At 41.1% G+C, this 124,826-nt stretch overlaps 1 protein-coding gene and 1 long non-coding RNA gene across 5 annotated transcripts in view; one reads left to right on the forward strand and one right to left on the reverse strand.

Annotated features, from left to right (window-relative positions):
- The window catches only part of NRP1 (neuropilin 1), a 144,818-nt gene extending 128,386 nt beyond the window's left edge, over window positions 1-16,432 (forward strand). For 2 of the 4 annotated variants that reach the window (XM_019652611.1, XM_019652613.1), the window contains exons 13-17: window positions 4,279-4,416; window positions 8,367-8,641; window positions 9,132-9,228; window positions 11,407-11,457; window positions 13,576-16,432. In XM_019652611.1, the coding sequence (XP_019508156.1) occupies window positions 4,279-4,416; window positions 8,367-8,641; window positions 9,132-9,228; window positions 11,407-11,457; window positions 13,576-13,865 (851 nt within the window). In that variant the 3' untranslated portion in view covers window positions 13,866-16,432. The remainder of the gene's footprint in view (window positions 1-4,278; window positions 4,417-8,366; window positions 8,642-9,131; window positions 9,229-11,406; window positions 11,458-13,575) is intronic. The other 2 variants (XM_019652612.1, XM_019652614.1) reach the window with 1 other exon arrangement.
- Window positions 16,433-59,085: 42,653 nt separating this feature from the next.
- On the reverse strand, window positions 59,086-121,685 carry LOC109388151 (uncharacterized). The gene is made up of 3 exons (XR_002125152.1): window positions 121,374-121,685; window positions 66,337-66,415; window positions 59,086-61,026 (listed from the first exon to the last, which is right to left on the reverse strand). It is a non-coding gene; the product is annotated as an uncharacterized LOC109388151 (long non-coding RNA).
- Between the last annotated feature and the right edge of the window lie 3,141 nt (window positions 121,686-124,826).

Here is a 124,826-nt window from a genome sequence, read left to right on the forward strand (position 1 = left end):
CAAAACAAACTTCTCTTCAGTGGGACTTAACCCCAAGTTTCCCCATAGTTTGCTCAGGTTGACAAAATCCCTGCTACCGCAACAGCTCAAACACCCCAAATACCGAATGATGAAAGGGAAGAATAATCTGTTCACTTAAATTTGAAAGGCACTGTCGTCCTACCCACATCTTTTCAGGGATTGTGCAACCCCCTATGATGGCTAAAGCTAACCAATGAGTGAAGCCCTGCCTCTCACTTGCTGCCTAATTTTCCTGAGAGTTCTCAGCTCCCTCAGGGTGGTTTTCTGGGGGATACCCACCAGCTGGCTCTCCTTGACTCTGTAATTGGGAAGAGGGGTCAGGTGAAAAAGTGAAGTTCTAATAATGTAACAAACATTTTAGCTGTGGTTTTAGTTTTTTCTCTTACCAGAGAATTACTTAAAACCACTATAAAGTTGCCATCTAACTTGTTTCATCTCATCTCTCCTCTTGCCTGTCAAAAGAGCTAGGAATCATTAAAAAAAAATAAAAGGGAACAACAGCTGTGGATAAAATGCAAGGGTGTAGCAAATCCCCAAATGAGATCATCCTCCCTGAATGTGAAAGGTCTATATTATCAGAGCAAGGATGACTTTATGAGCACGCTTGATTCGTGCATGAGTTCAAGGCCATTGGTGTAATGGCTTCACAGAGGAGCTTCAGGGCCAGACGGTCATCTCATCACGTCCACTGTAGTCAGAGGGCTGATGTACAAATCATGAACCAGTAAGACCCAGTGCTACCACCATCTGAACAAGTTCATGTCAAACCTCAGGGCTTACTGATAGGTCCTGTTTTGAATTCCAGGGTCAGCCCAGAGCCTCTTACAAAAATCATCCTGGTTTCCTGTTTTTCTATTGCCTGAGTCACAAGCCTGGGTCCCAGTCTTTGTTTGTGGCTAATGGGCTCTCTGACCTTCTTTGAGGAGTTCTGTTGATTGTTGCCTTCTGACTAAGCCAATATTCAGAACGTTTCACGAGGACCTGAGAGTGTGAAGAAGAGGCCAGGTCTGACTCTGAGATGTCCCCCCAGTGGCCAGGTTCACCTGACACTTTGGTCCACACTGTTTCTGTAGGTTTCAGATTCTTCAGGCATCTTTACAAGCAGCAGAAAATCAGACCCCTAAACCATCATCATAATCTGATTTTGCTGAGGCCGTTAAAGACTCAAGCAGAATCTCAAGATTTTATTCTGAGGATTCTTATCAATATAATAAACTCAGTGGGCATATAATATTCGTATACTGTCTGGGTTGTAATCAGATGCGTAAAAGCCTATTAATTCTCCGCTAGGAACTTATGAGAACCCCGCATTTTAAATCCAGTTCCCCCTGGTGCAGCCTCTTACCCTCTGAGGATCTTCAAACATTCCTAGAGCAGCTCAGCGTATATTCATAAGCTATGATTACATGAGCCGCAACACCTCTACTTGTTTGAACTGAAAGTCCAGTCTATGAGTAAGCGAGTTAACACACTCAGTGGAAGTTTTGAAATCCAGATTTCAAAAAATTAAATTAAAAATTAAATCCTTGTGCATATATGGTACTAATGATTCAACTGCAGGCAAGAAAGGTTCTACAAGCACAGCTGGCGCTTGCTCACAGCGACTATAAATTTGTTTTAAGTTCAGAATATTGTTTCCTGATATTTTTAAGAGTCAAGAAGGAATTTAGCCAGATTATTCCCAATGAATTTAATAAGAATTGTGAAGCTACAGGGCTTGGGTAATATTTTGAAGATTTAAAGGTCAATAGCCCTATATACTTATTTGATTTGTCCATTTGCTTTTTTCTCTTTCTCAACTTTTGTTTCCTCTTTTTCCGTCCTTCTCTTTTTCTCTGTTTTTCTTTTTTTTTTCTTTTTCCTTCCTATAAATGTTTATGTGTATTTGTGTGTTTAATAGCCTTTCTAGCCAGGCTTGAATTGTCAACATTGAGCTACTCTTACCCCACACCCCTACCCAATCAAATGCATAGATTTTTCTAAAATTTGTTTTAAATAAACAAGATTGCCAAAAATAAGTTTTATAATTCAGACAAGAAGCAAAAGAGTAGTAAAATGCAAAAAGTGAGAGCAGTTCACCTTGTTAGATTCGTCCAACTGGAAAGAGCATCGGAAGATAAAAGCAAACTGCCATTCATTGCAACAGGAAGAATGCCTAAATCATCCTTTCAGGCAAAGCTGCCCCATGTCTTGGTGATTACAGAAATATCCAAGTTCATCTATTTTATGACATCACCAGAATATTAGCCAAAATAATGGATAATGTGGTTGTCTGTATTATACAGTAAATTTAATGTATTAACAAGGTAAATGTAACCAGAAATGTGTGTGCTGTAATAGCTTACTGCCCTCCTGTATGTGCATATCTTATAAACTGCATTTAAGGAGAAAACCCAAAAGGACACACACATTAGTATTTTCCAATATTAACATTGTCTAACACGAGACTATGCAACAATACATTCCTGGGCCTTGGGCATCGACATCCAAGCTGATGAACCATTCAGCCACTGTTCAGTTGATTTTACTTCATCTGCATAATTCGATCTTGCTGCACAAGTGTGGTAAATTTTGGAATTTCACGGCTATGAGAGACTAGACATGAAATATAACTCTCCAGTGACACTGTGGCTGTGAAGTATAGCCCTTCTGCACTAACTGAAGGCGTTCACATTATACACATCACAGGGCTTACGAGTTTACTTTCCCACACTGGACCTGTGCACTGGTTGGGAGGCCACATTGTCATTGGAAAGGAGAATCCATCCTTCTCAGTTCTGACAATTCTTATGGTACATTTCTTCCAAAATTTTACATTAGCATTTGAAAAGAGTTCCTTGGAAACTAAAAAGGCAAAGTAAATCATCTTTATCTATTCAATAAAACTTTCCATTAAAATTCCTCTTGCCACCCGTAAAGTGGCAGAAGGGCAATGGAGTCCAGGCTCAGAGGAGAAAGCAAGATATTTTTTGTTAAACGCTTGGACAGAGTTAAAGAAAAGATCATAACAAAGTATGTGCTCAGCCAGTTGTTATATGTTGTACCCTAATGCAGCATAGAATACCACACTTTCCTTATTGTACACAGGGATGGTTTTGAGACATTTTTAAGTTCAATAAGCAGGTCGTCCTAGGCACCTGTCTCTCTGTTTCAATGCTGCCATCTTGTGGACTGCCTAAACTCAATGAGAAGCTGTGACCCCCCCACCCCCTCATTATAGAAAACAGAAGCTTTTGTGTTTCATTTTACATAGGAGGGGTAGTGAGACTAATAGAAGCATGAGTATCTCATCTTTAGGAATATTTTTATTGTTAGCTTAAATTCACCCAAAAAATGTCAAGCATCAGTGACTTCATTTTTTCCATGCTTAAAACTCAAGCTACTTTCAAAAAGAGGGTGGAGTAAAAAAATAGAGATTAAAAAACACTACAGTCAAGCAGCACTTTGGAGAACACACAAGAGAGCTCATTCCTGAGAATCCATTCATACTTTCCTTTCAGATCCCAAAGGAAGCGTTTTTTTGAACATTAAAAAAATAAAAACGGGTAGCTATTTAAATATGCTTTGGTTTTACATGACCTTGCATTAAGGCTTAAGTGGGGTGAACAATTTATATGCAAATTTTAAAATTCACTGAAAAAGCAGAAACTACACTTAAAATTAATCAACCTGATATAAAGCACAGAAGAAAAAAAAATAATCTTAAGAAATGCTTCAGGGATCTGACATTAAAGACCCGAAGCATAAACTGCTATGGTGAGAATACAGATAACCTCCAGGATGAGGCATTCAGCTGTCACATTTCTAGACTTTGGAGGTTGCCAGGTCGATTTCTAACTAAGATTTTTTTAATTGGTGGATATTCAATTTATATAATTCATCTGCAAGAACAGAGTATCTTTCATATTAAATATTATGGAAATAGGGAGAATGCTACAGATAAAATAGACATGCTTTGGAAAGTAACCTTCCTGGAAATTTTATATAAAACAAACTTGGCAGGCACTCCATGATCTTTTTATAAAGCTGGGTAAAAAAAAAAAATTACTAAACGTGATTTTACACACATTTTGACATCTCCATACATCTTTCAAGTTTCCTGGTAATCCTGGATTTTGTGGCTTTCCCAGAATTTTCGAACAGACATTAAGTTATATAAATTGTGCATTCCATGAACGAATTAAGGGCCTTTCTGACCTAAATGATTAAATTTGTCTTTTTCTGCTTGTCTCTATTTTTCCTTTCCACCCACTGAAGAGTTTCCAACATATGGTTTTAACTGTGAATTTGGCTGGGGTTCTCACAAGACATTCTGTCACTGGGAGCATGACAACCAAGTGCAACTCAAGTGGAGTGTGTTGACCAGCAAAACGGGACCCATCCAGGATCACACAGGTAATGCAGAGTTCACTGTGGCCTGATTTCTTTGAATTAGAGGTATCACTGTGGAGAGTTTCTGAGATGTGAGAATTTAAAGGAGTTGGAAAATGCTGCAGAGCATTTACTCATGCTTTTGTTTTCTAGAATTAACCAAAATCTCTTTCTTAGTAGAGATATACTTAGGCCAATAGGCAGAAAATGCTCATTAAGTTTGGCAACTGATTGGCCTCCCTGAAAAATAGCAAACTGGGCAAAGATGTGTGAATTAACACCTGTTTTGTACTTTTCCTGAGCTTTTTTAATGAAAAAATTCAACATATTCAAAAGTAGAAAAGAAATAGTAAAACAAACCCTAAATGTATATACCCAACTCCAACAATTATCGAATCATAGGACTCCAATTTTATCTCTGTCATCCCTGACACTGGACTATTTTGAAGCAAGTTCAGACATATATTATGTTATCTCATTTATTTGCAGCTAAAAAAACAATAAGTAAGGTTAATGGTTGCTCTCTCTGTGGACCCTTGAAGTGGAAGTGGATGAAGGTGGGGCAGAGTTCTTATTCTCTTGGGAAAGATTTTTAAATCTGAGCAGATAGAAACCTCACTACTTTCCAGCTCACAGCCCACCCCACCTCCTGTCTTACTTTCCCTCTAAGGTTAATTAAGGAGGGATGAATTGGGGGAGAGAGGGAACTGATAACCACTCCAGTGAACTCTTCTATCCACTGCCATCTTGTTTTCTTTCTAATCATTTCATCACCCAACTTGAGGTACGGTATAAATAACCAGCAGTGTCCCGAGAAAACACACATACTCTCCCTCTCTCTCTCTCTCTCTCTCTCTCTCTCTCTCTCTCTCTCACACACACACACACACACACACACACACANCACACACACACACACACACACACACACACATGGAACACCCAATCCACAAACATCTACCCTACTCAGTGATGCTCACAGAGCTGCTTACTCACGTAGTAGTTTTCCAAAGATACCCCAGAGGGGCCCTTGCTATTTCTGAGAAATCTCATTGAACAAAGTTCCCCTTAATGCTTTGGGCAACTGGGTCAGTGGGCCAGTGAATGGGCAGAGGGTACTTCATGCCTTTCCTATTTTGTTGCTCACATTTTCCCCAGTGAATATAACCATTAAGTAGGTTGAATAGGCCTCCTTCCACCGCAGCCTAGCTCCTTCTCTAATGAGAATGACAGGGAAATTGGATAAAATTGGACTCCTTCAATTCTGAGACACTTTCAATTGAATCTTAAGACAAGCAGGTTTGGAAAACTTAAAATACTTTGACTGTAAATGGCACTGTACATATAAATGGCATCAAATTAACCAAATGCAATTAGCTGGAATGAAGGCAGTAATGGTGGAAAAATTGATGCAAAGTGGAGCAAAATGGCTCAGTAGGATCTGACATTCAAAGGAGGTTAAAAGCTATGTTACCAAGAGACAAAAGCTAAAAGGCTTGCAGAAGTAAAGTGCTAATTGAGAAAATGAAGACAGAGTTCTTGACCCAGAACCGTGATAAAACCCCTGAAAGGAAAAATATTAGTGCTTCATGTGTTGAGTATAAGAAAAGGAGGGTTTTTCTTAGATGAAGAGCTGGTAAGTATTGTTCCTTCGGAAGGATTTGTGCTTTTTGTTTTTCCAGACACCCAGATTTCCTTGGCCATCGTGCCAGGCCTGCCCTAACTAGAAAGAGCCTCCCGCAGCACTGGAAACACAATCATTTGCCAAGAGATGCGTGAGCCTGACATCTGAAAGGCAGGAGCTTGTTAACATGAAAACAATCAGATGAAAAGAGCCCTACACAGCACACAGACCACATTAGATAGTGTGCGGCACTTTGCAAATCATACATGGAGTTGTTGTTTTTTTAAATTAACGCTACCTAGGTACAATATCCTGTTGCCCAGTTTTGAATGTGTTTAAAAGAATTCCACTTGCTTTAATGCGACTCCTGAGAATGCAGCTCGGTACCAGAGGAGTCCTGAAGCCCGGCAGGGTCCCTGTTCACTGAGCATGTGTTATCTGAGTAGCCTGTTACATGGCGGATGCTGTGTGGGCACTGGAGAGTCACCGTCAGGTTGTGGGTGGGAAACAACAGCAGTGCAGTGGAGTGAGGGTGCCCAGTGCCGATCATCAGTGGTGAAAGGTAACAGAGGAGGGGGTCAGAGAGACAGTCCTTCCTCAGAGACAGTGTAGGCTTGGGTTGAATGAGGAATGACATGCAGACATGGAGAAGAGAGCGCTGTGTTTCAGTAGATTGTCAGTGGTGTGGTTTGGACAGATTCCTGTGTGAAGCAGTTGGATATGTGGCAGGGGAGTGGGGACTTGGGTGCTGTGTGAAAAGGTGTGGATGGGCTGAAGACAGTGAGAAGCCAGAGAAGCGTGTGAAGCAGACAAGTGACATGAGCCAATGTTTCCAAGTCCACAGTGGCAGCAGGGCCACAGCCAGGACAAATGTCTCAGCCTTCCTCCTTCTACCCATGTCCAGTCTTCTCTTTCTTTCTATAGTACCATTTATCCTCTGACTTGCCCAAATAAATTTCATGGGCTCAATAAATGCATTTCCTCTCTGCAGATCTCCAACTTCAGTCTTTTTCCATAAGATTGGTCGCGGTTGCTGGGGGCGGGCAGAGGCAAGACGGGTGCATGGTTTACCTCTGTTTTGGTGAAGTGATCCACTACTCATCTCAGTGAAATGGTGTGGTCACTCACGCAGGCCACCTCCACTTGGTAAATTAGTGGAATAAGGCAAACCCAGAGTGACTGAGTCAGCTTAGTCGCAGAGGACCCTCCACAAACACAGAGAGCATCAAACATATTGCTGGAGCTGGGATTTCTATTTCCACCCTCCTTTTATTATTCCGCCCGTCCGTTTCATGAAGCGTGCTTTGACACGATCGCACATAAGCAGCCAGGTGAGGGAAGAAAGCTGCCCGCTGACACATCCACTTCCACCAGGACACAGTTGACACAGGCGGGCAGATATAAGGACGTGCCAACAGACGCACGGTGAAAAATTATGTCACAAAGGCACAAGCCTCCAGGACAGGCAGCAAAACAGCCCACTGTCCACTGAGGCCCAAGCGTCAGATTCACACTTACATCAGGTGAGGCATAGAGTAGGTGATTTCTATGTGCAGAGCAAACAGTGAAACATGAATTGTGTGTTTAGACCAGGTGGTAGCAGGAGGAAATGTTCCCACTGGGGGTAATTAAAAGCAAAGCCAAGAGTACGTCCTCACAGCTCTGCAAGTGTCAGTGTTGCCAAAACGCCAAGTTCTAATAAACCTCGAAAATGCAGTCTTGCCTCTCTTTGAACCAGAAGCCTCCATCACATAGGAACAGGAATGCAATTGAGATTCAAGCTCTCAGGTTTATTTCAGGAATTTCTAAGCCGTTAAAATAAACTACTGAAAAATAATCTGAATTTGGAAAAAGAAATCACTAGATTATTTGGGAAAACTGCAGCTTTATTATTAAGCAGTTAAGTGACTGAAGCATCATCAACCAGACGTCCTGCTGCTCGAGTGATAAATAAGAATACATCTAAATTATTCGATTTAATGTCTGTGTTCACACAGGTGCTGCTGAAGCAACCTTAAAGTTGCACGAAAATAGGTCTGCCCTCCGCTTTCCGTCTGCTTGCAATGGTGCAAAGCCTGACTTTAGTCACAGCCCATGTCCCTATGACCATGCATTCCCAATGAGTGGTGTCCGATGTAGTGCTGCTTTGGAGCCTTCCCCCAATCACATGTCCATTCACAGAAGGCTCCAAAGAGGCTACCCAACAACTGCACACCATTCGCTTTCCGCTGTGGGTTTGAGTTCTTGGTGCTCAGTCTAGGAGAGAAGGTTTGAGGGGTGGAACTGGAAAGAAAAGAGACAAAGAAGTCCTAGATGTGGCCACTCCCCCTGACCATTGTTCTTGTCACAGCAGGCGATGGCAACTTCATCTACTCCCAGGCTGATGAGAACCAGAAGGGCAAAGTGGCTCGCCTGGTGAGCCCTGTGGTTTATTCCCAGAACTCTGCCCACTGCATGACCTTCTGGTATCACATGTCTGGTTCCCACGTGGGCACGCTGAGGGTCAAACTGCGCTACCAGAAGCCGGAGGAGTATGACCAACAGGTCTGGATGGCCATTGGACACCAAGGAGACCACTGGAAGGAGGGGCGTGTCCTGCTCCACAAGTCTCTGAAACTTTACCAGGTAAACCCCTTCCCTAGGGTGGGAAGGGCAGCTGCTTCGGGGACACTGAGGTAGTATTTCGAAGGTTATCAAATGAGATGCTGGAATCACTCCAGAAATTATTTCAGGGGTTTCCTGAACATGAGCTATTGCTGCAATGATGATAATCTCAGTAGTGAATTTCAGTCTCCTAGATTACAGAAATAGAACCAATTTGCTGAGAAAAAAAGGGAAATGCTACTTTTAATCTATTTCTGGGCTGTCACAATGATCATTCCTTTCCTTTGCTGCTTTTTCCAGTTTTAAATTTAGTATCATAAAAAGAGAGTGTGAGGAGAAGTTTTATGCCATTTTCAAGGCAGTTAATATGGATTGATGAGCAAAGCATGTGCTTATGCAAAATCTCATGAATTTAATTTATGTGCCATAGCTTGAGCTGAACAAGCATTTATAAACACTGCTATTTGGGACTGAATATTTAAGTACTGTGAAAATGATCTCATTTTGTTAGGTGATTTTTGAGGGCGAAATCGGAAAAGGAAACCTTGGCGGGATTGCAGTGGATGACATTAGTATTAATAACCACATTTCACAAGAGGACTGTGCACGTAAGTACAAGTGCTATAGACACCAATGGAGCACTTGCCCAGGGCATGACTCTTTCCATGGGATGGGCTTTGTTTTGCTCATTTAGATCTAGAATTTCAATGTGGGCTGTGAGCACATCATATGAAATGCATATTCTGGTGCAACGGGGCAAAAAACAGGTCAGTTTATCTTTAGCTACCCCATTACCTAACCTAGTTCATTTAGAATGTCTGGTTGGTACCTACAAAACAACATAATGATATGGAATGCAAAGATCTTACATAGAAAAAAGAAATTCTCCATTTACAGGCTTTTTACGCCATGCCAAAACAGTGTGATGAAAAGTGGAAAACTCAGACATCTGGATAATTCCAAAAATCTGGGTGCATAAACAAAACAGCAGGCCTTTGAAAATTTTGATCACAGTGAATTTAATTAAGATTACGTTGTAATGAACCACAGAAGCCATAATTCTTTGCTCTATTACAAATAAGTAAATATTTCTGGCTCTTAAAATAGTTGAAATGATTCAAAAGAATACATGAAATTTAGAAACTTTGCCTAGTATTTCAGAGTTTATGGTTTTTCTCAGTCTGGTATGTATGGATAGAAGTCTGAGATGGAAAACCAATTTGTATTGTCTAGTTCTTGATATATAATGATAAATAGCATCATTAATGGCAATGTAATAGCACAGTAATTAGTCTTATGTTCCATTTGCTACACTTAAACTTTGTTATATATTATTATATAATAGGATGTTAATTGTAAGCAAATGGAATAAGCCTACTGGGTGAATTTAAGACAAAGGTGGCCTACTGGCTATAATGGGTTTTTGGTCATTTCCGCAATTTATAAAGCATTTATTATGCAATATATTGAACATACATAATCCCTAAAGTGGCAATAATTTAATAGGGTTGATTAAAGAAATTGGGGGAATAGAAGAGCTGCGAATAAAAATCTGCTTATGCATACTATGTAAGGAAATCTATTTAATGCCATACTAGTTAGCAAATCTTCACAGAAAATAATGAGGCTTAATATTTCAGTTGCAACTACTTTACAAATGACCCACATCCAAATCTATATTACTGTCAAAAGATATATTTCATGTAGCTATATAATGCATTGTATTACCATCGCTTTCCTGTTCCAAGATGAGAGTGATGATGGTTATGGTTTTGGAATATAGGGCAAACTCCACAAACTAAAACAAACAAATAAATTCAATTTAGTCCAGCAAGTTATAACTGATAACCCACCATATGCAAAGCAGCATCCAGTGCTCCAGTGAACATACAGAGGGCTAAGACAATTCTATGAGCCTTTTTCTTTTCATGTATTTGGTCTACTTAGCTGTAGTTGTCACTAGGCACTGGACTCAAAAAGTCACCACTAAAGTACCATTAAGACACTTTAGTACCTTTAAAAAGATGTCTAAAATAATTGTATAATTATTCATCAAATATGTATTCTCAAATATTTAGCCATGGGTGCTGTTAGATTATCAACTAGTTATTAATTATTCATACATTAATTCAGCAACTATTTATTGAGGCACCTATTCTAAATGGACACTGTTCTAAATGCTGGGGATGTAGCAGTGAATAAAGTACTCAAAAGCCCTTTCCTTCTACTCAGAACCGTAAAGGATGCCAGACACCACTTTTTCCAGAGATTTTTTTTTTCTTTTTTTTTGGTAAGACACAGGACACAGTTGCTGGCATGCTATTTAGGAAACCAAACTAACACTCATCAGACTTAGGAAGCTGTTATCTACAAAAGCACAGTCTGGTAGCCATATGAACAACCCCACTTCTGTTTCCTATTTTCACCAGATTTCCCCCACACTCCAGATGCCAAAACCATTTCCACCCTTCTTTTCTAAAATAACACATTCTGCTAATAGCAGAGCTACCTGGATTTAGATGTGACACCGACTTAATAGTCATTGAACACCACCACCTTACTATCACCCTACAGTTACATGGTAGGGGCGATTGCACTAAAATTCCAAAGGAAACCCAGCTAAGTGTGTGTGTGTGTGTGTGTGTGTGTGTGTGTGTGTACGTGCCTGCGTGCGTGCGTGCGTGTGTGTGTGTGTGTGTGTGTGTGTGTTAGGGTTTATGTAGTTTGTATGTATTACATTTTGCTGGCAGTTCAAATATCTCTTTCAATTTTGTTTGACTTATCAGGACCAGCAGACCTGGATAAAAAGAACACAGAAAATAAAATTGATGAAACAGGTAAATTTGTCTTCCTGACCAACATGAAAAAAAAAAAATTCTGTGGTTTTCATTATATTTCTAAAGAAACTTTCTGGAACTCTAGTACACTAGTATATCAAAGCAGGGCAAATAAAAAAAAATACATTCTTGCCCATGGTACTGTGGACTAGATTATTGTTACACAGGGCCCTCTCCTAAGCTGCCCTGAAGACTTGCGGAGCCTCTGTGACAGATCTGACTTGTGTACGCTGTTGAGCAGTGGGGAAGGGTGCCAACCCTAACTCTTCCATCCCTGAGCTGGAAGAGAACTTAGAGGATAATCAAGTAACCAGTCACATTTTATAACTATGGAAATGGAAAACTAGTGAAGGCTATGACTTACCAAAGCCTTAACAATGATTTTCACACAGTGATTTGAAACCAACTCAAAAGCTTATGTCTGGTTGATATCCAGATATGATCTTTAAAGGGCTGGAGCCCAGTGTCTGTGATAATGTGCTGAATTTGGTCCATCTGTTCCCATTCTCCTCTATGGGAACCCTAGTTTTGTGATGATAATGATGATGACAAGGACTTACTGAGGCGCTGGTATGTTCTAAGCACCTTATATACATTATCTTTTTTAATCCTCACAGCTGCTCTCTGAGGTATAGTTATTCCCATTTTCAGATGATTAGACTGAAATTCAAAGCAGTGACTTGCCTTAAGTAGCATAGCTAACTCGGTGGTAGCCTCGGACTTGAGACTGGTTAACTTGAAAATGTGTTTTCTTTGAACACTGCTTTGTGATCAAGTTGAAGACATTTGATCAGTGTCAGGCCTTGTCTGATGTTATTTTATTCCCGGAAGTTTCCACACCTCCAGGCTAGCAGCTGTGGGGCGTTGGACACTTGCCCCAGTATCACTCTCAGCTGCTCCCCCAGCTCTGCACCCTGCTCAGAAGCATTAGCATCTATTGCTATTAACAATGTGGTCCTACTATAGCCAGACTAGGGCTTGATAGAGACAAATAAGTATGGCGCTATATACTATGCTGTTAGTAATATTTACACGTGGCTCTTTACCTTAGTTACATAGCCCGCATAGAGGTTGTTTCAAAACAACGTTTCATCAAGGGAGAGAATATTAATATGCCCCTATGGCTTATTTGCCCCAGTGTAGGGACTTGCCTCTCATATTTTTAGTTTTCTTTGATTGGGAATCTTTGTTGATCCAAACACCACTAAGTAAACACCGTGCACATTGCACATTAATATTTTAGTCTCGTTTCTAGTACCAGGTAATTAGGCTCAAAGCTCCTATGTTCATAATGCCTCATGTTCCACTCTAAAGAAAACATTTCCCCAGTGACTGAACTGCAGGGCAGTGTGACTGTCTCCAGTGAAACCACCAGGGCTGCAAAGATGCTGTTATTAAATGTGTTCTGTTCAGCACAGCACAGACACGGTCTCCAGATTGGAGCTTTTACTCCTTCTAAATGACAGCAGCAAGCATTCCTGTGGTCTGAAAGAACTCTCTTTGTTGAGTGAAACCACTGTAGACCTGGGGGAAACGTGCTTGACTTGGAGATTTTACATGTGTGGAAGAACAAACACGTGTTTAAACCATGCTGGACCCTGGACACGGAACCCCATGGAAGGGCGGCTTGGAAGGATTCCTCGTGCCTGCTTGGGGATCAGGCAAACGCACAGGGAATAGTTAAATCCCCTGCCACACAAATGTGTGACTGAGCATTTTGCAAAGCTTAGTGACTGCTTATCTGGCCAAGGACTAAAAACATAGATTACAATCTAGCACAGATGGCAGGCTGCATGAAATCTGAATTAGATTAGAACATAAACCTCACTGTTTACCCAGAATCAGTTGCTTCCATGTGCTAAGCTAGCTGTCACAGCTCCCCCGTATCCTCACCTCCCACACCGCGACTCCCAGCAATGAGTGAAACACAAACCTGGGTGTTTCCCGTCCATGGAGGAGCCAAACCCCACTTCAGAAACCGCTCCGCAGGCTGCTGGGGAGAGGACAGACAAAACGAGCATGTGATTTTTCTCCTTCTTTCTTTTTTCTCTATTTTTCTGTCTACTTCCATCTGGTATATTGGCAGTGCTCACGAAGCCAATTTGTTTGTCTCCCCAGGGAGCACCCCAGGATACGAGGACATGGGAGAAGGTGATGAGAACATCTCCAGGAAGCCAGGCAACGTGCTGAAGACCTTGGACCCCATCCTCATCACCATCATAGCCATGAGCGCCCTGGGTGTCCTCCTGGGTGCTGTCTGTGGGGTTGTCCTGTACTGTGCCTGTTGGCACAATGGGATGTCAGAAAGAAACTTATCTGCCCTGGAGAACTATAACTTTGAACTCGTGGATGGTGTGAAGTTGAAAAAAGACAAACTGAACACACAGAGTACTTATTCCGAGGCATGAAGGCAGACCGATGAGAAGTCGAGTCAGAGAATTGAGGTGGAAGGACATAACTTGAGTGCGTTGATCTTCTTTCACTGTACAGGCTGGAAAATGCGTTGATGACGCTGAGCCAGGCTTTTCTCAGGAGCTTCAATGAGTATGGCCGACAGACAGGAACAAGTTAGCTGTGTTAACAATCGGAATCGTGTGCAGTCAGCTTTTTTCTGTTGGTTTAATTTGAGTAATCAAATGCTGGTGTTGAGACCAAGTATGATTGACTTCATAATTCATTTTGACTCCCCTTCCCCTTCTCTCTCCTCTTCCTTTTATGGATTCTTTTCGGAAACTGTGCAAAATCCAAGATGCTGGCGCCAAGTGTATTTAGTGGGGCCCTTTTGACGGACATGCTACCTGTAGCCCAGTGCCCAGAATATATGAGAATAACTGCATTTCAGTGGACTCCTGAAGCCGTACCTGTGTATACTTGCCCACGTTGTGCATAGGCAACGAAGGATTAGGATGTTTTCTTTTTAAGTACTGTAGCCTCAGTACCAGTATAGTGTGTCAGCTCTGTTTACGAAGCAATACCGTCAAATTTTCTTGATGTTTTCCAGTGTTGTACTTAAACCTCGTGCTTGTGAACTCCATACAAAAAAACTGTGCCATCACCAAACACTGCTGGCAACTGGCTGTCCTGTCGACAACCGCATCGAAAAATCCTTGGCACTGGCTAGTCCATGTCCTCTCAAGTGCCTTTTTGTTTGTACTGGTTTGCATTACGTTACATTAATGACCTGCTCTGTTTCTCACTGGTGAAAGCCCTCCTCTTTAATCAAACCCTGGTGGCCCACTGACTAAGAAGAAAGTATATTTTAGTGTGAGACGTCAGCCCCCGGGAAGGCAAGGGCTCTGAAGATTTGGCAACGTGGCTTAATTGTTCTGCTTTTTCTGTAGTTCGATTTCATGTCTCTTGATCCTTTTGTATAAAGCTGCAATATTCTCTCCTCTTGTTCTTTCATATGGAATGTATTTTCAAATGTAAACTCTTTCTCTCCTATCTCTCTGTCTTTTTCTCTCTTAGAATTTAAGCATTTGCCATTGTCCAGAAAAGAAACTTGCAGCTTTAACCTGCTGGTAATGGCAAATAATTTTACTAGACTTTATGTTTAAAAATAAATAAGGGAAATTCCTAACTCTGCCCTCCAAAGTCTAACTTTGGTTTTCTTGTTAACTGGTTAAAGTGACAGTATCTTTTTTCCTTAAGCCATTTGTCTCTCTATTCCAATCAAAATGATCTTTGACAAAAATGTTTGCGTTAAATAGAAATAGTGATAAGTTGAGAGAAGAAATAATATTAATTGGCTTTTAAGTGAGACCCAGAGGAAGGACTGAATACAATTCTCCAAATATCCAAAAACATGAGATTTTTACATCCAAATATGCAGAAATGACCCATGAAACCTTCTTGTTTTGGTACTGGGTTAGACAAAGGAAGTGGAAGAAAGAACAGTTAATTTAAGAAAGCGACTATAAATCCTGGTGCCTGGTGGTAAAGTGTTTTCAGATAAGACGGTGGGGGGGAAATGAGTAAAGTCAAAACAAATGTTTTTTAAAATCCATTCAGCAGCAACCTGAAAAACAAAGACGTGGATGAATGCTTCTAGAAAATTCCAATTGCTCACAAAGAAAAAGCCTGCCTTGGGGCTGGGAAGACCTAAGCCTCTAACAGCTCAGAGTAGTAAATATCTTCTCAGGCAGCATGTGAATTAATCCAAAAAACTGGTTGTTTTTAGTGTATTTGTGTCTTGCCATGTTATACATAAGAACTTTGAAATCTTCCTCCCTTCCTGCATTGCTATAGGTCTCACTCAAATACATTTGTGGGAGTCACATTTGCATCATGGACAAGACAGTCCATTCATCTTGGTTTAATTAGGTTGAGAATGCCTTTTGTTTCCAGGAAAGTATTGATCACTATGAAAGAAGAATAGATTTTTGTCCACAGAGACATTCATTCAGTTGTTATAATCATACCAGGAAAAAAGCACTAAGACTTGATTTTATTTTAAGGCAATGGACTTAAAGTTGTCCACAGCCAAGGAAAAATGATACTGAAACTTTAAATTTTAAAGTATCTTGCACTGATAAATATATTTAAAAATTATATGTTTATAAAGTTATTAATTTGTAAAGGCAGTGTTACAAAATGTTCAGTTTATATTGTTTTAGATTGTTTCGTAATTTTTAAAGGTGTAAAATAACATATTTTTTCTTTATTGAAATCTATAAAACTTTCTGTAGTAAAATGCTTTCATTTTACTGGTATATTATTGCTTCATGTTTTGTACCATCATAAAATTTTGTGCAAATTTTTTTTACAGAAATTTTTATTTTCTATGACAATATGACACTTGTAAATTGTTGTTTCAAATTGAACAGCGAAGCCTTAACTTTAAATGACATTTGTATTCTCAGACACTGAGTAGCATAAAAACCGCATAGAACTGAACTGTAACTTAAATTCCAAACTATGACTACTACATTCCAAAGAAACAGTTGAATTAAACATTTTCATAAAATATCCCAAACCTGATGGCTTTTATTATATTAGCTTTGTTATTGTTAAAGAAATTGGTATTATTCCAGCATCATATAACTTTCAAGGTTTTTTTAAGTTCTCTTTTAAAAATAATATCCTAATAAGGAGAGAAGATTAAGAAGACATTTCCTGCAGGTAAAAAAAAAAAAAAATCAACCCAAATTGGACACTTGCCAAGATAAGGAACAGAAAATTTGACCTTATAAATGGAAATTTTTCAACCCTAAATCTGTGTCAAATGTTCTATATTCCATTAGGTAAAGCTTTGTTTTTTAATGAAATTCACAAATACCTATTAGCAAGTGTCGGTCTTACAGAAAATAGGTAGTAAATCTGACGATGTTTATGCTGTGCCTATGCAAAATTTAGGTGTAGGACAAAGTTAAGCATGGTATTACAAGTAGCCATTTGCAATTCTTAGGAAAAATTCTATTTCACCTGGGACCAAAATAATAGTAATAATAATAATTAGTAATAATAATGCCAACAATACAGACAATAGAAGTATTGAGGCAAAGACCTTGTAGAAAGCTTGTTCTGACAATAGTGGCCTACCCTAATCCTCATATCCACAGACCAATAATTTTTTCTTTATCTTCCTCTGACTGTAGGAAAATTTAATTCAGAAAGCATAGGAAGTCCATGAGAGGTAGGATGCTCTGCACAGCTCTGGACTCTTACACCTTTTGCACCTTCCAAGATTTAACAAGAATAGGGCATGTTCCCTACTGAGTGGGTTTTTAGGTCTCTCTGTTTAGAGAAAAAAGCCAGAGATAGACAGAGCCAGGTGACCACTTTACTGAACTTATATTTATGCTCATAGATGTTTCCAAAAAACATGACTTGCAAGGAGTCTATGAGAATTAATCCAGATGTATTTTCTGAAAAATACTAAGGGCTGTGGATTAATATTACTTCCGTTTCATTGTTTGAGAAAACCTTAAATGTAGATGATTTTCACTCCTTTCTTATCCCAAATAAGCTGCTAAGCTAGGCTTTTCTTACCGGGTTTAATGAGCTAACTTACTGCACAGTACTTCCCAAAGTCAGGAATTAAATATGTCATGACAATTGAAACATTTAACTTAAAACATGAAAATGATTTATTGTTCCATCTCCTGTCCTCCCTGCTAACTTATTAATCACCACTTGGGCTGAATGACACTATATCTTTTTGCAAATCAAATGAATTTTGTAACATTCCACAATATTTCTGCTTCCCAATGGTAATTATAGCTGTTGTGTTGTACTAAAAAGCAGTTCTACCAAGAATTACCTCTATTTTCCTAAAATGCATCCACTACGGGATCTTAAGCAGCTTTTCAACTTGGGGGTTGAGAAACCCAAGTGAAGATAGCCTCAAATTGAGTAGAAATGAACACCAGGAAGCATGTGGGACCAGGATGATCACTACTTTTTTTTTTAGTATTACAAAGAAACACTGTAAGATGATACAAATGAGCAAATGAGAATGTCATATTATCCCATGCATGCAACTCCATAGTCAGCAATAAAGGTCCTATGAACTGATCCCATCATTTCAAAAGAGAAGGAGTAAACCCCATTTCATGAGAATATTCTAGAGTGATGGCAGTGTACTTCTTTCATTTGAGAGCATTAGGTATTTTCACAGCAGCTGTGTTTGGTAAGTTTTATTATTATTCCACTTATTAACGAGGAACCCAAATTTTAGGGAGCTTGAGTGATGAGTTCAGGATGTATCTGGTCTCATCTCCCCCTCCAATACTCCTATCAGTCCATAGTCCTGCATTATCTTGTGAGGTGATCACCTAGGGCCTTGCTACTCAACAACCAGCAGCAGCAACACCTGGACACTTGTCAGAAATGCAGAGTCTCAGGCTGTACACCAGACCTGCTGAGTCATTTTAACAAGATCCCCAGATGACCTGTCTTCCCATCCATTCCGGTTTGAGAAGCACCTCCATAGCCTGCAGTTACCCTGAGCCAGGAAACGAGAATTTGCCTTGCTTCCAGTGGTGGTTTCTGGATGAAGACAGGAAAACATCCCTGCAGGTTTCACAAGGCAACGTTCAGAAGAGTCTGAGCACAGAGCAGCCTGGAAAACAGAAAGTAAAATTAGGAAATTGGAAATCTCACTCAGAAGCATTTTGTGGGCATTCTGCTAGAGAGTTTGGGAGGGACCTAAACGTGGGCTTTTCTGAGAGGGAAGAGACAGAGTCAATGAAATATTTTGCTGGATGAAAATTTTAAAGTGCTACAGAAGCATAGCAAATACTCTGTTAATCAACACAGTGCAGTCGGGGGAGGAAAGGGAGGACTAGTTCCTGAAGAGCCAACTTCTCTATTCAAAAGTTGCCTCCTTCGTCACACAGTTGACTCTTCCAAATATTTTTAAATCCTGAGGGTAAAACTACACAAACCCTATTTAATCTTTCTTTGATGATTTCTAACCTCGTCCCTTAGGGTCCTTGTTATAAATAAGTGAGAAACTATCAAATAATAGAGTTTTGTTGTCTAATAGTGACTCCTGAGAGGGATTCTCTGTATAGAAAGATTGTCTTGTCTCCACATCTAAATAGAATGATGCCCATTAAGATGTAGGAGTTCAGTAAGTGTTTAACGCTCATAGCCAACGCCTAATTTTATCACTGTCCTGTTAATGGAGTCAGAAGTCACTGGCTCTGGCAGAACGTTGGGTTGGAAATGGACATGCTGTCCTGTGATGGTGCACCTGAGTCTCGCCCTTGTGTAGCTTGAACAGGATGACTTCCCAGGATGGAGAGCAGGTCCTGGTCTTCGTGATGCTCCTTTCCATGATTTGGACATCTCCCCCAACCCCTTCATTTTTGACATGAGCAATTCCACGCCCTTCTTCAAAGCCCCACCATCATCTTGCTGGCAGTGCTTGTGATGCTAATGACCTTGATGTAATCATGTCAGGAAGCTGTTCTAGTGTTTATGAGAGCTATCATTTCTCTAATTTTGTCCAACTTCTGAAAATGTTCAGAAATGATTAAATTGCTTCTCAACTTTGAATATATGCTATATTGAAAGCAGATTCAATCAGTTTTGTCAGATCTCTTGCCACTCTTCTGCTGTAACTCAAACTCTCCATCTAAAAGGACATTATTTTTAGCATCTTAAAAATGATGTGTTTTTAAGATGTTCATGGGTTAACACCTAATTTATACATATTTAAGTCACTTAAGTTCCTATTAGTTATAAGAAAGAATACCCTTCCTGTCCTCCAAATAACAAATCATCCCTTTGATTTAGTTTCATCTATTTACTATTAAGTTTGGGCGATTGCAGAGGTCCAGGGAGTGGCACCAGTTAGGCTTTCTCCCTGTTCCCTAAGAACAAAGGCGTATGACATCAGATCCGTCTGCTTCAACTAATCAGAAGGCACATTATTGAATCTACTCTACATAAACTCCTTAACTCCTTATCAGATTTTCTGAATGCTTACTGTGTACCAAACTTTTACTGGATGCTTCAATCAACCCTTAAAACACCCTTATGATTGGAGGTTACAAAAACTGAGGTTTGGAGACTGAGAAATGAAATGAATGTCACACGATGAGTTAAATAAGTGGCATTTCCAAGCTTCAAAGCCAGATCTGTCAAAGATATCCTAAATACTACTCTACACTGCTTCCTTGGTGTGAAGGAAAGCTTTCCTGTTACCGAATGTCAATTGTTCTAATAATACTTTGGAATGTGTAATACTATAATCTCACTTTGCTCTTAGGCCAGGAATTAGCCAGTTTAGGGCAGGTTGCGCTGTAGTAAGAAAGAAACTCCCAAGTATTAGCAGCATAATACATACAGGTGTGTGTTTGACATGCACCAAGTTGACTGTGGGTCCAGTAGCTCTACAGGACAGCTCTAATCTACCCAGTGAGTCAAGGATCCAGGCTGTTTCCTTCTTGTTACAGTACCAGCCAGAACAGGTAGCTTCTAGTCTCTGTGCAAGAGACTAGTCTCTTACATGTTGCAGCCTGGGATTGAAGTGTGGCCCTACTAAATTTTCAGGGTTCTGAGAATAGTGGGGGAGCACATGAATATTCAATAAGCGGTGGGTGTCTCTGACACAACTTAACAAGGGCAAAACCACACTCGTGCTGTAGAAAGTAGATGAGATCATTCACTATGCCTGCCACATAGGGAAATGAGGTGTCTCTCAGACTGGAAACCAATTATAAATTAAGGAGAGGGATAACTTAGGGAGGAAGCAGTCAAATGAAACAAATGAGATGAGATGGCTCATGTAAAAAATGAGACTCCTGCATGCTGGCTTGCGGGGAGAAATCCTCCATGTGGAGGTGAGTCAGGAGGGATGTGAAGAACCTGGACTAAGGGCTTATGGAATTATTTTAGCCTTTTGTGTCCAGACCATAAGGATTTTAGGAGGCAGTGTGTGAAAGGGGACAGGTGCTGTAAGTCCTGGGAGCAAACCTTTATACTTCCCATATGTTCTGTGTAATTCTATTTGAATTTCCCTTAATATTTAGTCGTTTTGTATCTAGTCATTTTAGAACTCGTTAGTAATTTTTCAAGTCCTCATGCATCTCAGCTATCCAAATGACAGACAGCAGAAATGTTTGTGTCCTATGTGGCCAAAACATAAGACAGGAAGGCAAACGTTACCCAGAGCCCTATCCCTATTCACAGCAGTCTCCATCTCCCCTCCTTACTCTATTTCTTTCCATAGAAATTATCACCTTTTACTATAGCACATACTTTACTTACTTATTTTGTTATTCTTCTACACTAATAAAATGCAAATTGCATGAGGATAGTGATTTTTGTCTGTTTAGTTCACTGCACTATTCACACCACATAGAGTAGTCCCTTAGCACATGGTAGGTGCTAAATAAATATTTGTTGATTAAAGAAGCCATGGTGAGTAGCTGGAATAAGAGAACTTCAATGGAAATGCGAAAGGAGGAGACAAAGTTAGGGGAAGGTTTAACCTATCAGGAGAGTCTTCTTCTGGGACAAGAATTTAGAGGGTTAGTGTATCCGAATTATTCTGAAAAGAAATTTCTTTCACATCCTGCTTGTTATGGAACTTCCCTATAACAAAATGGCATCTCCTCTAATACTTATTTCTTGGTTAAAGACAAGCAATCTTCTTGCCTAAAGTTCTATTTCTTATCTCTACCCAATAGCAATATCCTCACCATACAGGATTTATTAAGTGAGAATTCATCCATAATCCCATAGCAGCCCATCTCCCAGCAGTTATGAAATAAACTTTCTAGATACTTGGTTGAAAATGGCATATAAGCTTAGCTCTGTGGGATGCCAACCGTAGAGATAAATTTTGGGAACACAACTGAGCCACCCACAGAATCAGTTAACAAAGCAGACATCTTCCTGAATGGTATTGCTTGAGGATTACAAAAATGTCTCCAAAAACCTGGTGTTGACACTGCTGATTCAAAAAGATAGATTAAGCATAAACCAGCATTTTCCTTTCTCCTAACATTTCATTATATATATATATATATATATATATATATATATATAAAATGATACTTTTAACATGATAAAATTGTTTTATGCAACTAGAAAAACAAGTATGATAGAATGGAAAAGTTGAGGAAATACAGAAAGAGACAAAATGAGTAACATAGACTATGGGGTTTTTTAGTTAAAATAGCCAATAGTTTTAACTGCATCACCTAAGTACAATGAAGAAAATTAAGCAAAGAGGGAGACAGGAAATGCTGGAAGGGGGTTATAAATGGTAAAAGAGATAAACAATAATACAAAGAAACTTTCCCTCTCCTGATAACTATGAAAATGAAATTAAAAATCGCCAAAATAATCACCAAAAGCAACCAGAAAAGGTAATGACTACAACCTACTTCAATACACTTCAAAACCTAAAACCTAACAAACAGAAAACTCTAGAGCAGCCAAGGGCAGCAGAGAGGTACAGCAAGCCTGGCTTCTCACCTGATTCAACCCCCAGAGAGACACATACAGCTGGGTCAAAGAAATCCCAAGGATTCTCACTAATAGCATCAATCTTGTTATGCAAATTGAAAAGATATTCTCTTCTTTTTTTTCATTTTTTTTGAAGGAGGAGAAGCGGAAACTACTGGAAGCTACTTGAGGAACTATATTTGTTTCCCCAAATAAAGGAAAAATTGGTGGGAGGAGGAGAAGAGGGCATCATTAAGCTTTCTGAATTGGGTAAGCCATCTGAAGCCCAAGAGTATCCTATTCTGGGAGCTACTCCCACCATTAGGCAATGGGAAACCTAGTGCATCGGGGTCAACTGGTTCTCCAATTTCTTCCTTTAATAATGTGATTTCCATATTTCACCAGCACACATGACGTCCCAGAAGAAAGACTACATTTACCAGCCTCCCTTGCTGCTAAGTGTGGCCATGTGACTATGTTCTAGCCAATCGTATGGGAGAAGTAATGCTTGAAAACTCAGGTTCATTTCTTAAAAAAAAAAAAAAGAAAGAAAGAAAGAAAATAAAAAGAAAAGAAAACTGATGCCTTTTCCTTCCCCCTGTTCCCTTCACACTGACTGGATGTGGCTGTGCCACTAACAGCTGAGTATCTCTGTAATGCACAGAAAGCTTAACAGACAATCAAATAGAGGAAATCAGAATCCCTGACACTACAGAGCTGCCACCATGTCTGTGCCGCCGACCTTGACGGCTTACCTTCAAATAGTTATGGAAGAGAAATAGAAATTTCTATTATATTTAAATCACTGCTTCTTTGGCCTTTGTAGCTAAATCAGTATCCCATCCAATACCTGATTTTATGTCTAATGTAGAACATTTAACAAAATAAGTAACTGAGCCCAGACATTCAAACAAAGACTGCACAGCGACCAAGATGATCTTGTCTCCTTTCTTTCTTGTTTTCTCACTATAGGTCAGATATAGTGGGGAAAGAGTTAAGAATTACCCACTCTGAATCAGAATAAAGAGAAGGTCCGGGCTGAGCGGTCCAAGTATAAACAAGATAAAAAGAAGCGTCTTGGCACCAGACAAACAATAGAAAACACAAAACACCATGGAAAAAAACAAGTAATCTAGAAGAAAACATAAATCAAGAAACAAGAAACAAAAGGGATTTACTCACAATTACTTGATGTTATATACAGAACATGATTATAATAAACCAAAACTTATAATTAGAAAATAAAATAACAGGATATGATAGAAGTAGGACTTTCAAATGTAAGACAAATTGAGGAACAAAATAGCATATTACAGGTTTAATAAATAACTCAAGAAAAACAAAATAGTTTTGAAAATAGAATTACTAACATAAAAATAGTGTTTGTGAGATAATGATGATAACTACAGATGAAAAAAAGATACTAAAGCAATTTGATTAACACTAATATAAATGAGAAAATAAAAGCCAATCCAACAGAAAGATACTTTGTGTCCCTAAATTAGAGAACTCACCTAAGGAAAAGAAGATGTTTTGAGAGATACAACACAAGAAAATTTCCTTGAGATAAAGAGGATACTGAATCTGCTGATTGAAAAGTGTACTGTGCTTTAGAAAAATGTGATAGAGAATTTTCAAAACTGAGCTGTATCCTAGTTAGGCTGTTGAACTACAAGAATACTAATGAATGTTTCAGATATCCAAGTAATAAAGGTAGATTACTGAGAAAAAATGAAGAATATCATTGTAGCCTCAGACTTTCCCAGAGTAACACACAAGGCTCCATTCAAAGCAAAGTTCCAATAGAAAGAACATATAACACCAAGAAATTCTGCCAATCCAGGATGTTACTCAAAGATAAGGGAAATAGGCAGACATTCTTAAAGATAAGAAAACTCAATGACTACAATACCCATAAACAGCTATTGAAAGAACTACTGGACACTCAAAATTAGACAATTCCGAGATGAATTGAAAATAAGGAAGTCAAGAAGAAAGAATGTAGTAAAAGGTAAAAAAGCTACATGGGAATTAAATTAAATTAAAGTTACACTACAGAACGTGAATGCTATGTATATGAATGTATATATATATATATATATATATATATATATATATATATATATATATATATATATATATATATATATATATATATCTCAGGATGTGGGGCTAGTGAGGTGAGAGAAAGTGAGAGATTGTTAATGCCCTCTTCTTTCAGAGCTGAGATGCAGGCTATATTATTTTAGATTCAAGCAGCTGTTTGTTTTTTATAATAATTCTAACTCCTTAAAGTTTTCCCAAACTCTTCTATTGAACATAAAGTGATCTTTTAGTAACTAATGTTGCAATAGTGAAGAGTCATTTTTTGAAGTTTGACATTTTCTTCCTGTAATCTTTAAGTAAAATTAAATTCAATAATTTTTATTACAATTGCATCTATAATATAATCCCATTTACATAAAAATTATCTACCTACCCATACATTTATTAATCTATAATATATCTTTATGGTTCTAATAGTAGAAATTTTGAGTGCTTATTTTTTAACCTGTAGTTTTTCTGTGCTTTAAAAAAGAATTACAATAGTAAAAGAAAAAAACTGGTATCTGAAGAAAAAACTGATGCGCCAGGACAATTTATTGAACGGTAACACGTGCTTCTTTTACCATTTTTCCTTTTCCCCTCATTTCAAGCCGGCAGCCTGCTTTGTAATTCCTTGTCTCCAGCATTTTTGCTAGATACAGCAATTTTATAAAAAAATTTATAATCCATTGAAAAGTTAACAGTAAATGTCTTACGGTGAGTGAGGAAAGGAAAAAGATTGGGGGGGGGCGCGGCAAGGAATAATGGAATTGAAATTCATTCAGGTTGGGAATGGAAGAAAAGTCTCTGGGTTCTATGTTCCCCAGGCAGCACCTCAGCAGGGATGTCAGATCCTGCTGGCTCAGGCCTCACAGGCCATCTAAAATTTCTCACACCCTGAGGTTGGGAACATTACAGAATTTTAAAAACAAAATTCAAATTAATATTGATTACTTTCTCAATCAAGAATAAATTGTATTTTAAAAATAACTAAAAGCATTATTATAAGTTTAAACTCCACATGTCAATCTCTTAAGTCATTTGTGTTACTAAGAAGATAATGTATTGTGGAAACATCGGTAGTAATTGGTTATTCTCATGACCCTAGTTGTAACCCTGAAGGAAAGTGTGACTCTTAGAAGATGGAACATCAGGTCAAAAACATATTCTGGAGAGAAAGGGGGCCAGGAGCACGGTGTGTTGCATAAGCTAGGGGGAAACAGCTCTGGCGTAAGGCAACCTGGATACCTGAAGAAAGTATCAAGAATGGAAAGAAAGATTCAACAAAAGGAAAGAAGGTGGGAAAACCAAAAACCAATTGCCCATATATTCATTTCTGAAACAGGTCCCAGTGGGAAGATGAATTTTTTCAAAGAAGGAGGTTGTCCATCCACACTGGGATCTCATGGGTGAGTCAAAGTATTGGAACAGCTGTCACAAAACAGGAGCTCTGTGAATTGAGAAATAAATGGGGAAGTGAAGGATTGGAAACTCCATGATCCATAAGAGTGTAAGGTACCATGAAGTGGGATCTGGATGGTCCTTTTTGGCCAGCCGATGATTTGACATATGTCAATCACAAGAAAGCAACAACTGCTTATAAAAATACCCAAATGCTAATGGCCTCAATAGCATCTCTGTTTTAGAAACCACCCTAGAAGTCATTCACTCTAATTAGGACATGGTCACTTCAGTAGGACAGGCCTCCCTACTTGAGGGCCCAGAAATATGGCACCCACTTTCTACCAGTGTGTACAGGAGAGCCTGTGTCTGACAGACCTTTTAGGAGTTCACACAGGTCAAAAGAGGGCAGCACACCAATCAGTCTCATTCCATTGTAAAATTTCTGGCAATATTTTGGGCTTTTAAGGTCATTTAAAAAATGGCATTGTTTCTTCTTCTGATAATGTTACCCCGCAAAGTCATTCTAGTTTATCACTCCTGGTTGTAAGTTCCTGCATTTTGCACATATAAAAAAGACAAAGCATTTTACAGTTCAGCACCAGAGAAAAGGAGCTTTCTAAAAGAAAATATTATTCTTAGGTCCAATTTTCCCATCATGCTTAGAATTCCCTTTGAATTCAGTGAAAGCTCTCTGTGGAGTTGCCTACGCCTAGAGCTGTGCCAACACGTAATGTGCCTGCTTGCCTTGGGAGCCATTCCTCCGTCCCAAGGGGTGCAGGGAGATGGAGCAAATGTTTATAAAACACAGACTCACAGACAGCCATTTGCAAGTGCAGGATATTCTTGTTATGAAATCACCAGGTAAAGTGCCCCTCCTAATGTAGAACAGCTGATTCGTCATGCCGTGTCGCATCACTTTAGGCCATTACTCTGAGCATATTCTACAAGGCACATGTCAGGCAGTACCATTAAGCCCCTCTAACCCATTCTTGGCAGTAAAGTGGGCAGAAACCTTAAGTGCAAAATGCTGTGAGCACAATGACCTATTATTTAAATAAACTAGAGTGCTATAGATCTTAAAGAAATTCAAATGATTTCATTTCATTTCTGAAATAAATAAATGATTGTTAGATGAAGCAAAACAATGCAAAAGGTTCATATTAATATAGTGACACTTCAGTCAATTCAGTCAATTCTCAGACCTAGTTGGCAATACGTATCTTAAATAATCTGCATTGTACAAATCTTATTTCTAAATTCATACACTTCTATTTAAGCAGTAGAGATAAATGTCTTTGTTAAATTTTGCATTAACTCTTCATAACTCATGCTAACTGGCAAATCAACACAGACTATTTTAAATCGATATATTCATATTTCCTCACACAAAAGAAGGATGGAAACCAGAAATATATCAAGATGGAAATGGAAACCAGAAATACATCAAGGTAATTCAATGTAAGCTTGTACTTTGCATTCATTCTGATCAATAATATTCAAGACAGTGTTTTGTACAGTGGAGAAGACAATGTCTTTGACCTCAGGAGACCTGAGTATTTATCTAATTTCTTTGTTTTTTCCCTCCCTGTCTCCTTTCCTCCCTTCCTTTCTTTCTTCCTTCCTTTCTCCATAAATATTCATTAAGCACCTACCTGCACAAGGTTTTATGTGATATAAAAAAGTATGTAAGATCCAGTTTATGTCCTCAGTTTATTTGTAGAGAAATAAGAGTCATAGGATGATGAAAAAGAAATTTAACAAGCCCTAGATGAAAATGCAAGTGTAATTGTTCACTCTCTATGTAACTTTATTCAAGTTACTTAACTTTGCTGGACCTCAGCTTACTCATTAAAATGAAGTTAATTCAAACATTTTACTTCATAAAAATGAAGATAATGTTATTTGACTCAAAGACTAGCTGTGAAGACTAAATTGGCAATATGTCTAGAACACCCAGAAAATTGTGCAATAATTTCTTTTCTTAAAATAATTCTATACTTGAAGTTGGAAGAGCTGAGTACAGATTCTAACTCTGCCACAGGCACAACCTTGGGGCAGTTCTGTAAACTCCCTAGGTCCCCAAAGCCCCCTCAGTGTAAGGACAGGATTGAATTTTGAACACCTCTTTCACATCTAAAAATTACTTTTATCTATTCTAATGGAGAGACACTTGAGATTTTGGCAGAATTACTTACATTGATTAGAGAGAGTAATTTGGTAGCAGTAGGTTTATGGAGATATGTGTAGAGTTAAGAGAAAAACACAAGATATCTATTAGGAAAAATCTTTTCTCTCCAAATTACAACACCCACCTATATAGGCAGCACAGAACTTTTCATTGTTTCTTGATTCCCCCAAGCAACCATGCACACAGGCTATGATTTATAGTGGCATTTTATTTAAAAATTGTGAGTAAAGTGTGTGTGTGTGTGTGTGTGTGTATGAATGTGTGTGTGTTTTAGAGATGGGATGGTAGAGAACTGGAGAGGAGCCACATCATGTCAAATGACTTAACACAGAATTGCATATATGATGCATCTCTTAAAGTCCTTAAGAAGCTATTTCCAACTCTGGAAACTTCTCAATGTGCTTCTCTTCTCAGAAAGCCCCCAGTCCCACATGCCACCCCATGCTGCCCCACAGCTATTAATACATGTAGAAACATTTTCTCTTCCTCCTTGTATTTTTCATGCTTCACTACTTCCCCATTTTCACCTTAATAACAGTTGATATTTATTTAGTGTTGAGAATAGTACTGATATTTAAGAGCTTACCATGTGCCTGGTGCTATTATGTAATCCTTACAACAATTCTATGAGTTAGGTTTCACCATCATCATTGTCCCTGTTTATAAAGTGTGCAACTGAGACACAAAGAGGTTATGGAATGTGACAGACAGCCCGGTGATTATGTGGAGGCAGGATTCAGAAATAAGCAGTCTGACTCCGGGGTCATGTCATGCGCATAGCCTAGCCAGCTATGTTTCTCTTCACTAGAGACCCTTAGTCCCTCTTTTGCTGACTTTCTGGGCACCAAACCAAAAACTCCTACCATTTTATTTTTGGTGCTCAGAAATGTCAGCTTTTTTGTCTTGTCCTACTCAACAGCTAGGGGTTCAGCTAAGGCAAGGCTTGGTCTCAGGCTGAGATCCTTCGTTGGCCTCTCTCTGATGCTCTTCCTGGCATGAACTCTTGTTACCTAATTCTCACTCACTCTGGGCAGGGTGGGCTCCTCCCAAGGCCTCTGCTCCAAAGGCAGGGTCAGGAAACAGCTGCCAAGACACCAAGAAAGAGGGAAGGTACACTCTGGTGTCCCTTCACCCATTACTGTAATCAGATCTGTCACCCATTTCAATCTGAAAACAAACAACTTGATTAAAGCTAACTCAAAGCCACATCATCCATTAATTGCCACTTGAAAATAAGCTATCTCCTAGAATTTATTATAAAAAGATTTGACCTGTACCAGTGTCTTTCACCATGAGGGAAGAAATCCATGTCGTCACCTTGAAATAAGAAAAAAATGTTACAACCCTATTACCATCTGTGGTAGTCAGTTTTCAATTATTTTATAGACTTACCTTTTTGTGGCCTTGTTTACTTTCAAACTCATTTCCTAACAACCTCCTGTGGGTGCTATGATCTCTTTTTGACAGAAAAAACACAAATGTGTCGACCACCTGACCAAATTCATTCAGATCCACAAGGGCCAAGGTAGGGATAAAACACAGCTCCTTCTAGAGAAACCTGACCCTTGAAACTCACTACCATTTATTTTAACCCCCTTTTACACTAAACCCTAACTCAAGAATTAATCCTTCCTGCTTCAGCTCCTGAAGGAGCTGTCAGTGAGACACAGAATGGAGTGGAGAACACAATTTCAGAGGGACCGGAAGGAAAATTCAGGGATTTTGTAATATTAAGTCATGAAGAGAGGATCCTATACGTTTTTGGAATCAGCAGTTCACATTTCATGAGCTCTTAGAGAAATAGTATCAGACTATGACTCAGTCCCAGTGGGATTGAAATTTGTCATTTCCTGTTGAGGAACAATGACTTTTATTTATGAGATGCCAAAGTGTCTGCATGCTGTTCTAACATGTAAAGATCAAGCACATTCCTGGGATCTCTGCTGTCAGGAACACTCCCAGAGTGTGTAAGTGCCTCGCGTACTGAAAAGTAGGATCTCTAGATGATGCCTCAGGACATTTTCACTGCCCTGGTACAAAGAGTCTCAGAAAACTAGCTGATGGCCATCTCACTCCAAACATGAAGGAAAGAGGAGCAAAATGTTCCAGAGGGAAATCAGTGGGCTAATTGAAGAAGACCAACAAGAGAGAAAAGCCCTTCACCAAGAGTCTCTCAAGGAATCTTGGTTATTTAAGATACTTTTCTACAAACAGGATTCCGTGGACTAATGATTCTGGGAAATGCCATCTATCACTACATCCATCCTGAAGTCACAGCTGCTTTGATATGCTAATGTACACTTTAATCTTTAATTCAGAAGGCCCCACAGTTATTGACTCATGGAAAATTTTTTGTGTGTGCAATAATTTAATGATCTCTCCATTCTGAGAAATGGCTAGATAGCAGCAGAGTAAGAAATATATTTGGCTGTATGAATGAAAACCGGGGACATCAAAGCATGTTATGGTTGAAAACATTGCCCGAAAACGAGAAGTGATCCTTAAGATCCTTTGCCCTAATTGAGCAAATAAAGGCCCAAAACAACTAAGAGAATTATTGATAAGGGAGACACAGATGTACAGGAATCTTAGGCAAGAACTCTTCACCAGACTTTATAGCTTGTTCCCTATTTTCTTCTTTCAATGAGTTCTTTATGCTAATGAGCCTGGCATTTATGGCTCATCCTCATCTTCTTGCTTAATCACCCTTGATTGCCTCTGTTGTACATGCATAACCTCAGGTTAAACAATGCAGACAACCCTTTCCTCCTCTCTGACAGTGACAATGTATCATAATTGAGCCATTTCTGCCTCCCTGGTCACCCTCCTATTCTCCAAAGTGCATCCTGTACATTAATCTGCTGGTTAAATATTGATAGCAAGACTCTCCCTTAATATTTACTTTGTTGCTCCATTATTGCTGCATACAGGGTGATTTATTTGTTTCTGTCTTTCCAACCTGTTTAATCAGCCTGAGTCAACCTTGCCTGTGTGGAAGCTTCTTGTCCAATCATAGTTGCAGAGTGTTTAGGAAAGTGTCCTGACATCAGCTCTGAAATAATTCTCTGTGCGCTCAGTGTGTGTGCCATCATTGCCAGTAGGGGTCAGAAGGGCATTTCTCTCTGGGGTCAAGTGGCTGGTGGTGGGAAAGGAAAGTGCTGGAGACATTATCTTGGGTTGATCACCTCTCTTTGAACATTGTCTCCTGAACGTAGCTTAAGAGAAATGGGGCCAACCTGGCAGCCTTTGTGTTTTTTATGGAATGTTGACCCTGGATCTCTTATAGTGAGTAACTTGTAACAAGAGCGGACATTCCGTCAAGGACTATGGAATGGCACAGGGTCCCTACCAAAAACAGAGACCTGGATGCAATCTCTGGTCTTGATGAGAGTCTATTGGTGGCTCTTGGGTGAGTAACTGAACTCTCTCCATTTACCTCAGTTGCCTCACAAGATTGTGTGGGAGCATAAAGTGAGAAGTGAACAGGAAGCATCTTTGAAAATGTACCACATTGTGCTGGTAAAGAAAGATGCATTACAACATAGAAATGTAAATATTGTCCTTGAAGACAAGCAGACCCTTCTGCTTTAATCAGAATGCAATCAGTGGCAGTCTTCAACTCCTGTTTCTCAAACTGGAAGCTGTGACCCACCCCCAACAGAAAGGCCACTGTTGTCTTATGTGCATGTGTGTTTAGGGAGAGGGTGATGATTAAATTTTAGACACATTTGAGTTACTGTCAAAAGAAGATTAAATAGATGTGCTCTTGGCCATTTTCAAGCCCTGGGTCCTGTATGTTTATCAGTGATTTGGGAAGTCTCTCTCTGCCTCTCCACCTCCCAGCAGAATGGAGGCAAGCAAGAGGCAAAGCCTCCAGGTCACTATCTGATTTTCAACAACAGTGCCTCACAGTTTAGAGACTTTAGGTAACACAGGTATCATATGTAAGTACAGTAAAACCTTGGGTTGCAAGTGACTTGGTTTGTGAGTGTTCTGCAAGACAAGCAAACATTTCTAATACTTTTTCTTTTTTTTTTCAGGGAAGAGGAACAGACAAGTTGCTGTCCTTTTGTTCTTCAGCCTAGTTGTAGAAGACGTCGCTTTACTGGCCCATGTTGGTATTATCATTGTGCTCTTCCCAGCTGAGGCAGCCGCTCGCTGGCCATTACACGGCCACTCACCACACCTCACGGCAGCTCACACAAGCTCACGCCACTGCCAGCCAGCCCCACTGCAGCCTATGCTGTTGCCGGCAACTCACCGCAGCCCAGCTTCAGGCCGAGCTGTTGTTCACCATCTTTGCTGTAGAGGGCACAGCATCACTGGCCCTCGTGTGGGATCCAAACCCGGGGCCCTGCTGCTCAGAGCTGGCATCCCAAGCCAAGTGCTAACCAATGCACCTCTCGGACGGCCCCTAATACATTTTAACGTGCTAAACGAGCAATATCTTGCAATACGAGTAGTTTGTTTCCAAAACAAATTATGCTCGCAAACCAAGGTATTACTGTACATGGTTTAATGGCTGCTGATGCAAATAGTCCTCTGCACTGGCAGAGTGAGTGGGAGAACACAATGCCAACTTTTCCAGATATTTCCGGGTAATTCTTCCCATCCTCTGATCCTGGGGAATTTATGATTTCTGTGGCAATAGTGACATCTGTAGCCATAGAAACTGGATTCTGAGTAGCTAACCTCCAGCAGTCCACTTATTTTGTGCCTGACCCATTCTTCAATGAATTTTGAGTATTTGACATTCCTTTAAAACTCCATATTCTGTCATATTGCCATGCTTTTTGCAAATGATTGGAATGCTCTCTCACCTCCTGCCTCCTCCTCCTCAAGCAATTGCTTTGGAGCTTCCTACTCATTCTTGGAGCCGCAATTCAAATTTCCCATTCAGCATGAACTTTCCTAGTCCTGCCAATGAGAGAGAAATACCTCATAGAGCCTTTCACAGACTCTGTTTATAGCAGCATCACATTAACATTATAACTATTTGCTTACTTTCTATATTAGTCAGCCTACAGACAATAAAAACTCATTTCAAATAGCTCAATAGGAGGAATTCAATGCAATAAATTAGCTACAAAGGTGCTTAGAGTTGATAAGCCAAAGAGAAAACAATGAGGCAATGCAGATTTTAGCTACACTAGGAAGTTGCTAGCTAGCCTCTAGGGGGCTAGAGCAACAAAGGTAAAAGAGCTGTTATCAGAGCCCAGAAGCCAAGGCTACCTGGTCAGGTCTGGTGCATGGGGGCTGGCACCACTGGGACACCACCCAAAGCAGAGAGAGATAGGAATGGATACTCTGTCATCTCCTTAACACCCATTCTCCAATCTCCTGCTTGACTGCCTTAAATGTGGCCCGAAGCCAGTTGCTAAGGGGGCCTGGGATATGCTGCTTCCAGGGAAAGATGTCAAATTGGATCTGAGAGCAAAGAAGCAAGTGACTGGCTCAAATACTTTTCTTCTTCAGTAGAAGGTGAGCTTCATTTTGATACCTCCAGCACAAGAAAGATACATAAATCTGTTGAGTAAAGTTCTGACATAAAGTGAGATCTATTTTCCTTGTATTCTTGTCAAAGGGTCTTATGCCTTTTTAGAAAAATAATATCAACCTTCTTAGCCTACTTTGAAACAGTTTCTTTCTCTTCAGTCTTTTGTCCTTTAATGGTGTTATTTCCATTTTTTTCTGTTAGCTTTTCAGTTTCCACATTCCCAGAGTTCCAAAAGGCTGATAAGAAGCTGCTGGTAATCTTATTTGAAATTTGCATTGAGTTCAGTCATCTGTTCCCTCCGGCCCTGCTCTGTGGGCCAGTTAGTCTAAGAAAGGAACTTCTTTGCTCTCAGACCCTTTTCAAGTTTTTCCATTATCAATTCACCAGGACGGCACATAATGAAATCCTGTAGTAGCAGATAGGGAACTCATTTCTCAGCCAAGTGGCTGAACTTGTAGCTGCCAGATCGTGAGCCATTATCTATAATTACTTCATGGGTATTCCATGAAGATAATGCTCATTGTAGGATAAAAAAAGGCAGGTCTTGCTGAAGGCTTGTAGATTAAGCCCAGGCCAAAGCAAGAAGAGCTGGTGTTGATATCTAAGAGGAGGGTGTTTCCCTTCTCTAGGACAAAAATCATCATCTGGCCTCTGCCTTATCCATGAAGCCACTCTGGGTGAAGAACCGACAGTGACTGTACAAGTGTGTATTTACTGGTCTCCAAAAAATCGAATTCGATGCCACTTGTCAATTTTTATATGCAAGTACTCTGTCAATAAATTTCTATGTCAGTCATAACTTTCCTCAGAACTTGCTTATAGATCAGCTGGGTGACAGATTCCTCACAAAAATTCAGGGAAAGAAAAAATCATAGGCTACTCCATGGGAAACAAATTATGAAAACTCAATGAGAAAAAAAAAAGTTCTTGCTTGAGGAAAGTGGGTGAGGAGGTGAGGAGGTGAGGAGGTGAGGAGGTGTGCTGGAGCCCACTTGTACAGAAGCCCGAAAGCTGATGTGCATGTGCTTCTCTTCCCGACTCCATTCAGTGAAGTCACATTGGTAGGTGGAAATCGGCCGGCATGAGAATGCTTACACCACACTAATCGGCAAATACTACAAATCAGCACTTTTCCATTTTCCTTTCTTTTCAAAGATCTAGTTGTGAAATATTTACCAGTGTATCACGGGGAGACAAGAACCCTTTTTTTGCCAACCCCTAACCATCAGATGAAGACCACCAGGAACAGAACTACAACCAATTTGCGGTGTATTAACTTGCTGCACCAAAGATGAGGACAACCACAGGAACGGCAGGAATTCTCTTCAAGTGGGGAGGGGTTTATCATGGGGCTTGGGCTTGTGTAGAAGCATTTTTAAGAGGGCCTGGGAAAGGGGGAACAGTTCTACACTGGAGCTGCCATGAAGCAGAGGCAGTTTAGAAAATGGGTTTGTAGCCGTCATTATTCAGGAGGAGCAAGAATGAAATGGGGCTGAGGGAGCCGTTGGAATACAAGTTGTCATTAGGTAAGAAAGCAGTCATCACTCAAAAGGAGAGCAATTGCCCACTATTTCACAGCTGTGGTGTTGCCTGTTTATGTGGCTTTGGCCATGTCCCATCAGAAACATTTTTTTTTAGGTTCTATTGGGGACAACACAGTCTGATTATCAGCAGTGCTAAGAAGTGGACTCGGGGTCCTGTTTCCTTGGAAACTGCCACATTAAGGTAACTGTGGAATGTTGTGTCCAAATCTCTATCACAGGGTTAGGACACCAAGTCAGCTTCCCTGTGTCACAGTGACCCACAAGCTCCGAGCCTCTGGGCAAGAGCGGGCTGTCCACTCCCACTGAAGTGAATCACACAGCAAAGCTTCGCAGACTCGAGGATGTGAGGAAATGTGGTTTCTCAGCACAATTTCACTGTTGTCAATGAACAAAAGCAGTTTTCCCAAGTTCATACCTTCTACCATCTTGCACGTACTCACCATTCCTTGCTTCAAACTCACTGTTCTGGCCACTGGATTCACAGGGAGCATGGCTGCCTTTTTTACCCAAAGGAAGTGTACATACAGGGAAAGCTTTTAAGGCTTCTATATCTTAAACACCCTCATCTCCAGAAACAAGAACAGTGCCTGGCACAAAGCAAGTGCCCAAGAAATGCTTGTGGTATGAAATCCTATAAGATGGGAGGAGTAACTGGGAGTGAAATGGGACAGTTGGCACTTTTCAGGCCACATAGTTTGGACAGTGCTACACTCTGCACAGTTACAGATTGTTTGTCACCATCATCCGTTTCCTTTTTCTGTAGAAAATGCTCCTCCAACATCTCACAAATAGGAAAGAAAGTGTGGTGTCTGCAGCTGTGTCCTCTAGGTGTGGCCCTTGCTACAAGTAAACATGAAGCATAATCTTTCTTGCAAATCCATAAGGCCACAAATTACCCGAATCTTGCAGCAGGGTTTCTCTTATTTTGGTTCACAAACCACCTGCATCTGGATTACCTGAGATGCTGGTTGAAAAAATGCAATTTCCTGTCTCCACCCCAGATTGTCTTGCGTTAGAACCTCTAGCACTGGAAACCAGGGTCTGCATCTTTCACAAACTCCCTCTTGCTATGCCTGTGCACATTAAGGTTTGAGAATAGCTGGCTGGGATGGTGTCTGGTTTTTCCATAAGACCCAGTCAACTAATCAACATGACCGCATGGATTCACTTGTCCACCCAGTCAATATTCACTGAGAGCCAGGCACAGAGGTCACAACAGTGCAAAAGCACTCAGGGTGCTTACAGTCTTCCGGTAATCTCATCTGTCAAGACTATTTGCCCTGATCCGAGAGAAATCTTGTTTTCTTTTATTTAGACAAAAAAAAAAGGTATCATCCTTCCCCACCAACAATCAGAATTGCTAATATTTACAAGCTCAGCCATTTACAATTGTTACTTCTCAGAAGATGGAATTGCTTAAGAGTGGGAAGAGAAATATACTTTGTTTCACTGCCTTCTCCACCCCAGTCCTGACCCTCAGCTGATGGCGCAAAGCTGAGTCTAGCACCCAGGCCACTGACTCAGCTCTTTCCAGGCTCTGCTGCACTGGCGATGGTGGGAGCTGAGGCATGGATGACAGCTCCCATCAGTGGTCTCGCCTGACCAGATCCCTTGGAGGGGCTGCTTCTCCCATCACTTCCAGACACTGAGGATGCTCCCTATAGTGAGCAAGACCTCACTTGCTCAAAGGCTAGTCAGGGTCGGTGACCAATAAGACAGGCAGGAACCATCAGAGAAATATCTTGCCGTCCCATCCCAAACACACACATACCCATGGACTATCCCAGGCAAGACAGCTCCCTAAATTCTGTCAAGATGTCTGTCCCTTTCCTTTTTTCACGATTGTTGCCCTAGAAGAGCACCCCTAGGTACAAGCCATAAACTTTGCCTCAGGCTCTGATTTGCAAGGAACCTAGGCTAAGACAATGTCTCTATAGCATTTTTTAAAAATACTTTTTTTCCAATTTGTCTATTAAAATATTTTAAATGTTTAACTTTAGCGTTATGTTTAACTGTATGTTCATCTCTCCCTTGAAATCGGGGATGGTATCTTTCTCATGTTTGTTTCTCCAGCCCAAGGGTCATGGCTTCTATGTAGCAGGCATTCAATAGGCATGCAATTCATCAAATAATTCAAAGCCTCTGTCCTCAAGAGGTTTCCAGTCTGAATCATCAGGCACCTGGAAAGAGAATAACAGAGATGATACATAACTTTAAATTTTCCAAAATGGACTGCTGAGGGGACTGTGATTTTCCTGGTCTATGACAGTCACCTGTGCACCTTGGGGTCCCTCTGAGTTACCTCCATACCAACAGCAGTCAGTTGAAGTCATTTGGAGATACATCCATCCTAGTGTAGCTCTGATTTTAATATGCAAATCACCCACAACCTGATTTTTCAAAGAACTTTTTATTTCATAAATGTTCATAAATTGAGAATACCCTCTTTAGTTAGTTTATATTTTGTATCAAACACAGATATTTGCATCGTACATGGTTTTCAAAAAAATCAAAACGTTCTAAAAGGCAGTCTTCTGTGCTTTCAGTCCCAATGATCTAGGCATGGTCCTTAGAATTAACTGTAATTAGCTCTTTTGGCAGTCCCTTCAAGTATCAACAACCACATTTCTAAATAATATATTGCTATTTCTAATTCTTGATTTGTAGTTTTAGACATTAACTATTAACATCTCACCATGCTAATATAAGATCTTATCTCTCATACTTACCTGGAAGGGGAGATACCATGATCACAAAGGTGGTTTTCCCAGGGCGAGGCTTATCCATTGCACTCCGGATGTGCTGACCCTTGCGATTTCCCCAAATGTGGGAAACTCAACTGCATAATTTGTGGTAGTGGGGGACTGTGTTCACGTTCCCCCCTAAAAAACAAACAAACAAACAAAAACCCTTACCTCTCACACTCCCCATATTATTGCTGCCTTCCCTCACTCTCCTAACATTGGTTTATCACAGTATTTAGCTATATCAAATCTGATTATACAATTATCATTCACTACTGAGCCCATCAGCACATAAGTCAATACTCCTTTTCTACATAATTTTTTTTTCCTGGAATTACTCCATTTCATTCATTTGCCTGGTTTTCTTTGTATGTCTCTCACTTTCTCTCCAGATACTCCAATGATTCTGTCATATGTCTATGAATTTTCCTCTGTCATACACCTATAAATGTTTTTCCCCTTTCCACAGTTCTCCATTCTGTTTGGACAGGGCCTAGCGTCTCTCTGACCTTGCCTAGCCGTGTACCTGTCACCCTGTGACCCCTTTCCTTTTGGGTCTTCTGTTTCTTAAATTATTTACTGTCCAATAAATTTCAGTGTAGAATACAGACACTTGCTGATATGCAGGCACTCAAATTGTCCATTTCCCTAGGAAGCTGTTGGAGAATGCCCTCCTGTCAAATGAGAGAGAAAACCAAGACACAGGACATCGCAGGACCTAGGACACAGGGACTCAAAAATAGAAAAGTGACAAAAGGAGCTTAGTCACTTCACCAAATTCCTTCTTTGCTACCACAGGACCTCTCTAATGCTGTCCTAAGGAGCAGATGACCACAATGTATACATATAGCAAATCACCATGATGTACACTTTAAATATCTTACAATTTTGCATGTCAATTACACCTCAATAAAACTGAAATTGAGGGGAAAAAAAACAGATGAGCCAAAAATGGTTTTAAAAAGTGTTTGGGGGCGGCCGGTTAGCTCAGTTGGTTAGGGCGCAGTGCTCATAACACCAAGGTTGCTGATTCGATCCCCACATGGGCCACTGAGTTGCGCCCTCCACAATTAGATTGAAACAACTACTTGACTTGGAGCTGATGGGTCCTGGAAAAACACACTCTTCCCCAATAAAATAAAATAAAAATATTGTTTTTTAAAAAAGTGTTTGGTAGCAAAGATTCCGTTTTAGTCTGACTGAACTACAGAGTAGAGACCTAGAGAATAAATAATCTTACAAGAATTTGATGCAGACTGCAGCAAGATTACCAACATATTCTTAATAATTGTTTGGCTGAGCATAGAACTGGAGGTTGGAAATCATTTTCCCTGGGCATATTGAAGGCATTGATTGATCAATTGTCTTCTGGCTTATAGTGCTGCAATTAAGAAGTCCAATGCTGCTTGCATTCTCAGTCCTTTGTAAGTGACCTATTTTCTGAAATCTCTTGGGGTCATTTTATTATCCCAAGTTCCATGATGCTTTGTCTCTGTGTGAGCCTTTCTTTAGCTCTTAGTGTATTGTGCTGGGCACATCATTGACCTTTCAGTCTAGACACTCGTGTCCTTTAGTTCTGGGAAGTTTTCTTGTATTACTCCTTTGATAACTCTGTGCACTCCATTTGTTCTATTTTCTGTTTCTGGAACTCCTGTCAGGCAGGTGTTCAACTTCCTGAGTCAGTCTGTAATTTTCTAGTTCCCCATTTTCTTGTCTCCCTTTGTCCTTTTATCCTTTATTCTTTTCTGGGATATTTTATCTTCTTTTCTAATTTTTCTAATAAAATGTTGGAAAAGAGGGTATCCTAGTTTTAATTTCCATGATCTCTTTCTTGCACTCTGATTATTTTCCCTTTTTAAAAATTATGGTAAAATACATATAACACAAACATTTTCCATTTTAACCATTTTTAAATGTGCACTTCAATAGCGGTAAGTACATTTACGATGTTGTACAACTGCCACCAGTGCCCATTGCAAGAGCTTTCTCCTCATTCCATTCTGAAGGTCTATACCCATTAAACAACTCCCCATCCAACCCCCACCACATCCCAGTAGGCCCAGGTAACCACCATTCTCTATGGCTTTGACTGCTCTAGGTACCTCACACTAGTGGAATCATGCAATATTTATTCCTTTGTGTGTGCCTTATATCAGCTGGCATAGTGTTTTTAAGGTTTATCCATGTTGTAGCATGTATCAGAATTTCATCCTTTTTTAAGGCTGAATAATATTCTATTATATGTATACACCACATTTTGTTGATTCATTCATCTGCTGATGGACATTTGGGTTGTTTCACCTTTTGGCTATTGTGACTAATGCTGCTGTGAACATTGGTGTACAAATATCTCTGAACACATTGGTGTGCAGACATGTTCATGTCCCTGTTTTTAATTTTTTATGGTATATACCCCAAAGTGGACTTGCTGGGTCATATGGTAATGCTGTTTAATTAGGAGGGGATCTGCCATAATGGTTGTCACAGTGGCTACACTATTTTACTTTCCTAAATGCACATGAATTCCAATTTCTCCACATCCTCAGCCACACTTGTTATTTCCTGACTTGCTTTTTAATAATAGTCATTCTAATGGGGGTGAAAAGCATCTCATTGTAGTTAGTTTTGATACACATTTCCTTAATTTAGATGCTAGGTAAATTTTCATGTGCTCATTTGTCATTTGTATACCTTCTTTGGAAAATGCCTATTGAACTACTTTGACCATTTTTAAACTGGGTTGTTAGGGTTTTGGTGGTGTTGTTGAGTTTTTTGAAGTTCTTTCTATAGTCTGGATATAAATCCTTATCGTACTTGTAATTTCCAAAATTTTTTACCATTCTATGGGTTGTTTTTTCACTCTCTGATTGGTCATTTGATGCATAAAACCTTTGATGAAGTTCAGTTCAACTTATCTATTTTTCCCGTTTGTTGCCTGTGCTTTTGATGTATGCCTTATTCCCTTTTTAATAGTACTGTATTCTAGTTTCATGTGTGCAATAGTATCTGTCATCTTGCAAGTATATTAATTGTAATTTTGCTTGATGTTTTTTACATTTTCTTCTGTTCCCTGCTTTACCTCTGTTTTATTCTTTTTTGTCTGTCATGATGGAGGTTTTCCTTAAACGCCTGCTAAGTTTTAGCAGTTATTCATGTTTAAAGGTGAGGTACTAAAAGCCTAATTGGGACTCATTGGGCATGAATGATGATGGATGGAACAAAATACTGGGCTTTATAGCCTTTTTAATAAAATGGCAATGCAGCCTTTCTAAGGGAAGAATCTCCAATGTCACTACATGAAGCATTTCCCTTAGGCCCTCGAATTCTTTCATAGAGGGACTTCCTGCTTTGGGTACATTAACCTGGTTACTGGTACTAGAAAAGCAGGGTGAGGGAAGGGTGCACTTGAACTCATCATTCATTATAAATACATTTACTTAACCCTCTTGTTTTCAGGTGTGTCCTTCTCTATTCCCCACCCTACATCTTTGTCTGATGTCTTGGACTTCAGAGACTCTTAGGTGCAATTTCCCCAAAGAAGAATGAACTTCTAGTTTTCGATAGGAGAGGGGCATCAGAGAGGGACTTAGCCTTTCTTCACGTAGACTTTCTACTGGCTTCCCTATTCTAGCACCTGGCCTAGTCAACTCAGATTGCTGAAACAGAATGCCATAGGCTGGATGGCTTATAAACAACAGAAATGTCTCACAATCTGGAGGCTGGAAGTCTGAGATCAGGGTGCCTAGATGGGTGAGTTCTGGTGACAGCCCTCTTCCAGATGCAGGCTGCTGACTTCCTATTGTGTCTTCACATGGCAGAGGGCAGAGAGGAGAAAGTTTTCTTGTGACTCTTGAAAAAGGCACTAATTCCATTCAGGAGGGCTCCATCCTCATGACCTCATCTAGTGTTTAATTATGTCCCAAAGGCCCTACTTCCTGATACCATCACATCAGGGGGTTAGGGTTTCAACATATGAGTCTGGGGGAGACACAGACATCCAGTTCATAACAGCATCTCATCTGGTCAACTATGTTTCAAAGCAATATCTCTTGCCTCGTAGTTCTGTGCCTCCATGGGTGCTGAGGGCAAATCAGCTCACCTCCCCACAGGACCTCCTCCCAGGAGTCTAGGTTTTAGCTCCCTCAACTTTCCTAAGTCATTGTTCCCAACATGGGTTCTCGTTTTCCAGGAATTAATGTAATCCTTTGTCCACTATTGTCTTCTACTGCCTTTGAGAGTTTCTATATATATATATATATATATTTATTCCTTTGTTGGAACATTGGGAGAAGAAAAAGAGAGGCATGAGGTCAATTTACCCTGCCTCACCACAAGTCCTTACTGTCTTCCTGAGTACCCTCGCATGTCCTTTTCTCTGATTGCTGAAGTTCAGCATTTCCCAAAGGACACTTTTGGGAACAGTGGTTATATCAGCTGTTAATAAAAAATACATAAAGGAAAAAATCCTATGGCCAAATAAGCATGGTAGACATTAGGCTATTTTTCTGCAATGCTGATATTTTTCAAACAAGTTGAGCAGCACTCATCAGGAAATGCCTTCAAAGCCAATTTAAAATCCAAGTAAGAAAAACATTCTCACTGCATTGTGTATACCGCTTTTGTGATCACACACGTAAACACACACACACACATACACACACACACATACACACACACACACACATCTATGTTAGTCTCGGCTTGCATTTCTATCTTATTCCCCAGATTTGTCTCTAAATTATTTTAAAGCTAAAATATTCAAAAGAATATGCTTCAGTCTCTGAAGAGGAATTCCAAACATGTTTTGAGTAATGACATAGTTTAGAGCAACCAAAGATTAAGTGCTTTGAAAGGGACAGCACACAATCGAATGCAGCAGACTTGCTTATGAATATTTTTTGCCTTTTTTTTTTTATGGCCACATCCTATATACTCAAATGAGGTACATCCTGTATGGTGGCTTCCAACTTCCTACAAAGACAAGAATTAATCTCCCTCAGTGACCAATGAAGTCCTCTCCCTTGACAGGCATCAAAACCAGCAGGAGCTTGGGCTGTTTTATTTTTTCAGTTAAGCTCTTCCTATGAAGTTGTCCCACATTTGATGTGTTCTTTGTGAAATACCACTCATTCTCTGCCAATTTTGAAAAACATACTTTATTTCTCCTGCACCAGCTGAAAGGGAGGATAAAAGAGGGTCTGGCTTTTGTTTTTCAAAAGTGGGTGGGGAGAAGTATTTCCAAAAGCACCCAGTGATTTTCTCCATTCTCAATTTTGACATTTCTTTCATGGTTTGTCTCTTTTCTGAGGAAGGACGCTTCTTGTATGCCAAAATGACACTTGTTACAAATGCAGTTAGCGTCCCTGAAACACTCATAGGGTAACTTCGTGATCTGCTGAAGTGTCTGGTGACACACAGTGCAGCTCAGCTGCCAGGACCCTAAATGAATGCCAAGTACAATTAAATGCAAATTAGTTGCAGCACTACATACATAATTTCTTCAGCTGCCTCCATATTCCAAGGCACAAATGCCATTCCAGACTGTTATAATTAATTACCCCCAGATAAGTGTACAGCAAGGATAGCCCTATCATTTCGTCTTTCATCATTGATTTACACATTTGACATGGGGAGCATGTAGTTTACCAGTTAGGCAGTTTAATTAGGTTAATTGATGCAGCCACCAGTATGTTATGGAAGTCACTAGACTCTTTGTTACTTACCCACCTTGTCTTTATGCAGAGCAGCACACTCATGCTGAACTGCAGCTGAAACCAGGCACAAATCCTGTGCCTGGGCAACCGTACCCTCTGCCACACTAGTTCACAGTGTTTCTGCAGTGCTCAGCACACTGCCTGGCACATAGTAGCTGCTCATTAAATCTGTTAAATAGAAGGACCAATGAACATTCTCAAGCCTTACTTTCATCACTGCAGTGCTTTACTTCCACAGGCAATCAGAAAAGCTCTAAGAGTGAGAGGGGCCAGAGGATATGCAAAGAGACTAGCTAGCGAGGGCACAACCTATGGCCACGAGTGCCACCTTGCCCCATTTCAGCGGCGACCAAATTGAGCCTAGGGTCTGTCTAGCCTGCTTGGGTTCCACTGGAATGCATTAAAAGTGGACAGTATCAGAATGCCGTCTGGTTACCACATGGTCGCGCTTTCCAGTCAAGCAGAACCTCAAGTGCTCACAGCGTGATGCTGCTTTCTCTGCCAACATCCTACAAAGTGTCTTTGCAGATGTCTCCATTTGACCAGGGGGCATTACAATGGGCCCTTTCATGAAATTAAAAGAGTTATTTATAGCATGTGGCAAAGGTTGCTAGCTATAATCAAAATATGAGCATTCCTGCCATAACTGTCACTTTGAAGTGGCTGCCCAACTAGAGCTATATTTCCTAAGCTCATTTTGCATCTAGTGGCCTCATGCAACTAATTCTCACCAATGGAATTGTGACACATTGCACTATCTAAAGACAGCTACACCAGGATGTCCCATTCCACACAGTTTTATAATGTGATGCTACACTCTTGTATCAAGCAATGAGGTCTATGTGCTCTCCCTTTCATCTGGGTGGGCCTGAGAGGCTTATCAGGACAAGTCATTATAAGTGATACAGCTTTTGCCCAGTCTTCTTGGGACACTCATCCTTGGAACCCAAACACCATACTGTGAGGTAGTCCAGCAGCTGGAATTCCAAGTGTAGATGTTCTGGTTATAGCCATAGCTGATGTACCAGCAGCCACCAGCCTTGGATGTAGGGGGTAAATTGGCCAGTGACTCCAGCCTTCAGCCTTCAAGTCATCCCAAGTGACACCAAATGGTGCAGAGACAAGCTGTCCCCGCCGAGCCTTGTCCAAATTGCAAATTCATGAGCAAAACAAATATTGTCATTGTTGTAAGCCACTAAGTTGGGGGTGATTTGTTATGCATCAATAAAGAACTGGAACGGGACTTTGAGTTGAAATGATGTGTGTCACTTCCAATAGGAGGTATTCAAGAAATAAAATGATTTCTCCATACCCTCTTTTCCCAAGACCCCAGGGGCAGCTGGACCACAGATGGAAGGAGCCAAGTATCCCGATTGTGGCAAGTCTTCTATCAATGAAAAATACCTGTATCAACTGTTCAGGAGATAGAATAAATTTCTATTGTGTTAAGACATTAAAATGGAAGATTTTATACTTTTACAGCATCCAGAATTACCCTAACTAATTCAATTCATTTTTTACTAATCTGTCCCAAATCTTCTACTCTTACCAGTATCTTCCCGACTCCTTTAGTTTCCCCATTGTCTGAATAATACTAACTGCTGTCACTTGGGTTTCTGTTCAGTTATCCTCACACCAATAGACGAAGCGTGTGCCTTATCAGAAGGACAATACTTACAAAGTTCACATCCCCTGGGCGATGTTTAGGCAGAGGGCAAAGGAAGGGCAGGAACTCACCCTTCTTACCCCTCCTCCTCACCTCAATGACAGGCCAGCACTAGCCTAGGACCCAAGAGGGAAGGAACCATCATGCTCCACAGGATTAAGCCAACAGAGGGCAGCAGATGGGATGTCCAAGCTCCATCCCACAGGCAGCCTTGTGTGATGAAGCTGTAACTGTCACACATGAACCTTTAGGAGGAGACCATATTGATGCCTTTGTCGCATTTCATAACTAGTTTGCAGGGAGCAGACAAATCCTTGGCTCCTGTGGGCTTTGGTGCCACACAGAAGGCCCAGAGAATGAGATAGTCCAGGCAGCATGAGCATGCGTGTCAGTGTCTTCCCCACAGGGCTCCAGGATCTGGGCTTGCGTGCCATTTCTTGAGCTCTCCGTGGACAAGAATCTTCCTACTTGCCTCATTCTGAAGAGTAACCAAATCCCCCCAGAATAATAACGCAATGCCCTAAAGCATCATTCCTGACACTTGGAACCACAAAAGCAGAGAAGGCTTTGCTCATATTAACATGAGTTAGTGCTACAGGAGGTAGATGATGAACTGCCGGGGGTCTCTTTCAGTATTTCTGGATTATTCTGAGAGACCCCAACAGGCCTTACCCTCTTCCTGCTATTACAGTTCACTTCCTGACCTGAAATACACTTGGACAAATTGAGGAATTCTGATGGAGAGCTCAGATTGTATCCTTGACACCCTGGAATCTTGGTGTGAACCGTGCTATTCCAGGAAGTTGTTTTTTGAATGTTCAGCATAAAATATGAGCACCCCTGACCTAACACCTGACCCGTGCATCCCCTTAGCACCCAAGGACCTGCCCCACATCCACCCACAGTTTCCTTTCTGATGGTATCTCCCACATCTATTGCTTATAGCTGCCTAAACCCTTCTCTGCTTAATTTTTAATTCTTTTTTTTTTTTTCCAAACTGAATGGCAGCTGCCCAGGGAGCAATTGGAATCCAATCCAAGATGAAAACGCTTTACCACTAAATGAAAAAGTACAATAAAAATACCCCTGGTTCATGTTTACTTTTTGAATTCCAATAAGAGCTCACTTCATCAGTGAATTCCAAATCCCCTGAACTCACAACTGCCTGGCATTTCGGGGTACAATCACAAACCAGGGCCTGTGGGGGTTTGCTCTCTGTTGCCAGCCCTGGAATAGTATGAAATGTGATCACGTGCTGTTCCACCAAATGGCCTGTGGGAGAATTTCTTGGTTTTTTGCTTTAGCAGGGACTCCAGACTGGAATTCAGCTCTTCACAGTTCATTCCTAAGTTGAACAAACCCCTTTTCTATGGGGACCTCAAGAATGTTAGAGATTCCCTCATATTTACATGGCTCTGAGCTTGGTCTCAGCCCTCGTCTCTTCGTGAGCTGTTTTGCTCATGCTGTTTTGATTTCACCAGAAGGTTGGAGCCTCTGAGATCCCTCGCTCTGGCCTCCACTCTTCAGTCATCCCTGTGGGCCTCTGAGCTTAGTGTCTTCGATGGAGATCTTGTGGGATAATATTTCCAAATTCGTTTTCCAGAGCCTCAGCCCCTGGGAGCAGGCTTGCCTGGGTTTTGTCAGCCTCCTCATTTCCATCTTCCCCTCCGCCCCCTCCCCTTCTCCTCCATCAGCAGCTCCCTCCCTGTTGGCTCCATCACTCACTGCTGACCTTGGAGAAGCGATAAAGGCTTTCGGTGGCTGTGCTCAGCTGGGGAGACTCACAGGTGCCAAAAGCCATTTTCTAATTTTCAGCCTCCTCCATCTTTCACTAGTTCCTAATGGATTTGGGAGGTTTAAAGGCTTTGTCAGTCCTCGAAACCTCTTCTCACCCATCCCTACCCTTGAAGCTCCTCGCTACAAGACCAGCCCCCTGTTGACAAGACGCTTTTTCTTCTTAGTAATAGAACCAGGCCTGATCTGCTTTTGTGCTGCACAGCACTGCTGAGCAGACAGTGGCTTCACCACACCTCCAGGACTAGGTCGAGCCATTACCCCACTTCTGATGGTCTAGTAGACCTGAAAAAATATGTGGGGGATGGGGTGGCCTCCCCAGGTCATCCCCCACTAATGCTGCCCCCTCCCCTCCTACAGACCTAGGTAGGCCCTTGTCCACTCCCTGGGTAGCTGGGTGAATAAGAGCATCTGCCTGAACAAAAGGAGCCCAGAGTCTTGACAAATCCAGCTTCTCCAACAGACCAGATGAGGAGGGATGGATTCAGCCATGAGACATATTATGCTTTAGGCCAGCGGTTCTCAACCTTTCACAGGGGTCGCCTAAGACCATCGGAAAACACATATTTTCGATGGTCTTAGGAACCGAGACACCGTTCCTCTATCCGTCTCCAGGCCCACATGCAGATACGCCCACATACGAGTACCCAGCGATCCCTGTGAAAGGGTCGTTCGACCCCCAAAGGGGTCGTGACCCACAGGTTGAGAACCACTGCTTTAGGCCCAGCACCACTGCTTTAGGCAAGCACCACTGCTGTCCCAGGCACACAGCTGTGTGACTATCTTATGCCTTCGAGGTATAATCAGGTTTCCAATCTGACCCTCAACACCCTGACTAGCACACTTCCCACATACAAGCTGTTAGAATCTCAGAAGTCTCGTAGGAAATGAAGTACTGAGCAGATGAAGAAAGACCCTCACACCAGGGAGTATGACTTGCTCAAAGCCACCTTAGAGTAATTTGTGGCTCTTACGAAGCACTCATGAAACAGGGGCCCCAGCCAGGGAGTGGAAACACCCACAGACACAATCTCTGTGAGAAGAAACCCCCGTCTCATCAGAAAGATGAGGTATAAATCTGGGCTCTCCCATGCGCACTCCCAGCCCACACCTCACTGAGATCTCTGGAGCTGGGCCTCGGGGTGTGCATTGTTTTAGACTCCACAGATGTTCGCTCGGGATTGGTTAATTCCTGGACATGCACATGGAATGTGATGGGAGGACAAAGGAGGAGCAGCTCACCATCCAGAGAGCAGAGTACAGAGAAGTGGGGAGTTAAGTAATGAAGTCATTCACTCATTCATTCAGCAGATATTGATTGAGAGCCTACAATGAGCCAGCCACTCATCTGGGTGCTAAACAAATAAAGAAAACTCCTGTTCTCATGGAGATGGTGGGCCTTGATCTCCTAGAATAGGATCCAGCTTGGTGGAGAGGTGAGACATGAGAAAGGTATTCTATAGTCAGAGAGCAACAATCCTGGAGGAGAGAGGCTTAAGTGAGGGATGAAGAACAGCTCTACTGAACAGGGATAGAGGGAAGGGTAATAGGCTGGGAGGCACAGAACTCTAGAAATTGGAGCTTCTACTGAGGATGCAGAGAAGGAATTACTGGGAGGAAGAGGAAGAAGGGCTGAAGAGACAGGGAAATTAAGATGGGGCTGCAGAATGCACTACAGGTGATGACAAGATCTAGGATGTGTCCATCGGAAGCTGCACTGAAGTGGAGGAGAACTCGTGGGAGCTCAGTGACTGTCAGGCAAGGTAGCAGGAAAGGCTGTCAGAGAAGAATTGTCCATGGACCAACCCATCCTCTGAGAAGGATGTAAAATACAGCTCTGTTTTTGCATCTTCTACCTGTGAAAGGACAAATTGACAACTGTGAAATAAAACTAACCATTGTTACCACTTCAAGCATTTGGGGTTTGTTTTTTTCTCTACCATGGGTAGGTATGTGTGTATCTCAGTTTCCTTCTGAAAACCAGGGTGTTCAGAATTGCCTTAACAAATTGTATTTTTTCCTGTAACCACTATAGAATTGAAAGAAAGAAATTGCTGGCAAGCACCAATTTGTCCCATGCTTTTACTCCTCTAGCTAAATGAGGATGGTGATTTTTTTGTTAAGGCAATAATTTCAGTCTTGGTCTGGGATGTCATACCTATGAAACCCCATGAATATGCATGTTTGCTCTTATAGTTTGTTCTTTTAAAATACACTATAAACGTTATGCCCTGTCCTTACACATTTGTCAAATTTTGGTTCTTAATTTCAGCTTTGCATAACAAAAAAAAAAACATTTACACAACTTGTTTCTTGGTTTTCTGTTAAACTCTGCCTTGTCTTACTTGACATGTTTGTTTGTGGGTTGTAAAATGTCTTGACTTCCTTAAACGAGTTATGTTGTTTGTGTTGCGGAATCTCTACATGATGGAAGCTGATGCTAAAAGTGCTGACCGAAAGACAGATGCATTTGTAACCCTCAGTTCCCCAGAAAGTTATTAGGAAGGGAAACACAACTAAAAAACCAAACTTACATCCACAACATTTGGGGCCAGTATCCAGGCAGTTTTTGCTGTGGCTCGGGGACCACCCCCCTCTTTGCTGGTCCCCTGTGGAGCAGCACATAGTGAGGTCAGGAAGGCCTGCGTTTCCACCTTTGGTCTGCCACTTTGTAAGTGGCAGTGCCTCAGTTTCCTCAATTTCATATTAAAAGTGTTCTACCCTTTCCCTGTCTCACCTCTCCACCATGCTGGGTTTCCTAGTCAAGGAAATCAAGCTCCATCATCTCCATGAGAACAGGAGTTTTCTTTATTTGTTTAGTTCACCACCAGAGTCCCAGCACCCAGATGGCTGGCTCATTATAAGTTCTCAATCAATATCTGCTGAATTAATGAATTAATGAATGAATAACTTCATTACTTAACTCCCCACTTCTCTGTACTCTTCTCTGCTCTCTGGATGGTGAGCTGCTCCTTCTTTGTCCTCTCATCACATTCCATGTGCATGTCCAGGACTTACCAACCCCAAGCGAACATCAGGATGATCTGTGTGGTCTAAAACAATGCACACCCCGAGGCCCAGCTCCAGAGATCTCAGTGAGGTGTGGGCTGGGGGTGGGCGTGGGAGAAGCCCAGGTTTATAGCTCAACTTTATGATGAGTTTGGAGTTTCCTTGAGGACAAAGACTGTGTCTGTGGGTGTATCCACCCCCTGGCTGGGGCCCCTGTTCCCTAAGTGTTTATGTCGACATGTCTGTAGCATAGCAAATGCTTACCAAGTGTAGCTATGTGAATATTATGACCCTGACATCTACGGGTCTTCTCCTCGGCTGCAGTGGCCCAATCTAAAAAGCTTCTCCATAGCTTCTCCAAGACAGTGGGACCTCAAATCATAGGGGAACTAACATTCTGGCCAAATACCCTAGAGACCCTGAGGCACCAAATAATTCTGGAAAAGGAAAATCTTGTCCCTATAATCTGAATGATTTTCTGACAGAAGATGGTATATTTCAGAGGAAAACACATTGGGTTTGGAGACCCCGGACTGTGTTTGAGATCTGTCTCCATCTCTTGCTAGATTTGTGACCTAGGATGACTCATTTTCTTTCTCAGCCATCCCTCACCTGCAAAAAAAGGATATTAGGCAGAGCCATTTCAAGGATTTTTGTTAGAATTACATATGAATGTAAAGCTCAATGTAAACATTGACCAAAAAGATAAACCAGAACTAGTCAAGTATCCCTAAATGGTTGCTAATCAACAGATGTATTCCTTCCCTCCTTTGTTACCCTCCCAACACACACATGCACACACACACATGCACACACACACGCGCGCGCACACACACACACACACACACGTGCGCACACACACACACACTCACGCACTGGACCCTTTGGTTATTCATTGTATGATCCAGCTAAACGGAAATATAAGAAATGCGTGTTTTTATTTTAAAATTTCAATAAATTATTTAATGGAAGGTAAAGGAGGTTATGTCTGCCTGGGCTGGACCAAGTTTTGTGAGTGAGTTGCAGGTTGCTCGGTTAGCCATGCCTGCCTGCAGTTTCCATGGAGAGAGGCTACACTTGGCGCATACACCTGTCTCCTGTCATGGTGCATCCGAGTCAGCTCTTCATTTTAAATTAGCAGGCATTCTCGTCAAAATACCCATTTGGCTACTACATGACCCCCTCTTGTGCAGGGGAGTTTGGTCTCCGTGGCTTGGCACATCTACACAAATAGCTTTGATTAGTTTCAGTTTCTCTTCACAGTAACCGTTGTACCAGCCAAAGGTGGCAAAACTTGAGCTTAGACTCAACCAATCAGCAGCAAGCCTCCTACTCCCCCTGCCTTTCTGTTCTGCTCCTACATGAATGCCTGAATTTACAATACGAACAATCTCCACAGTGCCAAGTTCTAAGCCAGGACTTTCAAAGCCCTGCCTGACTGATGCCACTGTGGACGTGACCTTTGAGAGCACAGGCCTGTCTGGGCTGAGCCTACCTGTCTCTGCTGTAAACTACCTTTCATATAAGGCGCTCTGCTGATGGCCTCCATAGCTTCTATCGCAGTGGGAATGCTGGCCTCTAATTTTAGCTTCACCCAGTAGAGCAAAGTCACATGGTTTTTTAAAAAATGTTATCTCAGTTATGTAATATTCTTATTCTTTCAACTCTGAAACACACCGAATATGTAAAAGCCCCCAGTTTTAGCTCAGTGCCAGGAAGTTGCAGTGGCAGTAGATGAGCCGTGGGGTATGTGGAAGTTGACAGATAAGCTTGATGTGCAGGGGGCTGTTTTGCCACCCTCCAGTCCCTTTGAGCTGTGTGCCCCTCAGAGCTGGGGCTCCAAAAAAGAGTCTAGAGATGACTGGTGATCTCCTGTTTATTGATGAGCCTTGAATGGAAAATATTACTGGGTGTTAAACTGGCACAACTTTACCTTGAAATGAGTAAGCTTGCCTGAGTAGGATGAGTCACAGGCACTCTACCTTTCAGGCAGGGGCCCAGGTGGGGGTTTTTGTTACCTTGCTGATTGTTCAGGCCTCATTCATTTGGGACTCAGGGGTTGCCTATCCCCACTTTCTCCATGAGGAAGGAGGTGACAAAGTTGAGCACAGGCATGGGGGCGGGGGGTGACAATTTTTCTCTCAAAAGATGTGAGTTCTTGTCTCCTGTTCATCACTCGGATAAAGTTCTGGCAAGTGTCTGGGTGCTGTTGCTCTAGGCTCAAAGCCAGAACTGAGTCCTGTCTGACAGTGGGAGAGTTTATTCCTTTCCTTATTGAGTCACTAGACCCCAACTCTGAAACCTCAAGAGGTTTACCTTCAATGACCAGTATGTCACCTTTCTCCTCTTTTTGTATTTTATTTCCAAGGGGGCAGGATGGAGTGGTGTGGTGCCTTTTCATTTAATTAGCTAAAAGGCCCTGTGTCTACCTCTGTCACCCATAAATGAATGCCCATTGTAATGTGTCATGTATAGAAATATTCAAGATTAGGGTTAGCATGTCAGACCTAGAGCTTCACCTTCATCATCAGTCCTGTCCAAGGAAAGCAAGTGACTGAATAGACACAGAACAAAGATCTGCGGATCATGTAACATCACATAAGCAAAGCAAAGCAGACTGTGGCAAAGAAAATACATTGTCACCAGCTAAGATGAGCTACTGCTAGACTGAAAGCTTCAGTTGCTCTGTTAGAGGTAAGCTCAGTGCTGTGGGAGCCTGGGAGGGCCATCCAACCCAGCCTGGTGGAGTGAATGATGAAGATGAGTTGAGTCCCAAGGCTCAGTAGGATTGGCCATAGATTGGGTGTGCACCAACCATTCAGAGGTAGCAGCACACACAGAAGCTCAGAGGCGAGAGGAACTGTGGGTAGTTCAGTAGCTGCAGAAGCGGAGAGTGACGAACTAGGTTCTAAGAGGGTGGCAGGGCTGAATCAAGAAGGGCTCATGTAATTTGCATGAAGGATTTTAAGCAGGTGAACAACATGATCAGAAATGCAGTTTATAAAGCTCACTTTTGTGGAGGGGCAGAAGGAGGCAAGAGTGGGGACAGAGGGGTCAGTAGAGAGGCCAGGAAGGAAAGGTGGGCAACTCGGAATCCCGGCAGTGGTGTTAAAGGTGAAAGGCGACAGAACAGAGGAATGAGAGACGTTCAGTGAGATGTGGGAGCTGGTGAGGGGCGGGAGGGGTGCACTTGGTCTCCGAGGCTTCTGGTTTGGGCATCTGGAAGAACATCAGAGCCATTCACTGAGACTAGCACAAGGGAAGGAGAGCAGGGGAGGGAGGACGAGTTCCGTTGGCGACATGTTGAACTGGAAGCTCCTAGGCGCCTTGATTCCCGGTCATAGCATGCATGCACGTAGCCTAGTTATACGTGTTCAGGTAGTTGTAATACCCTCATGCCCTATGTGACCTTTCACGCTCACCTCCAGTGGGGACACAACAGGACAAACTGTAGATAAGTTGCAGTGCAGGACTGGGAATACTAGTCAGCTATTAGTATTCTCTGAATCACGTCAACCCAAAGGAAAATGCATGTACGCACACCATGGAAATGCTATGTAATTCATGAGATTAGAAAGACAACAATCGTTTTCATCCTAACATAAAAGATGATCATCATTTTTGTCCCATGAAGCAAAAACTATAGCCCATTATAAATTCTGCAAGAGCTGACTGGTACTCATCAACATTACTAGACTGATGAAAGTATCAAGATTCGGGTAGCCAACCAATAATTAACAGTGCCTACTATGTGACAAGATATCTAAAAGATGCAAAGATGTGTATGGTAGCCCACATCTTCAAAGAATTTGTCATTTTAAAGATCCTGTATGAATACAGATAGCTATAATTAAAGATATTTATGTCATAAGTACTATTAACAAAACCCCAGGGTGGGAGATTAGTTCTGACTGGGGTGGGAAACCACGGAAGAGCTTCGCAGGCCTAAGGTCACGTGGGTTAAGGATTCTTCGTGAATCAGACTGGAACTTTGAGCACAAGAAGGACTGCATTTTAAATTCCACATGAGGTATTTCTGCCACCAGAAATGAAAAGGTCACAATTAAGCATCAAGTGCACATATTAGATCGAACATATGAAACTGCCATTTTTATAGGTAAAAAAAAAAAAAACAATGGTTGCATATTGACCACCTCAAGTAGTTCAATAGAATAACCCGATTTGACCTGAGGCCTCCATTCAAAGGACCTGCAGCACGTGTTCTAGTCCCTGAAGCCTGCTGAAGAGGCTTGGCAGGTGGTTATCATCAGAATCTCCACAGCAGCTCCAGAGGGACTAACATTCCAAGTAGCCCACCCTCTCCGCTGGAGCAAATTCACACGGTTGGAAGCCTATGGACAGTTTGCAAAATTCACCGCTGTCATCTGCCTTGTTCCCAGATTCCCAGTCTTGTGGACATTAAAGGAAAATCAACATGACTAGGTCATGTTCCTGAAGACAACTGCTCCTGACAGGTCTTGGACGTGAAAGTCTCACTGAAGCTAAGTCTTTTAAAGCTCGGCAGCTGCTGAGGGGTCCAAATAAACTTCCCGTTCAGTCTTTGTGGAGGACATGAATCACAAGAGCAGCATCCTCGTCCCAGCCCTACTTTGCTGAAACTTGCCCTGTGTTGGAAAACTGTTTGAACCCAGACCTGCATCCCACAGAAGAAATGGTTAAAGGTGGGGGCTGAGTGAGGCTGTGGGAAGCACATGCTTTTTGGGAGCTGACAGATACTGATGCTGTCAACCAATGAGCATGTGATGATTCCCCGAAGCTGAGGTCATGAACCCAGAGCATATTTTTTAAACTGTATTGGAGAACTATTATGACATCCATGTGGGGATGAGAAAAAACAATTTTTGATAAATAATTTAAATGGTTACATGTTCCCCCACTTCCCCAGCCCCACCCCACCCAGGATTGTGGACTCAACCCCAGTGTGACAATGAGATTATGGTGTGGTGTATTTAAATTTGCCTCACAAAAGGCTTTATTTTTAAAGAGACAGTCTCATTTTACACTAAGAAAGAAAGATGATTTGGAACCCCAGAAATCTCACAAGTGTTTTCAGACATTACTTCATGGGCCCCTTGGACAGCTCTTGTTTGGCTGGGTTCAGATGCTGGAGCAAAGTGGGGAGCTGGCCCAGGTCACCTCCCTGCATTGGAGGAGGTGTGCCTTGCAGAGGTTGGCACATTAGAAAACACTGCCTCCGCAGCTCGCCATGGAACTTACAGCTGCCTTCCTCCTGTCTCTGTGGTGCCAAATGTGGGCAGGAGAGAAAAAGGACGATACTGTGAGAGCTGACCTCAATGGTCAGACTCTGTGACTAGGAGCGCAGAGCCCTGGGGGGCCCCTCTGAAGCCACCCTGGGCGGGCTGGCTTGGCTAGGGCATTTTGGAGAGGACCTCAGGCCCTCAGGCCCTCAGGCATCATTTCGATGAGATCAGCCCTGATTCCATCCTCCTAAACTGCAGCCCAGCCTCCCACTTCTATGCATAAGTTAAGTAAGTCCTACGAGGCTGAAGGGCCTCTTTTAAGATCACAAAAAGGAGTGGTAGCAGATCTCTTGTTCCCAAAAAACTGGATGGGGAGGAAAAATTGAGGAAGCAAGAGAAAGAGGAGAGAGAGAGAGAGAGAGAGAGAGAGAGAGGGAGGGAGAAAATAGGAAGATGGAATTAAAGAAGCAGGAAGAGAAAATAAAGCGTTCCAAGTGTAGGATACTTCTGGGTCCCTGACAGTGGTCTGTGGCCTGCTGACCACCTTGGGAGTTCCTGTGTGTGGCCTGCGTGGCCTCACTGACTGTCCTGTGGAACGTGAGCCACGGGAAGTGGTTCAGGGCATGCAGGGAAAGCGTAAACCTTAGCCACTGCTCTCGTAGGAATGGAAACTCCAGGAACTGAGCACGACGCCCATCTTACAAAGGAGTCAGTTCCTCCTGCCCCTTGTCCGTTTGCTGAGGCAGGGCCCTGCTTTGTGGGCCCACACTTCTCTGCATCTATGTACACCCACCCATGGGCCCTGGGACCCGCGGGTGAAATGGGGAGAGAGGCAGGCGTGTGGAGCAGCAGAAGCAGCAGAGCTCCTGGCATCATGCTTTTGTTCCCGCTGCTGCCCCCACCACTTCTGGCGTCACAAACAGCACTCGGGCAGGCCAGAGGGACATGTGGTTGGAAATGCTCATGAATGAAATAAACTCCTGTGCTTCTGGCTGAAGGTAGTTTCCAAGGAGTGAGTGTGTCAGCTGACTCTTGCGGAGGCTGGCATCGCGGTGAAGAGGGACATTGAAAGGAAATATCCCATCTTGCTTTGTTTGGTAATTGTTTCTTCTCTGTTACTCCCAAACTAGGTTATGCTCTCGCAGAGGTCAAGAGTCACCAGACTGATGCTCTTCCTTTCCGGAGCTGCAAAAGGCAGGCGCAGAAGCCCAGCTCCTGCCAAGGTGAGCATGAGCAGAGCAGAGATCTGGGCACAGGCAAGAAGCATGAGCACAGGAGACAAAGGGGGATGTCTGCGTGTTCTGGCAGGCAGGACGTGTGAGCATATCGTCTATTCCTTACACTGCGTAAGGCAGGACTGACACACAGGATGTGACCAACATAGATTTGGGGATAGTTAGTGGGAAGACAGGTGAACAGAATGGCAGTGTTTCCTGAAAGCCTATCGTATGCCCAGGGAAAACTCCAGAATGCTCAGCTATGCCCCACTCTCCTTTCTTTCACAGAGGACAGGCTGAGCCACTTCTCGCCCTCGCTATAAATTCTGAGCTGACTTCCTATGAATATGTCAGGTCTGAAAAAGAGCAAGAGGGCATCGGCTAACGGAAGCACTGCCACATTCATAGAAATGAGCAGGAAGGGGAGGCGGGGACAGTTTCTGTAAATAGGTCAAGCGGAGGGAATGGCTTGGAAAATCACCTTTCATTTGCTTTCAGGGGCTACTGAACATGAAAGGAAATTCCCAAAGGAAGAGGTGAGGTGGTAACTGTCCCTGTCGAATCTCTACAAATAGCCTAGTTGCTCAGCACTGTGAAATGACTGGAGGAGTGAGGGCCCTGGCTGAGGGCAGGGGAGGAATGAAGTCACCCTCACCATTCCTCATCCCCGCACTTCTCCCGCCCCCCCCCCACCATGGGATTGCACACATAGCTCTGATTTTGTTGTTCCAGCCAGACTCGCCAAGACCCATACTGTATTGGAGCATGATTCTTCATATTCTATAAGTGACTTAATAAGCATGGCCTGAATCTTCCTGGTGTTTTGAACATAATGCCCAGCTTATCCACACTTTCCTGGAATGTCTGAAGGAAGACACATCTGCAGACCAGCCTTCCTCATAGCCTAACCTGTCTCTCCAGCTCTGGATGTCCCAGCTCCACGTTCGTGCTTCACAGTCTCAGCTGTTCCTTTTGGCTTTGTGTCCAAGCTCTGATGACTGGGCAATGCACCTATTAATCTTGAATGAAATGAAGTTTCCACCACTTCCATTTGAAAAAAGAAATAGCTTTGCCTTTTCCATTTGACTCGACAGTATACAATATTTATGATTCTTCTGGCACCTCCAGGCCCCCACTCTCCCATCGATTCTCTCCGTCAGCACTAAGTGCCCACTTTGAGGAAAGTACTTCCCGTCCATCAGGGACAAGCCCAGGATGACAACATTCGGTGAGCACAGCTGCTCCATGTCCACTGGGTCACCAGTAAGCTCCTGCTGCTCGCGTGGGGGGCTCTCCTGGGTTTCTAAGCCACTCTGCTCAAGAGCGCTATCCCCTGGGGCTCTGGGTCCTGCTTTTCCTTCTATTTTCTTCCACTTGAATGTTCCTGCTTCACCCAAACATAACTGACATCTTTGGATCTCCTGAGACCTCAGGGACTAAATCAGGGTGATTGGGAGTGTGGCTGGTCTGGGAGGTCCACTGGGGTCCCCAGAAAACTGGGATATCTAAGTAGTTTGGTTGGCACAGGTGGGTGGTTAGGACTTCCAAGAGAAAAGCACCCATATTGCTGTTCTTGAGGCTGGCTAAAGGTTTTCCTCTTGTCTCTCCTAAGTGATTCCTGCTCTCTCCTTGCTGGTCCCTGCACAATGTTCCTGAGTTTACTGCACCAGTAATTCCTCCAAACTCACCCGCCTTCATAGAGGCAAAAAGTAGTGCTGGAAAGGGAGTGAGATGCCAATCCTAGCTCACCAAAGGAAAGAGAGAGCTCTAAAAGTCACTAACTCATTCCTAGCCTCAATCTTGGGAGTAATAATGTTAGTCACTATCCTGAGTGATTATGGAGGGTTCTGTATAATAGATGCATAGAACTTAAAAAAAAACAATGGCTGGCAATTAGTAAGTGCTCAGCAAATATGAGCTATTATTGTTACGATCATTGTCAGGTTTATTCGACAAGGTGATATCAGTCCTAGCCATGGACAGCAGCGATATGTCTCTGGCAGATGGCAGGAAAACACAGTGGGCAGTGCACAAGGGAATGAGGGAACAAGGAGAACTTAATATGGAGCAACCGCTGCCTCACCTGGACACCCCTCTATACTTTCTGCCTTTAGCCCAGAGCCAGCAAGTAGGAGCATATGAAGCACGTTGGGCAGTGGGTTAAGTAGCTTGACCCTCAACCCTTTCTCCTAGTATAATTCTTTATACGTAGTAGATGTTCAGTAAATCCTGATTGTACAGATTTATGTTCAGCATCCCCTACATTCTATTTTTGCATCTTCTTAGTGTCCCAAGGGTTTGCCCTAAGGAAGGGCAATCTCTCTCTCCCCGCAGCCCCCACAATCAGGACATAATTGTCAGGTGTCCCAAACTCCCAGAGTCCTGCTCTTTGCCAACTGTGTAACTGAACAGTGGTTGAAAACAAGAGTTTTGCAGTAAGACAGACTTGGGTTCAAATCCTGGCTCTTACACACAGGTACCTGGGGCCAGCTCTTTAAATTCTAGAAGCTTCAGTTTCCTTATCTATGAAGTGAGGATAATAACAGTGACTGACTCATAAAATTATTACTCATAACATTGGGATTTTATGAGTTATTACAAGAAAAGAGATCATCGAAGTGCCTGGCACACACTAAGTGTTCAATAAATGATTATTACAGCCACTATTGTTCATCAGTTAATGCACATAACCAGAGGAAGTTTGATTTTCACTGAACCATCTAGAGGCTATGCCACAAGACTTTCAGATCACAATTAATGGTGGACATTTTGTTCAGGTCAGAGGAGGGAGGTTTTGGATAAATGATTATCTGGACAGAGAACACTTCACAGCCAGCAGTGGAGGGCTACCTCCTCTGGCCCTGACCAAGAAAAGCAAAGGAAATAAAACCCTACTACTGAGCGGGAAGGTGAACTGAGCCCATTCAATCCTTCACTGTGCCAAAGAGGGCGGATGGGGAGAGACAGAACAAGCAGCAAATTCATTCTGAATCAAGTGATCAACTAGACAATGGAGCCAATTTCAGTCACGAAGTTATTTTATATAGTGGCAGCAGGAGGCTGGTTTGAGGTTGCTTAATTGTATGGTCTGTCCTGTGAAAAATTTAAAAGCTGGAGAACATAAAAGAAATGATTAAAAGTCACTCTAGCTAAACTAGTATATTCCCATGAAAGCCCATAAACGGGCTGCTGCTCACACGTCTACTGAGCTGAAATGGTGCTGCCCAGCCTCTCCTAGGTGGACCCTGAGAGAGGCATGAACTGTGCAACTTCATGATATGAAACTTCCAGGCCCTCCTGGGAAGGGTTAAGCAAACACATTTGTTTAATGCAGCTCCATTTGCCCAACCAGTGTCAGCATGTTACTGCATTAGAATATATTGCACTCGGCCATGCTGTCACTTTCTCCTTCTGTTTGCATTTAGAATGAGAGTCATTGTTAAAGATTAGGAATCCCAGTGCCCACAATCCAGAAAGCACAAGTCAAAATGTAGGAACAGAAACAAATTAAAAAAGTGCTTATTGCTAGCTTAGTTGGATTCAGAGGAATTTTTCCCTAGAGTGTTCAGTCCCAGAGAGGAGGGCTTTATTGGCAGAAAACCCTATGGACTTCACCAGGTCCTCTCCAAGTGTATCACCTGGACTCTGGGTTACCTTCTCCACTACAAACAGACCATGAACTCCTAAAGGCAAGCAGGGACATGCTAAATTCTTCTTAGTTTTCTCAGACTAGATCTGGTATCTGTGCTTAATCAGTGCTGGTTGGTTGAATAAGTAAATGAATTACAGGCAGTTCTTTGTGATGGTTTTCAAACATAGCCATAAATTATTTGACACTCTTCCATTGAGAGGTAACATCTGTATTCCCTCCCCTGGAGTCTAGACAGGATTCTGACTACTTTCCTTTGCATTTGCTTTTGGGGCCCTGAGTCACATGTAAGATGTCCAACTACCCTGAGGCTGCCAAGTTGGAGAAGCCATGTGCAATAATGACATGGAGAGGTCTTGACACTCCATAGAAAGACATAACCCCAGCATTTGACATGTGAATGAAGAAACCTACAGATGAATCCAGGCCCACCATGTAAGTTACTCCCAGCCTTTCAAATCCTCCCAACTGAAGCCTCAGCCATCATGTAGCTGGAACAAGACATTCTTGCTGAGCCCTATCTGAATTCCTGACCCACAGCATCCATGTGCATTATAAAATGGCATTTGCTTCTTCTACTCTGTGAAGTTTTGAGATGGTTTGTACAAGACAATAGACAAATGTAACATTCTTCAAAATTCAAGGCAGGTGAGCCTGTGCTATTCTAGTCCCTCCTAGTTGGTAAAAATCTTCACAGTCAGGATGCTGATGGTAAAAAATCTTAAATTCCTTCTTTAATTTAAGCCCATAACTTCTTTAGTTACCTCTGGAAAGATTAGTAACAGCTGGTCCCCACTTGCGCTTTGTCATAGGCCTTCACAGACTTGAAGATATTAACTAGTTTCTCAGCTTTTTCTTCTTTGGGTCACATACTCTGAAATCTTTGCAGATCCTTTTATCTTTCTTCATTTCACTTTGTATTTGTCACCCTCTAAAAAGAGATGCCAACGGGTTTTGGACAAATGAAGAACATCATCATCAAATGAGAGACGTAGATCAAAATAACAATCTTTTTGACATTTAAGTCACTTTATATTATGCAAACAATTTTCACCTGTATTATCTCCTCCATAATAACTCAGTGACATGAATGAGATGGACATTTTTTCCCTACTAATTAAAGATAAGCTCCTTTCACAGGATCATACTTGTTAATGGCTGAGCTGAGACTAGAAAACAAACCTTGAATTGCAAGTATATGGACAAGAACGGGAAGAAAATTTAGAAGAATAAAATCAGCTGATGTATTTGAATAGCAAATTATTCTCTCTTCAATTTTTCTTGATTACAATTTTGTCTTTCCAATAAATAAAATCAACATTTTTGAAAAGAAATACTAGGCCTTTATAAAGTATTTGGACAGTGTTGAAATATTTGGAAGTATGTCATTTTAAACATAAATAACTCAAATCGTAGGCACAACAGAAATGAAATAGTGAATTATCTTCTCATTGCTGTCATTGACTTCAATTTTTCTAGTTCTAAGAAAGTGATAGAGAATTTGTTGTGGTGAGAGTCAGAAATAAAAATATATTGCATACCACTGGGTTGACCTAAAAAATATACATATGCTTTGCTTAAATGCCAATTACAAATGTGTTCTGTTACATGAACAATGCAAGTATTAGACCATAAAGATGCACCAGGATGCCATAAACACACACACACACACACACACACACACACACACACAGAGGCAAAAAAATGTTAAAATTGTAATACTCAATATACACCAATAACAAAAGATGAATACTAGTCATGTTTGACTTCTGCTATTACAAGAGGTGCTCAAAGTGGTTACCATCAGCGTAATTTTAATACAGTTTTTCCCTTTCTTAAAATGTGTATACATTTTTTGGAGATATATATATATATTTGATATCTTCATCAACAAGCTACTTAAATAAAAGTCTCAGCTTTGTCTATTCCTATATTAGCAATATAGCATAACAAGCTAAGACATAATGGCCTATGCTCTAAAAAGTAAGCATGGGTTCACACTTATTCTCAATATCAAATCTACTGGCAGGCATAATATAGCAAACAGCTAGACAGAATGTGTACAGTTGATCCTTGAACAATGCAAGGGTTAGGGGTGCAAACCCCTGGTGAATCAAAAATCCACATATAACTTTTGACTCCCCTAAAATTTAGTTGTCCCTTGGTATCTGCAGGAGATTGGTTCCAGGAACCCCTACATATACCAAAATCCATGGACACGCAAGTCCCCCATATAAAATGACACAAAACAATGCATAGAGTTGAGTCTTCACATCCCAACCACAAATCAAAAACAATACAGGTATTTATTGAAAAAAGTGTGTATATAAACAGACCTACGCAGTTCAAACCCATGTTGTTCAAGGGTCAACTGTATTTCTATGTCCTGAATGAAGCCAAGAGAAGAGTGATGGGGTGGAGTGTAAGGTGAATAAGGCTGATGGTTATTTCTACTTAGTAAAGTTAAACCACATTCTCTGGATCATACCTGTCAATGGCTGGCCTGAGACTAGAAAACAGAGTGAACAGACACTGACTCAGAGACTGTGCCAATATGAGACAGCAAAGACTCATATTTTCTCCACAGTGCTCCACAAAGAATGATCCATGGAAACCCGAATCCAAATCTCTGCTGGAGTGTGGGAGGAAGTCCGAAATCTGTACTTTTAACAAGTATTCCAGGCAATTCTGAAACACACTGGAATATGTGTGCTCATTCACATCGTCTCCTCAATAATTCAAAAGCTAACAAAGAGTAATGCAAGACTCAGAGAGGTTCTGTTGAACGGTGACAGGAGAAGTCAAACTACCGATGCTGGAAGCAGGCTATTGTCTGCCACACATCGCCACAACCTCATGGCAAGTCTTTCCACTTCTCTGAGCCTCGGTGCCCTTGTGCATGAAGTGAGTGTTTGGACCACATTAGCTTTGAGTTATTTTGTGTCTGACATTTGATAATGACTTGAGATCGAACAGTTGGCTGCATCCAAGACACCTGGATACAGGTACTATTTTGGACCAGAGAAACTTGTACAAACTTTGAGCCAAATGGTTTCAGAGCAGTCTCTGCATCCCCTGGACTGATTTAAGATGTATCCGGAAAAAACAAACAAAACGTATTGCCCATTTATACCGAGATCCAGCTGGGTTCTAGTTGCCATTGCAGATGCCAGATTTGCAAAGGTAATTGCCACCAGCAACCCAGCTGCTGTGGAGAGGATGTGGGCACAAACCTTTCAGACTTGGGTGTGTCACTTAGACCAGGCCAGAGCCACCAAAGCACTATGCTTTCCTCCACCCTTTCCGACTGCCCCCAAGACTGGCACAGGGCTTACTAAGAGCGAAAGTAACACTTGCATATCTGGGGCCCAACAGCCTTTTCTAGGCGGTTGAATGAGGTGCCAGACAGAAAGTTGCCACCAGAGAGATGAATTTTTCAGAGTCCTCAACCTGATACTTCTGTTGCCCAACGTGCCACCCATCTAGCCCTTATGCTCCACCAGACCACATTGCAACAAGTGGCAAGTGCACATTTACTGTCAAGGTCTGACTGCAAATCCTTATGTTAATCTGTCATTCCGAAATACATAACGACACCCGCTACTAATACATAAGGCCTTCTTTTGCCTAACAGAGTTTGAGAGATAAATTGGCAATGAAAGGATACTGCATTGTTGCAGGATCGTTTGTCAGTTGATTCCATTTATACATTTATCAATGCCATTTTGCAAGAAATAGTCTCCACTTTAGAGATGACACTTCATATATAACAGAGAAGGTTTGAATCTTACTCGGCTGCCAGCACATTACATTATAGAACGTGTCACCAGGCCTCAAACAAAGCAGCAAGGTTGTGTATGTAGGTGACACCAAAGCCAATATGTGCTTAGCCAAAAAATGATTCAATGCCTTCAGAATGTACAGAGTGAGATTCTGTAGGAGTTAGAGGTCAATGGTAATAGAGTGCAAGAGAGATATCTGACAGTTCCCAAGCTCTGGACAATCTGTTCTCAGTTATCTACTAGTAGAGAGAGAACACCTAAGGATGAAACACTGGTACCCCTGAATGCTTGAATCACTTTCCCTATTTGGTCTCGTTTTATATGCCTGTTTTCCATCCCTCCCTAATTCCTTTGTTGGGCTGCAGAATGGACCTAATGAGCTGGTTCAGTCATTAGTTATCAACTTTAAGATAACATGCAATTAGGGGATGATGGGGAAAGGGGTCCCATCTGCAAATCCCAGTTAACCACCAAGCCAGACAGCCATCCATAATTTAATCAAGGGCAAATGAAGGCTGTTGATGGTTTTCATTCAAAGTTAACAAAGTGCCATTTTGAGAGCTCCCCAACATATACTCCACAAACCGAGTTTTCTTTCTAGATCTGTCTGGTTCTGAACTGAATGACTCAAGCCATCCATTTCACTTCTTTGTATCTCAGTCTTTTAAAAAGTGAGACTAATAGATGTGGCCTTCTGCACAAAAAAGTACTGGTAAGGAATATTGATTAAAAATTATTATAAAGCCCTTTACAATATCAAAGTGGTGATGAAGCAATAATGAGCTTTGACCAGAAAGCATATGGTTCGTGGGTAGTTGCTTTAATTGCTCCTGCTTGTTATTAAACTGGTGTGGAAGACCAGAGGCAAGTGCTTTGGTGGTCTTGTTAGGCTGTAGAGTGTGGGCTTTTACAGATATGCAACACTGCCCTCTATCGGTACCCAGCGTATTAATAAGTGACTGAGGCGGAACAGCCCATTTTTCTCAGCCAGGCATCTTCGAACTTCACAGCAGAGGCCCAGGGAGCTGGTGTGCAAGGGTCTGTGACCAGACCACGCAGTGGAGGGCTTGTGCTTCACAGAATGTGGTGCATGTCCATTAGAAAGCTGCTGAGTGGAAATCTTATTCCCTGGGATTTTAAACAGCCACATTTCCTGATATTTGACATCAATGAGACATTTAGCAAATGGAGTGCCAGATGGAGCTCTTGGCTCAATTTTCCATAAGACACTTGAGAGTCAGAAACCTCCGATGTTTGTATTTGATAGGTTTGCTCACCGTAGGCCTGGCCATGGCTCAGTGGACACGGGCATTCTGCAAGCTTCGAAGTTGGGGAGAGCTGGGATACACAGGAGAGCAAACAGCAGCTCTCCCTACAATACTACACGTAAAAGCATCCATGGTAATTCACTTTAACACTCAGATACTAACTGCTCTTACATTATCTAACTGTCTTACAATCACAGGCGAGAGTGCAAATAATAATTGACTACCACTTTCACCAAGCTCCAAAGGAAGCTAGGGCCGACGGTGTGCCTCCATTTTACAGATCAGAAAACTGAGGCTCAGAATGGTGAAGGATGTGCCCACAGTTCCACGGTGCTCATCACACAGGACCACATAAATGCAGGAAAGCGATGAAATCTCAGGGCTTCCCTAGTTAGCTAAGTAGGACTCCACCACTTTCTCTGTGACCACACAGACATATATAAATCATTTTGGTTATTTGGTGTTAATAATTCACATTCATGTGAATCACAGTCCAAGATTATAGTACCTTGAAATTGTTTTATTAATCAGTATATTTGTGAAGACTTCAAGAAAATCTCAGTAGTGATATTCTGAGAGTCTTTGATATGTTCAAAATTGTCCTATGATTACACAGAAGATGGCAAACAGTGAGAAACTCAATGAAATGACGATTCTTTGAGAATGAACATTTGGATTTTTTTCTTTCCATCAAGTTGTCAATGCATATAATATTTGGTGTACAGTATGTCACATGGCCTTATTAAATTGGTGTGACACAGCATGGCTGTTGTGCTTTGTCATATGCAGAGGTTATCTACAACTCTAGAACCATAATTCATCCCTGAGTATTTTGTATTCATCTTGTACAATAACCACGAAGTGTTTAGGACTCACACTGCTGTTTAACAGGAACGGCCCCATCCTTCTGAAGTTTGCATGCTGTTATTTCTTTTACAGCTGTCCCCCTGAGTTCCCACCTTAATTCAGGTCAGGGGAGTTACTGGGAAATGAAACTGCGCTTCCTCTATTTCCCTCCTCCCTACACGGTTGATTTGAATTGTAAGCCCACAGATATGCTCTACCGGCTGACTCTTGAGTTGTTTACCCCCTCAAACAGGGGATACAATGATTACCTGTTTTTGCTGGTTTGAGAAGAAGGTTGCTTCATAAATACATGGGGAGATGATCTGTGCATCTGGAATATCTTACCTTTGCCTTGGATTATACAGCGGTCCCTCCTTCCTTCAGGAAAAGCTAAGCCAGCCTCAGGCTGCACCTCCAGAAAAAGCTGAAACACATGTCACAGTTTGAAATAATTTTCCACACATCAAACAAATTAAACTGCTCTTCTCATGTTTTAGGACAAAAACCCTTATCCCATATGACTGTCAACAACAACAAAAAAATAAAGAATATTTTTACTTTTTCAAGTAATATAAATAATAAAACAAAAACCTTCCATTTATGTGTGTTAAGCTTCCCTTGGCTCCCCTACATTGAACTAAGTGTTCAAGTATTGTTTCAACAAATTTTCACTTCAGGAGTTTTAGAAAGTATCTATGTATTCCAAACTCCTAGTTAACATAGAAATACGTTCTATTTATAAATACTTCTACTGATAGAGTCCTCTCTTTAAAGGGTGTCTATCCCATTTCTGAAGAACTCTAATAGAAGATAACCAAAATGAAAGGCACTTCTTCCACTGGACTTTGTATCTTATAACTGTTCCTTTCATATGTATTTACAAGTAAAAAGAGAGTGAACAAAAGACTCAGGAATAAGCCAACAGCACAACGGACAAAAGTTGATAGATTTGACCCATCTTACCCATTGTAAAAAGAGGAGTCTTATAGAAGGAGCCTCGGCAAACCCCAAACCAGCCCTTTTACATGCTTAGTGATCATCTGGATATAGTTGCAAATGTGGCATTTTGGTTTAACACAAGCACCAAATAACATGTAGCATATACTCAAATTAAGTGAATCACTAGTTGAGTAGGTTCGTAAAGCCTACAAAAACCAACCACAGGACTGTAATGAAAGGAAGTGATGACAGACAAGTTATAACTTACAGCCAGCCAATTTCTGAACACAGTATTTTGGCTGACTGGTCTTGGACATGGGAAGAATTATGCTGCTCCATTTACAACTTATTAAAGAGGGAGAGAAGCCATCGATACAGATGGATGGTTCTATATCAAAGAAGGCTAGGAGAGGTGATGTTACAGAGTTTCTATTGAGCAAACTGTCAAGCAGTACTTAACTCACTTTTCCCCATTCTTAATCATTAGAAAAGAAAATTTTTCAAAAGGTAAAAAAAAAAGCTTCAGTATTGTTAGTAAGCCATGGCTTTGCTCTCTTTTATCTGCAAAAGCCTAGACATGCTGATAGAATCAGCTTCCTTCCTTAGGCAAGGTAGTAATTGCTTTTTCACACGATACATGCTCCTGGCATGCAGTTGCCTATGACATGCAGACTGAAATGCCGTGGGATGTGTGAACTGGAAATTTATTATCATGTTTTATGCTAGCAGATGAAATCTGCCCCCCAAATAACATAAAAACTACTTCTGATTCACCAGAAGAAACACATGGCGCCTTACGTATAGTCTATGAACACTGTTAACAGTAAGCCCCCAAATAGGCACCAGAAGTGTCAGGTGTGATAAGAAAAGAACTATCCTGGCTTAAATGGGCTTTGAATTTATTTTATTACTCCAGAAATGAAGTTACGTTCACTGTAGCTTTCAGTCGGTGGAATGGAAGAGCCGGAAGACTTGCTCTTTGGTCACAAGTTAATCATGTGTGCCTGATTTTGGATAATCTTGCTGAGGATTAATTTGCCTTGCTATAGAAAGGGGAAACCTGAATTAAGCTATCCTCAAGATTCTTATGTTCTGTGATTTTATCTTCTTGGGTGAATAATTTTACCACCCACCAGTGGAGAACAAAAGGCGTCAGAAAACCCTCATTAGCCTTTGGTCCATTGGAGGGCTCTTGGAAAATATATTTCAGAAGTGGAATAGGATGTTGTTCTCCTCATTGCCGTGTGGGTGTGAGTTAATCCTCCCATCACAGAGTCACTGTGACCTTAGAGAGGCTCTTAAATTCCTTTTGCTTTTATCTGCTTATAAGTGGCTATAACCTAAACCAGCACCCGCCAACCAGATTTCATTTATGATAAATTAATTAGATAACATCTTCGGTTTTCTATTTTTTGGAAGTAAATGTTCTAAAAATGTAACAAATATTTATTTTTGAAAACAATAACATGTTTTCATGCTATCATATATAAGTTAAACCTCCAAAAAGAATATTTTGAATGCACTCGGACTCATAAATCAATTACCACTTTCCTTTACCACCATGATCCTTCTAATTTTTATCTGAATTTACAAGCTGTTTATCAGAATAAGTCACCAGCTTGGGCCATTTCCTTTTCTCTGCAAAAGGATTTAACATTGTGGGTTGGAATTTCCTTCATTTAAGATGCTTGAAAAATCAGAAATGGGCTCACTAGCTCATTTCTAGAGTGGGGGTGTCCAACCAAGAGACAAAACTGGCATTATGCCCAAAGGATCTCTTTGGCATGGCAGTCATTTATATTTCACATATGAAAAGTTAACGCCAAGCAGTTGCTCAGCACATGCAGAACCAAATTTCTGAGAATATCAACTCCTGAGTTAGGAACACCCTGACATATTTCAGAACTGGGTGAAGGGCAGGCACATCTCCAGAGGAGCTATGCACACAGCACATATGCATTGACTTTAACTGGTGATTAATGAAACGCATGAGGAGTTCCATGGAACTCTGCAAGATTCTTTAGCAACTATTTGGTTTCTTTCCTTCTGTTTGATTTGACTCATCAATCTATGTGGGGACTCACTTATGTTGAATTTTAATATTTCAGGACAATAAATTATGTCTCTCATATTAACATGCCCAGAACAAGATATGAAGCTCTTGATGATTTATTTGATACAAATTTGACCATAATTATTCTTTACCTTTAAAAATCAAGCCATAAAGTAAACCAGAAAAATAAATGATTTAGGCCTTCTGTTTGTTTCTAACATGGTCTTTGGGAGAATTTTAGTTAATTTCCCATAGGTACACAAAATTGAGAAATATTTTTCCCAGTTCTATTTTTAAGAGCTAGTCAAAAAATTTCATTGTGACCTTGAGTTAACTGAGCTATTTCCAAACCCGAAATATAAATCTGAAAATAGCAGCATGAGGGCTCCCGAGGGGATCTTCCATTATGGCACCCTGTCTTCAGGAGAGGAAGAGCTAAGAATGTGGCCAGGGTCCAGAAACAAGCCAAAATCACAACTGAGAAATTAGGACCCAAAAGGAAAAGTTCAAGGAAGAAATTTTCTGTTTTCAGCCTGCAAAACAAAAGAAAGAAAAGTGATTGACTCTGAGTCTTCAAGTTTGTGAAGGACCTTGACACACAGGCGGTGTGAGGAGATGTACTCCACCTCCCCGGGGACATGTCAAGAGAAAGTAGACGCAAATTGCAACACTGGGGGCTTGCTTTGGCACCAGCATTTCCTGACAGTGAGGGCTGTTAAACACTAGAACGAGGTGCCAAGGGAGGTTGGGCAATCTCCATTCTTGGCAGGTTTAGAAATTAGATAGATTCTTATCCGCTGGCATCAAAGCTGTGGGGAGAGAACTGAACTACCTCAAGAGACCCCTTTCAAGCCTAAGAATCTCTACACCGCTTTGGTTGGAGGAAAGTAGATAGACTGAAACGAAGAGGGCTCTCAACTGACTCTATTGATACATTTCCTTTTTCTGTCAAAATGAGAATATATATATTTTTTTCTTTTCTGAGCGGATGTGTATCCTGAGGAAATTATTATTTTCTATTTGCTTTTGATAAAAATAGTGCTAACCACTTCTGGTTTCTTAGCAGAACCCACTGGCAGAGAGGCTGGGAGACCATGGCAGTGCCTGCAACAGCTCATTTAGGAGGCCTCCAAGTTTTTCATCAAAGGAGACAGGCGAGGGGAGGGCAGGGCCACCCTGCGCCAGTTTGCAAAGTCCCTTAGCTAAGATGTCAGTCTGTGTGGTTCTTAAAAAGAAAAAAGGAAAAAAAAAAAAAAGAAATTCAAGTTTTCACATGCAGCTACCTGAGGAATTTGGATACTGCTGATCCACAGCACTCTGAGTATTGAGGAAACACAAGAGAAGCCTTTCCAGGCTCTACTTGCTTTCAATGGGGGTGCTTCTAAGAAAGTTGCACTTTTCTTAGAAGCTTCCGGAGAAAAACGACGTAAAGTTGTATTGCAACAAAACATGTGGTTTCACACCTATTGCTATGGACATCACAGAATTTCTGCATTTACAAGAACATCTTGGGAGGAGGACCAAGAAAGAAATTTGAAGCCCTCTTCAGACTTTTCTTTTCATTAAGAGTAATCTTAGTCTAGATGTGATCTGCCCTACTTACTTTGTTCCCAGGCCTTAGACAAGTTGTGTCTAAAAATGGAGACCCAGCAGCAAGACAGTGGTACAGCCATCCCAATAAGTAAGAACAGGAATCCATATTTTCTTTTAAGGTATAGAGTTAATAGTAACTTCAAAATTGTTTCTACAGCCCTTTCTGAGGAAAGCTGAAGCAAATGCCCTTAGGGAGTGATTATTATCTATTCTCTCTTGGTTGTTGTTTAGGGTACAATATGTAGTTTTCCCCTGGCAGATGGAAAATTATGTTGTGGCAGGAAGGACATCATTCAGCCTGTCTTGAAAGGCTTTTCCCGAGGGATCTGAAGCTGAGGCTGTGTTGATAAAACGCGCACACACAGAGAAAAGAAAATCTCTCCCTTTTCTCTCTCTTTCCAGCTCTCTTCCTTATCTTTCGGTTATATATTTTTGGGAGGGGATAAACTAAATATAGAATAAAATGGAGAAGAAAATTGAAGACCTAATTTGATATAGGCAGGTGATATAGAACACCTAATTTGATACTTAGTGAATGGACTACACTGTGGTAATTTCAGCCCCAAATAGAAATTGGCCCATTTGTAGATTGGGACACCTTTCTGCAAATAAACCAATTAACGTTTTCAAATGTGTACATGCACAGACAATTGGAACCTCAGTACAATTGACTGTGCTGTAACTAAGAATGGACTGATGAAATTCCCAAGGGAACTAGTTACATTGCCTTTCCAGGCCTTTCCAGCTCTCAAACGTTGTGCTTTAGAAGCTCTCTCACTTCTTACTAATGAACTTCACTGTTTAATTTATTGTGCTTCTTGGTAACCACAAACCATTTTAAATTTCCATCCCGAAAGTCCCTTACATTTCAGGTGCTTTTGAAGAGTTGTTCTAATTAGTCTCGTACAAGAAGGTAGCACCAGTTATCTGTGATTGGGCACTCTGTGAACAGACCAGGTTTTAGGAATGAGTGCAATAAAGCAAATTCTCAGACACATTTTGGACAAATGAGCTTCTCTGGCATAAATTGTTGCTCTTTCCTTTTCTGACACCCTGGAATAGATAGAGGAAAGTGTCTAGGTATTATACTCTAGTACACCTGTGCTTTTAATTACAACCTAGCATGTCTGAGCTGTGTGACTTAAGCAAATGGCTTACCCTCTCTGAGCCTTAGATTCCTCATCTGAAAAATATGTGTGCTAGTCTATTTCTTATAAGGTTACTGTGAAGATCAATTGAGATGATATATATGAGGCATGTGGTACAGAGCAGGCACCTGGTATTATTGTTGTTCTTTATTCTTGGCAAGGACATGCCCTAACCCCAAACTTGTATGATGGTTCTTACAAGCAAATTGAAGATAAGACTCAAAGGAACACAAAGGGAAGGCAGTTCCTAACATTAACATAATAGACTGCACAAAACCTCAAACAGCTAGTCCACTTTCTATCACCTTCCTGACCTCTTTCTCTTATCTCTTGGATTTTCTGCATGGGTTCCCAGGTGCAGAAACTGGCTTAACTTCTGAAATTTGCAACCCTCATTTAAGTGATTCAACTATTCTGCTCTCTCTTTCCAGAAGAATTCAGAATGGCAGGGACCACGTACTCTCCTAACCAGTTCCCACATTAGTTCTTTTCCCAGTCTCTTAAAAAAAAAAAAATGACCTTCTAACTTGATTCAACTGGAAGACTGTTGTGAACTTCCTGGGCCAGGGTTACCTGGGGTCAAGTACATTAATAGCTATTCCTTCCTCTGAGCCTTCCTAGGAATTTTAAAAACCTCCTTGATTCATGATAATGAGCTTTAAGAGCCCTACTTCTCATTTTCAGAGAACTGTGGAATCTGAGCTTTACCAAACAAGGTTGTACTTCGCCTTCCAACTGCACTTCACTGCACATTATTTGACAATCTGAGTATTTGTTAAATCCTCTATTTCAGCAAAGTATTTCTTGTTGATCAAGTTGTTCATTAAAACCAAGCACTCCTTCAGGAAGGGCTCTACTGAAAATTTGTTGATGTTGCCAAAGTAATTGGTGTATTTATTGAACACATACTTCAGAGCAGACATGGCTCTAAGAGCATCATCTCAATTAGTCTTCCTGATACTCTTAGGAAACACATACTTTTGACACAGGTAAGGGAAACTGAGGGCTGGAAGGTGACAGGGGTGCCTACTGGTAGGATGCAGAGCACACACAGGCCGTCTGATATCAGGTCCTGAACTCCCTCTGCTGTCCTCCCTGGTGGTTACTAACACACATTATTTCTTCTGCTGTTTGTTTCGGTCAGCATTGGTATTTCAGACAAACTAAAATAAACCCTGAAAAATACTGCTTTGGCTGCTTTTTTCTAAGGGATGAGGATGAAGTGACTTCATTTCTAAATTACACCTACATTTGACTAGAACAGATGCAAAATTGAAGAAAGTTCTGGAATGCTCAGAAAGAAGGCTCTTTTCTTCTGTTTGAGCCAAATCACCATAATGACCATGTATGTCTAAAGGCCAGCAGGTCTTCCCCAAAGTTGAATGGGTCCTACAGGAATTTAAAACCATTATTAGGAGCAAATCACAGGGTCACTTCCCTTTGCCAGGACAGCTATTTAATTGTGGTACACAGATTTCATCTCAGTCTAGAACAGATGGGTTCCAGTGTCTTTCTACTTTGAGAAACCTAGCATGGGAATTATATAGAAAATGTTCAATTTCTATCAGTGCAAGAAGTAGTTTCAAAACTAATTCTTAAATTTCTAAGTGTTTAATCTTCACAGGTGCTCTCTCATTCTTGCTGGCCGAACAGCTGTGGCCTGAGCGCCCATCCCGTGAGCCACACAAGCTTTCCAGCAGGTGCCAGTGTAGGTGCTTAAATCTTGGGATGATGATCAGCGCAAGTGAAGCGTAGAGACATTTTCGATGTGCTGGATGTTGCCTATGAAGGCATTCCTTGATCTTAATAAATAAGGAATGTTTATTCTAAATATACTGCTCACTTGCAGGTTGAACTCGAGTTCAAGTCAGTGCTAGCCACCAGTTTGCAGGCATTTGGTTAGAAATCCATTCCCAAATGTCTCGGTACCTTCAGGTACAGTTCCACTAAGACCATCCTCATTCAGTTTAAGAGCATGTTGTTTTCCCAATGTTCTAAAAGTGAGCTACATTCTAAAAGTAATCTACTAAAAGTCACGCACATTAACTGTAGAAACTTTGTAGAAACTAACAAATATACCAGCCATAAACTCCACAATCCACATTCTACACATATGCTGCTGAATGTAATTCCAGTATTTTCCATATATGTGTTGGAGCATATAGTACAAGTTGTACAATAACAATCTCCTATTGACAAATAAGAGTGTATTGTGAATATTTTCCCTTGCTTTCAGATAGTCTTCTACTTCATTTTAATGACTGACCTATATTCCATCATATGGACATACCATAACTTTTTTTCCACCATACTACTAATAGATGTATTAGTTACTGACTGCTATGTAATAAATTACCCAAATGTTAGTGACTTAAAACAACAGGCATTTATTATCTCACAATGTCTGTGGGTCAGAAACCCAGGCATAGCTTAACTGGGTCGTCTGGCTTAGGGCCTCTGGCAAGGCTACAGTCCAAGTCTTGTCTGGGGCTGCGGCCATCAACTCAAGGCTCAAACAGGGGACAATATGCTTGGCAAGTTTACTCATGTGGCTTCAAGTTCTTGCTAATTTTGGCTGTAGACATCAATTCCTGGTCATGTGGGCCTGTTCATGAGGCTGCTCAGAACACAGTAACTGGCTTCCTCCAGGGAAAGGGTTGCGAGGGAGAGAATGTGAGAGAGGGCACCCAAAATGGAAGGCACAGTCTTTTTATAACCTAATACAGGAAATGTCATACCATGATGTTTACCATATTTTATGCCAAAAGTCAGTCACTTAGTCTAGCTACGTGGAGAAAATTCTCCAGTGGAGAAAATCACACAAAGGCATGACTATGCAAGACAGAGATCATTTTGAACCATATTAGAATGACTACCACAGTGGACACTTAGGAACACACACATGCATACACAATTCAAATATTAATAACAGGAAATATTTTTTAACTGTCTTAGAAGAAATGATCAGTAGAAGTTTTCAAGACTCAATGTTTCAAACATTATCATGGCACATTTTTTAAGTCAGCTCAGAATGTAAGCCAGAAAAATCACCTGTAAATTGGCTAATTTGTGTTGGATTCAAGAAGCAAGTTTTATACAATTCCCTCTCATCTTCCTCCTAAACAAAGCATTCATCACACCAGTCCCCAGCTAGTCTTCATTAAACTGTCACAGTAAAAGGAGAATAACCAAATTCTTCAGCCTGGTCTTTAGTTCACCCATGGCCCAAACCCAGGCCATTTTCCCCATCTCTTCACTACACATTTCTTGGGCCCACCTGCAACCCTAAAAAAGTGCCACTGTATTTCCTTCCTTTCTACATGTCTGAATCTATCCATCCCTATAATTTAGTCCAAATTAACACAAACCTCTTCCCTTTCTCTCTGGACAATCCCTACCATTGTCCCAGCAATCACTCATGTCTGTGCTATGTTTAGAGCACTCAAGAATTTAAAAGACTACAAGAGTTAGACTCAAGGCAGGTAATGAAATAATAAAGAGAAAAAGTGACATCTGCAACAACAATTGCCGTTAGGTAGCGTGGCACTTTGAAGAGGCACTGGGTGAATAAAGGGCTTTGAGAGGCCCTCATATCAAAAATCAGGAAAGGCTGAGCAAGACTCAAGAATTAGGAAAGCAAAAATCCAAGAACAAAATGTTCAGGGCCAAGACCAAGATCTAGACCTGGAGTAAATTGTGGCTCAACGAGAGAGGGCTAACGCCAGTCATAATGAAGAACCGCCAGTTACAATAGAACACATATCTGAGCATTACCGATGTCATCAGCCACAGGTTGCATTACAGTTTAACCACAAAAATGTTTGGCTCTCCTAAGCACATTGATTTACTAAATTACTAAGTGAAAAATCCCTGTTGAATCCCAAATACAGAGTATGGTTAAAACTCATCTCCTAAAGAGTCCAAGCGCAGAAACATGAGTTACATCACTGGCCCCAGCACACCCCAAGTAATGACTCTCACCTTTCCTCCTGGCTGCTCCACCAATACTGAGGCACAACTGAACATAAACAATTAAAAAGAAGAAAACAGGGCAGTCGCTCATCTCCACCATCACCAAGAAAAACAGCAGCAACTCAAGTGCTGATTAGGTACAAAAATGAGACCTAAGAAGTGTGTTGACTGCTCTTTAGCCCCTGGACACATAAGACCATCAGGATTAGTCTGAGGGCAGCAGACTTACTGCAGGTGGCCCCAAAATCTGTGTGTGTGTGTGGGGGGGGGGGTTCCTGAAGACCGTTTAGAAACTCCAACAGCTATGGGACAAAGTTTTCCATCCTGAATGTATTTCTTAGCTGCTTCCTATTTTTATATAATAGCAATTGGTTGGGCACTGTGAGAAAAGCAAAGATGAATGGACTGCAGTCCTTGTACTCACAGTGCTTAAAATCTGGCTGATGAAACAAAAAACACAGTCACCTTAAAAATGAAGTGGCGTGTGCCGCAGTGTATGATTAAGTACCACATGAGAAGGCAATCTTAGTCAGTGGCAGGTCAGGTAGGTAATCAGCATGCCAGCCTGCTGGCTACAGCTCAGTGCACAGTGATGTGAGTCAGGATGCAGGGAGATAAGGGCTCAAATGACTCATGGCACTTAGAAGGGTATAATCAACCCAGAGAGGCAGCTATCATGAGGAAGGCAGGCAAGGCAAGAGTGGAGGTAGCCCCCTACTCCTTTCCACCTCCCACCTACAGGACTACCTGCCTTGACTTCCCCTCACCAAAGCCCTTTGTTGAGAAAGATCCTCATATGGTTTTCCATCCCCCACCTCATTATAGGGAAGAAGTGTATTTAAATTCTTTTTTTTATTTTTTTCTCAGCACATTTCAGTTCTGCTTTTTGGTTTACTCTATCTCAACCTCATTAAATATGATTTAGAATATTTTACCTTACCCCATTATTCATTTAGTTCTTTAAAGTTTGTGTTTTATTATCACCTCTGCATTCTAATCATGTTTCCAGCTGCAAACATCATCGCATAACCTTGTTTTAGCAATAGGTTTCTTTTTCTTTTATCTACTAATTGGAATTTACCTTCAAAACCGTTCAAGGCCCCATCTTGCAGACTACCCACTTTATTACCTGCCTTCCCTAGGATTCACACCCTCTCATGTGAAAGTTTTCTCCCTTCAGGAAGCCGAACACTTAGCTTTTTCTTTAAGTTTCTCTCTCTTCAGCTACTCGTGTCTTTTTAGAAAGACCTGTATTAGAACCTGAAATTCACCATAAAATGTACAGCTCAAGTTATAACAAAAACCAGCTATGGCGTTTCTGTAGGATGAAATAAGACAAAGTTCACCTTGATTCAACCATGTAATAGACATTTTTGAAGAAGGGTTGAAAGCAGAAAGAACAGAGTTTCTGTTTTAAAAAAGAAACTACACTGGATTATAATGGTTTCCTAAGTAGGTTTGTTTTTTTTTCATATATAAGAAACTAAAGCTAGAAATTCTGTTTGTTCCACGACCTGCTGGTGTTGTCCAGATGACAAGGAACAACTGACTGTTTAACTCTGTACAAAAAGAAAGTCAAGTGTGAGTATGTCAAACCATGACTCAAGGAAAGGCCACAGGTGACTGTCCCCAGCTACAGGCCATATAGGAAACAAGGAGAACTTGTCCCTCCCAGGAGTAGTGATGCTGGGACAGGCTATAGGGGCAACAAAGAGGGAGTTGATACTTCTGAGCTATTCTTTTCGAATTTTCCCACTGCTGAGAAAATGGACCAGGGTCTCTCCTGAAGAGGCAACTGCTGCATTTAGAATTAACATTCTAAAATTAACATTCAGAAGGACAGAGGTGGGGAGACAAGCCTGTGAAGTTAATTCTGAGAGATTCCTGACATGGGGAATGGGTGGGCCTAGGTACTAACTGAATTTGCAGTTGCACTCACCCACTACTGAGATCTAGTCTCACCTTTTGAGATTCCATAGTCTATAAAATCATGATACCTGAAAATATGATACAAAATAATCAGCACATTGGTATTCTTTAACCATTAGAAACAATTTCCCTTTAGTAATTATGTGAACCCAGAAGAAAAATAGAGTACTGAAAGGTGCATAAGTCATAGAAAGAAACTCTTATATACTCTCAATGGAGGAACAAAAAGCCCTCCATTGGAGGGAAAAATAGCTCATGTTGAATGGCAGTGCCATCCATTTTGGAAAGTCTCCTGTGCTAAATAGTAGGGCTTCCATATCTAAGCATCACTGATATCTTTTATAACCAAGCTCACCTGGCCTCTGTCGATGTCATGAAATTAGTAGGCAGTGGCAGTCTTCCATGAAATCTGTAGTCAATTGTTTGGAGTCTGTATGTTGACCACTAAAATCATAGAAAAAGCCCTCATACATAGTGGCTGTTTGATAAATAAGTATGAGTGACTAGATTCTTCATCAACATCATCAATTGGTCAATATTTGGTTTTGTCCTTAGATGACTATATTTTAATTAAGTGAGGCTGAAGGTTATAACAAATGCAATTACTCCACCAAAGTCTATGATTCTGTGAGGCAAAACTCTAAGAATCCCAGCACCCAGTCAGGCATAGTCTCTGTTCTTACAGATGAACACAGGGCACCAAGAGGACAGAACACATAGAATTAGAAGAATGACCACTGTGTAAGGACTGAAGGAAGGTCCAGTCTAAGAAGCAGAGTTGGTGTACAAAGGGCTCAGCAACAAATTCTGTCTACATAAGCAGTAGGCAATGAGATTCAAGACAAAAAAAAATGAGTGTCCCAAGAGTGAAAAAACTCAGGGTGAAACTCCTATGACTTAATATCATGAAAATGAAAAGCATGCTACAGACTGGAAAGAAAAATGTGTGCAAACCATAGCCAATAAAATATGTGTATCTGAAATATCAAAAACATTTTTATAATTCAACAATAAGAAGACAAATGACACAATTTGAAAAAGATGATATACAGATGGCATTTAGGTACATGAAAAGATACTCACTAGTCATCAGGGGAATGCAAATTAAAACCATGAGGAAATACTACCACCACCCACTAAAGTGACTAAAATTAAAAAGACTGACTTACAAAGTGTTGGCATAAATGTGGAGAAACAAACTGTCATACATTGCTTATAAGAATGTGAAATGGTAAAGCCACTTTGAAAAACAGTTCAACAGTTTCTTACATAGTTAAGCATACACCTATCCAACCATATAACCTAGTAGCCATTTGAATCCTGGCTAGAGAAATGTAATCATAAACCACCCAAAGTCTTGTAGACCAGTGTCTATAGTAGTTTTCTTTGTAATAGCCTAAACTAGGAACATGTCAAATGTCCATCAATAGATCAATGGATAGATAATTGGAGCACATTCCTACAGTGGTATATGAGTACTACACAACAATAAGAAGGAATGGACTATTGATACATGTGACAACATGGATGAATCTCAAAATAATGATGCTAAGTGAAGAAACCAGACAAAAAAGAGTAATGCTGTATGATTCATTTATATAAAGATCTAGAAACTAGAAACTTATCTATAGTGATATAAAGCAGATAAGCAGTTACCTGAAAATGGAGAAGAGGTAAGACAGGGTGAAAGGAAAGGGTTACCAGAGGCACCAGGAAACTTTTGGGGGTGACAAAAATGCTCTTTATCTTGGCTGTAATGGGTTCAAGTGTATGTGTGTATCAAAATTCATCATATTTTACACTTGAGACGTGTAGTTTATTATGCTTCAATTGTACATCAATATAGTATTTTTAAAAAGAAATGTCTTCAGACTCTCGATTATTAAATTACAACAAGATCTAAAGTTCTATTCTAATTCAAAAGTCTCAGTGTATGCCCACATGAAATGTGAAACCATAATTGAGACAACAAAAAATAGTAACATTAATCTGCTATATCACAAAAAATAGTAGCATCTCTAGTCCATTTATATTTAAAGGATGAATGAAAGGAGTAGTCTGATGGAGCAGGATACACACACGCACACACACGCGCGCGCGCTCACACACACACACACACACACAACTCACACAATGGTTGACAACTGTTCAGGAAAATATTCTAAAATAGAAATACCTGAGTGAAAACTCCAGTCCCACCTAGACCAGTCTGAGGGGCCTTAATCAATCATTTCAACATCAGTGAGCCTAAAGAATTTTTATAACATGTCTACAACACAGGTGGTGGTGAGGATCAAATGAGAAAAACTATGTAAATGTTTTTATAAGACCAGAAAGCATATAAGAATTAACAACCATATTCTGATTATAATTACTGCATGCCTGGCAGCATCCTGGGAGCTTTTTACTCATGCACTCTTTCCAACAATCCCCTGATCTCTCCCCATACTGGGGATGAGTATACAGGGGTTTAGAGAAGTTAGATAATTTGCTTGTTGGCACATACCTAGTACACTGTGGGCCTGTGATTTGCACCCAGATCTCTCCAACTCCATAGCTCTTAATCATAAGCATTACATAATAGTGTCTTCTATGGCTTATGCATGAAGGGAATCCAAATTCACAAGTAGATGCATGTACACCTGGGAAAGCCAGACTCCCCACTGCATTGGGTTTCTCAAGCTCTGTGGAATGTGATATTGGCTAGAAAGTAGCTCTGGTATAAAGGCAGTCTTCAAATCACCTCCCTATACATGTAGGTAGGTAGAGACCATCTCCACTGACTGAATAGAGAATGATGCTATTCTTATTAAAATGGAATACTGTGTGTATGTTTGTTCCTAAACCCACAGCAGCCATTTTCACTGTCAAAAGGAGAGTGTCCAGGTGAAAGAGTGGCCTCTCCTGGGGCACAGCTGTATAGACAGAAAAAGGCATAGAAAACAAGGTTTCCTTCTCGGACACCTGGCTTCATCGGGTACCTTCCTGAGGCTTTTCTGTTTCAGTCACCCATTCATTATCCTACCCATTCTTCGATAGTTCTGCCTTTTTGAAAACGTTTTCAATTCTCCGCTTCTGCTCCCTACCATTCTCGTACTGACCACTCAGAGATTATTTAATCAAATATACCTAATGTCTTGAACTGGCCAATGAAGTAGTCTTACAAAAATAAAATGGGGAAATGAGAATGAATAGTAGCTTAAAATGATATAAAGCCAACTTTCCGTTTCCCCATTACGCTGGCAGAAACAGAGAACCCAATTACAAAAAGAGACTCCAAATCAATCATTACAAATGTTTCTTTAAACTTCTCTCTAATCACCTGCTTAACAAGTAATAATACTTATTCTATTAGACTGTCACTTAATGAGTTTCAAAATGGGCAAACAATAAGCGGTATAAAGCAATATTAAGCAAAAGGGGAAATAAGACAAACTATATAGTATACTATTCTTTGTATATTATATATAATCATACATCATATATTATGTTTAAAATGATTATATTTTATATATTACAAATTAATATGTGACATATATACAATATATTGTGTTATAAAATAAATTGAATTATGCATCAAGTATGTGTGTGAAATTTATTTATATAATTTACCCTCAAGAGCAAAACTCCATCAAAAAGGTTCTTACTGAACTTCATTGATTTATTAAAATCATGTATCCACGTACATAAGTTTCAGGATGCCTCTCTATTGATGTAACAAAAAAATTTCTATTATCATTAAGGAATTGTGCTGTGTATACACTTGAATCCAAATCTTTGCTTCACCCTATGTAACATTATTTGATATTTTGCATAATTTTCTGGAGGAAAAATTTGAATGCAAGAATTTTATCTTATCCTGTAGAAGCAGCCTGCCTGCTCTTTCCGAGACTCTGTACCCCATTTCCCATGGGCCCTGTATGTTATCGAACCACCCGATGTCCCCAAGGAGCACAAGGTGGAGACTTGCACATTCATCTCAATATAGTAAAGGAAGTTGAAACCTGGGTTACTTGTCTGCACTGGCTTGAGAATTTTACCTTCCAGGGTGTTGTGTTTGGGGCTTGAATTAGATTTAAGTTTCTGTGTCTTTTTGGATATCCAGCATTAAGATGGCGCCTTTGTGTGTTTGGGGAATTCCTGTTAGGTGTTGGTGGGAAGTGGGCCCAGCTCCCACTACTGAAACTGGAAGAAGCAAGTTTCCCCTTTCTTCACCTCCTAGCCACAAGGTACAGGCATGTGGCCTGAGTTCAGCCGATTGGATTTAAAACTGAAGCAAGTGATCACAGCTGAGCAGAGAAACACCGACTCAACTCGCTCCCAGCCGCCAGGTGGTTCTGGTCTGGTTCCAGGGCAGGAAGTCCGTCCTAAGGCCGCAGTGGCATCCAGAAGGAGCCTGCTGCCAGCTTGTGCTGGGGTGTGACCTTGGCCATGGATGGATCCAGCCACTCAGCTTCCCTTGGTTCCAGTCTTTTAGTTCCTGAGATTTTTCATTGATTATAAGAGCTCCCCAACATCATCTAACCAATCCCATCTGGCTTAAGACAAACAGAATTTGTTCTCTTATGTAAAACCAAAAGCCCTGTAAGTAAACTATAAATATATCTTTTTCTCAAATTTGTGTTTTGTCCCAATGCAACATCTGTTTCCATAGTAACATTTATTCTATGTAGAGCAAATTATAACTCAGAGATGGGAGAAATACCTGAACTGATAAAAATACTGAATTATGGGTTTTTTTTCCTAAACATAGCATTGTTCCTTTTAAATGCAACAAATGATTGGAATGAGCCTATTCTAGTTCTTCAAGGGAAATGATGTAAAAAATACATTAAAAATGAGCTGTTTAGTGAATTACCTGTTAACAAAGAGCCACGTTTAGGGTTTTAAGAGTACAGTTAACCCTTGAACAGCCTGGGGGTTAGGGGCACTGACTCAGTGCAGTTGAAAATCCATGTATAACTTTTGACTCCCCCAAAACTTAACTACTGATAGCCTACTGTTGATTAGAAGCCTTACTGATAACATAAACAGTCGATTAACACATATTTTATGTGTTATATGCATTATATACCGTATTCTTACAATAAAGTAGGCTAGAGAAAAGAAAACATTATTAAGAAAATCATAAGGAAGAGAAAATACATTTACTATACTTATTTTTAAAAATCTGCATATAGGTGGACCCGTGCAGTTCAAACCTGTGTTGTTCAAGGGTCGACTGTATATTGGACGTTTGGCATCTCAGAGAATTACAAATATCCTGCAGCCCATGTTGTTTGTGACACTAATTCAATAAATAGAACCTGAGAGCCTGGGATTCATCTTTAAGAAAATCAATGCGAGAGAAATCAAGATAGTCTCCCCTTCCAAGCTATTTTTCTGGGTTAAGGGAGGCTTTGTTTCCTTTGCAAAGGAGAAGGAAAGTAGAGAGGTGCTTGTTTAAAATGCAAATATTCCTAGGTTGTTGATCTATTACTGAAATGGTAGGGAATTCGATTGTTATTCATTATGAAAGAAGGCGGAAATGGGACAGAGTCATGTTTGAAAGAAAAGTGCTAGAAATATTCAAGAGACAGTCTCAACCAGAGGGCCTTGTGGGGACAGAATAGAGACTCCAGACACATGAGGAGAGATGGGAAACTGGGAGGGAAAGAAAGATCTTCAAGTGTGTGTGCGAGGTTGTGGGGGACAAAATGGCTACCCACCTTCCCTGTTTTGTCCAGAGCCAACATGGCGCAGGCCAGACGACAGATCAGTTCAAACCAAAATTGTTTCCCGTTTTAAAGTAGTAGAACTCCAGTTAATAATAATTTGTTGTGGGGCAGCTGTTTGGCTCAGTTGGTTAGAACACAGTGCTCCTAACACCAAGGTTGCTGGTTCGACTCCCAAATTGGCCAGTGAGCTGCGCCCCCCACAACTAGACTGAAAACAATGACTTGATTTGGAGATAATGGGTCCTGGAAAAACACACTTTTCCCCAATAAAATTTATTTAAAATAGTAATTATAATAATAATTTGTTGTGGCATGGAAAACCTCATATTTGGGAGTATAATCCATTTTGCATTTTAAGACCATTTCATTAGCAGATTGGTCTATCCCCTCAGGTTTTCCAAGTGAGCTTCTTTTAATGTTCACTCTAAATATTATTTTACAAGTATTTGTTTCACAGCTTTGGCCACTCAATTGTGATTCACATACACTGGCACTTTGCCTCAGAAAGGATTCCATTTACTCTTTGTACTGGTCAAGTTATATATAGTTGAGATTTGACTTGTTTTTGTTTATTGTTATTATTGTTGCTGTTTTTACATTTTCCCCTATGAATCTGTCCTTCAGAGCATTGATCACTTCTGCAGCTCTTCCTGAAATTTGCCACAATCTGTCACTATTTCCCCAGCCTTTAACACACCTTTCTCATTTTTTTCCCTTGACTCATCTATCTGTTTTGTGATAAATGAAGAAAGCTTGAATACTAGTGCCTGTCAAGCACAGAAATGCAGCAAGAATCTAGATGCTATAAACATAACAAGCCAGTGAACCAGATTCTCCCAGTGACTCACTTGCTCTCTGAGGTCAGACCCATGAGGCCTTCCCGAGAGTGCTGTAGACAGTGGCAGGTCACTAACCTATACAGTAGGCAGGATGAAAGCCATGTTCAACATGGGGTCACAATGGGATGGGGGGGGGATGGGAAGTGTGCCTGACTAGAAGCCAGAGGCCAGCCTGGCCACCACCCAAAATAAGACTCTTACTTAACCTTTCAGTGTTTTTAAGCATTTCAGGGGGTGGCCACAAAGTTGCAGGAGATTGCTTTAATACCTCCCTAAGAAAATATCACACAGTGCAAAGTATAAGGGCTATAGCTCAGCACACTTGAGTTTGAATTCCTGGCATCTCCCAATTAAATAGCCTTAGTCATGATCTGAGCTTCTACTTCTATCTGTAAAATGGGGCTAATGCCAACATCATGGAGTTTTGTGAAGATTAAATAAAATAATATATGTAAGATGCCTGGTACATTACAGGTGCAAACTAAATGTTAGCTTTTTAATTATTACCTTCTGTTCCAATGGAAAGTATTAAGAATTAACTTTAAGAATTAATGTTGTCATTATTAAATGATATGTAAAAAGTATTAAAATAATGTATAGGAAAATGTCCTGTATACTATTAAAGGTAATATTAAATATAAAGCATTTTGAAAGCTGAAGCACTACATGAAGCAGGGAAGTTTCATTATTAATTATTATATAAATTATTAAATTAATTTTGTCCTAATTTGCTCATCTTAGCAGAGTACAGTATTCCCAAAGAAGCTATTACTTATCAATATTTATATCTGTTGAAAGGAATTACAGACCAGATATTCAAAGAAAGCAAATCATCTAAAAGTCAATTCTAAAAAGTCAGCTTCTCTTTGAAATGTGTTTGATGTCACCAAAGGCCAAGATCCTTGAAGGCAGAAACATTAATTACTCCTCTTCATATCCCCAAATCCTAGCTCATTGTAGATGTCCTCTAAACAGTTTCTGAGCTGAATTTACAAAGCAAAAAATCTAAAGTATTCCTTATTAAGTGTATGTGTAACATGGGATAGTCAGAAAACAAACATGAGATTTGGAATTGAAAAAGCATCCCAGAATAAGCCATCTCACAATCTGAGAAGACTTGGACGTGATGAAGAAAGATCACCAACAGGCCTCTCCATTTGGGTCTGAATTAACCAAGTTAGTGTCTTAAATGAATCCCAGTTCATTACTTCAGCTTCATCCGACCCCTCACTCACAGCACATAACTTTATCTTCTATGTGCTGAAGTATTGACGTTGCCTCAACTTCCACACACTAAAGGTACACCCTCACCTGCATAGCATCCACCTTCTTCTCCTTTCTTCCTGTTACAAAGAAAGGCATACTCCTTCCTCCATACATGAATCTCCAAATTGCCCACTCATTTACAATTGCACCTGTGTTCTCAGGGGCTAGGTAGGACCCTCTATTGATTATTCTCTCTCCTGCATCTACTTTGCTCACCCTTGACCCTCCTACATCAGCACTCAAAATGCTGCAGACACTCCCAACTTAAAGGGTGAACAACACACAAAACTCTACTTAGCATTATATTCTCCATCTGTCATTCTATTTCTATTCTCCCATCTACAGAAAACCTGAGAAATACTCACTGTGTCTACTTCCTCACTTCCCACTTACTCCTCACTGTGTCTACTTCCTCACCTCCCACTTCTCGAGTAGCTGCCACTTCCACTATTCCTCAAAAACCATTCTCACCATAGTTTCTGCCAATGACCTCATCATTGCTAAATGCAATGGATATGTATTTGTCCTTATCGTAAGCCTACTGTGGTGTTTATCAGTGTTTACCATCTCTCCTTTTGAAAGCATAATATTTCCTTTAGGTAGACCATACTCTCTTAATTTTTTCCTACCTCTTAAATTTTCTCCTATACTTCATTTCAGTCTCATTGAAGGTTTATCTTCCCTTGCCCATCCCTTCCACATTGGCATTTCTCAACTTACTCTGATGTAGGCACATTTCTCTTCTCACTCTCTACCTCTGTAATCGCATCTACTCACTAGATTGTTCCAAAAAGCAGTCATATGTCTGTCTCAGGCACTGTTGCATCCCCAGAACCTTGAACTTCTTGTGTAGTAAGGCCCTGTAGGTGGCTCCCTGGTAGAGATAAAGAGGACAGTGGGTCCATGTGTGCAAAAGGCAAATGCTCAACTCAGTCCTGACCTGTGCTCCTTAAGGCAGCTGGCACTCTGGTTACTAAATGTGCCAAACAGGAAGAATTACAGCCTGGAGAGCCAAAGTGTAGGGTTGTCTTGACCCAGCCTTGACAATAAGGAGACTGTGGTCCTGAGATGTCCAGGGAAGACTGTACAGTTATCTGGGCCACCAGAACATAACTGCAAAATAGACTAGCATCACTGGTCATCCTGCAGATAACACGCTTTTGGCAGCAGCTCTGTGTGGCAGTGAGAATCAAAGGCAATCTGTCCAAAACCCCCAGGGATTTTTCACAATTCAGGCTCGGGGGGGGGGGGTATAGCTTAAAAGGAGACATTAGGCTTCCTATTAATACCGTATGTGGGGGTTTCAGTCATTCCTTGAAAAACACAAAAGAGAGGAGATCATGTTTACACTTTAGGTAAGGTGCACAGCTTGTAGCTGTCACCCATGCTAGGATACCTGTATGTTACAGTTATTTCTTAATGTTATTTTTCTCTGTACCCAGTAGCCTCAGCAGGAGAGGGAGCAAACAGAATATGTGTTCTCAGCGACAGGCCTGAAAATGAGTAGCAATTTATCTGTTGCTTATATTTCTTGTGGAGGTACTCTGGCAAATTTGTGCTCCCTGGAGAGCCCTGGAGGCAGCCAACACTTTGACATGCTCAGTAAGTAATGAGCAAACTCCTCACAGAATGTCTTGTCATATGAGAGCTCGAGACACGATGCTTGCTGTGACTTGATGGAAACAACTTGCCAAAAGACCAGAGGCATTCAATTCTGCCTCTATGGAGCTCCTTGAATCTATTTCACACCTGAGCCTTACTCAGGTTAAAGCTGAAAGTGAAAGCAGATATGGTTTCTTCAAGTGATGGAGCTTGGATTCATCCAAAAGCTGGCATTCACACAGTGATGTGACCCTTAGGTATAACACCCCCCTTTTCTTTGTCTCGGGGGACGTAAATCTTGCCAAAGAGACTTTCAACTTCACCATCCTCAGAACCTCAACAAAACTGGCAACTTCTGCCTCTCCCTCCACATCCTTTCTCCTTTTCTCAAACTGTCCCTTTTCAACCATGTAGTTCTGACCTCTGGCTACAAAGGAGCCCCTGCTGCAGCTCCTCATCAACAAAGCCTGTTTCCAAATTCACGCTAACATGTCCCCACCACCACCCAAGCTATCCTGAACGCTACCCAATGTGGTCAGTTTTCTCCAGGAATTAATACCTTGCTGTGCTGACTTGTTAATGTGTGTTAACCTAAAGTATTTTTATTTTTAAAACATCTTGCATAGACAAGTTTATTCTAAAGCTTTGCAATAATAGATCCGTGACCTGAAAATGAGAGCTAAATAGGTAGATAAAAAGGAGTCCACATGGAAACTGGAGAAACACTGGTACTCTTCAAGATGAACTGTACTACAAAGATGGCTGCCTCTTTCTTCCACTGGCAACCCCCCCAAATAATCAAAACCATATACGAGGTCGGACAATTAAGTTCGCAAACTCATCCTAGAAAAAGTGCTACATACCTCATTGCTGAATATCACTATGGTCGGCTTTGAAACACTCCCCTTGGAAAGCTATGCACCGACACCAGAGCCTAACCCACCCTTCAAAGCAATTTTGGAACTCTTTTTCTGGAATGGCCATCAGAGCAGTCGTCATATCACACTTGATGTCCTGAATGTCATCAAAATGTCTTCCTTTTAATATTTCCTGTATCTTCAGGTAAAGAAAGAAGTCATTGGGGGCCAGATCAGGTGAGTAGGGAGGGTGTTCCAATACAGTTATTTGTTTACTGGCTAAAAACTCCCCCACAGACAGTGCCGTGTGAGCTGGTGCATTGTCGTGATGCAAGAGCCATGAATTGTTGGCGAAAAGCTCAGGTCGTCTAATTTTTTCACACAGCCTTTTCAGCACTTCCAAATAGTAAACTTGGTTAACTTTTTGTCCATTTGGTACAAATTCATAATGAATAATCCCTCTGATATCAAAAAAGGTTAGCAACATCGTTGCAACAAGTTCGAAAACTTAATTGTCTGACCTCGAAGCTCACAAATCAAGATAATAAGGCCTCATTAGAATTTGTTAACATTAAACCCAGACAGCCAACTGCTTCCTGGATTATTCAGACAGTTCCAACTCAATACACCCCTATCTGAATTCACTGCCTCCATACCACCCACCTCCTCCAACACACACACATATACAAGCATGCACACCAAAACAAAAATAAACACCTACCCCTCCCCCCAAATCCCTGCAGCTTCTCCCTGATCCTAGGCACCATTTGAGGAAAGACAGGAGAGAGAACTCACTTAAGATGAGAGCAATATCCCTCAGAATAAATATTTACCAGAGAAAGATTATTTTTGAACCGAAAGAGGCTAAGTTGCCTTTAACTGAGTTGTTTGTGTTTCCAACATTATTGGCAGGAGTTGCCAATTTGTTGAGGTTCTGAGGGTGGTGAAATTGAAAGTCTCTTTGGCAAGAGTTACATCCCCTGACCTCTTCTGTTCAAGAGCAGAAGAGATCAATTATAAGAAATATGAAGATTTTTCACCCTTCTGTTATATATTTGTGCCCCACCTTTTTTTCAGAAAGGATTTAAAGGAAATACATATAAAATACAGGGTAATAGAAATTAAAAGAGAGAAGAATAGAAGGAAAAAAAAGAGAGTAATATAAATGGAATCAGGGATGATGACAATATACTTTCCATAAATAATTCTTCACTTACAACTGTTGGGCTACAAGGTAGAGGCTATGTTCTCCGATAGTTAATGGCAAAAAGGTAGCTCACAGTGTCCATGACATTAAAAACAAACCACTGCTTAGGGGAAGTACAACTTTCTCCCCAGGAAATGGGAGGGGTCCTACTAAGTAGGACAACATCCTTATAGCACACTCATAATAAGTTACATGGGACTACACCTTACAATGGCCTAAATATTTCTTCTACTACCCTCCATCTATGCTTACAGCATTACATCAAAATATTCTGCAAAACGAGCAATTCCTTAGGGGGCCATTACAGTGCAAAGTAAATCTTCAGGTTCCAACTAATGCTACCTGACAAGGGTGTGAAGTTTTAAATATCTGAGGAAAGTTGATGGGTGTGGTATACTTTGATTTATGAGTTCCTCATAAACATTGGGCAATAATAAATACTCCCTGGCAAATGTGTAGTTATCAATGTACACCCATCGCCCACTATGGATGAGCTGGGAGAGTCATTGATATCTTTTAGTAGATGCACAAAAAATGGGAGACCACAGTCCCAAAGTTCTAGTAAAATTGTATAAAACAGACATTTTATAAAGTAGATGGAATCAGATGATCGCTTCAGGCAAATTAGTCACAGCAAAAGAATTTTTCATCCTCAGTGGAATTGCTCCCTGGGTGCCCTCCAAAATAAATTACTTGGAAATATGACTCATGAAGCAAAAATGAGGTTACTTTGGGGGCAGAGTTATTCTAGACCAGATAAAAATAGGTAATGCCCATCAAATACAATTGCTTTAATTTTTGAGTTTTTCTGATAAAACCTAACTAGTAATTCAGTTGCCATGACAATCACAGCTATTCTGTTTCTCCTCCTTCGGTGCAAATAAGTGTGAAGAAAAAAAAAATGGGGCACTTCCCTGTCCCATTGGAAGTTAGGCATGGACATGTGACTTGCTTTGTCCAGTGAGTTGTGAGCAAGAACAATTTTCACTCTCAAGTGGAAGATTTAAAGGCCACTGCACAATTCTCTCCTATCTTTTTTCTGCCTTGGCAATCATTGAAATATAGAGATGGAGCTTTGTTCAGCCAAAATCTGTGTGAAGTCCCCGTATAGAGGCTTTCAGCATCTACCCTATTCTGCCTCTCTATCTCACCAATACCGGGCTCCATATTCACACAGCACAGCATTTCTTACTTGGCAGCCTTCGTGTATGCTGAACTCTCAACCTGGAATGCTTTTTCCTATCCTATTCCTTTAATATCCACATAGATAAGACTCAATTCAGGTCACCACTTCCAGAAGGCATTCCCAAATCACCAGTCCATTCTGGGACTGCACTAGAAACACATATTGTATACTTTCAGAACATCTGCACATTGTTCTAAAATTGCATGTCAAAATGAAATGGCCTACCCGCCCGCCTCATTTGGCTCTGAGCTCCCTGAAATAGAGACTGACCTCAGAATCTTTGCATTCTCAGGTCCCAACTCAGTACCTAGCACATAGTATGTGTTCAATAAATGTCTGTTGGGTGAATGAATGAATGACTTAATGAATGAGTGAATGAAAATGACTATGTGTTGAGGCCAAGGAGGGAAGTCCTCTCCCCAAAGGCCATGCTAAGAACTCAAAAGATCTTATTTCTACTCGTTACCAGATAGTATATGATGACCACTCAATAAATATTTATGAAATGAGCATCAGATTAAAGTCTTTCTTTTCTTCTTCTTATATCCAAGTTTACCACTTATTTCAGAGAAGACACTTTACTATGGAGAATTTGTCATTGAAGTTCCCCAAGTTTTACATGTGGATACAAGTGAATTCTAATGAGACCCCTGGAGCTTGCTCAGCGTGGTGACATTGGACAAACCAAACGACCTCTCTCTTTCTTCATCTGCTAAATAAGACAACAGGCCCACATATCTCTCAGTCTTCAAGTGCCTTCTTATACTGAAAAACAATGCCCAACAAAATTTTAAATTACAGACAAAAAGTCGTAGGTTTAAGTAGCCTTTTGAAATTGAGAAAAAGAACAAAATACTAGAATAAATATCTCAAGCGGAGATTGCGTGTGTATTGTGCCTCCAACCTACTGATAAAAATTACGTGGGCCACACTCATCCAACAACTGGTATACTAGCATTCTCCCCTATCCTTATGCAGTTCGAGGCTGTGGATGTGAATGGTGTCTCTCCCATTATATTAATGTGTTCAGACACTGCACTGGCATCCCTGGCTGGTTTATGAAGGAACAGAAGAAGGTCAGGATTTTAGTTCTTTATCTTCATTATTGCACTGTTTATGCAACAAACAACCACAGGCGCTCTTCCTTACTCATGTTGCTTAGTGACAAGAGCACACCTTCTCGCCTTCCAATAAAACATATTAAAAAGGAAAAAAAAAAAAGGTAGGTCAAACTTTCTCAAAGTCTCAGGAAATGAGAAACTATAAACAAAGGGAAAAAAAACAATTTAAGATCTTTCTAAGGGTAATATGAACTTATGAACTTTATTTTTTTCTGATAACACTTTTGTGGGGGAGGGTGGGGCTGAGGATGTTTCACACTTCATATTCTTCTTTGGATAAAAACAGTAACTGTGCACACAAGTGCTTGTCACTGAAGCTGGCTTGTCTGCCCCACTGCAGTCACCCTTGGGAGGGTGAGTAAAGCACAAGTGTTGAACTTTTCTCTTAAGATGAAATTCTGCATTCTAAATTAGCTGAGTAGAGAAATCCAGCCAGAAGGAGTACCACAGGGTCACAGGTATTCAGGACCATGAATCACCATCAGGAAGCAAATGCTAAGATAGGCCACCCCTGCAAGAATGAGCTCATTGTCACATTGGGGTGCCCTCTGTGTGAGCAAGATTGAAACTTCCCTGGCACCATCTTTCCCCAGCTAGATGCTAAGAATAATAATCATGCTACCTGGCATGGAGGGAGAACACAATGCTTATTCACAATGACAAAAGGCTCAGCTAGCGGTTCACAGTCTTTCTGAATTATTATTTTGTAGAGGAGCTAACAGTTACCCTAAGCAGTCCCAGGGTCTGACACAGCAGGACTAGAGTTTTATCTATGGGCCTGGCCTCCTGGCCATGCATACATTTAGAAGGCTAATCAGATCTTACAGCCTGGAAAAGCCAGGAGCTACTGGCTGAACTGGAACCCACCCTTTCTTTTAGTGGTCTGGCAGAGTAAAGGAGTCAATTACCAGGTGTCTTTCTAGAAAAAAAGAACACGCAGTTTTGAGAACACACACTGACTCTTTTACTTAAATATTTCAGTTTATGGTATTTCATGTTAGGAGACTGAGATTCAAGAAACAAAGGCCAACAGAACAAAAGACCAAGAGCAGTTAGTGAGGACAGGTTTCATTTTTGTTAAAAGACATTGATTTGCGTTTTAACTCGTCAGAGTAAGAAGGCAGGTTGTCTGCAGCCAGAAGGGGATGGTTCCCCATGGTTCCCCAGCTTTCCCCTGGGAAATAGATTACATAGAATTTGTTGGTAATAAATACAGGTGAGTCATAGTGTAAATAACCCAGCTTTCATTAAGGCTCAGGCGTGAATGAGGATGGTCAACTCTGCCTATTTAGTTAAAAACCAAACCTCTCTCAGCATCATGAGTCCCACTATAGGGCTTATTTAAAATCCAATCAGAATCCACCTCATAGCTGCTCTTTATTGCCTTAGCTAGAATTCCCCACCTTGCCTCTAGCAAATAACCTCAACTCACCAGTTTATCCTACGTGCAGAGCAAATAACATTCAATGTGAAATCTACAAATAGGAAAACATATTAAAAACACACACAGTGTACACATTCATAACTGCTATATTGTGGATGGTGGTTCTTTACAGAGAATTCCCACACAGATTTTACATGTGTCAAGTCTTGAGGTGGTGATGCAAAAAATAATTTGCAAGGGAATATTTCTCTATTCAGAATCTTTCAGGCATATCAGAATTCCCATGCTTTTTCAAGAAAAGGATGCTCTTTGATACATCTTTGATAAGTTATCTCGCTTTGTCCCTTCTTACTTCAAAGAGGCCCAATCCCCACTTTCACCCTGGTCTGTTTTTAAGGCATAGACTATTAACCTAACAAAGTCACATTAGAAATGCTTTTGTAATGTATGAAGGAAGCAATCAGTAATATAAATTTTCTAAATAAAAGTGTCAAGTTCCTCATGAAATAAGATGGATTTATTTTTCTTTTGTATATCTGCAGCATAATTCGTTTCCACCATTAGAAGTCTTGTGTGGAATACCAAGATTCACGGCTCTTTTCCTAGCAGAAAACATTAGTCTAATTCCTCCACTTAAAATGATTTAAGTTCCTGGCAGATGTCCTAAGCAGGCTTAGGGTATGTTCAGAGGGTCTCAGCAAATTAGCTATAGCCATGTCCTGGGGTGAGTAGGCCCTTTGAATGCCTAAAGCAGATTATTTAAGAGAAAAAAAGGGAAGCAGACCAGCACTAGAATAATAATTTTGAAAACCTTCTCCATGCATTTGTAATGCAGCAAAATCTTGATTCAAAGAATGGCTTATTATTTCACAGATGCAGATATGGCAAAGGTCACACCATGTCTCTAAAAACAACTGTGTGCAATGAAAGCTAAATAAAATACACTTCGGCCATGAGGTGTATCTTAATGCTATCTCCCAGATTCTGTTCCAAAGAGATTCCACTATTTATTCCAATTCAATGGAGAGCTGGTGCCCTGGGCCTCCATTCACACACTAGAAGAAATACGTGTCTGCCCATGTTTTTAGCTTCTCAGTGGATGACTATACTATGTAATCAACAAACTATTGAAAGAAGCCAAGCATATATATCAACTGAGTTTAGTGCTATAATCAAATAAATCTTGCAGTGGTACTTTGGGTTGCATACTTTATTATTGCACATCACAGAAATTAAGAAAAAAATTAGTGAGTTTATGCAAATGAATTTAATTAGTATTACTGTTATACAGTCCTATCAGTAAAAATTAGGTTTGGCTGCTGGTGACAGAGAATCCAAAAAAACAGAGGCATAAAAATGATTGACATTTATTTCTCTCCCACATAAAAAGATTTTGGCTGGATAAGTCTCCTCTCAGCACACCGAAGGTTCCTACAAGGGTGAGATGGTAGTTTCAAAGCTTCCGGGATCAATCCACATCCTTTAAATGAACCCAAGCTGGGACTCACTATGTAGGGTGATCAACTGTCCTGGTTTGCTGGGACTGTCCTGTTTTAGCCTTGAAAGTTCCGGGAAGACCCCAGACTGGGACAGTTTGTCACCCATGACTGATTGCCTCTCCACAGTGAAGGGAACAAGAACAGAAGTCTTCATTGAAGTTGCACAAACCCTTTAAGGTTTTGTGCCCCGTGACCTGTCCTGGGCTGGGCTGCATGACCTATCTTCTATGTCACCTTTCCCCTATTCAACAAATACTCATTCTGTGTCGGGCAATGTCCAGGTCCACCTCACACTATACCCTGTTTCTAATGAATGTGATACACCAGGGACAGGGTATGTCCCATGTGAAACACAATTTTCTTTTCTCTTTCTTCCACGGGAAGATAGGTCATCACACACTGAAGAGGAGAAAAAGGCCATGGGGACTCTGTCTGAACAACAGAAGCCAAACCCCTTAGTTCTTAACTGCCATTATAGCTGAAGAATATTGTGGATCAATATGAAATTATTTAATTTTAGAATACACTGTTCAGGGGGGAAAATTAGTTTATAATACAATGTGAAAAGTTTGATCCTAGTCTATAAAAATATATGTATAATATTTATTTACTTGATTATTTAATACATTGATAGAAAAAAGGCCTGGAAAAATATGCACCAAAATGTAAACAGATATTATCTCAAGGTGGTAGAACTAGAGCAGAACCAACTGTGATGGAGAAGAGACCTTTTTATTTTTAATTTTTTTAATTGTGAAATAAACATTTTTTAATTAGTTTCAGCTGTACAACACAGTGCAATAGTTATACTTTCTATCCCTCAAAGTGACAACCCCCCTTCCCCATTCTGCCTCCCCACTCCACCCCCATATCATACATATCTATTACAATTCCCTTGACTCCACTCCCACACTATACACCACATCCCGTGATTATATATATATTCAATTATAGTTGACATACAATACTATACAACATCAACTTCAGTTGTACAGTGCAGTGAATCAAGCCTCTACCCCATCCATGAAGTGGTCTCCCTCACAAGACATGGGACCATCTGACACCGTAGAGAAGGGACCTTTTCGATCGCTATTATGAAGGCAGAATGTAAGGACTTAGCAGTGGGTTTGATGCAGAGGAAGGAGGAAGCAGCAGCAGAAGATAAGGAGCAGCAGATGGCCTGTTTGGGTGGAAAGCAGTGGTACAGTTAAGAAAAACAAGGATGTCAGAGGTGGGGTGGACAGGGGGAGGAGAGAGACGACATTCCTTTGAGACATGTGGGACTGTCTTAGAAGATGGTGGACAAGACTCCCAACAGATAGTCAGGAACCCAGAACAAACTAGAGTTCAGAGGATGAAGAGGGCTGGAAATGCTGATATGGAAGTAAGAGCTAAAGCCCTGGACATGCATGATAAACAATGGCCAGAGTAAAGAAAAACAAGAGGAGAAAGTCAAAGGCAGAACGTTTGTTGAGAGACATACTTGAAGGGGAAGAGGGAAAAGTGGAGACAGAAATTAAGCAACATGTAGGACAAAAGCGTGGAGAAGTTGGGGAAGCCAAGGTCAGATAAATAAAAGCAAGACTAGGAAGGAAGGAAAGCAAGCCTCCACGCCTGTCATGGGCTGGCCTCTCACTCTCAGGACTTGACAGAGTCTACAGCTGATTCTCTCATGGGGTCTTTGTAGGGTCTTTAAATTACACACACTCCCATAGTGGGAGTTCTTTTATCAGCTGTAAAGTCAAGCCTGAAATGTTCCTTTCCTTTTCCTCTCTTCTCTGCTCTAACCTCACAAAGCTCAGAAACAAGGGTGTGGGGGGAGGAGAGCTGGTGGCTCAAAGCACAAGCTGGAGAAGAAACAAGGAGCCAGCTACTCCACTCCCCACCCCTGCAAATAACCAGCTGACAGCAGCTGGAAAAGAGGTGCAGCTCTAACCTTGAATGGAGTTGAAAGTTTGGGCAATTACTCGGAATTAAACATACTGATTAGAAGATCTTTTATTACCTGAAGGTGACCATAAAAGTCATGGTCATCAGGAGCAGGGACTAATTAGCTCCGCAGAAGAAAGGAGCAATGGGAGACAAAAACAAAATTGCTTCATAATTACAGCCTGGACTTGTACTTAATCAACATAATGGTTGCAAAGGGACAAAGATATTGGGATCACTGCCTTTCCCTTAGTTAGCAGGATATTGAACAGGGCTTTTTACTGTTGTCTGGGAATTGCAGCTAAAATCCAAAGTTGAAAATAGTACTACTAAGTGGCCCTACATAGATAACTGATCCCAATGGCAGCCAGGCATTTCTCCAGGGCTATTTGACCCTGCTACCACCCACCCACCACCTACCTCCAATCTGTATTTGCAGAATAACTAGTTGGAACTGGGAGGGGCTGATGAAGAGTGTGGCAGTCTTTTCTTGCTAGCAGGTAAAGGGGCAGTGTATTAGTTTTCTAATACTTTGTAACGAAACACCACAAACTTAGTGGCTTAGAACCACAGACGTTCATTAGTTCACAGTTCTGTAAGTCAGAAGCCCAGGCACAGTGTATCTGGGCTCTCTGCTCAGGGTCTCACAAGCTGATGCTCCGGGTTCTCTTCCAAGCTCACCTGGTTGTGGCAGATCTCAGTTGTTTTCAGCTGTAGGTCTGAGGTTCCTGTTTCCTCGCTGACTGTCAGCTGGGAGCTGTTCTGAGAAGTCACCCACATTCTTCACCATGTGGACCCCTCATCTTCAAAGCCAAAAACAGAACTCCAACATCCAGTCCCTCTCACACTTTTGAGTCTTTTTCCAGGAAGAGTCCAGTCCCTTTTAAGCACTCTCCTGATTAGATCAGGCTCACCCCAATAACCTCCTTTTCTTAAAGTCAGCTATGCCATATGACACAACCTAATCGTAGGGGTAAAACCCCTCGTAGTCACAATTTTGGGGATGATGCAGGATGCACACACCAGGGGCAAAATCTTGGGACTGTCTTGCAGTACTGCCCAGCACAGATACTCCCTCCAAAAATCAGGCATAGGGGTGCTCCAAAAGGTTCATTTGAGAAAAATAAGCGTGAACACAAGAAGAGTTACCAGCAGCTATTCCTTGGTTGGAAACCTCTGGTGCAGCAGACTTGCTGGCCTGCCCTTAACGCCTTTCAGAGAGAGACAGCAGGATGACCAGGGGGACAGCAATAGTGAGGGTTACGCTCACCATTTGGCATGGCCAGGATGTGTGAGCTGCCCGTGAACATTGCAGAATGCACTCAGTTATGAGCAGGCTTCCCTGGGCAACATCTAGGAGGCCTGCTTGCTGTGGGTGTGCCAGAGGGAGTAGTGCTGAGAGGTACAGTCAGGAGACATCACCCCACGTCAGGAGACTGCGCTTCAAGAGGCAGCACATCACTCCCAAAGCACCCACCTGCACCCTTTCCAGAGTCAGCCCTCTGATGCACCCACATCGGGGCCATCAACAGCCAGGAGAGAACTCCAACAGCAAAAGCTAAATAAAGGCTTTTGCCTTTTTCCTCTAATCACACCTTCCCCTTCATCTCAGTTGAGATGGGGCTAGAAGCAGAAGATAAAAGAAACAAAAAGTGAACCACCAACCCCCCTCCAGACCCTTGGTGCCTGGACAGCTCTTAGGGACGGGAGGGTCCTAAATCATGACATGAACCCTAAATCTGATAATATACCACATTTTAGTCTGGACCAGACTGCATTTCTGGATACTTGACAATAACTGAAGAGGTAAGAGACCTATTATTAAGAGAAGAAAATGGAAATTCAACAAATCACTTTGGAAGGTCATGTTTGGTGAAAAAGTAAAACCACTTCATCAGTTCCTCACCAAATTCATACCACTTAATAAACCAGTTACATTTACAAACACTGTGAATTTTCAGCATTCAGAATGGACATATTTAGTTCCAGCTACTTCAAAAGCAGGAAGATAAGTGGCCTTTCTCACCTGAGCCCAGACCTGGACAATAATAAACTGGGAGTCTCATGTATGTGTGCAAGACTGTGTACATACATGCATACATGTGTGTCAGAGTCTGTTCACACATAAGAGTGCACATATGAGTGTAAGGAGTGTGTGCACGTGGAGAGTGTTAGGGAATGCACATGAGTGTATGTGTGTGTGTGTGCATGTGCTATACGAGAGTGAATGTGTGTGTGTTTGGGGTGATGGCACAAAGACGAAGATGGCTCATGGAAAAGAGGAAAGAACTGGAACAAGATGAGGCTATGTATTATGAACTCTTGCTGATAAAATAAAAATAAGAGTTAAAAAAAAAAAAGGAGCTGGCCGGCTGAGTGGCGCGATGGTTAAGAGCTGCCTTGGGACGCCAGAGGGCCCCGGTTCGGATCCCACATATGAGAGCCAGTGACACTGTCCTCTACAGCTAAGATGCTGAACAACAGCTCAACCTGGAGCTGGGCCACTGTGAGCTGCCATCCAGAAGCCGGCGACTGATGGGCCTCACGCGGGAAGAGCGCAATGATGGTGCCAACTTGAGCCAGTGAAGCAACGTCCACCACAACTAGACTGAAGAACAAAAGGATAGCAACTTGTCTATTCCCCTTCCCCCAATTCCCCAGCACTGTTCCCATCCCCCAGTTCCCAAATAAAAATCTAAAAAAAAAAAAAAAAGGAGGTGTGAGTAAAGTAAAAAGTTTGTTGCAATTTGGATTCTCATTTAGGAACTAGGATGGTAATCCAGGGAGAAGACCCAACATGATGAACTGTTATTGAGGTTCCCAGAGTTGCTAACTTTATTCGCTCCCAAGCCATTTGTCTCTCTGTTAGTTTAATAATTTTCCACAGCTGTTGTGTAATATAACTACTGATGTGCTACTGAGCCAATTTCTCCCAGCCGGTTCTGCTTCCAAGGAAACTAATGGGAAGAGACAGCACCAGGGTCTCCCCCGCAAACCTGTGAGAGCTTGGAAATTGGGTCACAGTGTGCGTGTTGCTGAAGGGAAAGCCAGACGTGCTGCCATCACCATTTGATCTTGTTTCCTTTGTCTTTTCCCTTTCTCGCAAATAGCACATCTTTCTCTTTGACCTCTGAAGAAGTCTATTCCTTTCCTATTTCCCTGGCTTTAAAAAAAAAGAAAAAAAGCCAGGCCTGAAAAGTAAAGATACTCATTTTAGGCACAACACACACAAATTGTTGTGCAACAGCTTTTGATTCTGTAAAGAGCACGGCTTCTCTTTCCGTCAGCTTATGTCTCCCTGAAAGCATTTGATGATTATTTCTTGTCCTCTGTTTTCCCAACTGGATGACTTAAATACCATTCCTGAGAGGCAGCTGTTTGCAGAATATTGTGCGGTTTATTGAGTTCATGAGAATTGTGACCGTCGGCAGCAACGACCTTTACAGAGAATCACGAGCACTTTCATTCCAATTTGCTGACTTAACAGAGGAAGCAATTTCTCCCAGCGTGTCCCTTCATCCAGGAACAGGAACAATGAAAGTGTCATAGACTTAAATCTGGGAAGGGTTCTGGGCCACCATTTGTACAAGTCCTCTCATTTTATACATGAGGAAACTGAGACCTAGAGAAGTTAGTTTACTTGTTAAGTAGTCCCCCAGTAGCACAGCTGCAGTGAGCTCTGGGAAATCCTGACTGCCGGCGTAAGGCTCTGTCCCTGCTCTGTAAGACCTCCTAGACGTTGGTCTTCTTAATACAGAAATACACCACATTTGCTCAAATGTTGTCCCTGAAAAACTTCCTTGTTCTTAAGCAAAATAACTCCTAGCTTTTCTTTATTGGATATGTAATTTGGAACTATGATTTATTAAACTCCAACTGGGTGCCAAGAACTGTGCTGTTTCATGTACATTAACATATTGAGAGAGGTATCATTTCCCTAGAAGCTATAAAATGTAGGGTATTGGTGAATGGCATAGAAAAAAGATCAGAACTTTAATAAAAGAAATCCACTGCAGAGAACACCTTCCCCATCAACATAACTGTGGAGACCTGCCTGATCAACATTTGCAGTTCACAAAAGAAATCACGGGCTTAAAGAAATATTCTCAGCTACTGAATTAGGTGTCTGGCAAGTGAATTCCATGTAGGTGTGTAAACATGTGTGCTGGGCGGGTGTGTTATGAAAAGCTAAGTCAGAATGAAGTTGGGATTCAGACAGGTGATAGAAGGAGAAACAGAGTCCCAGGAGGAGGCTGGAAGAGACTAGGAACCAAGATAACGAATGGCCCACATGTCCCACTTCATCTGCCCAATTCGCCATAGACAAGCCAAGCCGCAAACTGTGTAGTCTACAGCAGGGTTGTCTTGTGGCTGACCATAGTACTTACCTACCTGTTACCTTTTTCTCTGTTACTTTGGCAAAATAGTTCAGCCCAGGCTGCCCCTGCAAAAAGCTCACTGCTAATCTCTCTCAGGAACTGAGGTGGTTTTTCTAGTTTCCCCCTTGGACGCGCATGAGTGAGTTTGACGAGTCTCAGGGAAGTTGCGACTTCATGATCCTGCCCCAGATGTGCCCTTCCCTGGCGAGGAGGAATGCGCCTCCAGAGAGATCCAGTCCACCCCAGTGGAGGCGGGGAGGGCGAGCAGGCCAAGCCAGCTGCTGTGGCCCTGCCCTGCTCAGTGAGCTGTACCATCATTTGGTATTTAAACAAAAAAACACTAAAGACTAGGGCGCATTGACAGGGCCAAACGACATCAAACTGAAGCAGAGCGACCCCCCCTCCAGGAAGTGTTTTAGTGAGTCTGAGAAATCAAGGTATTCTAATTAAACACATAGTTTAAAAGAAGTGCAAGCTACTTGGCAGAGAATTACTGAAGTAGAAAATTAATAAGGTTCGATCCTGGTGTTAAATGAGACTTCTGAATTCCAAAATCCAAAAAAATGTGTCTTCAGTTGTCTTCTCAATGTAGTGACATTATATTCAAGGGTAAGGAAAAAGGCAAGGGATCAGTCTGTGGAGGGCAGCGGGGCCCTGAGTGAGGGTCAGGAGCAGGTAAGTGCGGGTCACATGCTGCTTTTATTTAAAATTTTGATGTTTTGTGTATCACAGATTTTTTTTAATTAATTTTGGTTTTAAAATATATATCACTAAAATATTTATCCTGACTCCTGAGTTATTTTGTGCACCTCTAAATTTAGCTCTCCATATGAGTGTCTTACTTATTTCGCTCTAATCTCAGCCCTAGTATGGAGTCTAATAGATACAATTCACCAAAAAAATCACCATCTCTTGTGGGTTGAATTGTGTCCCCCGTAAAGGTGTTGAAGTTCTAACCTGTAGGACCTCAGAATGTGACCTTATTTGGAAGTAGGGTCATTACACGAGTAATTAGCTAAGATGGTGTCCTTATATAAAGGGGAAGTTTGGACACAGGCACACATTAAAGGCGTATCAGGTGCTTCGTCTCCACCGAAGATTGCCAGCATCCCACCAGAAGCTGGTGAGAAGCGTGGAGCAGATGCTCCCTTACGGTCCTGAGAAAGAAGCAATGCTGCCGACCCCTTGACCTTAGACTTCTGGTCTCTAAAACTGTTAGGAGATAAATTTTTGCCACCCAGTTTATGATACTTTATCATGGCAGCTCTAGCAAACGAATACACCATTTTTGGTCTTAGAGAGAGACAGCAACTCCATATCAGTCAGTCAGGAGTGTCCTATTTTAACCTTGCAACCAAGGGAAAACCAGATCATCTCTTACCCTAGAGATGTAAACATCAAGCCCGGTCCAGAGGCTAAGGGGGTAGTGATGGGACTGGAAAGCTGGCTCCTTGTAGGGAGGATGAGGCAGAGTTGGAATCAGAGCCATGATCCTTATCAGAACATGGCAACCCTATAGAAGTAATAGAGCCAGGAGATCAGACGAAAAGAACCCTCTAAGGGCAGGTCTGTGGTCAAAACAAGTGGAGGTATGGGACAGAGGAGGTGCAGTGAGTATTCCCCTCAGACAACTGCTTCCTATTGGGAGAGCCTTTACCCATTTGGGAAGAGCACCTTTGAGCCTGCATCTGACCTCGTGCCTCAACAAAGATCCCACTATGTGCTCAGCTCAGCACCAGGTGCTGTATCAGGAAGAGTGTATAAGTGTCTGAGTGAGGGGTCATGCTAGAACCTATGGAAAGGGGAAGATATGAACAATGCCCCTCCCTTGACTTTCTCTTAAGAGTGGTCTTTATGAAGAAACTGTGTTTGATTTTTGAAAAGAAAGAAACAGGAAGGGTGGGAGGAAGAAAGGAAAAGGTAGGAAAAGGAAAGGGAACGAAGAGAAACAAGGACGACAAGTTGAAGGTCAATATTTTTATCCCCAGCACCCCATTTCAGACCTGACCTATAGCGGATCCAATCCGTGTCCACACTTGAGACACTTTTTCCATCCTCTCTCCTGCCCTATCCAGATTAGGAGACTGACCTTGTTGGTGAAAGCCTGATACTCATGGGTCAGGACCACTGTGCTAAAGATCAGTTCCCTTTCAAAGCACGGCTTCTATTTTTTGCATTTTCTGAATTCTGGCTGCTGTAATGATAAGAGGAACAAGGTTGTTCTCTGACTTGGGACAGGAGACCTGACCATCTCCCCTCTCTGGTATCATGGTGAGCCTGAATAGCCCAAAATACTGACCTCACCATAAGCTAAGAGGCCTAGACTGGTCAGCTCTGGTCATTCACACTATGCAAGGATGAGATTATGCATCATATGTTAAAGTTAATTCATTAGTCTTTTATTTTACTGGCCAAAAAAACCCACATTTTCCCCATCATTTTAAGGTTCTTCATTAACTGCTTAAAATCTGTTGCCTTTAGTTACAATTTTATCTTCATAACACAAATTGGTCTCTTGCTGTCTTGCTCCTAGGAAAGATAGCCTTTGCCTCATATTACAGTATCAGGGTCCTGCCTTTCATTTATTTTGGAGGGAAGGCAAGAGATAAAACAGGAAGAAATTAAGAGAGGAAGAGAAAAGGCCAGACTTTAGCTCCAGCCTATAGCACATTGTCCAGTGCACCTTCTACCTAAGGTCTGTGCTGAGATACAAGATATTGTCACACAATTAACAAAGCTGCACTTTGTTCCTTGTGGGCCCCCATCACCAATCAGAACCTTGGCTAAGTGACCAAATAAACCACCAACATTATGTGTAATTCCTCACTTACTCACTATTGGCAGCTATTGTTTAAAGGAAAATAGAAATCTTGTAAAGCTTTCTGGAAAGTTAATCTAAAAGATTTCTTAAATTGAGGCCCATGTATTATCAGCATCAGAATTTCCTGAAATACTTTTTTAAAAATGTACGTTTCTACCTGTTGAGCTCCTTTTTTTTTCTCAGCCCTCTCCAAACTCTTTGGGGTGTACTTTCTCTTCTAATAATGGCCCTTGAGCCATGCTCTACTGCTCGGGGCTGCTTCTACTTCCTCTACTTTTTCTTCTAAGAAACTGCTCTTTCACCACTTAAAAAAAAAAAAGTGCATTTCTGTCCACTCCCCTCAGATCAACTGAATTAGAATCTCTGGAGGTGAGGTATACAAATCTGAATTTTAAACAAGCTCCCAGGTGACTTTCATGCATCCTTAAGTTTGAAGTCTAGAATATTATGTAGCACATAATAACATGGCTAGGTGTTTTCTTGCCATGAAAACAAAATCCTTAATAAGTCCTCTTTTACTGTTTCTCAGTGAGGTTCTTTCCTTCCACCTCACTTTTTATGACTAACTTCAATGGCTTCTCTTCTCTCAGCTTCAAAGTCTCTCTTAACCGAGGGCCCAGATCTGATCGTTTCAGATGTTCTGGAATAGATGCTAGAGTTCATGGGGTTACTTGGCAGGGAAAATTACCTGGCATTCCTCAGAGTTAAAAGACTTTATGCAGAGAGATAGAAACGTATTAAGTGCTTAATGCTGAAGAAGTTACATGTAGTTGAATAGCATTGCTTTACAGAACCAAGAGAGGAACATCATTATAAAGGAGAAATCCTCCTTGAACCAAAAGGTTGGTGACTGTTGAACACATGTTGGGGCAGAGGGTAGAGAGCCTTGGTCTTAGGCTACGTGACTAGGCTTCTTCTTAAGAATCATCCAATAAATCAATTGTTCTCACCTGCAGGCAGTTTTCCCCCCAAGGTACATTGGGCAATGTCTGAAGACATGTTGGGTTGTCACAATGGGAGTTGCTACTGCATCCACTGGGTAGAGGACAGCATGCTGCTTAAGATCCTATAGTGCCCAGGACAGCCCGCACAATAAGGAACTGTCCATCCCAAAATGTCAAGTGCCAATGTTGAGAAGCCCTGCAGTAAAACACAGGGTGTTTTAAAAGAGGTCAACCTGATATTCTAAGATGATATGAGAACTGGGTGACATCAGAGATAAAAAAATAAAATATAGAGAAGCTCTGGAGAACACAAAGCAGCAGCTAAAGTACATTGTAGTGGAGGAACAAGAACTGGGGATTTTTTTTTCAGTAGTTTGACACCCAGAAAGAAGGGAAAGGAAGTTCATACTGAACTGCTAGGCAAAGACAGAAGAACAAGATGAAAAGAATGTGGGTCCCTGATGGACTTCATGGAGTGAGCTACCCCACCAACTTGACCGTGATTTGGGACTGATTAACATGAGAAAGAAGTGAACCTCTCTATTCTTTAAACACTGTAGCTTTGGAAGTCTTTGTTACAACCACCTAGCCATTACCTATAACAGATTGAGTTAGGCACTTTGCAGACCTCTTATTTAATCTTTATAAAAACATGTCGAGGTAAGTATTATTCTGACTATTTTATAAATAGTGACACCGGGGCTCAGAGAGCCCACAGAGGTAGGAAATGGCAGAGCTGGGATTGTGATTTGAATTGACCTCTATCTTGTTCAAGATTCTGGGGTCTTTCCACAACACTATGCTGCTTCCCTTGTAAGCAGCTAGTGTACAAATCACATGCAAAAAGAGGTATGCAGGGTTCTGGTCTGTCCATTCAAATTTCAGCCCAAGGCTCACTTCTTCCAAAAAGCCTAAGCCCCCGTCCTCAATGCTTGCAGGACTGATTATAACCTTTGATGGCTATTTCATTTGTTGAATTCTCATATGGTTATCATTGTAGGAATATGGCCAGTCTCCCTAAATGGACAGTAAACCCTTCCAGGTCAGAGCCTGCCTTTCTGCCTTATCAGCCCCCAGTACCAAGTAGTACTAGGCTCCCACAGAAAACGCTGCTCTTGCTGAATGTTGCTCTCATCAATGCAGGTTGTAGACTGGTCACTGCTCTGTGGCTAATGAACCCTGGCAGGGAAAGAGGGGCAATGGTGGTGGCGGTGGTGGTGGGTGATGATCTTTTCATATCTGAGTGTTCTCACTAATACTGGGCATCTACCTCATGAGAGGAAGACTCATGTGACCAACACAGAGTTCACATATGATAAGAATCAGACTGGGTTAAGTTGCTGTAGTGTTTCAATAAAGCAAGACTTGGGGGAATTCAGCCACCCCTTAGCTCTGTTGATGACAGAGGTCTGCTCTGTTTTCCTTTGTAACATGTTCATATTTCACTCTCAACGTGTGCCCAACTCAGAATTTTTTATTCATGGCTGGATTTTCTATTGGTCTGATTTAAATTCTCTTCACATTATCAAACTGCACATTGTCATGAGCTAAATGTTGCCTAAGAATAACCTAATGCCTAGAACTATCCTCCTGGGCCTCAGGCGACTGCGTTCTCCCACCTTTACAATCCCCTCACTGGGGTGCTTTCCAGCAACCAGGAAACACCTTCAAGTCTGCTTCCTTCTTTCTCCAACCTCAAAACCCATTTTGTTAGCCTCCTGTAAGTGAAGAACTACTAGAAATCAACTCCTTAAGTCACTATTAGTTTTCTCATCACCAGTATTTCTAAGCCAAAATAACTCATCAGTGGGAAATAATTCAAAAACATCAGACATATCCCCTGAGTCAGGACTTCTGTGCCTCCTTCTGAGATTGAGGACCCTGCAGGGCAGGGTCTGAGCCGTATTCATTTTTACAGCCCTAATGACTACCCTGACATTTACTAGGTGATCAAGAAATATCTGTTGATCTAAAATGATTTGCATTATCTCCTGCATTGAAGGAAGACAGCCGTCCCAAGGGGGGAGTCCACTACAGGGGCTTGCCTCTGGGGTCAGTGACTTCCACAATCAGATACTGTCACCCCACCCATCTCCACCCCCAGGATTCACCTGCCTGTCACCCTTTATTGTGGTAAGAACAAATACTACATGTGTTACAATTTGAGATGCTGAGAGGCAGTCAAATGCCTTCTAATTAATTAAGGTGGATTAAATAACCAAAAGAAGATTTGAGTGTTCTATTATTTTAGCTTTATATTTAAATACTCAATGACTACCTGCTCTTCTGTGTGCCATGAATCATGCGGTGAATAAATGATTTAAGGTGACTACTAGATTATGCCCAGGAGGGCCTGTCAATATGGCTTGCTATCAACTGCCACTTTATATCAAGGCTAATGGAATGAAATGTAATATGAAATTCTGGTTTGGAGAAAAATAAAATAGTGGTTGTCCATTGATTAAATTTACCTGAAAGTCTGACATAGTCATCGACTGAATGTTGTATTTCTGAATGAGTCATGTGCTTTTAAAAGGTTGCCAGTAAAATGCTGCTTGCATTTTAGGCTGATCACTGACAGCATTTGTTCCTTAGGTTAACTCCTGTGATCCTAGTACAGAGCACTCCGAAATGCCAAGCATGCCTAATCAGTACTGTGGGGCTCTCGATTGATCCTATCTGCCCCCTGCTGAAGATCCACACCCAATGGGCTTAGACCAAAGAACTGAAAGGGCCTTGGGGACGAATGGGTCCAAAGTTCACATTTCACAGATAAGGACACCTTTCTGCTATACTGACTGTATTAGTTTCCTACTGCTGCTGTAACAAACTAACACAAACTTAGTGACTTAAAAAAAACACAGTTTTATTATATTAGAGGTCTGGAGGTCAGAAGTTTAAATTAGGTCCACAGGGCTGGGTTCCTTCTGGAAGTTCCAGGAGAGAATTCCTTTCCTTTCCCTTTCCAGTTTCCAGAGGCTGCCCACATCTTTTAGCTCTTGTCTGCCTCCTTCATCTTTAAATCCAACATCTTCACTACCCTCTGACCTCCTGCCTCCATCTTATAAGGACTCTGTGATTACATGTGGCCACCCAAGTAATCCAGGATAATCTCCCCATCTCAAAACCCTTGATGTAGTCACATCTGCAAAATTCCTTTTGCCATGGAAGGTAACATATTCCCAGGTCCCAGGGATTAATTAGATCCTAGACTTTTTTTTGGGGGGGGGCAGGGAACAGGGAGAGGGTGAGCAGATGGTGCATTAATCAGCCTTCTATGTTGTCAAAAGAAAAAGAGAGAATGTTGTAAACAAACCACTGAAGATACTTTTTTTTTTTTTTTAATTTTTGGAGCTACTTTTTTTCAGCCTCCATTGATGGAAGCTCCTGTATGTTGTCAGTCTCTGGTGAGTGTGGCGGTGAAGGCCAGAGCATGGGAACAGGGATCACACAGGCTCCATCAGACCTGGCTCTGCCATTCACAAGCTCTTGGACCAAACAACTCATGAATTGTCCATGTTGTATAAGCATCAAAACGTTGAAGGAAGTAGCAGGAAATGAGGCAGTTGAGATAGAGGCTAAGAGAACTGAAATGTCCTGCTAAAAAATCCCATGCAAAAAATGTGAGTTCCATGAAAGCAGAGATCTCCTCTGCTCTGTTTGCCTCTGCATCACCAGCACCTAGAATAACGCTACCATGATAAATGTTTGATGAAAGGGAAAAAAAAATATGTTCAGTTTTATAAATCTGTACTATCATGGCTACTATAAAAATGATTTGTGCAATTTTGTCTTGGCAACTAGATTCTTGAGCAAGATGGTCAAATGTTGTTCTATTTTACATTCTCACTATACCTCATATCTAATAGGTACATGTGTAGAAGCATCTAACAGGCAGGAACCTACTGAATGCATGCTCACATGCATCTAATGGTCATGCTACTAATAGATTTTAAATGAAGTATTCTCTGTTCCCACAGATAAATGTCAATTTGAAAGAAATCACTTATTTAGTAACATATTTATAAGCACTCTCACTTGTCTCTTTAGGAAATCTTTTTAGAAATATATACACTAGTTTTAAATATAAAATGAAGCAGAGTCAAGTGAAATCGTAACAGCCCAGTCAACTACAGCAGACATCAGTGCCCTGCCTATAGCATCTCAGGGTTGACTCCTGCACGCCAGCTCCACACACAAAGATCCCTCCCAACTGCATCTCCTTCCATTCTTTGCTGAAGGCTTTCTCTGGCCACCAGCTGGCAGGGGCAGTGCAGATGGGCAAGGGAGTTAACACCTCCTAGAGCAGCCATCAGTCAGTGATTGACAGGATTTAGGATAAAAACATAAGCATTGTCACCTCTTAGATGAATTAGCTTCAACAAGTGTTCTGGGGCCGGCCGAGTGGCGCGATGGTTAAGAGCTCGTTTGGGATGCCAGAGGGCCCCGGTTCGGATCCCACATATGAGGGTCAGTGACACTGCCCTCCACAGCTAAGATGCTGAACAACAGCTCGACCTGGAGCTGGGCTGCCGTGAGTCGCCGGCCACGGCGTAGGCTGCAGTCCCTGTGGCAGTGGGTTGCCATGGGCTACCGTGTGTAGCCAGCAGCCAGCGTGAGCGGCCGTCCAGAAGCCGGCGACTGATCTGCCTCGCCAGGGAAGAGCGCAATGATGGTGCCAACTTGGGCCAGTGAAGCAACGTCCTCCACAACTAGACTGAAGAACAAAACGACAGCAACTTGTCTGTTCCCCTTCCCCCAATTCCCCAGCACTGTTCCCATTCCCCCAATTCCCCCAATTAAAAAAAAAAAAAAACAAGTGTTCTGCAGCCTTCCAGTATTCCACAGTAGGATGGAACTTCAATGACCATGAAGTCATCTGCTCAACAAACACAATTTTATTGGTTTCCTCACTTCTTTGTCTTACTCCCCCTCTCTTTTCCTAGTGTTTTCTGGAATCACCTCCCCAATAAATTACCTGCATTGACTCTCTATCTCAGGCTTGCTTCTATGGCCACCAGTCAAGGCACACCTGCAGCCACCAGAAGCCAGAAGAGACAAGAAACAGATTCTCCCCTAGAACCTCTGGAGGGCAAGCAGCCCTGCAGACACCTTGATTTAAGTCCAGTGAAGCAGATGTTAAACTTCTAGCCTCCAGAACTGTAAGCAAACACATTTCTGTTGTTTAAAGCCACCAAATTTGTGGTAATTTGTTATGGCAGCCCCAGGAAACTAATACACTTTTACACAGAGTATGTCATTCCTTTGAGTAAAACTGAAGCATCTTGAGACGGCCTTACCTCTTTTAGACCTCTAGGATCTAATTTCTCTGTTTTGAAATGGAAATTTACACATTCAGAAGTAGTTCTTTGAAGCAGATAACATCACTCCCCTGTATAAAGTCCTCCAGTAGTTTGCATCCAACTTAGAATAAAATCCTACTCTCTTCACCCAGCTGCAAAGTGCCATGTGGCTCACCAGCCTGGCCACTTCCTCCTCTGGTCCCCACTCTCCAGTTATAGGGCTTTCTTTCAGATCCTTGCACAAGCCTGAAAGCCTCTACACTAGCTCTGCTTCTGCCTGATACCCTCCTCTCCCTGATAACTGCATGGTTAATTAACCCCTCCTTGTCATTTGGATCTCAGCTTAAACACCAGCTCCTTCCCAGTTCCCCATCTAAAGTCACTCTCGGATTGCCCTGTTCTAAATCTCTGTGTAGCACAGTGCAGTGTCTTCTGTTTCCCTTGTGTGATTACTATTTGTTTAATGTTTTCCCTTTCTAGATTATAAGTTCCATTGCAGGTATATTGTCTACCTGATTGTGCAATCCCTCACTATTAGAATAGAACCTGGCATTCAGAGTTAAACAAGTATTTGTGAGGGGGTGAATAAAAGAATAAATGAATTCTGGCAGAGGTGTGACTTAGTGGCCTTTATTATTTCCTCTTCAATAAGGGTGGCAAACCCAGATGCCTGCAGTGCCAAGAGGCTAGGCAAGAGAAAGCATGACTGGTCCACAGGATCTGAGGCCAGTCAGACCATGACAATTCTTGCCACAGGGAACTTGGGTCCAGTGTGGCCAGATTTCCTGATTTCTGGTTGTTGTTGTTTTTTCTTTAAAGGGACACACCCAAAATCCAGGTTTTTGTATGAGGCCACCAGTTTTTCAATATTGTCTCAAATTATTTCAAACACTATATTCAAGACAACAAAAATACGTCTGCCAGTCAAATAAGCCTAAGGCTCCTATTTTGCTGTCTCCTCTTCAACCTTCCTTAGTTTCTAGGCAGTTAGAGGTGGATAATGGAATAACTCTGAATTGCTAGCTTATCAGAATTTAAAGAGAGAAAAAGAGAAGTACAGTTTCAGGAACCCACACACACCTGAAAAAAACACAGCTTAGTGAGACTATCCATGTTGGCCCCATTAAAAAAAAAAAATTTGAAAGCAGAGATATCACAGCATGGAGCTTGATGGGCCTACAAGGACCCCAGCACTCAGAAAATGCAGCCCTCTCTTTATGGTATTGCTAATAAATCAAGCACGGCCCAAGGATAATTGTGGATGCTAGAATTCTACTGAAGTCCTCAACCTGCAGTTGTAAGGTAAGAAACCCTGCTTGGAATTCATTGCATTATATTATCTTCATACTGTCTTTACATGTCATACTATCTTCATAATTGATGTGTATGAACTTATTTGCTTTTTGCGAATATACTTTATTCAAACATGTATCCTTCACTTCCTGGAATTTCTGATGACAAAGTGTAACGGATCCACCCTTCCTGCGGCCCTGCACACTCAGATTTTCTGGCTCAGCATGTGGTTGCTGCTTCTTTAGGTATAGGCTTAAGCAGATGGAAATTTAGATTAGATGGTTTGGATTAGATGAACTCCCTGGAATCTTGCCCCTCAGTATGCAATGGTGAAAAGCCCCAGGTTGGCGTTTCAAAGTTTTCTGGTAATGATCAGGTGACCATGGATGAGTCAATGACCCTTTCTGGGCCTCAGTTTCCCAATCTGTAGGAAAGGGAGCCAGTTATGAAGTGGCCTACAGATCTCTCTCTCAGTGACAGCCTCTGATCATATGACTGTGCCTTATAGGTGATGCCACCTGCTTCTTCAGGTGTCACTTATGGACTTCAGTGATGCCCACCAGCAGCTGCAGGAGTGGAAATGACAGGGGATACAAAGATCCAAGAAAGGAGGTAATAGAATCGGCTTCCTCCACATTCTCACTTGGCCACACATTATGAGGAGCAGCTTTTGTGGCAAACCCCAACACGGGTGCTCACCAATTTGTCAGGGCCTCGTAGCCACATCTGTCCGTTTGAAGGAAAAGAAAATTGTTCTGAACAGTTCTGGGAAGGATGCTGAGGAGGATTATTTTTGATCACAGGCAAACTCAGAAATATATTTTCTTCTTAGTCCTTTGAATAAATGATTCATGGAATGCATGCATTTTAAGAAATTGAATGGTTTTTTGGTTGTTTTCCTGGAATCCTCCATTTTTGAACAGTCTCTAAAGACCAGTAATAAATATCCACAGCCATATAGCTAAGTGGTTATGAGAATGCCCTTATGTGCTTGTTACATTTGCTTTAGAAAAATTCATTAATAAATAAACATATTCCATAAATATGCCAGATAAAACAAAGGTAATGAGATTCACTTTTAACAAGTCAATACTAAGAATAACAAATGATGACTTTTTAGGGGATTTTCCTGTAAGTTTCCTAAGAGCCTCATAAATCTCTTCCTTTACCTACTTTTAGCCATGAGTATTTTCTCCTGATTAAAGCTTCACCCAACTCCAATTAAAAATCCACAGTCAATTACACAGAGTTCAGAAAGCTGATGAGAAAGCGGAAAACAGCAAAAAAAAAAAATCATGGGAGTGAGACTTCCGATCATTCAAGTTCTCTTAATGCCCCAAATGATACAACGCTACAACCCTTTTCACAGGAAGATTGGTGTGGAAGCAGGATCAGCAGCCATGGAAGAAGTGTGATTTGAGGAAATAGTAGCACATTGTGCTGAAATAACTTCCCCACCAACATTGGCTTCTATGCCTACAATTTCCACAATGTTTGGCATGTAGTAAGGACTCAAATGAATGAATTACTTAAATCTTGACTGACCAAGGTACAAGGTCACACTTGTTTTGTCCAACAGAGGGTATACAAAGATCCAGGATGGAGAAGGGGACCTCACTAGGCTCCCATAGCTTAATAAACACAGTGGTCATGGAGAAAAGAGGAGGTTTGCAATCTTACAGACCTGGTTAAATCCAAGCTCCACCTTTACAAATCAGCTATGTGACCTTGCACAAGGTATTTAATATTCTGAGTCTACATTTTATTCTCATCCATCAAGTAGTTAATTCACAGGATGGTTGAAGAGTAGAATACAATATCATGTGTAAATTACCAAGCACAACACTGAACAGAGCAGGTACTCAATATATGCTCAGGTTTTCCTCCCATCTCATCCTTATACACTAACTCCTTGGCTCTGATTCCTTTTATTTTAATTCAGATTTTAATTCCTCATGGAACCCGAGTAGGAAAAAAAAAAGTGTTTAACAACCTACACAGGATTTCTTTTCTCTTATTAAGTTCATTGCATAATGGTTTATCAATCTAAGTTTGTATTATTTATTTTTGGAACTTGATATTTAGAGCCTTGAAAAAAGAGCCATTCTAAGCTGCAAAGAGTTTCTATCTAGTGTAAAGAGTTTAGAGATATGCATTCACTTTTTCAAAGACTGACCTTTGTTTTGGGAAAATCTTAAAGTGGTTCTTTTGATTGTATAGATCTGAAGGAAGGTATTCTATTACTGTTTCTAGTACTTCAAGGTGACCATTGACCTGAGTGCAGTGTTTAACGTTGAGAAGATAATTTATTTGAAGAATTGAAACATGGCTAGACTTAATCGAGCCAAAGTCACTGAAGAATTCCTTGCCTTTTTGTGGTGGGGGCATGGGTGTGGGGAAAGGGTACTGGACATGTTTCTTAGCTCTGTGTATGTTTAGATGGCCTTGTGCACATTGCTGCTCCTGCTCTGGAAATTGTGGAAAATATATATATATTGAAGACTTATCTGAAGATAGAAAGAAGCTGTTTCTTTGCAGAACAGATTTTACGGTATGGAAGGTACCTGGCCTGGGCTTAACACAGCCCAACTTGGGCTTGAGTATCAACTTTCATAAATGATGTTATTAATGAATAAATAACCTAGAATATACTGATATCAAGCCATAACACACCATGTACGTAGGGCTGGGATCTTTCTGAGGAAAGCAGATATTTCTCTGGTCAATTATTGAAGGAAGAAGAAAATCCTGGGAACCAAGGACTTGGGAGTAGGAACATAGACTGGGCTGTAGGCAAAATGTTTCTTCTGTCCCTGTGCCTCATGATAGCCTGGCATCAACTGTCCTTTGGGCAATTAGGGAAGAGGATGTCATCTGGAGCCACAGTGGCGTTGGCACATGTGGAGGCCATAAAGAATCCCTCTGCCCAAAACAATAGCCAGGAGCAATGGAGGCGGTGATCCAGTGGCTCTGAGAGAAGGCACTGCCTAAAATCAGGAGGACGTATTTGAGGACATACATCAGACAGCACCAGGGAACCATCTTGGTTTTGGAAAGGGTAAAGGTTCTTCATTCATAAGTGGAAGCTCAAGTCAATATCACTTGGGTGATAAAAGGACTCTAACCATATAGACTGCTTAGGCCTGGATATTTTGTTTACACATGAGTCATTTCCCTAACCATGCTCATCCCCACTGACAGGGTAAAATAGTCTCCAAACCATTATAAAGAGCCGAACCTGAACAAAATGGGAACCTACTTACTCAAACCTGGCATCCCATATCAGTCCATCCAGTGAGTAAACCTTGAGTTTTGATGCTTGCTTTTATAAGAAAATTTGTCCTGAATTCTTTCTTTTAGCACAAAGAATAAGAAAGGGAGAAAAAATATGTGGAGTCCAGTCTGGTCATAATATTTATTCACCAGATACAATTATTTCTCCATTATAAATTCAGCCCTTAATTAGACTTTAATAGCAAAACTGGCTCTGTGTTTTAGTCTAAGAGGAAGTCCGTGAGATCTCCCAACACTTAGCTCCACTGGGAAGAAGGACACTTCTGTGAGGCTGTTCACCCTTTGCCTAATCACATTTCCAGACACCACCCCAACAAAATAAGCAGAAGAGAAAATCACTGGGAGGCACATCTAAAGCACAAGATAAACGTAAGCTACTGGAAAGACATGTAGGATCAGTAACAAAGAGAGAAATAGAGAAGAAAGGACAGCCCAGTTAGAACAGGGGGAAGAACCACATACCACTCAGCAGGGGCAATCACTGCAATTCGCTGAGGCAGGAGCAGTGGGCATGTTTCCATATTAAATCACTACTGGAATTTAAAGAGCCTGTGTAAGTAGGCAAGGCCACAGATTGATCCACGTGCTATTCATAATTTCCTAACAACGCTTGATGCTTTGCAGTCAGAAAAAATAGATCATGGGAATAGTGCACTGAAAAAAAATTAAACATTTATTTAGTTCTCTCTGCTGAATAAAATGATGTGACCACCATTTATATTATTTCCAATGCTATAAAAATGTCTTTGTTATTTCGTGTAACACTATATAAAACATGGTACAAAGAGGATTCTTGCTTACTCCAGAGCAAGAGTGGAGGATACAGCCTGAGAGAGAAAAATGAGGCCTCCCACAAACCATGTACTGATGCCCCACCTAGACTCTCAGAGGTGATTTCCAGTGTAATGACCCTAAGAGTCTTCAGACTCACCTTTAGCAGGGGCGTTGGGACTGGGGAAAAGATGTTCAAATTGACCTTAAACCTTGTTTCTGGAGAGCTCAACCTGGGTGGTGGTCTTCATAAAGCTTTCTTGGGAATGGAAGCGAGGAGAGGGTAGAGGTACAGCTCATGTGTGACCTTTGAACCCCTGCCCACCACTCAAAACTGGAAGTTGAACCCAGAATCCGCCAGGATTGTTCTTTCTGTCCATTGAGTTTCTAAAGCAAGGATTCGAGCACCATAGATTTAGGACATATCACTGATGGCTCTCTAATATTTTGAAATGTCATCAATTAGATTATACATTCCTTGAGGGTAGAAGTTTTTGTTTTATTATCATGTTTATCTCCCATAGCCTTGAACACGATGTTAAGCACATACAAGGATATATACAATAAATAACAACAGTTATTTATTGTTTATTGATTGATTACTTCAACTAATTGAACAAGTCACAATTGTTTAACAATCCCTAGGCCAGAAAGAGGTCAGCTCATCATATTTTCTTTGTTTTCTCAGCTGTGTGCCCAGCACCAAGATATTTGAAGCACAATGTTATTCTATCCTTAAGATCAGAACACCTTAATTTCTACAGCCAAATCTGTGAATAGATGCATGCCGTCTCTTTGGCATCTCATAATGAGAACCCCAAATAGGAATAATTTGTTGTGCAGAGTGCTAAAGAAAGCACTGCCCTCCTGGAAGGTGTAGGTGCTTTAAGGAAGACAGGCTGAGTGAAGTGACCTTGAGTTTCCAAATTAGCCACGAGAAAATAAACAAGACTCATCCCAGATGAAACTAAATTTGCAATTGTTGCTCAGAACAAGATAAGCTCTTGAACAAATCTAATTACTTGATATGTAATCTGCCAGCCTCAATAGTTCACCCTTCATTACTTGGGAGCATCTTACATTTACAAGACAATTGGAAATGCTGAAGTCCTGAACATCACAATTTCTCACAACACTTTATTAACTACTGAGCAACTTGAACTTTTCAATTCATAGCCTTGATCCCTGCAGTTTCGAACTAGAAATAGAAAATCTGTAACTATATGAATCTCAACTGCCATGGGTTTAAACCATGAATTTGTCCTTATAGAGCATATGAAAGTTAAAAATATTGTTACTTGAAAACTCATGAACACACAACTCCATCAACCATTTCTATCTTGACCTCTATTGTCTTCAGCCTTCTCATACACAAAGCGGGGGAAATTGGGAAATTTCCATTAATGTTATGTAATGGGAAAGAAAGAACATGGAGAGCTAAACGGTTAGCTAAAGGTTAAAGGTTAAAATCTTGTTCTGATCATTTTCTAGCTGTATAACTTGGGAAACATACTTGAACTTTCGTAGCTCCATTTTCCTAATTTGTAAAATGTAACTAATAATATGTATCTCACAGGATAGATGTGAAAGTTAAATCAGATAAAAGATGTGGAAATGATTAAACAGAGCACTTTATAAACTAGAAATGATTGCACCTATGTTGGTCACCATCATCACTTTTCTTCATTAAAAAAAATCATAATGCCAATGTGTGCATGGGCCTAAATTAGGTACCCTGATGGATCAGGAAAGAGTCCCATTAAAAAACATTATGTTTTAATTAACATATATTGTAATTCATTAGAGCACCATCTCTAATGCTCAAGAACACTGGTTTTACATTAACTAATACAGTTCAAACATTCAAAGCACTTATCTCCAAAGAATACTGTCTAGTAATCTTGACATGGTCACCTAAGAATAATTAAATGAATGAACAGTGGCAGCAGCAGCAGCAAGAGGCTTCCTAATGTTACCATGTGGCTGGCTTTTGGTGTGTAAATTTACTCTGGGCTTTTCTTATCTGTTTCATTGATACCTAGAGAAAGACCTACTTCATATAGAAACCACTTCAAAATTATCTCAGAAAGATGAGAATGGTCTATATTTTTTTCAAATGTAGGAAGAAGTAAACTTTGTGTCTTCATTGGTCCTGCATATCAATGCTAAGCAATCCAACATTTTGGGGAGAATCTGCTTTGTAAAACTTTAAGAAATTCCTATAAAAGAATAAAAAGAAATTATATATCAAATAATAAGGGATAAAGGAAGAAAAGCTATGTATTCGGTGTTTAGAATAACTTTGCTATATGCAGAAACTTAGGAACAATTTTTATAAAGTTTGTATATTTTTGTTATTTGAACTTCTCTGGTAAGCTACCACAAGGTCTTTCTAAAATTAATATTTGATAAGTAGAATTAAAAGAAAACATTTTCCACAATTTCACTGGACGGCAAAAGAGAAAGAAAGCAAAACAAAGACATATGATAAAATTACAGACTGTAGTCAAATACTTCCAATGGTCTGATGAGTTGTTCCAAGGTATATTTTATTTATTCCTACTGAATGTTATTGAGCTTTTAAAACCAGAATGGTGTGCTAAATTATGTTTCTTTATATGTCCACCATCACAACTCAATAAAAATTAATAATGAGTTACCATTTATCATTGACTTTTGGCCATGTACTTTGTTAACATCTTTATACACATTATGTCCATAAATCCCCCAAGTGGCCTTTGAAGTAGATACCATTTATAATAAGTAAGTCAGACAGAGCAAGGCAAATACTGTGTTATTTCACTTATATGTGGAGTCTAAAAAACAAAAAGAATAAACAAAACAAAAACAGACGCATCAATACAGAGAACAGGCTGATAGTTGCCCCAAAAAGAGGAGGAGAGGTGGGAAAACGGTTAAAAAAAAATAGGCACCATTCATGTTCACACTATCTAATATGGAAAATCAAGTGGTTATGCCCAAGGTCATACATCTAATAAATGGAAAATTCCAGGTCCCTGGAATGCAAGTGACCTGTCAACATGTGTGGGTGCTACTATGCATGTAGAAAATGCTTATCAGATATTAGTTGATTATGGTTTGGATGAAATACAATATAAGTATACTTATTTATAAAAAGTCGACTGCCACATGACTATATTCTGTAGACTTGAGTTAAAAACTTGCCAAAGTTGAAGCTATATTGATTGTATATTTGATTAAATAGTTTCAGATAGCCAAACTAAATCTAGAATAGAAAAATTACACCTACATCTATCTGTAATAAGTAATCTATTTTCTGACATCATTTTACTTTTGAACAGCTAAGTTACATAGGCGACTGGAATTGAGACAAAGTTACTAAAGAGAAACTCTCCAATGTTTAATATCCAATGATTAAAAGATGAAATAGCCCTAACCTTGAATTCTCTCACAAGTTTAGGTTATGCCCTGAACATTACATTTATACTGTCATTTTCTTTCATTTTGGTTTAAAGAAAGAAACTTCTATGTGCAATGCCTGTTGAGCTGCTGTGGTCAAATATTTATTAAAAAGAACATATTGATTTGCAGATTATAACTGGCCACATATGAGCCTTTCTTTCCAGTGACATTCTTACTTAAGGTATTGATTAAAGGCTTTTCATGCAGAAAGCATTTTTCTTGTCAGTTCAGTTATGCTGGCTTTTGTAATAAGCTAATTTGATTTCCTTTTTTAACCTTTGTTTGATTAGGGGAACAGACATTTGCATTAAAATTCAAGAGAGATGAAGTCTATCATCGATCTTGACTTCCTCATGGACCTCTTGTACTCAGCGAAAGATGATTTAGAGAATGTCAAGAGTCTTGGAACAACCATAATGAGAGAGGAAAAAAAATCACTTCAGACTTACAAACCAGTAAGGGCTTATTTGACAGAAAGGGCAATTGCATTTGGTGGATATGTTTTAGAGAAATCAAATTCAGGTAGCTTAATTTTGTTCTTAGGCCAAGTCATTAAGAGATCCAGGAGACGAACTGCCATTAATAAAGTACATGCTACTTAAAACCAAAACATTTCAAAACATCTGAAGAGATTAAACAAAACACGTACACTGTTACTTGCCACGAAGGAAGGATAAAAGTAAATTCTAATATTTCTTTATAAACATGTTCCTGGTAAAACACTAACCTCAAGGCAAGTTTGTGATTTAACCCTCTACTGCTGTCTTTCTGAATCGCGGGGATGAAACCCACATCAACCCAAGTCTTCCACTAGTGTACCCTAGAATTAATCTTCATTTACAACCATAATGAAAGAGAAAAAAACCACAGTGTTTCTTTTCTTCTGTCAATAATATTATAAAATTATATGTATATTTTAAGGACTGCTAATAACATAAGATTTTTCATATGTGAAACACTTTTAAATTAATAAAATAATGCCACTAAAAATACTTTCAAATTTTATGAAGTTAGATTATTTTACAGCAAAGACAGCCCTATTTTATTTTGTGTCTACCAAATAATTGAGATGAAAAATATTCCATTTATGATAACAAGTTTCCATACTTTTAGTGGCATGGAGGTAAAATATTTATAAAACATGGTAGAAGAATATAAGAGATGTGTTTTCAGATGTCCCGTCTGGGCAAATCATTAACTGTTCTTTTATGCTGTGATTCCAAAAGTATCTCTATTATATTTTGTATTGTGTTAAAAATCAATATAATGTAATATAAAATTCATTGGGGAGATAATATATTTATGTATTCCTACAGCATTTTTAGTTTAGACATCTATTTGGAATTTAATATAAAAAGTAATGCTGGTAAGCTTCTACCTGCATTGTTCCTCCAGTCTCATGGATAGTCAATAGTCCTGGCACCTGGGAAACCCATCAGGCTCATCCCACTAGAGATTTAAAGGGCAGAGACATCTTTTTGTTATTGTTGTTGTTCTTCAGTCGCCTTTAAAATCCACTGAACAGAATTCCTTATCTCATTACAAAGATTTTACTGGAGTATTTTATGTGTAATTTATCAGAATAGCTGCCAAGATGTTCAAATTTGTTTTTAAAAGGCAGGAGCTCAGTGGCAGACAAGCTTGAGGCTTAAAAAGCCTGATTTCCCATGCTTTTCATTTTCCCTGTGGTCTCCGAAGCCTGGTTTATTAGTAACCACCATGTTACTCTTCCTGTCTCAACTGGCTCCTCATTACTCAAAGCCAATATTAATTGCTAAATATGACTAATATCACATGGAAGGTCACAAAGTTCAATGCTAACCTTCATTCCAGCTCACAATGTTTTCAAGGTTAATAAATTGATTTTGAGCTGAGATATGATGCATTTATAAAATGGAAGAAAATGAAAAATTTGGCATTACCAATATGTGGATAGTTTTAAATGATTCATTTGTTACATTTGGACGGTAGCCATGAAATTCGTTTGATATATATCACATAGTTAGATTCTAACCTAGACACTGGAAAATAAATTAATGATACATTTAAACATTAGACAATTTTGCATACACACACACACACACACACACACACACACACACACACACACACACACTCTCTCTCTCTCTCTCTCCAGGATAAGAATTAGGGCATTATAACTTACTGACTCTTCCAGCTGAGATATCACAGATATAAAATAGAGCCGAACTGCTTTCAAAGATTAAGACTACACTAAATAAAATATACAGTTTAGTTCAAACTATACTTCTAAGAGGCTGGTTGCTGGTTGCTGGTTGCTGGTTGCTTCCCTTGGTTTCCCTGCTTGGAGGGAGGACAAATGAAATTCCTAAACTTGTCTCAATTCTGTGCTCCCTGGTTCCAGTCCACAGGAGTCTCCTTGGGGAGACTTCCACACCCTTGACTGGACTGGACAAGGACTCTAGGATCCCTGAGGTATCTTTACCACCAGCCTTTCTGATCCTGCCCAAGGCCTATTTCTAATCCCGCCATCAGCTTCTGAACTTGGCTTTCAATTCCTGTTTGGTGTGCTTGGGGATCCCCTGCTTCTGGTGTTGACCTAGACCTAGGGCCAGTTTTGTCAGAACCTGGCCCACCAAACTAAAGACAACATTTTCTGGGAGAGTCTTCCAAGTCTCATGAGGCTTTCTGTTCCTCATTTAGAACAAGTCACCAAGGCCTGTAGTTTCCTCCTTTGTAGTGTTATGCAATTCCCTATTCCTCTTTATGCCCTAAGATTACTAATTGCACCCTCTAGCTAAGAATGCCTGTATGTTCACGCTCTCCCTGGCTCCCTTCCTGATTAATTAGCCCAACCACAATGAATATTATGATAGTCGTCTCCCAGAAACATTGCCAGTGGCTTCCCCTTACCTGCAGAACTGCACACCAGTCCTTGGCTTTGGCTCTTCACGGTTCCTACTGTGGTATCACATTCTTATTCCAGCTGGCCTAAGCGAACACATAGGTCTGCCCTTGACTCAACTCCCCCCTCACTAACTGTGGGAACTTGGGCCAGTCGCTCAATCTAGCTAAGCCTCTATTTTTCACCTCTGCACAACACTGAAAAGAAAATCTTCCCTACAAGCTTTTGTGAGGATTTGCCACATATTGCAGAAAGTTCCTAACATGCTGCATGGCATATGGAGAGGGCTCAGTGTGCTGCAAGAAGGCTTTGTTACTGGCTTACAGCTCACAACACTTCTAGAAGACTCTCTACTCAAGTCCCACTTACTCTTTAAGGCCGTGTCAGATTCCACTGTGATTGGGCCAAATCTAATAACGTAGTAAGTAGTGTTCACTCCCATTCTTGATCATTTCTTAGTTTTTCAGCTGTGATAGCCTTGACTTCCCAACTAGATTATAAACTCCAGGAGGGCAAACTAAAATCTTACTCTCTGTCACTAATATTTGGCTGCTTCTTGGCCTCGCCTGCTCCCAGCATTCGGTGGCTCCTTGCTGCACATATTTCTGGGGGCCTTCAGGATGTGTCTACAGGATTCATTCATATTTCCCTTCTGTGGTATCCATCCTCTGCTGAGCACGGGAATGCCTGTCAAAGACAGCCTCATCCATGGGTTCCCACGCTGCCTGCACAGAGCGTTTCCACAGGCTTTGCTCCCTCTGCTGTCGGTGCTGTCATCCCCATCACATCTGTGAACACGCTTCCTGCCTTCCCTGAGGGTGGTCATGTCCACCGATCATCACCTCACTGTACTGGGGCCCCTGGGGCCTGTTCCTTGTGCCCACAGTGTCTTATGAGAGTTACTAGGAAAGTGGTCCTTATTTAGGGAAGCATTTTTCCTGGGATATGAGTTTATTGGAAAGCTGCCAGGGAAATGCAGAGTGATGGATTCAAAACCCCCTCATCCAACTGGTAAGTAAGGCTTCATTATTGGGTTAAATCTGTAGATCCAGTTGCCTCTTTCATTAGGCTGGGGTTGCTTCCAGGAGCCCTCAGTACCTCAAGCAAGTAGGCTTCTAATGAGCGCCCCACCAGTTCACCAGCCAGCTCTCTTTTCCAGCTCTAGCATTAGCTGAACAGTAAGCTAGACTCTGCTTCACATTCTTTTTTTTTTTTTTAAAGATTTTGTCGGGGAATTGGGGAAGGGGAATAGTCTTGGGGAATTGGGGAAGGGGAACAGACAAGATGTTGTCCTTCAATCTTAGTTGCGGAGGGCGCAGCTAGCTCAGCTCCAAGTCCAGTAACCATCCAGCCGCCTGTCAACAGCTCGCCGCCGCTCAGCTCAAGGTGCCGTGTTCAATCTTAGCTGCAGGTGAGCATAGCCACCATCCCATGCAGGGGTCGAACTGACAACCTTGTTGTTAGGAGCATGTGCTCTCACCAGTTGAGCCATCCTGCCACCTGTTGTCAGCTCAGTGGCAGCTCAGCACTGGCGCAGCTCACTGGCCCATGTGGGAATCGAACCGGTGGCCCTGTTGCTCAGAGCTCATGCTCTTAACCAAGTGAGCCACTCGGCCTGCCCTGCTTCACATTCTTTAATAGTGCTCTGCTGGGCACACATGTGAAACTCAGCTAAAGATCAGTAAACAATTATCCTGGTCCAAAAGTAACTTGAGGCATTAGGCTGAATCTATACCATGGAATTTCATTTTTTTAATCCCTGCTTTGAAACTGTTTTTTATTTGTTTGTTTTTATAAAAGTAAGACTAAAGGAAAATAATGTCTGCTGTTCGAAATATGCAAGTAGGAGAATTTATAACATATCTAAATTCAAATAGCCAGGCTGAAGAAGGGTAAGCTTTGCAAAAGCATATGTTCAAAGAAAAACTGATGTTGCCCTATGCACTCCAACCTGAGAACGAGGAGGCAGCGTTAAAGCATCTTGTTTCGGGTACTTCTGAAACGACAAAAAATCCACTGGCTTGAGAATTCGAAACTGCTCCCTCACCATTTTGGTATCATTATTTTCTGCTCCTGATCCAGGTTAGCTTCATCTCCAGTTTGGTACACTTCTCACTCTTTGGGTAACGACCCCTAACAATCCTGGAGAAGACAATGGCCATCCTTATAGGCATTGGTGCTAGGGGCCTATTGTGCCTCAGTGGCCTGGTCACAGGAGTCCTTTCCAGATCCTGAAGGAGAAGCGAGAAGGGGTAGTTTGAAGAAAATACAAATTAAGGAGAGAAAGAAAAGTATTATGTTTCTCTGTAGCTGACCCTCTTGTTTTTAGTCTCCTAATCACAATGGAGTTCCTTGGTTTGAAGGCTTTCAAATCTGAATATAATACCCCACACAAAAACAGACCCCAGACAGATGCCTACACACACACACATTCCCACAGACTGTCAGAATTGAAAATATTAAGGCAAACCAACAAGAGATCCATTTCACAGTTGTTGCCATTTTCTAGCGACGTAAGTTGGGGACAGTAACTCTATGGAATTGATTTTCCAGATAATATGATGTTACAGACTAGAATATGACATGCACAGAACATTATTAGAACCAGAAATGACCTTGGAGGTCATCTAATTCAATTTCCTCAATTTGCAAAATAAGAAACTAGGGTCTCAAGAAATGAATTAATTTGTTTGAAGTCAGGAAGATGTTCAATGTTAAAGCCGGAATTAGGACCCAGGTCTTTCTAACGTCTATGTTTCTGTCAACCCTGAACAGCTGTCCTCATTTGCCCAGTTTTGGAGCTTAAAACTGAAGTTGCCTTCTTAACCTTGATGTTTGTACAAGGGGTTTGCAAATAGCTAGCCTGATCAAGTATAAACATATTTTGTGGCTTCCATGCTGAATATGTTATGCAATAGCTGAAAGATTTGAAAGAAATTTACTTGAAACTTTCCTTACTTCTAGTATTCAGTCCTTTTATTTTAGATTTCTCTCTTTCTATACATCCCCCTGCCTTGCCCCCAGTTTTGCTGAGGAATCATTTCTGAAGCTTGAAGTTTTGGTAACTTGAAGCTGTTATTATAAATCACATGAAAAACAGTAGGATTACCCCATTGCTTACTAGCCCTGTTAAATTACATGTTTTTTTGTTTTTTTGCTGTTTAATTTTGTAAGATCACCCCTCTATCACTCACTTTGGGCAGAAACTTATGAAGACAATAGACAATCTTGGCAGAAGTAGAAGAGAAACTGTTGCCAAGGGGTGGGGAAAAGTGGATGTAGCGGCCAAATTACAGTGTTGCCTATTTAGTCAAGAGACCGCAAACATGTCTGTGAATCAATGTATGAAAAGGATATTTAAAAAAGACCACGAATAGCCACGGCAATCTTGAGAAATAAGAACAAAGTTGGGGGGATCACGCTTCCAGACATTAGAACATACTACAAGGCCACAGTAATCA

This window comes from Hipposideros armiger, unplaced genomic scaffold, assembly GCF_001890085.2.
Source record: "Hipposideros armiger isolate ML-2016 unplaced genomic scaffold, ASM189008v1 scaffold_183, whole genome shotgun sequence".
Lineage (NCBI taxonomy): Eukaryota > Metazoa > Chordata > Mammalia > Chiroptera > Hipposideridae > Hipposideros > Hipposideros armiger.